The sequence below is a fragment of the Siphateles boraxobius genome, unplaced genomic scaffold, assembly GCF_051911475.1.
Source record: "Siphateles boraxobius isolate OS27281-9 unplaced genomic scaffold, OSU_SipBor_1 24, whole genome shotgun sequence".
NCBI lineage: Eukaryota > Metazoa > Chordata > Actinopteri > Cypriniformes > Leuciscidae > Siphateles > Siphateles boraxobius.
In genome coordinates, this window is record NW_027508855.1 from 18,840,709 (window position 1) to 18,956,510 (window position 115,802).

Below are 115,802 nucleotides of genomic sequence, written 5' to 3' on the forward strand. Positions count from 1 at the left end.
TTTAGCTTTGTGCTTGAAAAATCACATAGAATATTTTATTTAGACACTTTCAAAATGTGCCTGTTTTTTAGACATCGAATAATTTGTGTTACAGTCTCACCACTGTCCATGTTTATAGCTCTGGATCTAAAGAAAAAGGAAAAGGCTGGATTAAGACCGGAGATAAATATGAGTCTATTGGTCAAGGGCATTTCTTGCTGCAGTGCTAAAAAATGGCTTGTCAACTGCAGCAATTCCATGCTGCTCCATAATTCACAGATGATGTCCGGATGAATCCCAGCATGATGGAATGGTAGCTCTAGAAACACGTGGATGGAAAAGAAAAAGATCCCATGCTAGCAGGGTGAGTTGTTTAAGAGGCGGACCGGTCTCAAATCTGGGATTTCCAGAGGCACTACATGCTTGTCTGCTATTGTGTAATGTGATACGGTTACCTGCAGGCCCGCTTTACAAGCATCTGACTCACTTTTGAGACACCTGGAAATAATAATTCCAGCGACCAGAGAAGCGAGAGGGTTGTTACAGCACTCAAGAACGACGTCAAGTCTTCATGAAACCGTGTGCTGACCAGACATTTGTCATGGAAGATAAAAGCTTTTGCCTCATGTGTACCACGGTGCTTTGGGCTGCTTTGCCATCACATGAGTGTATGCCTCATAAATCATCGGTTTGTCTCGCTATGGCACTGTCTAATACTTTTGCTTGTGTTTTCTGTATCTTGTAAGCAGCAACTTCCAAGTGGGTCTGTTTGTATGACATAAGTTGTGGTATTTGTGTTATCAAGAAATTAATACATTTATTCAGCAAGGACACATGCATGCATTATGATAACAGGATATTTTTTTCCTATGTGTTTTTATTGCTCTTAGGCATGAAAAACAAGATTTGGCTTATATAATTTTTTTTACACATATTTTTCAAAGAGATTTTCAGATGTCCACTTGAGTGTCAACTATTTGTTCTATTTTTGAACAAATAGAGGGCCAAAAGTTACATATAGTACATTTAAATATAATTATATTACATATTGTGTGATTAAATCGAATAATATTTATAAGGTATGTGATTTATTTTATATTTGATGTATGATTCTTCTGTGCAAATGCGTTTTGTGACAGGACTAGAACTGTTGTGCTTTCTACTGTAGATATATTGCTTGTTTTTGAATATTCCTCAGCCCTTCTGAGCCATAAATGAGAGTCAGTTTGTGGAAACAACCGGCATTCTTGAAGACATGTGTCTGCTTCTGGCAGAAAACTTCCCCAAGAGTGAACTTACACATTTGGATGCTGTACACTAATAATGTCAGATAGATATATGGAGTAATAGATGGAAAAAGACAAGCACACCTGACAGTATCGTAAGTTGTAAGCACTGCTGTGCTTTCATAGAGGAACATTGCCAAGTTGTGCCAGTTTAAACTGATATTTGAATATTAGACTTTAATAAAAATGTCTTTGTGCAGGGGGTGGGAAACTCTGACCGTTTGTAGTAGGTATCGTCTGGGTGATTTAGAAGCATCTGGATGTTTTTTAAGGTTGTGGAAAAAGGAAATTGTGTAAATGATCCTTATTACCAAGATTTGCAGAGCTGCAACTCACTTGACGAGACCCACAGAAAATACCATCTTAGACTGGATTGTATTTCCAGGCTGGTTAATGGAGGTTAGTGCTGTTTTACAGTGGCTGGTGGACCAACAAAACCTTCCTGTGAAGATGCAGGGTTCCCACGCTCACGAAAAACCTGAAATATTTTACAATTTGGCCTGAAAAGTCAGGTTTTTTTTTTCTTCTAGAAATGGCTTTTTCTGGTAACGCTTCCTTTTACAGTCCTGTTCCCCATGTACATACTATGTACTTTTTATAGTAATTACCATAACTGGGTAATAACTAGGTACTAACCCTGAACCTACCCCTAAACATATCCTTAACCCATGTACTAACTCTATATTACCCAGTACTTTCTTAGGTAAGTACACGTAAGTTAACGCACTGTAAAATTAAGCATTATTACCCATTTTTTCTTAGATAAGTACACTGGGAAGCGTTACCCTTGTTTCTTGAGTTTCACAAATCAGTTAATTCTTCTTGATGGAAAAAGAAAGACAGAAAGAAAGAAAGAAAGAAAGAAAGAAAGAAAGAAAGAAAGAAAGAAAGAAAGAAAGAAAGAAAGAAAGAAAGAAAGAAAGAAAGAAAGAAAGAAAGAAAGAAAGAAAGAAAGAAAGGTCATGGGTTTAATTCCCAGGGAATTAATGAAGTGATAAAAAATATGAATGCCTTCAGCATATAAGCTACTGTAATTCACTTTGGATAAAAGCATAAAACTTAAATGTAGAAAGAAAATATGCCTTTTTATTGTAGACTGTATTTTTGCTAGAATTTGTTTTAAATTCTCTTACACCAACAAATCTAACCGGGTCCCACTGAATTCATATAGGGCTTCACCGGGGACCAGGATCCATAACCTGGTACTACATACTGGTGAGCAGGTTGAGTGTCTACGCTGTGCAGCTTTTTGTCATTAACTTTCTCCTCAATGCTCTCATTTCATTTGTTTCTATTTTAACATTTTGCATTTTGAGGAGTGATATCTGTCAATGACTAAAGACAGACTAAACATGAGTTTCCGCAGCATACATCCAACCAAAAAGACCCCAATCTAACCATAAATCTTGCATGTCATAAATATTTACTTTACCAACATTTGTATTTGACATAATGACATAAATTAAATTTAAGCTAATTGCTGTATTCCCATGTGATTTGACTATGGAAGCAATGTTTTATATATGTATATGTATACACACACACACACACACACACGTATATATATACATATAGGCTATTATATATTTACATATAGGCTATTATATATTTTTTTGTCAAAAGTGAAAATGGTTAATTTAATCCTTTTTTATAAGATTACATATGTTATATATATATATATATATATATATATATATATATATATATATATATATATATATATATATATATATATATATATATAAGCTTTCCCTTAGAGATAGGGCGAGGAGCTCGGTCACTCGGGAGGAGCTCAGAGTAGAGGAAGCGGAAGATGATGATGACATATATATATATATATATATATATATATATATATATATATATATATATATATATATATATATATATATATATATAGTACAACATTTAAACAGATACAAAACTAACGCATAATTCATAGTTTTGCCTAGGTTATGATAAATAACTAAAGGTTTGTTTACATTTTGATAATGTTTTGGATTGATACATAGGACTTAGCACCTAATTAGCTTGGAGTGCGCTCTTGATTGGTGCATTTTGATAGTGTAACATAAATGGTGTTCCATAAGACTTTAACCATGTAAAAACTTGAATTTACATAGCTTTGCTTGGTCATTTCAGAAGTCATCTGCATTGCATTTAAACTGTTTGTTGTTTCTAAGTCGCTGTAGTGATGTAAATAAATATGGCAAGAATAGCGCACCCACTGATGTCTACTTCCGATCTTGTTCCAGACTTTTGACCGTTCCCAGGAAAGCCCTGACTTCATTTCAGCTGCATTTCTTTCCAGTCCTTTAATTGGATGACTTCACCTCACTGCCAATGCGATGTCGTCAGCTCACCGGCGTGCTTTAGTCATCAAATGTACCAGCGTCGAGCTGCGGTCTGCAGACTAAACACAGACCGTTATAAATCTCCCGCTGCACGGACTGTGGCTGAAGTCACATTATAGTTGCTGAAAAATTTGAAATGCTAATCACTCTCCGGAACGCTGGTATTAAGATTTGTCATGAGCAATCTCCATTAGGAGCACTAAAAGCAAACACAACTTATTTTATAGGATTTTAAAACTCATTCTCAGACATGAGTGAATGTAAATGATTATATGCAGTCTGAGAATTACTTTGAAATCAATGCTAAATGCTGAATGTTTTCTGGATTGTTAGTTGAGATGGTTAGCTGAAATGAAACCAAATACTTGACCTTTCTTTGGAGTTGGTAAGATTTTTTTTGTGTGTTTTTGAAAGAAGACTCTTTTGCTAACAAAGACCTTCAGTGATCTTCCAAAGAAAAGCACTGGTTCAAATCACTATTACTATTGTGCACACTTAGGGTTAGGAGTTTGTTTAAATCACTAACACTAAGTATTAAACTTTGACTGATTTTGGACAGACTTCTGTGCAGCGAAATGGTTTAATGATCTACAGCAAAATAAAGAGAGCATTGGTGAAAACTAAGCAAATATTTAATTACTACAATAGTAATTTCTGGCTAAAAATAACATCAAAAGTGGAAAACGTTGGTCAAAAACATACATTTACACATAAAATGATCACAAACATCAACTTTCAGATGCCATCTTTCTTTTTTAGCTCAACTGTCACAGAATGGAAAGCACAGGATTGTGAGGTATCAAAAGCAGCAAAGGATACATCTATGCTGCCTTCAGAAATCGATCAGATGAAAGTATCTCAGGTGACAGGAAGGATTCAGACGTGCCTAGATGCTTTCCTACCTTGGAATGTGTCCTACGCAGGCAGCATTTTTAAGATTTCGGACGCAGCCAATGTTTTGTTTGTTAGGACAGCATCGGTCAATACCATCAATTGACATTTTTGAGCAGAACTATAACCATAGTAATGTTTTTAGTCAACACGATCTTACGGGAAAACTTAACTATTTAACGAGGTGGCGATTTCGAATAAATTTATATGAGTTGAATCATACAAAAACGTATGATTTTTAAAAGAAACTCATTATGAAGGAACACCCCTAGCCCCGACCCTAAACTTATCCGTCACTGAGGTTTAAACAGATCGTACGAAAACATACAATTGAGATTGTATGAATTCGTACGAATTAACCACCAATTAAGCAAAACGTAAAATAGTTACGAATTGCCGTTAGATTTTGTTGTTTTAGCACTTGTACTTCTTAGTTTATTAGGATTGCATGATCCTTAAGCCCAAAGTATACTTCACTTTTAACTTGTACGCGAGAGCCAGCGTACATTGAGCATGGCGCAAATTTTGTCATCAGAAGAGTACACACTTACTGTACGCGTACCGCTGCAATTTGTCCGCGCAGGTTGCACATGCGCATTTAATTTTTGGGCAGTATATTTACATCGTGGGGAGAGATTGCTCAAAGCTGCTCATGCATGGAACGCCTGTGTACGCGTATGAGTCAAAGGCAGTATACTTTGCAAGGGTGTGAGTTCACTTTCAGCTTTATGCCTGCTAGTCTGTCCGATTTCGGCAATCCTATAAGATCATTACAAATCACACTGTTCGACATGGATGTAATAAACTTGAGTACGGACTGAACGACGATGACACCTATTGAATCGTAGGCTACGACGCAAGTTAGTATAGAGGAATAAAATCAGCATGAGCTAGTGGTAATCAAATAGAGCAAGATGAATCGCACTTTGGCAATTGTGTTTTTTATATGCGCTGAAAAAAGAAGAGGAAGCAAAAGAGGAGAATATATGAACATACATTGGTAAAGAGGCCAACTCGGCAAGCCAATTTTGCAAATGGAGCTTGAGGTAAATAGTTTTAAGTTTTAGCGCCATGTCACCTTGATCAATATGCCATTTTGTTACGATGCAGCAAGGAAGAAGCAGAGAGAGAATCCAAATGCAAGCACTTTAATAAAACAAACAGGTAATCCAATGGACTCAGGACAGGAACACGGAACAGCTACCAGCAACATCAAAACAACGACCGACAAAACACAACTGAAGCACAGGGGTTTAAATACACAGGCAAACAAGCTAAACAAGATAACAAGGGGGCGGGGCTAATTAGAAACACCTGGAGAGACTAATAAACAAGAAAAACTACAAAGGACTACAAAACATGGCACAGAACAGGAAATAACAAAAGTCAACACAAGACAAGGAAAACATAAGACAGGAATCGTGACACATTTCATGTCGCATTTTTATATGGGTAGTCAGTAGATCAAGCTAAATTTCTGACACTGTCAGAAAATTATCACAGACTATCTTCGGTTGCAAGACCATGACAACGGCCGTCTTTGAACCTCTCTCACTGTATGACGTATGACCACCATTAAGGAGCCACAACAACTAAAAATCACCACAATTGGTCATCTTTCATCTGGGACAGCCCACAATCATACAATGTGTATCGGGCAAGACATGTTCCTCTGCACTGTAATCAATAAAAGCAAGGACTTACAAACCTTACTGTTATTACCAGAAGATCCCATATGGAAGACATCGAAAAGAAGCTGCCATTTTCATCCCCTAAGGTACTTCAACACATCCGAACCTTTATAGCCTGCATGCTGTGATGTTTAAAGTCATAACTGCGAGTGGTAATAGCCTCCATTTATCTTCCAAGAGCTCTGAGCACATACAGCACAACCTAACAGTACTACATAGCGACTCTTTCACCATTGCCTCTTGACCTACATGTGTGGCCGCAGTAGCTTTAACTCTATGGAACAGTTTTTTGACTGACCTTTGGACTGACTAATGAATTACTGGCCATGGATTCAGAGAGTTTGTTTTGGCAGACCGAGATGATGTTTTGCTTTCCATTCTCCCCCAGTTTTAGAGGGTTTCAAACCAGTGGTTTTCTCGAGGACTGTATCCAGACACTGTTTTCTACATCAGAACAAGTAGCGAAATCCAATATCCATAAGAACCAAATCTCAAATTTACTTGAATATTTCCTACCGGAAAAACTTCCTGAGATATTTGTCCAGTATATTTACTTCAAATATGGAAATGTAATTTTAATCAGTTTGTACTAAAGCAATTGGGAGTAACTAAAAGTATTACTTGGCTTCCTGAAATATTTGATTATTCCAGAATCCTGCATTTAAATAGAATTGTTGAATGAGGGAACTGACTTCCTACATATCAGTACAATAGTTCCATTATATCTCTCATCTCTTTCTTCTGACATAAGCTAATTTGATGTAGGGCATCTTATAATTATGCATAAATAATAATACTTCATGAGAAGACACCAAATGAAGTCTTTGTTTAATCTCATATAACTGACCATGTGTTTATCATTGGCCTACAGTCAAGTATGTACTGTAGACTTAGGAACTGGTTTTGTTGTTGTCTTTGAGTAATTTAATTTGTCATTTACTCCCATTCAATGGTTTGTGGTCTGTAAGATTTTTTTAATGATTTTGAAAGAAGTCTCTTATGCTCGCCATGGAAGACTGCATTTATTTGATCAAAAATACAGTAAAAACAGTAATATTTATTATCAATTAAAATAACTATTTTCTTTGTGAATATATTGTAAAATATGTATATCTGTGATCAAAGCTGAATTTTCAGCATCATTACTCCAGTCTTCAGTGTCACATGATCCTTCAGAAATCATTCTAATATGTGATTTGATGCTCAAGAAACATTTTTGATTATTATCAGTGTTGAAACCAGTTGTGCTGCTTCATAGAATTTGCAGAAACTGTGATGAACACAAAGTTCAAAAGTGGCATGTATTTGAAATAAAATATTTTTAAACATTATAAATGTCTTAACTATCTGTCACTTTTTATCAATTTAATGTGTCCTTGCTGAATAAAAGAATTAAAAATTCTTTAAAAATAATATTAAAATTTTTTACTGATCCCAAACTTTTGAACTGTAATGTTTATTCTTAGGCCTCGGGAAAAAAATCTTATCTGTCAACAATTAATGTGCAGTCATCTGTTTATAGTAGCAAAAGAAACCCCTTCAAGCTGATACGAAATGCAGATGCTTCTGTTGTGATTTATTTTTTATTTGGCAGGATCAACACTGGTTTGACCAACAGCTTTTTCTCATTGTTTTAGCTGTCAGTTACACATGCTCTCCAAATTGCAAATGTAAACTAACTATGTTTATGTACATACATTTAAACAGTAACTCTGACACACTGAATATATTGAACTGGGAATCTATTGAAATCATGTTTCCCTTTGAACCTTGATTAGAAAAAAATATTTTAATGAAAGCCTCAGTCACTCTTGTCAGCAAATGCTGAGCTAGTTGGCACATTTCAAGTCTGAGGTGAATAAGTAGGAAATTTATGTTCAGCTAAAGGAGGATGTGGTTTTTAAGGAAGCACTCCATGGGAAGTTACAAAAAGCAGCACTAAACTGGGAGAGGAAAGTCTGACATCACTCATTAGCCAATTAAGATGCCAGGGAGGAACCTCACAATGTAAATGAACATGAGGAGATGGGAAATATGAGTCAAATTCTAAATGGAGATTTCCAAACATGTTTTTAATTAACTAGTCATCTCATGCAGTGCAATTCCTGGTCAATAGCGGAAGCTCACGCGTGCAAACACGCACAAACACGCACAAACACACCCCGTAGACGCAGCAAACTGCCAGTTTTTTGGATTAGTGGAAGCGCTGTGTTCATTAAAATGATTTTCCCAGATGTCTTTCACCCTTCCTCTCTTATCCGACCAGGTGCGGCCCAGGCTGCAGCCTTTTTGCAGCACATGTTCTTCTATTTGTGCTGAAATGGCCTAGCTGGGTCAGAGTCGACCCCTGCGGTGAATCCAATAAACAATTAAAAATGCAGGACTGGAAATCAGGGCTGGCTTCCTTGATTGGTTTGTATGAGATATTTTGAGACACATATTGATGATGATGAAAAGGGTATGGTTGATGTAGATCTCTCTGTTGGGGTGCTTGTGATTTTTCCCATTTAACCAGTTTAGATGGATATTGTGTAATGGCTTGTAGATGCTACCGAAAGGGAAGATTCCTGTAAATGATTACAATATGTGGAAAGGACCACATGGACGACACCTGGATTCATGTGGGAGAAGGAAATGCCTTTCTGTTGCCTCTCCATTTACAGAGCATACATAATTAACAGCTTTATCACCAATAAAAGAGATTCACAATAAACATTTGAGATTATTTCTCATTATTTACTAATTTATCATTTAGCAGACAGTTGTGACATATACACAGCAATTTACAATTTGTGAATTGTACAAACAAAAATTTGCTTTTATTTAGCAAGGATGCATTAAATTTAACATAAAAATTGTAAATATAAAAAGCATAAAAGTAATATTAAATACATTTAGAATAAAAAATAACTATTTTAAATAATCATCAAAGAATCCTGAAAAAAATATTCCATAAAAATATTAAGCACCACAATTTTTTTCAACATTTATTGTTGAGCAGCAAATCAGCATATTTGAATGTTTTCTGAAGGATCATGTGACACTAAAGACTTGAGATTTATTTTTATTTTGAATAAGTAATAATTTCATGACGCTAAAAAAAGTATGTTCTAAATAGTATAAGTGCGTGTACTATGAAGGTAATCCGGACATACATCTGCAATGCTGTCATGTGACCTACCAGCGTCAGTTACGTCGCTTTACTGCCATTCATAAATCCTCTCCTATGGCCTCATGGGATTGTAAAGTGTCCATCATACGCACACTTCAGAATCTCACCGGAAGTAGTAGGTCATCCGGGTACTTTTTGTCTGCTCTTTTATGTGTACTGTGAATTCGGACATACTACTTTTGTCACATACTGTTTTTCACCTAATATATAGTAGGGAAGTATGCGATTTTGGATGCAGCCATTGAGTGTGAATTAAGACGAAACTGCCAAGGTAGAGATGACCATTTCAAGGATGATGACAGGGAATCCTGGAAAATAAGGGAAAATGTGTGAGGAACACGTCAGGCAGGGTATTCGTCCAGCCAAAGGAAGTCTACATAAGAGACTGAACTTTACCGTAACACTGCAATGTGTCCCAGCAGTGGAACAGCAACTGAAACAACAACAGCACTGATGATGAGGTGGAAAAAATCTGTTTAAAAAGTCTTGTGGAAAAAAAAAAACCTTTTGCTAACGACACAGAAAAAGAAGGAACAACATCAACACAATTCTTTCAGCTGACAAATGCAGATACTCAACATGCAACAGAGGTTCAAACTGTTAGAAATGTTATGCAACTTTATACACTGAACAAAATTATAAACGCAACACTTGTTTTTGCTCCCATTTTGCATGAGCTGCACTCAAAGATCTAAGACTTTTTCTATGTACAGAAAAGGCCTATTTCTCTCAAATATTGTTCACAAATCTGTCTAAATCTGTGTTAGTGAGCACTTCTTTGCCGAGATAATCCATCCACCTAACAGGTGTGGCATATCAAGATGCTGATTAGACAGCATGATTATTGCACAGGTGTGCCTTAGGCTGGCCACAATAAAAGCCACTCTAAAATGTGCAGTTTTACTATATTGGGGGGTCCGAAAACCAGTCAGTATCTGGTGTGACCACCATTTGCCTCACGCAGTGCAATTTCCTTCGCATAGAGTTGATCAGGTTGTTGATTGTGGCCTGTAGAAAGTTGGTCCACTCCTCTTCAATGGCTGTGCGAAGTTGCTGGATATTGGCAGGACCTGGAACACGCTGTTATATACGCCGATCCAGAGCATCCCAAACATGCTCAATGTCCGGTGAGTATGATGGCCATGCAAGAACTGGGATGTTTTCAGCTTCCAGGAATAGTGTACAGATCCTTGCAACATGGGGCCATGCATTATAATGCTGCAACATGAGGTGATGATCATGGATGAATGGCACAACAATGGGCCTCAGGATCTCGTCATGGTATCTCTGTGTATTCAAAATGCCATCAATAAAATGCACCTGTGTTCATTGTCCATAACATACGCCTGCCCATACCATAACCCCACCGCCACTGTGGGCCACTCGATCCACAGCGTTGACATCAGCAAACCGTTCACCCACACAACACCATACACGCTGTCTTCCATCTCCCCTGTACAGTGAAAACCGGGATTCATACGTGAAGAGAACACCTCTCCAAAGTGCCAGACGCCATTGAATATGAGCATTTGCCCACTCAAGACGGTTACGACAATGAACTGCAGTCAGGCCGAGACCCGAGACAAATTCTCTGAAACGCCTTTGGAGACGGCTTATGGTAGATAAATGAACATTCAATTCACGGGAAACAGCTCTGGTGGACATTCCTGCAGTCAGCATGCCAATTGCACGCTCCCTCAAAACTTGCGACATCTGTGGCATTGTGCTGTGTGATAAAGCTGCACATTTTAGAGTGACATTTTAAACATTTTAATCCTGAGCTTGCTGCACGGTGTCATTTTAGTATTATTTATTATTATAGTATTTATTTATATTTTGATTAGGGGCGGCACGGTGGCTCAGTGGGTAGCACTGTCGCCTCACAGCAAGAAGGTCCCGGGTTTGAGGAGGTAGGGAGGGAGGGAGGGAGGGAGAGAGAGAGAGAGAGAGAGAGAGAGAGAGAGAGAGAGAGAGAGAGAGAGAGAGAGAGAGAGAGAGAGAGAGAGAGAGAGAGAGAGAGAGAGAGAGAGAGAGAGAGAGAGAGAGATTTGTTTTGCAAATTTAGATTTGCTCTGAAAGTTAGTCTGGCAAAGAGCTCATTGAAGTCCATTTCCAATCCGTCGAAATCGCGGCACCAATCAGAAACGTTGGGGCGGGCTTTACACGATGACGACAGCACAGCGACGATGAAGCAGATTTTGTACATTTACAAAGATGGATGCCGCCGTGGAACTATGTGTGACGGTTATAGTTGAACACCGTCATTATAACTCTATAACCGCCAAAACCATGTTATTAAAATATTTTTTTCACAAAGATTTATCATAGAGAATGTTTAAATACTAATATCAGCTTACGAGGGAAACTGAGGCGGAGTTAATGGTTAGTGGATCGGAGGTTGCTACTGCTGGAGATGATTCGGGAGAGGTCTGTGCCCCTTTACCGATCAGAGCGCACGCTGACACGGAGTAAAGCCTTGTTTATACTCGACGCGTCCGCACGAGCGTGAAGGTGCGCAAAAATAACGCGTTCGGTGCGCAAGACCGGCAAGACCCCATTTCGCTTGCCTGTGTGCACAGGTTTTTTGTAACAGCAAGCGCGGCGCAGCATCCGAGGATGAACGAATTGAAGCCTAATCTGCCCGAGCATGTACGTCTCACCACACCGGCACCCAGTTTGCGCGTCTAAATTGCAAAGTTCATTGCAAAGTTTTTTTTTGTTAAGTTTTTGTTTACTGTGTGTGATTTATTTAATGGAAAGCACATTCACTTCCAGTTGTCTTGCTGTTAATTTTAAATAAATGTAGAGCAAGTAGTGTCTGCTCGTATTCAAACGTTGTTCTATAACGTCGCCCTGCATACGTCATCTCCTTCATCGCTCTGATTGGTTTTAGGTCTATCCAATTGCGCCCAGAGGCATTTGAGCTATGTCCGTTGGTGACGCCCCTTTGGAAATGATTTGTCTATGAAGCTTTGCCAGACCCTAACTCAGTTACAACTGAGAATGGTCTGGTTTTAACCAGGCTAACAATCGTGCTTTATATAGGCCTAATGTGAGCAGGGGTTAAAGTGGGCCGGTCCGGAACTGCGTTCAGGTGTTGTGCCGAATTTGGACCCCCGCCAAATTATTACACGCCTAGCATTGGTAGGTTTAGGATTAGTTGTGGGGGAGGGGTTAGGATTAGGCAATCAGGTAGCTTCAACGAGGGGGGTAATAATTTGGCAGGGGGTCGAAATTCGCCACAACACCGGTACCTCAGATAAATTAATAAATAAATAGATTCATTAATCTCAACGAATCTCGCAGGTCCCGAGATCAACCTCCCCTCCTCCCCGCTGAACGCGAGTGATTATAAATGCGTGAAATGCACTCACGGTGGTTGTGCACGGTTAAAGTTAGTTTTAGATTCGATATTTCCCCGGACATTTGTTTTCCCTTGCCACTGTTCTATAGGGTCGGCAGTCTTACAAAGATATCATTGAACAGGATTAGTTTTAACGTAACCATTATCGACATTAAATATTCGTTCAAAATCACCTACGTGCATTAATGCTGCATATTTATACCTGAGAATGCTTTGACGCGTTTCCACAACGCATGCCTAAGGGAACGTCTGCCAATTCCACAAATTAACTGCGTTAAACGTAGCCTATAATTTGTATTATTTAAAATTACTTTTCAAATTCCAAAGCTTGTAGAAGGTTCCTATTGGCAATGCTGACCTGGTAGCCTTGAGTAAATCAATTTATCTAATTAAATGATTCATAAAACTCATCAGTTGAGCCTATGTTTAGGCTACTTTCTTCACTGACACAGAAAATGAAAAGACTAACAGTCAAAGTTTAGCTTTAGGAAGGGAAGAAATATGGCAGGATAAGGAGACTGAGAGAAAAGAAAGATTAAGATGAGAGAGCTGGTATTGACAAATATTCTAATGCCGACTGTCATGGTTTTAAAGTTATTTATTATCCATTTTTTTGGCCTTCAAAAGTCTTAAATTGCACATATGTAGGTCAGAGAAATCCAAATGTTCTTGGGGGAGCATGCCCTCGAACCCCCCAAAATACCTCATATTTAAATGCACATGGCTGTAGGGGGGCAATGTGGGCTGATGTGGCTACAGTGCCAGGGATCAATCTTTGTCCCAGTGTTCAGCAATTTTAACATAGTATCGTCATCATATCAGTGTTGATGGACCAAAATAAGACCATCAAAATATCAAGTAAATAAGTATTGTGATACTTGGTGCCACAGTGACACTCTTGTCCCCAAAAGTAATGCTATACCACGATACTCAATATGTTGTCCCACGGTGAGTCATTTTTCCCTGTTGCACCTACACAAAATTTGACAGTTCCCCCACCTACCAAATCCCACTTTAACCACTGAATGTGAGTACATAAACATAATTATGAGTTACAGAGACAACGCATATAGGCTACTGGCATGTATAGTATATAGTGTAGTATTATATGCATGAAGAGTGCCGTTTGTTTACCTATGCAAAACTCAATGCTAGGGTGTTATGGGTAGTTGCCAGGGCGTTGCTATGCAGTTTTAAAGTGTTCAGAGTTGTTGTTACTGTATGGTTGCTGGGTTGTTCTGAATGGAGCCCACACTATGATATTCTGGTGTCTATTTGTGGCCCAGAATCTTTCAGTCTTATTTTGATGGTCCAATTTGTATTTATTAAATAATAATACAAAGTCACATGAATTATTCAGAATGCAGCAACATATTCCAGTTATTCAAACAAAGTACATCATTAAGGTCTGTTTCACAATCGTGCATCTGATTCCAAACCTCTTCATCCAAGAAAAGGATGCCAGAGAGGTTACTGTGACAACCAAATATTCCTTCATAAGGGGAAAAAATGTTGTACTTTTCATGTTGGTGACAATTCATCACTTTGGAAAGTCAGACATTGTTTTGAGTGTTGCAGCTGTCCAATATGAGTAGCAGACAACAATGCAAATGAGATTCTGCTTTTGAGCTTCTCAAATCTTGGATCTTTATGTTTTTTGGCTGTAGGTCACTGGGCTAATTATTAATTTTCTCAAGGATCTGCCTTTGTTTTGCCAATCTGATGATCTTAGCATAAATAATTACAGCATACTAGTGGATAAAGTCTTTTTGTCAAGACAAGTAAGTGTTATTGACTCGCTCTAGAGCTGCACGATTCTGGATAAACTGAGAATCACACATTTTTTTGTGTTTCAAACTGAGATCACTATTCTGAACAGACAACTAAACAAAACATGTAATTTATTTAAGGTTCTGACAAAATGTTAATTAATAGAGTCTATTTAAAATGTTTAATTAATTTGAATTCATTATTTAAAAAAATCGTTTTGAATGATTCAATGACTCACTTATAAATACTTCACTTATTTTATTACTGGATGAATCAGTGTTTCTAAACAAATTTCTTGAATGAATTATTCAATGACAATACTATTTTTTACAGTCAATTGTCACCATCAGTTGCGCAAAAAGTGGGTATGCGCTATACGGCGCACAGGGGCGGCGCATCATGGGGGCGCCATAGCGCTTATTTTTTATATAGCTTATTTTTTTATAAGTTATATACATTTATATAAAAGTTATACAAGTTAAATGTAAAGAACTAACAGGCTAGAGTAGGCGCCGGCGCCCTCATAATATTCCATCATAGAATTTATTTTGACATAGAAGGGTATCGCGAGCGTCGGGGGCGCAATATCTCTGGTTTACCATGGAATCATGCGTAGATTTGCTACCAAGCTTGGAGGCTTGCAAATATTAATGTTAACAGCAAGTGTTTGCTAACTTAATGCAAAATAATATTGCTAATATCTACATTTAGATTTTGGTTAAACCTTATGGTACCAATCCCATGCATGACATATCTCAATTTTATTAAAGTAAAATAACAACTGGAAAATATAAGGTAGCATGGACAATAAATGACTAGCTGGAAAACATGACTTATGCAATAAGGCTGGGTTATCATGGAAACAAATAGATTTTGTTTTACCATTCATGTATGTTCATGTTAGCTGTGCTATCAGACATACAAGCTATAGTTACATCTGCTGGGTGACATGGAAGCTGTATTTAGGGTCACATCTCTCTCTCTCTTTAAAGATCTGTGCTATATATGTATGATCAAGTGGCAAACAGCAACGAGGCTTTTGTTGACCACTTGGACAAAATCTGTTTCTGTTTTTTTTTTGTTGTTGTTGTTGTTCATTGACATAATTTATGTCATCATTGTTGTCATTGTCACAAGTACAGGGATTTGCAAAGAAAAAAAGAAAATTTTCTGGGATAAGGAAGATTTGATGGATTATCATTTTGATACAAATGACAGCTACACACAATATGATTATTATATATATATATATATATATATATATATATATATATATATGTGTGTGTGTGTGTGTGTGTGTGTGTGTGTGTATGTATGTGTATATGTGTATGTTTGTAACTTTTTATAATTTGTTAACATTGTTAATATATATATATATATATATATATATATATATATATATATATATATATATATATATATATATGTGTGTGTGTGTGTGTATTGGGGGGCGCCAAAATTGTTGCTGCATACCCCTCTAACACTGGGTAGTTGCGCCCCTGATCACCATGTACTTGTGTAACAATGTATTTTGATCACTGCCATAGACTTCAGCATTTATGTCCAAACTATATATTTTTATTCCAGTACTTTTGTGATCATATGAATATTTGTACCATGGAAATGATGATACTGTGTGGTTGAGAAGAATGTCTGTGAAGCTATTTCATACCTAAATAGCCTAATTGCTTGGAAATAGTTTTAAAGCCATTTTATATGGTCTACTGTCATGGTGAATTTTGAAAGCCTGTGGTCAATGTATGTTTCACTTTAATGGAAAAGAACATTTGAACGTTTTGTTAAACTTCTTTTTTTGTTTCACATAAGCAAGAGAGTCGCATTGGTTTGGGTTGACATTGGTTTAATTTTTGAGTGAACTTTTTCTTTAGTATACATAGAGTCTTGGAGAATTATTTCTAGAAGTGAAGGAAATAAGCACAGACAAATGAGACCCAAGAGCCGCGTTAAACATGCAGACCAAGTCAGCACTACCCACAATGCCGTTTGCCACACCACAAACGCCTCATGACTCTGCACAGATGTCCAGACTTCTTTCATCCAAAGCCATGCTGCAGTTAAACAGTTTGCCTCAGTCAGAAATGGTTTGGCGGAAGCGCATCTTTACTCAAATCCCGGACTTTTCATTTTAGTTTGGCTGTAAATCAGCAAGTTAATTATTTGTTACCTTGAGGCTCTGTATTTCCCTACTTTTCCACAATTTATGACCTTCTCAGACTCTCAGTCCATCTCTATGAATCAATGTGATCAGTCTTTTTAAGGCGCATTTAAAGTCGGACAACATTTCTTAATCAGATTATTAACAATTATCTGAAAAGTTATTACAGGTGGACATGAATGCTGATGTGTTTGCAAGAATATTTTTAGACAAGCTGTCTGAGTGCATAATAATTGTATTTTTTCTTCTGTCTGGCACATGAAGAAAAAAAAAGAGATTTGTACGGATAAATCATTTACAATAAATACTGCAATGTTCCAATAAAAAAATTCTTAAAAATAAGAATTGTCCATTTTGATTTCTTGCTGACTTTAAATAAATGGATAATTTCCTTCTGGCAGAAAATTACATTTGATAAATCCTTACATTTATGGATGGGCCCAAGCCATATCTAGAGTCCAGAATATCACAACTAGTTTCAACTTTCTTAGTCTTTTCTGTATTCCAGAGGAAGGATATTACAATTCCAACATCTGTTAAGACATGAATGTCATTAGTACTTTGTAGATAGTAAGTGCTTTATGTATCATGATCAGTATTGTAAATCCTGTCATTCAGCTCTCTGACCTCTTTCGATTGGCTGATTACACTGTATTAGTATTGATTGCAGGCCCTTCTGAAATCAGGCTGACATTGAACCATCCACACTGGCTGGCACTAGTGCGTGCTAAACTCGGTCTCTCGGAGAATGGATGGTCTTCCGTTACATCTGTTTGTGAGCTGATCAACCGTAGAGAGGATCCACAAATCAGTAAGTGTTGTTTGTAAACTTTTCCATGACTGACGCTCAAATTGTATATATAGAAATGTGAAGTAGCTTTGCATGACAACAGTGTTGCAGAACATGCAGATATATCTCATCATGTAACACTTTAAGAATTCACTTTAAGCATTTCTGTTTTCTCTCCTGAAGCTTAAATCTCACGGTAACCTTGCTGAATGTGATCAGTATAGAGTATAGAGATCCAGGGAAGAGAATCAAATGTATACTCGGAAATTTAGTCATATTGTGTATTTTCTTAGTTGATTTACCATGTGTAGATTTTTTTTGAGTGCCAAAATAGTCCTAGTTTAGGTTTTTACTACCATTTCTCCCTGCTGTCTGGCCCTTAAAATTAAACAGCCTGTTTGTGCTACTATACCTTTAAGTAATCAATATGTAAACAACCTTTTTGCATGCAAAATGAGTAACAGTAATAAAAGATGGGCTTAATTAGGATGGATCCTCATTATTACCTGACATTGACTGAAAGGGAAAGGTTTTTCAACACTGAATTTGTGGTATAGACGATTGTATGTGGGGCGGTTCATCTGTGTGATGTCAAAAGTTGTAGAAGTTCAGAATTATTTGTTTTTATAAAAGGTTCTTCAGTGGTTCGTTGCGGCGGTTCAACAACGAAAATTGCGTCCCTCTTCTTATGCAAAGCATTTTTTATCACTTAGGGTTCTTGAGTTGCTTTGGTTATAAAAATAACCATTAGTGAACATGTTGTAAAGGTTCTCTTTAGGTGGTCTTTACTTACAGAAAAACCTCTGTGCAACGTTCTGTGAATGCTAGTCAATGGTTATAAAAACAAAACTTAAAAATAACCATTAGAAAATGCTCGTTATATGTTCTTTTTTAAGTTATCACAAAATCCTCCCTGCAATCTTTTGGCAAGGTTAGTTTTTGGTTACAAAAATAGCCTGCAGAGAATATTCCTGGAATGTAATTTAAAAAAATAACCAAACAGGAACCAGATGCTAATGTTAGGGGAACGTTCTGTGTATGCAGGGATAGTACTTTGGAGATAATATTATATTTTAGATTCTCCTTTGGCATTGGTCCTATATGTTAAACCTGTAAGGCTTTTTTTTCATCTTCAGAACACAAATTAAGATTTTTTTGATGAAATCTGAGCTTTCTGTCCCTCCATTGACAGCCACGCAACTACCACTTTGACGATTCAAAAAGTTCATAAAGAGATCTTAAAACTAATCCATATAAATTGAGTGGTTTAGTCCACATTTTCTGAAGAGACTCGATCACCTTATATGATGAACAGTTCGAATTTTGGCTTTTATTCACATTTTAACATTGATCAGCGAACTAATATGTTTAATAAACAGAAGCTCAAATGTGCTGCGTAACACAAGAATGAACCTCAGTTGTTCTCGCAGAAGCTCAAACGTGCTGCGTAACACGAGAATAAACCTTATTGGTTCTTGCTGAAACTCAAACTAACCAGTTGTGTAACATGAGAATGAACCTCATTGGTTCTTGCAGAAGCTCAAACGTGTTGCGTAACACGAGAATGAACCTCATTGGTTCTCACACGTAAAGTGAACATTCTTGAGCTTCCGTAAACAACAAATGATGTGTGAGTTGATGAATGTTTATGTGAATAAAATCCTAAATTAAATCTGTTCATCATATAAAGCGATCAAGTCTCTTCAGAAAATGTTTACTAAACCGTTCAATACGATTAGTTTTACGATCTCTTCATTAACTTTTTGAAGCCACTACCACTCCCACTAGCACTCAAGTGGTAGTTGAGTAGCTGTCAATGGAGGGACAGAAATCTCTCAGATTTCATCAAAAAGACCTTCAATATGATTTTAGAACGACATGAGGGTGTGTATTTAATGACAGAATTTTTATGTTTTGGGTGAACTATCCCAAGAGGTTATCTGATATTCTGAGTTATGGCACACAATTTGAAGTATATTATGTCTGTAGCAAAAGTGAACCTTACAGTTTGCACGCATTTGGAGAGGATATCATGGTTTTGAGAATGGTCTGTTGCCTTGGCTTGACAGGATGCTGGAGACAGTGAGGAGACACCAGCTGCTTCTTCTGTTCTATCTGGTCATCCAAATGGCTTCTGTCTTCTGTTAATCTGTTGTTGTTGTTTCTATTTGTGATAATTTATTATGTGATTAATCGCTGTTGTTTCTTCCATCATTTTATCAAACCACCAAACCTGAATATGAACTAAAGCTCTTCTCAGAGGTTTATATCAGTGGGCGGTTTAGCAGACAATGGACTGATCTGGGTTGCATTTCCCAAAAGCATCGCAAACCTAAGTTGATCGTAGAGACCATTGGTGGCAATTGTTGCGATGCTTTTGGGAAACGCATCCCTGATCTTGTAGTGTCTCTTACAGGATAGTGATGATGCCCTCCACTTTCATCACAGTCATATTGTGCCATAGAGATGCAATTCTAATATTTTTGGCATAGTCTGCGCACAAGCAAGGGAAAATGACAAATGTATTTGACTTTGTGCCATACACCACAGATGTATACATCAAAAAGTGATGATACAGTTGTCTTGGCGATATAGACATGTTTTAGTGTAGCACTAGTTTAGAGACGTTCCACACCAAAGTTATTGGCACAAGTTAGCCAGCTACAGTCATCATAATTTCATCTCTCTCTATGTTCATAAATGTGTATGTTAAAAATAACTATTAAAGATCATCATTAAAGCTACAGGACTGTGACAGAATGATCTGAACTTTAGCACAAGGTAACATTACTTTGTATAACTTTCTATATCACATATACTTTCATAAACTTTTTTTCAGTTTTTTCGCATGTATTTTTCCCCCCCAAAATTGTACATGGAATATTAGTCAAGCGTTTCTGTTACGGACTGCTCTGTGACTTGGGTAAAGATCCAAACGCAGCTTTATTGAGGGTGATCCATAATCGTAATCCATAAAACAGGCATAAGGTCAAAACCAATCCAGATAATAACAAAGTCCAAGACACAGGGAAATCCAGGGAAACGATCAGAAGATCTAAAACATGACACTCAGAAATGCAGTGTAACACCTACAAGACTTTGCAAAGAGTGAGAGAAAACACAGGACCTACTGTATATACACAGACATCAACAAGCTTATGACACACAAGTGGAGGTAACCACACTTGATAATGAGTCCAGGCAAATGTTTATGGGAAATGTAGTTCATGATGGAATGGCAAAGGACTAGGGAGGAGTGCCCTCTGGTGGCTATCATATCACATCACAGACTGGCAGGGGTGACCGTTTCTTGCAACAAAAACAATTGCAATTTATTTTCTCCTCCTCTTCTTCCACTTCTGAATGTATTACTTATGTGTTTGATTTCCAGGCAATGCATACCTTTGATGCAATGTAAGTCGATAGAAGCGTCTGCGAAATGCATAAATGAAAACCGATTTGCTACAAATGGTTGCGTTGAATTGATGTGAAATGTTTGAGATGTTAATTTGATTTATTTGACTGAGCCTCAGGAACATGACATTGAGTTTAATACTAAATATGATTATAAAACCTGTTTTACTTGGGCAGTTTAATATCCTGCCTAAACGTTTAATTTCTCTGTCTCATTTAGAAAGTTAATGAGGCATATTTACTAAATGATCTAAGCTAAGGCAATATTTCTTTCTGCTATTAGAGACTAATTAAGCGGAACAACTTATTTTTTAAATGCAAGAAAGTTGGTTTTGGTTTAATAATAGAATGTAAATGCATGCTGCCTGCAAATGCACAAAACTCAGCATCAGTAGAAAGTGAATGTATTGACTTACGGTAGCAGAACAGAAGGGACTCAGAAATTTTGTTTAGACTGTAAAGCAGCTGTAGTGTTAACAGCCTTTTTAGCTTTACAAGCAAATTGAGTCTCTTTTGCTAACAAAGACCTTTAGTGATCTTCTAAAGAAAAGTATGGTACTTATCACTATTACTATTACTCACACTTATGGGTCAGGGGTTTGTTTAAATCACTAACACTAAGTATTAAACTGTGTTTAACTTTCCCACACAGTTAGTGCTCCAGACTTGAATCATCACATGTTGTACTGTAGATCAGAAAGGCAGTTTTCGCCTGGTAAATTGAGGAAATAAATCATTTAATGAGGGACTTCAGCCATATCTAGAGAGCAGAATGTCACATAGACTTAAGTGTGGACTTGGGTCAGTAAGCAACCACTAAAACCATCATTCAAAACATCGATCCGGAACAAGATGGGAATTTTGATTTGACATTGACCATATAAGTATAGCTCTTCATCGCTTGCCTATTAACTACGCATGAAAACAATTCAAAACATAAAGTGCTTTGAACATGACTGTAGTGATAGTGCTGTTTGCTTTCGGTGCATTTCATACATCAGAGCATTGATCACTGTTCTGCTTTAATAAATATTTATGCTGACAACAGTGCCGCGCTTTCTGTCAAGACTTTCCTCACTGAAGAGGTATGCAAATGACAGTCTAATCTAAATACAAACCGATGTCTTTTGTCTGATAAACATTTTTTAGAGCTGTTTGTCTTACAGGGAGATGCTTCCAAAGAGAATGCGGTGCTTACTGATCCAATAATCAAACCAACAGAGATTAAATGGATTTTACCCATACAGAGTTTCTCTTTTTCATGATATCTCTGGTATTGTTACACAAAGTGTGTTTCTAGCTCATACACATTTGAATACACACTGGTATGTGTAAAATCAACATAACGACAGCAATCATAAAGCTTTTATATATGTTTGATTTAATTAATCAATTCTAAATAAAGTTAAATTAGTCAGTGTTCTACGTTATGTATGTATGTATATACACTGAATGATTTTGATACTTGATGTTTAGCTCCTTTTTTTCCTACTACTTTTCTCTTTATTTTATTTGATTGATTGATTTATTTTATTGTACCGTAAACCACTTTGGATCAGCTATGGTTGTGCTAAACTTGTGCTCTATAAATAAAACGACTTGACTTGACTTAATCCAATTTGAATTAGACTTTAGGCTGCCATTTGATGGATGTAGAAACTACTAGACATAGTTCACAAAAAAGTTTTTTTTTTTTCATAATCATTTGGTACAATTTGCGGTGCTATAAAACCCTTATTCTTAAATGACAAAATTATATTTATGGACAGTTAAAATGGACTAAAATGAACCTGCAATTAAAAAACAAAATTCATGACCAAATAAAAACTATCGTTTTCAAAAATACAACTAGAAATGTATCCCCAACGGCTGTATTTTTCCATTGTGATGTGCTGCTGTAGTTTACATTGACAGAATCCCTTCGAAGCAGTTTGACCCTAAGCTTCGGAGGCAGTTTGGATCCTCACGAAGGTGCAATGTTGGAAACTTTTAGGATGCATGCAAAATGATTCAAATGTGCAGGTGAATGTCTTCTCTGAGTTGAGTTTGGCAGATTCGTGGGAATGAATATCTATTAATCTCACTCTGTTCCTGGAAACTTACTGCTGGCAAGAGAGAGTTTTGTTTTGCTTTGCTTCTGGATGTCTGCTACAATCAATTCCGGCCTATTCCAATGAAAAGATTTTTGGGTAAATAAGCTTGAGTGTAATTTTTTTCACTCAAAAACTAAGGTGCATAAGCTCAGATCAATGAGGCCAATGATCAATCTGTTCCAAAAAGAAATTCAAAACCTGGGCTAATTGATATAAAACTTGACAGAAAGACTGAACCCAATATTTGGTGATAATATAGCATTTACAAGCAATATAAAAAACATGTGGGAACACCAACTTAGGTAGCTCAAGCACACATCACAAGTGTTATTCTACCTTTAAGTAATTTTCATATCTATTTGTTTTTACCGTAAATCAATGGATTGTTGGCTGCTTGTATTTGGCAGCTTCAGCTTCAGTCCAGGGGCCACTGCTAGTTCCATTTAGGGTGTTATGACAGACAAATCTCTAAGCTCGCTGTCATATGGGAATGACACAGAATGAATAGCCCTCTTACTGTAGCACGTAAACCAGATGCTTCAGATGACTGAGTACTCTATCCTTGTATGACGAAAAAGGAGCATTCGAACCACAGCGGTATTTATGACAATAATAATAGTGTACGCAGCTTGTCAGGGGCCTTATGGGAACCGTGGATATTTTAGTGGAAAAAAATACTCATCACAGCCCTTGCGTGTCTTTCTCTGTCATGCAATCGGACCATCTTGCCTTCAAGAAGCTTCATTGCTGTTGTGGCATCGAGCAGGACGAGGTCGAGGGACGTGAGAGATATGAGACCGGTGCGTCTCACAGTTCATCATTAATCACACCACCGGCCTCGCGCCGTTTTCTCACGTCCCTCGACCTCGTCCTGCTCGCCACAGCTGTCTTTAGTAGAGATGTCCGAGAACTAGCCGTTCAATTCCACTGAATGCCAAGCATCCAAATTAAGACTCAGATCTGCAGCCAAACAAAATGTAAAACGCTTGAAAATTCCATAACTGGAAACTTCTCACATCTGTTTTTCCTGCTAGTATCATTAAATGACTCCAAAAAGAAGTCAGTGCCATTTCTAAAGGCTAGCAGAAGGTTTAGTATGGACATTGCTAAAATCTATAATAATAAATCCATCAACTTTCATCAGTGAATTGAGTGGAACTTTTTAGTTGCATTGTCTTTCCCTTTAAACAGAGGTTATTATAGATTTTATATTGTAGAACTGCTTTTGAAATATACTTTATTTTATAAATCACTGATGTTTTAGTGATTTATTTTCATTTAGCTAGTCTGATGCATATTGCACACAAAACTGACAAGATCTGGCTGAAATCCCTAGTTGCAATTTAATTGAATTCCTAAGGATGGAAATGTAATTGTGTTTTTAATGCAATTAAAGCAATGAGTGCGTTTGAGAAAAAAACGATCACTGGATTTGCCATTGGTTAGCAGATCAGTGGCATCAGTTAAGTTTGAACCACAGTCGCAAGTTAAAGTTAAAAGTTAAAATGCTTTTTTTCTGTCCCAGAGTAAACCATTGATTTCCGTTGAGTTCCATTAAAACCGTTGGTTTCCATTGAAAATGTAACAGTAGCTACATTCGCATAAAACATTTGCGAATAAAGCAAGGTTTCCATACCATGTGTTCAAGAGAACAAATTCGTCATTTCCTAGGAAAATTTGTGCGAAACCTCAAAAAAAAAAAAAAATTGGAGGAATCACTGTGGCTCTTTTTCTGTAAATTATAAATTACTTGTGCTTCAGAATGCAAAGATGAAATACAATGTCATGTTATCTTGTGTTCAGAGATGGATGCCTTGTGTTTGGGAATGTAATCGTGCAAAATGGTACTCAATCATTTTGATGACAGATTTTGGCAAAGACATTTTAGAATGACCAAACCAACATTTGAGCTGCTGTGGGTCCGCTGGTTAGTCCAGTTTTCCAATCACAACCTCTGTTGAGGCAAAGTCATGTGAGTTTTTTTTTTTTTTTTTGCTTCAAGGGATTTATTTGGTAAATGTTTTTCCATCGTAGTTTATGTGCATGTCTTCTTGCCGGATAAAAAATATCATACATTGCAAATGATGGCATTCGTTTTTCATGCACATTTTTAGAATTCGGATGTTGGAGTTTCCATTTATCATTTTGTATGCAAAATCCCAAAATTTGCCCAGAAATGTATGTTTTCTTGCACTAAACAATGTGTGTTGTTAAAAGCACTATACAAATAAATTTAACTTGTAGCATAATGTATGTTGAGACGCATACAGTATATTCTTTGGCAAGAATTATCCACCGCCACTTCACCAAAACATTTCTAAAGCATTTGTAATCATGAAAGAGTTCCTGTTTATCTTGTTTGTGTGGTTATTCAGTATGTTGAACCTGAAGTCATTCTCAGGAACGTCTTGGGTGGTGGTGGTCATGCTGATGTGATGGTGGTCCAGTCCAGCACATGATGGCTGATTTAGGACTGCTGGACCACAGGGCTGAGTGGGATGACGATATATACCTTACAACGATAGGAATGTGTCAACTGGTAGAGATATTAAACGTTTATTTTTTATTTATTTTAAGTACTTTAGATATTTAAAAATGTAATATATCAAATATATGCATCTATGTTTTACAGTCCTTCTCGCCTTGGAAAACTAACCAGGAATATTGATGACAAATATATGGCAGCATTTTTAAATTGAATTTCCTGCAAAAATAACTATATAGTGATATATATATGCAGTAGTGTAAAATTACCCCTAGTGCAATATAAGATCTTGGTCATGCCACCCATCCCTACATTATCCGGTGTTATAGAGTTCAGGAACCACATGAGTTTGTTTGGTGTCTACTTTTTGTCTACATCTTATTTTAATTTACTCACATATTCATCATTTTCTGAGTAAAACATTTTCTAAGGAAGGATTGGTCAAGGGCACTGTGCTGTCAAAGTGCATCCATGATTTATCCATCCAAAAGCACATCCCTGTGAAATACATATGGCTTCCATGAATCCTTGTGACCTTCCCTTAGAGGTCAAGTGTATCTTTGCAGTCACGCTCATGTTTTTATAATGTGTAAAGAGCTCAGTGAACTCTCAATTGTCCTGTTTAAATTTTTCAGCATTCAAGGTTGTAACCTTGCTGTGACCTTCGTATAATTTATCACAATCTCGTCCCCTCTCCCCCTGTGCCCCTTTCATGCCCATCTCTCCATGAGAAAACTCAAAACACCATAAATAAGTCATAATGTATATATTTCTTGAGTTGTATGATGTTTTAACAAAGCAAGACGTGTAGTTCATATGGAGCATGCCACATTTCTTAGTCTACAGTGTAGTTTGGAGGTTTTTGGGGTTAAAAATTATCCAAAATAGATTTTTGAGCAAGTACATAACCAGCCAGTGTTTAAAACTATCTGCTTGCCTTAGCTTGATTCAAAACGGTAAGCTTAATAATGTTTTTAATTCCAGTGGTACTGGTGGATTTCTGCAGGAAATTCGAGCATGTCTTTGCATCATTACGTCACATCTGTGCACATAAAGAAGGAGTCTCGACTAGTAGGCTATATTGCGTGAGGATGTTGGAGGTGGAGATTTATAGCCTTTTCTCACAGCACTTGATATAATTAAACTTATCAATTTGATGGCGGATCCAGAAAGGTTCAAACGACAATCACCAGTGACAACTGCAGATTTACCCGTTGTAAAATGCAAAAGACTTTGTTCGGACTTCGGAGTAGCAACAGAAAAAAAGAGACTGCAACCGAACCCATGCGTAAACAAGGACAATATCAGAAGGGCATTAAATGTAGTCACGCAATGCTGATGTAATTAACATTAACAAATTGAGAACAAAGTATAATTTTCACGGTTTGATGAGAAATGATAAGCGATCGTTAGATTTAATCAGCACGATTTACTGCAATGCTTTTTTTCCCCTTAGTTGGTCAGAACAAAAGTGAATGTTGTTCAGATTACTTTTTCCGGTGAAAATTCTTATGTTGGTCATACCTCCAAAAAGTATAATGTGTGATTCTGAATGCCAGTATCTACACCGGCGCGGCGACTGACAGCCGCATATTCTCCTCAAAACATTGGATTCATCCGCGCTGTGCCGTGCCGAGGCACAACCTACGTAAAGTTGATTATTCCGCGAGTAACTGCAATTGCAGTTTTCGAACAGTGATGGCGACAAAGAGGAAAAACATCTCGGTTACGTATGTAACCCTCGTTCCCTGAAGGAGGGAACAGAGATGTAGTCGACGTGTCAACTGATTGGGATCACACTTAGGGAGCCTGTCATCTTCGAGTACTGTTAAAACGAGCCAATGCATATTGGCATGCGAGATCTGCATCACACACTCCGCCCCCGCGTGTTTTTCACTGAGGAGCCGAGCGGAGCCCGGAGTCAGCAGTGGTCCAGCAATAGTGGCGACGGGAATACGTCTCCATTCCCTCCTTCAGGGAACGAGGGTTACATACGTAACCGAGACGTTCCCTTTCAGTCGCTCATGTTCGACGTTGTCGACTGATTGGGATCCCAATTAAAACAGCACACCTTCCAGCGCCTAGACAAAAGCCATCTGATCGCCGCGCATTATTTGAGGCGGAGAAGGGACAGGGCTTAGGCCAGGGAAGTCACTGCTGTTCCACAAGACCACTGGGAAAGCGTTCTCTTTCATTGGAAAGGAATACACTGCGGAAGCCACATCCTGCCCGAAGGGAGGTAACATGTGGAGAAAACACATATGGACTGGGGGAAAGACTGGGCTGTACAACATATGGAATGTCAACCGGGGTGGCTCCAGCCTATGACAGGGGGATACTCAACCGGACAGTGACATGGGCTCGCCGCACGGAGCCGTACCGTGGAAGAATATACATATGAGATCGCGGTAGGGATCACAACATATGGACCCAGCCTAACACAGGTTCACCTGTGCATACGAGGGTTAGGTCTGGCTTCGGACGTTCCGCCACATCCGTTGCCGAAGGGTATGGAGGAACTTGACAGGGTCCGGCTAATAAGGGGAACTCTACTGGAGCAAGAATTGTGCGCGTATCAAGTACATAGGAGGGGAATGGCGCAGCAAGTCGACACTTCGAACCGGGCTTACAGTGAAACTGGCTCCATGTGAAGGGAGCCCACGGGAAGCAGTTCGACACATAGGCTAGTTCTCTAGCGAACAAAAGGATTATAGAGGGATCAAATGAATAAGGAACAGCTTAGATCATTTGCTCTTATTTCACGTTGAGATTTTGATTGCTGGTATCACCTGAGCACAGTTTGAGACATTATTGGGGTTTTGTTGAGTCTCTGTATGTGAGAGATTAATGGGGTTTTTTTCTGACAAGGAAAATCTGATAATTGAGATACATTTGCAAAATATGCAGTTTGGATCTCATTCATGAGAAATAAGCATAACTATTTCCATGTAAATTACAAAGGCATAAGTTCTCAGATTGAAGTGAATGGAACTATTTACACTTGAATAGTTTTATGAACCATTTGCACAATTTCATTCTGCTTGTCTTTCATGAATGAGGCTCATTGCCATCTAGGAGGAAAAAATCTAATGTTAAAGAAATCTTGTGGCTTATTTTTCCTTTCCAGTGGGGTTAAAACCATCTGCTCATGACAATCAGACACACTTGCTGATTTTAAATGTTAGTGGTATGACAATATATCATGTCACCAGGGCATGACATTAATACCCGCCAAATGCAGTTAGATTTCAGCAGTGGCGTGTAACGCAGTCGCTCCTACTAGCCACTTTAGCGGGTTGACTTTTATATATAATATATACATTTTTTCAATTGTAGTCTTTTTAAAAGGCTTCTGAAATAATAAACTATGTGCAATAATGTGTAGTGTTGTCAAAAACACAGTGAGTAACACACAAACCCGCCTGTCCTCACTCACTTGTTTCATTTGCTCCGGATGAATATTGTTGCTGCTACAGGGCTTGAATTTCAGCGTGGGATTGCGCATAATTTTACTCATTCCCACAGATTTTGTCCTCGCACCCAAAGTGCGGCACATAAAGCCTCTCAGTACTAAATTGAGTTCTTGTTCACAGTTTATTGCGATTAAACAGTCAAATACACATAAATTAATGTCAAAATGTCGGTCTTGAGGAGTATTCACATAAACACAGTCTGTTATGTTTAAGTGGATGTAAACAGTTGAGAAAGAAAACGGATGTGTAACAGTATACTGGATCTGTGTGTCAGGTCTTAAAGTGAGTCTAACATAATTTTACAATTTTTTTTTTAAATATAGACATTTTTATTAATTACAACGAAATTTGGGAACCCCTTAAAAGGTTCTATCTAAGCGCCTGACAGGAACCTTTATAGTTCTATATAGAACCTTTTCGTATAAGTGCATAATTTTAGCTAAGCAGAATCATACATTTTTCTAAACCAAGCCTATTCAAGTCAAGCCCTGATGTAATACCAAATTTAGCATTTTAATAAACAATATTTTTCTATCCCGTTTACCATATGTGTTAGGAGTAATAATTAATAAAAACACGTTATTTTAACTTTATTTTGGCTTTGTCAGTGTATCGAACTGAATCGTTGTTACACACTTATTAAAGGTTTGTCAGTCATGCAGACAGCAGTGGATCTGGGTGTTTTAAGCCTGGTTCACTGACTCAGACCTGAGCATCAGAGGGTGTGTTTGGATCTGTCACTGATCTCTGGCATGCCCAGGGTTTCAGAATCGGAAGGAACTGTGGCTGAAATCCCATATTTGTTCATGTTTATATAGAGGGTGACAGATCTGCTGTATGTCTGAGGAGTAACGTGTGTAAAACCCTTCATAGTCTTCAGGTCTAAGATATCCCACTTAGGACCTCATAATCAACAGACTCATTTTATGTGCTTTTAATGGCAAAATAACCATCAAAATACAGTATATTCTTCAAAAATTTTTTGTACCTGCTGATTCATTAAACAAGCGTTTGGTGACACTGACATCATTCCCCATCATAAACTTTCTGATTACGCTCACATCTCTGCCACTTAATCAAAAGGCCGTATTTAAGTTCATTTAACTATCTTGTATGTTGTGTAATCAGATTGTGGATCTTTATGGGTGGACTTCACTAGGTTATGTTACTGTAAATAAAAGATACGTAGTCAACATGAAGCCACAATTTTAACAATTGGATTTCTTAACTAACACTTCAAGTCTTATTGTGAATGTTTCATGCATCAATGCATTCAGTGCATTTTTCACAGAATTTTTTTTTCATAACATTTCATACAAATGTAATTGTTTAATTTGTCAAATGACTTCTCTTTTAGACAGATAGATAGATAGATAGATAGATAGATAGATAGATGGATGGATGGATGGATAAATAGATAGATAGATAGATAGATAGATAGATAGATAGATAGATAGATAGATAGATAGATAGATAGATAGATAGATAGATAGATAGATAGATAGCATATTAGAATGATTTCTAAATTGTAATAATATTTCACAATTATGTGAATTATGTGCCTTAGTGAGCATAAGAGACTTCTTTTAAAAACATAAATCTTACAGACCCAAAACTTTTCAACAGTAGTGTAGATTGTCCCATTATTGGTTACATTAAAACTCCTTATCTAGCGTGCCACATGTGTTCTGTGATATGATCTGAACATCAGGCCAGACTTCATAATTGAAGCACATTTCATTGGGCTTAGTTTACCATCTCTCATCTCACCCATCAATGAACCGTCCCGTTCCCCCGGAGGTCCTCATGTCCGGAGGATCAATAAAAACTGTGTCCATTGTGTCCAGATGGGCTCAACAGGTGCTTACTGAATGCGTATTATTGTGCTGATGCACTCATGAGGAATCACGCCGATAAATATTTTGACTGCCCCTAACTAGGCACATCTCTTTGCATTCCAGGATAAAGTTTTTGCATTTTTATGTGTGTAATGTGATGTATTTCCAAATGAAATAGCAAGTTATTATATTTTATTGAAAGAAAACAATTTTATTCTTTAGAATAGCATGCACTGAAATGTTTATGAATGCAGATTGAGTCACCTTTTTTTCTTCATGTTGACTTCAGCAGATATTTGTGGTTATGTGTACATAGCACATGTTGTGTTTCTGTGGTGGTCTCGTTGGAGTAATTCCATGTTTATTTTAGCTTCTTTAGAAACGATGATGTCACTTCCAGACGTTCAAGTGCTCCAGCTCTGAAAGGTTAGTATTATTTTAAATAATATAAATGTGACCCTGAATCACAAAACCAGTCACAAGTCACATGGGTATACAACAATACATTATATGGGTCAAAATGATTGATTTTTCTTTTATGCCAAAAATCATTAAGATATTAAGTGAAGATCATGTTCCATGAAGATATTTTGTAAATGTCCTACTATTATTTAAATAATATTTAAAACATTTATTTTTGTGAGTGGATGCAGCATAATCGCGAACATAAATTGACAACTTTTAAGGCGATTTTCTCAATGTATCGATTTTTCGATTTCAGATTCCAGATTTTCAAATAGTTGTATCTCGGCCAAATCTTATCCTATCCTAACAAACCATACATCACCGAAAAGCTTATTTATTCAGCTTTCAGGTGATGTATAAATCTCAATTGCAAACAATTTACCCATGTGACTGATTTTGTGGTCCAGGTTCACAAATATACTTAATCTCTTTTTAACCTGTATTTAACCTCACTTTATTACCCAATGTCTTTGCTGCTGACATTCCTTGATTCAATTTAACCACACCGATTAGAAAACAATTACTTTAATGAACATAACATTTGCGTTTAATTATTTTTGTTTTTATTGCTAAAGCATGACGGGTGTGCTTTCTTGTCCTATTCTTCTGCAATCCAGAAAGGCAGCATTCATTTCACTTTTGGTGTGCCTTTACATTTGACAAAAATATAATTTTTTTGTAATTAAAAAAACAAACAAGCAAGCCCAGGTGAGAAAACGTACTGCAATAGTAACGTAACACATTACTTTCCATAAAAAGTAACTAAGTAATGCAATACTATTATAAAGCATTACTTTTAAAAATAACTTTCCCCAACACTGCTTAATTCTGATATTAATATTAATCACTAATTAATTAAGTTAATTATTAATTAATTACTAAGTTTGAGAAAGGGTCATTAAAAAAAAAATCTTAGTTTTGTTTATTTAGCTTTAATTTATTTTTTATTTCATTTTTTTATTTTAGTAAACTTATTTCAGATGATTTATTTAACTTATTTAAGTTTTTCATAATATTTATATATTTTGTTTCTATTGTAATTATATTTTTAAAAAATCAGCTTACTTTCAATTTCTGAAAATACTGAAAATAACTTTTAATAGTTTTAGCTTTACTTTACAATTACACAGTTCCAGATCCTTTATGGAAAAATAGGGTAATGCTGTTGTCATGCAGTTGTGGACAATTTGGTTTTATTTGGTGAACATGACATAATCGGCAAACAATGGTAACAACACAATCCAGCCTTTATGAATTAACTTTTGTATATAACAGGCCTGAATCATGGAAGAAAAAATATTTTATTATAACTCATGCTGGCCAGTGAACAATCTCACAAATATTTTAAAATGTTCCATTTGTTTAAAGCATACAGTAAAAGCACAAAACTTATGATGGAGAGAACTATTAAATATGCTAGATTAACTTATGAAAAATAACATAAATGTTGCATGAAATGTAGCTAATTTGAACACATTTCTCTTGTCACTTCAAATGAGATCATTTAGATAATTTGACATGCATCTGTTCATTGTACCAAAGGGGTTGAAAAGTAAGAGGCATGACTCTCAACAAAAATGCATTATTATAATTTAACTTAAGGCATTTAAATGCATGCATTTAGATGCTATTATCCAAAGCGTCTTACAAAAGAGAATATTTGGAATATACAATTCCAGGTTTATTACACAACTAGATTAGGAAACAAGCCAGAGAAGCAGAGAAATGCGTAGAAGAGATTTTTTTCTTAACTTTCAAGTTGGGCTTCCAGTCCTAATTTTGGAAAGTAAAGTGTCATTAGACTGTAAAGATTTTTTAGCAAAACACTTCATGCACTGTCATTTACATTTTTGACTGGGATCAGCACATCAAAATATCAGCTTGCATTTAGATTGAGTCATGAATGCAGTTGCCGCAAGCAAAATAACCATATAGATAAGAAAATATCTGGCACACACACACACTGGCCATCTGTGTATCTCCAAATGAGAAAACATTTCCGTTAAAGCAACATTTGTGATTTAGGCACACTTTCTGTAGAAATTGCACAGTAGTTTATAACCTCTTGGCAGGGATTCCACCCAGATTGTCATTTAAGCGACATGGAAATACTCTGTAATAGTGAAATGGAGAGAAGTTGATGTGATAATTGCAAACAGGTGGCAGATTTACCAGAAAGTAGTGGTTGTCGATGTCAGTTATAATGTCATTTTTGTGGCATCTTTGGGCTGCTGTTCAGACAAATATACAAAAGGACACATCTGAAGATTTAATCTGTTAAACATAATTTCCAACCTTTCTTTCTGCCAGAACTGGAAGTGAAAGTGTTTCAAGCCTGCAGTTGATAATGCTACATCAGTCAATAAATCCGGCTTTCTGACATTTTCACCTGAGGTGAAACATGCTATTTGTGTTTACTCATCTGTTAACGCATTCTCATCCTTTGGCGTCATATAGGTGACGCCATATGACATTTCGTCGAAATCTTACGCACATGGCATCCTTTAGCGTCAATATAACACGCACTGTTATGGGTAGGTTTAGGTCTGGGGTAGGGTTACGGTTATGACGCCTTGGGATATGCGTCTCATATTCACGCTAAACGATGCCATGTGCGTTGGATTTAGACGAGCGTCACCTGTATGACGCCTTGGGTTCTGCGTCTCATATTGATGCTAAAGGATGCCATGTGCGTAAGATTTCAACGAAATGTACAAAGCGTCACATGTATGACGCCAAAGGATGAGAACGGGCTGGTTATTCCTACAGTAGTCGTAACTGAGTTGTCCCTGCATGGCTTCTGTTCCCAAGATCTGGTTTGCATCTTCATGCCTCATCTTCATGCATCTTCTATACTCACTGAAACACCTCCCCATCTTAAACTAGACTAAGCAGTTTGGCTGATCTGAGATGGTCTTCCAGCCTGGCCATAGCTGGTTTAGTAGGTTGGTTTTAGAGGGGTTTTGGCCACGTCTTTAGCTACATTCACCCTAAACCAGTTAAGACCAGCCAGACCAGTTTGTTTATCATGCATGGGCATCAACTGAAACATGTTTGGGTAGGTGGATTTTGAAGATATAACAAATATTTTTTTTTTTTTAAATTCTGTAATTTGACCTTTTGCATAGAAATGTTAAAGTTTCCATGTTATTTGCAAACATTTTTACTTCTGTAATCTGTGTTTTTGAGTAAAACGGAATGTTTCATTAGAAGAAATTAGGACAATATTCATTAGTTCATTCATTCAATCATGTGCTAAAAATAAAGTAAAAACAGTAATATTGTGAAATATTATAGTTTTATATTGTAATTTATTTTAATATGTATCATTACTCCAGTCTTCAGTGTCACATGATCCTTCAAAAATCATTCTAATATGATGATTTGCTGCTCGAGAAACATTTATTATTATTATTATCATCAATGATGTAAACAGTTGTGCCACTTAAAATGTGATGCATTTTATTCAGGACTCTTGATGAATAGAAAGTTCAAAAGAGCAGCATTTATTGAAAATATAAACAATTTGTTTTATTAAAAATTTCTTAACTGTCACTTTTGATCAATTTAATGCATCCTTACGGAATATCAATTTCGTTCCAAAAACTTTTAAAGGGTAGTATGCATACTTGAGTTGATGTTTTGTTAGCTAATGCAATGCCATTCAGATGTTTTTAAATGTGACTCACATAGTTTCTGTTTTTTAGTCCATCCTCTTTATGTTTCTGTTCATTCAGCATCTCCGTAGCGCACTTGGATTAAAATTGTAGAATTATTAAATATTCTCTTTGCTTTCATGTCTCTGTAGAATCTTATACCACGCTTGAACTTGTACGTATAGGCGTATGTTCTCGCTCCAGGGAGAGGAGAGAATGGGTAATATATGCTGAGTGTGTAGGCATCTCAACACCTCAAAGCAGTAGGAGGGAAGAACAGGAGGGGAAAGAGAGAGAGAGAGAGAGAGAGAGAGAGAGAGAGAGAGAGAGAGAACGAGTATGAGTTCGTGAAAAGGCTATTTAAGGGGAGTCCTTGCAATTCACAGCGCTCTGACTGAAGTCTCTCATATTAAAGAGGTGTAGTGCTTTCATCCTCTCTCTCTCCTTCTCACACACTTCAGCCCAGAGGCTCGACGGGCAGAGGGGTGTGTGTGGAATACATCACGGACGCTCTCAGATCTTCCAGCACGTGGAGACACGGAGACAGACAGAAGCTGGAGGTCTCGCATCTCGTCGCCAGGTTCAACTCACGTCTTCTGCTCCTCATTTACTCCGTGGATGCTTGATTCACCACCACAGGTATCTTTATCCTCTTATCTTATGGATGCAGTGCTTTAGTTTTTTTTTTTTTTTTTTTTTGGGATGTTGAACTTTCCATTCACTCTGCTACTGACTCAGAGGAGATTTTCTCTTTCAGGAGATTGTTGAGCTCTTAATTATGCCTCTTTTGAGAACTTTGTCTCAGATGTTTCTCTTGAATATTCTTGTAAAATAGATTAAAATGAGTCAGCTGTTAGATTTCCATTTATATTGCAATAAGCCTACTGCATTTTGATTGTAGACATTGTCTCTTGAAAAGAGGGTCAAAATGTCTTCAAGAGACATTAGGATCTCTGAAACTAAATGGTTGAGCAAACGGAGTCTCCTGCTTCTCTTATAATCTCATTAGTGTCTTGGAGAAACAATTGAGACAATAAAGAGATCTCATTTTTATTTTATTTCCATATGTGTTGGAACCTAAAGCAAAATGTTATTTCTCAGAGTTCTGTTGAAGTATCAACTTTGTCTCAGATGTTCCTCTTAAAAATTCTCGTAAAAATAGATAGTCAGTTGTTATCATGAAGAGTTAATATTGAGATAAACATACTGAGTTTTGATTACAGATGTTGATTTCTTGACATGACTGAGCGCAGTAAGAGATAATAAGGTTTTGAAAATTAAAGGAGACTCATTTTTCTCTCCATATAATCGCATTACTGTCTTGAAGAAACAATTGAGCCATTTAAGAGATGTTGGAGTCTAAAGGAAAACTTTATTTCTCAGAGGAGATTCAGTTGCTCTCGTTTTTTTTCTTAAATATCAGCTCTGTCTCCAGTGTTTCTTTTAAAAATCCCAGTAAACGTAGATAGAAATGAGCCAGCGGTTGCAGGGTTCATATTGAGAAACATACTGACTTTTGGTCTCAGATATTGATTTCTTGACAAGACTGAGCACTGTATGAGACATTACGATTTTTGAAACTATGGGAGAAGCAGGAGACCCCTTTTCCTCTCCATCTGATCTCATTACTGTCTTGGAGAAACAATTGTGACATTAAAGAGATCTGATTTATATTTCCTTTCATATTAGAACCTAAAGGTTCATCTTCCAAATTTTAGGTTGATATCTCAAAAATGTAGCTTTCAGTAAGATTTTATATGGCCGCAGTACTTTTTCACTAGATGGACAGCCAAGCTTCCTTACTGACCATATAAGGGCGCCTCCATTTTCATATGTTTTGAGTGATCTGATTTCCATAATTTTCATACAATTTATGAAGTAGACATCCTATTCACAAATAGTATGGGTGGTTTGGCAGTATTTGATTTGAATTCAACCTGTAATGAAGGCATAAATCAGCACATATGTGCTTTATAGCTCGCAGCCCCATCACAAATCGAGAATCCATAATATTTTTCTTTATATTTAAAACATTTTCAGACCTTTTTTTCTCATAAAATTGAATTGGTGTTATCTTTTGAACTCTTGGCATGAAAACAAACTGAGGTTTCTACCAATTTTTCATGATTTTTCATGTTTATTGCTATTTCAAAATAAAGACCTAAACACGCTGAATTTGAAATATTCTTGTTGCAAAATTAATTAATTACTAGAAATAACTAGAGATTGTAAGCTTTCAAATGATATGCTGTATAGTTTGTCAATAGTACTTTAGGATTTTACTAAGATATTGTTTTAAATATATAATGGCAACCGTCCCACAGTTACGAGACTTTTTTAGAGGTTGTGGAGATTCACAGCTGTGGAGATTCAGTTAAGCTCTGGTTATTTGAAGTATAAACATTGTCTCAGATGTTTCTCCTCAAATTCTTTTTGAAAAATGAAAATGAGACCCAACTGAGACAAAAATGTTATAGACAGAAGAGCAGTGCTTTAAAGGGGCATTCGGCAACTCTAGCTATTTCTTCGCGGATTTTCACTTTTGTTGTCGTATGTTTTCTGAACGAGCTCCCCCTACAGCTGTGAGGCGAATATTTCACAACAATGTCGTAAAAAAAACTGCCTGGGAACGCTGGCGGGAGTGGGGAAAGTCACCATTCTCACCAATACAGGTTATTGGACCTTCCAAATGATTTCTAAACGGTTTTATTAAGTTGAAATATGCCGAATGCCCCTTTAAAATGAATGTGGATTGCATTCATCATTTGGTAACTATGGATTTCATATTGAGATTTATGACATTTTATTTAGGCAAATCTGAATATACGTTCCTGGTCCTATTGAGAATGTCTCATTGGTGCACATTATTAAAAAAAAATATGTATGCATATATGAATTTAATTTTTTGTATGTATTTTTTAATAATGTGTACTGCACTTTAATAATGTGTAGTCTCTCTCTCTCTCTCTCTCTCTCTCTCTCTCTCTCTCTCTCTCTCTCTCTCTCTCTCTCTCTCTCTTGAATTTGAACAATGAAAGATATATGAGGTATTTAAGTTGCCATGAAACTTAAGTTGCAGTAGTATTTCTTTCTTTCTCTCTCTCTCTCTCTCTCTCTCTCTCTCTCTCTCTCTCTCTCTCTCTCTCTCTCTCTCTCTCTCTCTCTCTCTCTCTCTCTCTCTCTCTCTCTCTCTCTCTCTCTCTCTCTCTCTCTTTTGAATTTGAACAATGTTTCATGATGAAAGATATATGAGGTATTTAAGTTGCCATGAAACTGAAGTTCCAGTAGTATTTTTTCCTATTGTGACATATATCCGAGTAAAACAGCTTCTCGAACGAGAAAAAAATTAGTGTAGGACTTGATCAGGAATTGATCGGATGGTTGTGGTTTGCTATTGGTGGATCTCATGTGAGTGACAGGTTGCTCCGCCCTCGTGCCAGTTAACACGTCATCAGAGAAGAGAGAAGAGATGACACTGCAAGATATTTTGATTACGAGAGCATATGAATTTGAAAAAAATGATGTGCATGGATAAATCATTTATAATAAACACTGCAATATTCTAAGAATAGTCTATTTTGATTTCATATTGTCTTAAAGGCATCGTCCTCATGCAGTGAGCATGTACATATGTGTGCTTTTATGTAAGGGATTCTGACAGACTGATGAAAGGCTGAAACCAGTGCTCTTCTCTTACTTTGATAAAACCTGGCAAAATGCACATACTATATTTGTCACGGTGTGGGCGTTGTGTTTTGTTCCTTGTTCTTGTCTTTCATGTGTTTCCCTGTCTTTACATGTTCAGCTGTTCCCCGTTCTGTTGATTAGTCTCCCCATGTGTTTCTGATTAGCCATGCCCCCTTGTTATCTTGTTTAGCTTGTTTGCCTGTGTATTTATACCCTTGTTCTTCAGTTGGTGTTTGTCGGCCGTTGTTTGATGGTGTGTTATTCCCAGTTCCTTGTTCCTGTCCCTGTCCCTGTACCTGTCCTGAGTTCCATTGGATTACCTGTTAGTTTGATTAAAGTGCTTGCATTTGGATTCACTCTCTGCTTCATTCCTGCCTACATCGTAACAGAACGACCGACCAAAATTAATCCAGCAGCATGGACCTTGTCTGATCTCCCCAGCATGAGCCGGGAATTCGTGGGTCAGATCGCAGCCTTGGCCCTGGATAGCCCTGATTTATTTCAGTTCACGTGGGGATTTATTCCTCTTGCTTCTTCCTGCTCCCTCGGAGACGAGGCAATTAAATTGTGTTACCGGCTGGGGGCTAAGGAGGTCAGCCCGAGGGAGCTTCCCAATATCTCTGGTCTGGACTGGAGAGAGGCACTCTCCCGATGTCTGGAGAGCTTCCTCCCACGGTACGCCAGGTCATCATCTGACCCCCACGCCCAGCTGGATTGTCACGTCCAGCCAGAGCTTCACGTCAGCCACGTCCAGCCAGAGCTTCACGTCAGCCACGTCCAGCCAGAGCTTCACGTCAGCCACGTCCAGCCAGAGCTTCACGTCAGCCACGTCCAGCCAGAGCTTCACGTCAGCCACTTCCAGCCAGAGGTCCCGTCCAGCCCAGCGCCCTCTCGCTCTCGGAGACGGAGGAGGAAGAGGACTTCCCGCGTCCCGCAATGCCTGGAAGTCCTTCCTGTACTTCCTGTCAGCCCAGAGTCCTCGCCGCTGGTCCTTGCCGATCCAGAGACTGTTTAAGTCACGTCTGCCGATCCAGAGACTGTTCAAGTCACGTCTGCCGATCCAGAGACTGTTCAAGAGACGTCTGCCGATCCAGAGACTGTTCAAGTCACGTCTGCCGATCCAGAGCCTGTTCAAGTTACGTCTGCCGATCCAGAGACTGTTCAAGTCACGTCTGCCGATCCAGAGACTGTTCAAGTCACGTCTGCCGATCCAGAGACTGTTCAAGTCACGTCTGCCGATCCAGAGACTGTTCAAGTCACGTCTGCCAATCCAGAGACTGTTCAAGTCAGGTCTGCCGATCCTGAGACTGTTCAAGTCTGTTCAAGTCAGGTCTGCCGATCCAGAGACTGTTCAAGTCACGTCTGCCGATCCAGAGACTGTTCAAGTCACGTCTGCCGATCCAGAGACTGTTCAAGTCACTTCTGCCGATCCAGAGACTGTTCAAGTCACGTCTGCCGATCCAGAGTCTGTTCAAGTCACGTCTGCCGATCCAGAGACTGTTCAAGCCACGTCTGCCGATCCAGAGACTGTTCAAGCCACGTCTGACGATCCAGAGACTGTTCACGTCACGTCTGCCGATCCAGAGACTGTTCACGTCACTGCCTCCGAGCCAGTGTGTGTGTTGTCTGCTGTTCCAGTGTGTGTGATGTCTGTTCCCGAGCCAGTGTGTGTGATGTCTGTTCCCGAGCCAGTGTGTGTGATGTCGGTTCCCGAGCCAGTGTGTGTGTTGTCTGTTCCCGAGCCAGTGTGTGTGTTGTCTGTTCCCGAGCCAGTGTGTGTGATGTCTGTTCCCGAGCCAGTGTGTGTGTTGTCTGCTGTTCCTGAGCCGGTGTCTGCTGTTCCTGAGCCGGTGTCTGCACCGCCCTGGCCGCCCGAGGGGTCGTCTCCGCCCTGGCCGCCCGAGGGGTCTTCACCGCCCTGGCCGCCCGAGGGGTCTTCACCGCCCTGGCCGCCCGAGGGGTCTTCACCGCCCCTGGCCGCCCGAGGGGTCTTCACCGCCCCTGGCCGCCCGAGGGGTCTTCACCGCCCTGGCCGCCCGAGGGGTCTTCACCGTCCTGGCCGCCGAGGGGTCTTCACCGCCCTGGCCGCCCGAGGGGTGGGTGGCGCTATGTCACGGTGTGGGCGTTGTGTTTTGTTCCTTGTTCTTGTCTGTCATGTGTTTCCCTGTCTTTACATGTTCAGCTGTTCCCCGTTCTGTTGATTAGTCTCCCCATGTGTTTCTGATTAGCCACGCCCCCTTGTTATCTTGTTTAGCTTGTTTGCCTGTGTATTTATACCCTTGTTCTTCAGTTGGTGTTTGTCGGTCGTTGTTTGATGGTGTGTTATTCCCAGCTCCTTGTTCCTGTCCCTGTCCTGAGTTCCATTGGATTACCTGTTAGTTTGATTAAAGTGCTTGCATTTGGATTCACTCTCTGCTTCATTCCTGCCTACATCGTAACAATATTCATCTGTCAGTCTGTGCATTTCTATATGACTTGAATGCTCATGAAAATGACATGCTCCTATGGAAACAGGAGGATGATCTGTAGTGCAGTTGGGAAGAAGCTATGGCTGTGCGTGTGCACGCGTGTTTGTGTTTAAGGGAAAGACTCCAGACATTGTGGTTTATGAGGTTCAGAAATGGACAATTACTATTTAATGTGTAGCTCTTGCTTTACAAATCATCATTATAATAGCTCAAGCTTAAAGATTTAGTAAAACTAGTGTGTAACTCATCCATCACCATTTGTGAGTGATTCTTCAAATTAGTAAATGGGCAAAAAAAAAAAAAAAAAAAGAGTATACTGTTCCAAAACCTTGTGAGCTGTCTACATAGAGAGCATTTTAAATTATTATGCACTACCATCCTGAAGACCATTTCAAAAGTTAGGCAGCAACATTATGCTACCCTGTAATTTACTTCCTTTTATGCAATTTATAATGTATCATTGCATTATCTTTTGCAGAGAAGAACATCCCAGATTGCCCTGTAATAAATAAACCTTTTTCATCCCTAAAAAGTATCAACAAATAGTCAGTCAAAAGTGTTATGCTTATTCGAGTTCTGCATTGTAGCAACACACTACTGTCAAACTCTATTAAAACAAATTGCGAGTCAAGTGTCTCGTGCCAAACTCTACATGAATGACACACAGACTGCCAACAGCATGTAGAGTGATACTTTTAGGCTTTTAGAAAGTATTTGCCTCTGTAAGCACTGGAAAGTGGACCCGTTGTGAAAAAGCTAATTGCAATGAATGTAAATTTTAAACTATAATACATTTTTATTTAATTGCAAATAACATGCATGTGTCCGAAAGCATTACATTCATTTCGCACTTAAGTATTATTTATTTCCATAGTAATTACTCTAAAAAGTATGCTGAAGTGTACTTTTTCACAAGGCACAGCAAGGCAGCTCGCTAGGTTTTGGAACAGAGCCTTTATCATTTGTATGACACAGCACAAGCTTTTATATGAGGAAAATGCACCATTTTTGGAAAGCAGAATGTAGAGATATTTTTGATGACACTCAGTGGCCCCGTAAATTATGTTTTGACTTCTACTGCATTATTAACAGAATGTGTGGTGTTTTTGTGGTATAGAAGTGATCACTCAGCCTGATAATGCAGAGTGAATTGTTGCAGTTCATTTGGATGTTCTGAAGCTCATGCTAAAAACCAGATGTTTTTTTTTTTCAACCTGGCAGTTTTATCTGCAGGTTTATGGAAGTGCATCAGGTGAGCACAGTTGGACGTTTGAGGTGAGCCTTTGAGGTTTAAGACCTGAGGAAAGAGTCAAACCACTGAAATGAAAGGGCATAAATTGTCAGAGGTCAGCGGCAGACGGGGTTTATGATTCCTCTGCTATGTGCTCTTCCTCCTGTGATGGTGTGGAAGGAATGAAGGGAACACAGAGAAAGAGAGAGTGAAGGGGTCTGTCAGGACAGCTGGAGTGAGATCGACCCACGGCCTCAGGGCTTCACTTAAGTAAGAGAAAAAGAACATTGTTTGAGTGTGAAATTTGAGGTTTTATTTTGGTGGGCCAATCTGCCATTCATGTGATAGTGGCCAATTCCAATTAATTTAGTCCAGATTGCTTATGAATAGATTGTCAGAGTGTGAAGAATATAGAAAAATGAGAATGAATGTGTCATGCAGTGTTATTTGAGTATTATTTATGTACATATATATTAGTGTATTAATATTTTGCATTAGCTTTATATATATATATATATATATAGATTCAGTTTTTATTTTATATATACACTGAACAAAATTATAAACACCTTTTATTGTGTCCAGCCTAATGCACACCTGTGCAATAATTATGCTGTCTAATCAGCATCTTGATATGCCACACCTGTGAGGAGGATGGATTATCTCGGCAAAGGAGAAGTGCTCACTAACACAGATTTAGACAGATTTGTGAACAATATTTGAAAGAAATAGGCCTTTTGTACATAGAAAAAGTCTTAGATCTTTAAAGGGATAGTTCACCCAAAAATGAAAATTCTGTCAGTATTTACTCACCCTCATGTTGTTCCAACCCCGTAAGACCTTCGTTCATCTTCGGAACACGAATTAAGATATTTTTGATGAAATCTGAGAGCTGGATCACTCCTCCATAGGCTTTTTCAGGGATTGAAACTTGCCAGCCACCAAAAATTATTAAAAACATTGTTAAAATAGTCCAAGTGACTACAGTGGCTCAATCTTAAGTTTATCAAACAACGAGAATACTTTTTGTGGGCAAAAACTAACAAAAATAACGACTTTATTTCAACTATTCATTTCCTTCTCTATAGGCCTCTAGTCAGTTAACTTAGTGTAATAGCGTAGAGCTACGTCACACGCAGGCTCACTATTGGCCGACGCTGGTCATGTGTGTAATGCGTGTGACGTACAACAACAGAACCTTACGCTATTACACTAGTGAACTGACTCGAGGCCCACAGAGAAGGAAATGAATAGTTGAAATAAAATCTTTATTTTTGTTTGTTTTTGTCCACAAAAAGTATTCTTGACGCTTGATAAACTTAAGATTGAGACACTGTAGTCAAGAGTAACAAATATCTCGTTGGAGTGTTAGACAGTATTCTAGGTTATTACGTGAGGAAGTTTTTTGTCCAATGAGTAGAATCTCTGTTTTTTCAAAGTTAAGTAGTAGGAAATTTCTAGTCATCCAGTTTTTTATATCAGCTATGCATTCCATTAATTTTGTAAATTGGTAAGTTTTGTCAGGGTGTGAAGAAATATAGAGCTGAGTATCATCAGCATAACAGTGAAAACTAATGCCATGCTTCTTAATGATATCTCCTAAGGGTAGCATACACAGACTGAACAACAATGGTCCTAGTATTGAGCCTTGTGGTACTCCATACTGAACTTGTGATCGATAAGACATCTCTTCATTTACTGCTACAAACTGATAACGGTCAGATAAGTACAATTTAAACCATGCTAATGCAATTCCACTAATGCCAACATAATTTTCGAGTCTATTTAAAAGAATATTGTGGTCAATAGTATCAAATGCAGCACTAAGATCGAGTAACACTAATAGAGAGATACAACCACGATCGGATGATAAGATACCAGAAGCATAGCATTTACTGCATATTGCAGTTCGATCAAATAAGTGAAGACAGAAATGTTAATCTGGTTCATTTGTTATACATTGCATTGTTTAATACAGTGTTCTGTGCAGTGTGCTCTGGTTGTATAAAGCACATTTCACAAAAGCAGTCGGTCATGTGGTTATTCCATACATGCTGAAACATTACATACTTTCCACCAGATTTCTGCTGCATTCAGAGTAAGTTAGTGTGTTGTTCTGAACATTAAAGATGTCAACAAGTCTTTCCTTTTGATGTTAGCATGCAAACTAAAGAAATATAACTTTCATTTTAGTCAAGTACATCCAGGTGTTGTTGAATAAAATGAACGTCAACGGTGATCTGGACTGGACAGCTGCGGTGCAAACCATTTATATGGTGTGTTCGAGGGTCTGTGTTCCCATGGGTAATCTTTGATATAAGCGCCTACTTCTCATAAATCTCAGTGAGTCTAGACAGACCAGTCTGGGTTACATGTGGACCTGTAGTGCAGATGGCCTGGTGCTGATGGATCACTTCCAGGTTCTTAGGTTTTTTATGAGAATCACTTATTTGATTTGGTGAGCGGCCTGAAGACGAGGGAATTCATGTCTGGCGTATCCGTTCCACCATGAAACTTCTCACTTACTTAAGGGAAAATGTCACGTAAGGGCAGTTCTCTGATGGTATCCTCATCACAGTCAGTGTTCTGGAGATATTCAGTAGTTCAGTGAAATTGGAGATTTCTGGAGCCTTAATGAGGAAAGCATTGATTTGCAGGACAATAAAGTATCTTTCCATCGAAAATTATTCAGATATAACAGAGCTTGTCACATGCTACAGTATCACAGTTATCAGTTACGTATCAAACAATATCTTATATAATAATATATATGTGCTTCAGTTGGGATTTTACTAGTTTTGCCTTTCATAGTATGAAATGCATTATGGCTTTGGACAGCTTTTGAGTACAAAATGCATTAAAGTGTAACTGTATTTTGTCATGCATTTGGTGTCACATAATTCATTCAGTCCACAAAATTTGTTACGCTTGGCGACCCATACAAAATAGCTCAGCAGCAACCTCTCACTCCCATGAAGCCCTGCAAATTAGTTGAGTCTCCCTTTACTCTCTAACTGTTTAAGTACATGTCTAAACTTAAAATATATTGTTTTATACTCTTAATCAGGCACTATAAGTCAGTCTTATATTGTACATATTTTAATTTATTTGATAACATAATTTATAATGCTTTATGAGATGAGTTGTTCATTCACTCTTAAAGTATGAAATTTTGAGTTTAGTTTGCCCCTCCTGTGCATTTGGTTTGTGCATTTTATTTATTTATTTATTGTAGTTTATTCAAACTTAAAAGAATTTGGCTTCAAATTAACATGAGTTCTAGTCATTAATGTTGGTGTGGTTCATGGCTTAAAACTAATTTGTTTTGTGAAGAAGAAAAAAACTTCCAAAATTGTAATAAAAAGTAAATAAATTGACAGTCATTCTTGCGTTCTATTTAGAAGCTGATGATTATCACATGAATATTTGGTTGCACAATCCCCTACCCTAATGATTTAACCCTGTGACACTGTTCGTGTTGGCACTTGGAAAATTATTGCTGAAGTAAAAAAAGTAAAATAAATTAATAAATCAACTTGAAAAAGTTTTTAAATTGTACATTTATGTAATGCACAAAAATACAATTTAAAATTTTTATATGAAATGTATATTTTCCAAAACAGCTTTTACTCCAAAACTGTGAGAAAATCAAAGCCATAAATCTAAACAACATTTGTGATACAAATTTGAGGTTGATATCTCAAAAAATTAGCTTTCAGTAAGAATTTGTTTGGGTGAGTACCTAATGCTTTCACTAGATGAAATTCGTCTCCCATTAATTTCCAATGTGCTCATTTTTGAACACGAACAATACAAGTGTAACTATTTTTTTCAGGACCATTTAACCTTTTTGAATTATGTCTATTGTGCGTTTGTGAGTTCCAGTTGTACCATTCCAATGAAGTTAAAAATTCAACAACAAAAAAACGTAAAATCCAGAGGAACAACATCTGGATTATACGATATTTATATTTTAGATGTAATAAAAGAATGACATTAATCACAACAGTACATTGATGCTTTACTTTCTAGAAAGTAATTAGTACACAGATTTAGTTCACTAAATCTGTTTCCTTCAGCAAGCAAAACAGCATGTGGCATTGTGCTGGGTGTAGACATCAATCAAAGTCTTGTAATCGCCCACTGGCAGTGGACTAAACATGTTAGAGTGTTCACATATACAGCATGAGTCTGCTCTACCCTTCTTCTGAGGTGTAGATTGATACATCCTGCTATAGGGTTACAGTGGATAGTTTATCTTTAAGCCCTAGACTTCCACCAAACTGTATATTTGTTAGCAGTGGAATCTACTGAATGCTGAAAACATTTGACGGCCGGAGCTCTTCTAGTCTAAACTCGTATGATACACACATGCACAGAGTCTTCGCGGTGGACCGTGCAAAACAGATGGCTGAATACACAGGCCAACATTCCTAGTCCCTGTTTTCCAGGTGGGAAAGTTCCCTCTCTTTTGCCAGTACAGGGAAAACTAATAAAGATAGAGTAATTCTGGATTATAACTTAAAGTGCCGATTTGTGTTCCAGAAGGAGGATTTCCCTTTATAGTATTCTTAAATACATAGCCTATTTGTTTCTAAGCGTCTTTGCAGTTTTCTTCGTTTTTTTTTTTTTTTTGCTACTTTCTGAAAAGTAGCGGTGGGGCAGTTTTTTATTTACGCATTATACAATAATAATGAGCAATTTTATATCAAGTATATGGTAGTATAACTGTAGCAAGCTATATATTTGTATATATGTGCGTGTGTGCATATACAGTATATATATATATATATATATATATATACACACACACACACATATATATATACTGTATAACCTACCATACCTTGATATAAAATTGCTCATATTATTGTATAATACTTATAACAAACTATATATATATATACACACATTTCTGCCACACACGCAAAGAAAATCATGCTTTTGTAAATCATAATTGTGAGAGAAGTCAACAAGATACTAAGCCATAATTATGAAATAAAAAAAATCATAATTATGACAGATGCAAATTGACAGTCATAATTATGAGATAAAATGTCGGAATTGTTTCATACCTGTAAATTTAAATTATAATATACTAACTCATAATATATAGTAGTCAACATTTGAAGTGGATCAAAAAAGTTAATCAAAGTTGTCCTAAGACAATATTTATAAGGTTTTGATCCACTTCAAATGTTGACTACTGTATATCATCATATATACAGTATATGACAAAATACATTAGGTTTAGCTTGAAATGCAAATTTGCATTCTGTTACTTGACTCATTTATGCCTATTTTGTATGAGTCAGTAAATTAAATGCTTTTAAAATGGAAAATAAATCTTTTGAACTATTTGGAAAGACCCACTAGAACGGATTACATAATAGGCTGTAGTTTTCCGCTTGGTGTCAAGTTTTTTAAAATTGCGCTTTGCATACACTGCGGTATAAATGGTCTTGCAGAATCTCTGGAGCTTAACAGATTTCCGTTGCGTGGTACATACATCATACCGCCCAAACGTAGTCGCAAGTAACAAAGCATAAGTGGTGAGTTGTAGCCAGATTAGCATTAGCCACACAAGGTATTTTCCAGAAACTCACCAGATGTAGGAGAAAAGCCTGTCAAATTCAAGCTCAGGTTTATATGTTCATATCCTGGGGTTTTACAGAACGTGGAAGGAAATGTAATAGATCTACATTGAATTCAAACCTTTGTTCCTGAACCTACCGTAGCCACCCAATCGCTGGCCTTTATTTTAACTATATTGTGTGCATGCTGTGTATACGATCTCATAAACTTGTGTGCTGGGTTGTAGATCCTTTGCATTAGTTTTAAGTGTTTTGATCTGACCTTTAAGGGCTACAGGGTCACAAGGTCAGCCCTTGTTAGGGTTTGAAGGAATGTACAAAACCTGGGAGTGTAGAGTGGACACTTTAAGGTGCAAGGATGAGGTGACGGTGGGGTTAAGGGTCCTAACCCGAAGGTCAGAGGTTGGAAGAATCATAAACTGGAAGGTTTCCAGGTTTTAACAGCTAGCAGGCTGCTCACAGCGGACTAACCATGCAGTTTGTTGATTGTAATTTAGCATATTTAAATCCATCCTAAATAGCAAGCAACTTAGGATACATACTCACTCACTGATGATTAATCTAATGTGTTTTTGTGTTTTCTTTTAATAAATACATTTCACAGAGGAATCCCTGCTGTTAATCTAACTGGTTGGTCTCATGTAGGCTACTGTAATGTGCAAAAGACTGCATTTTTTGTAATGTGCAAATGGAATCCAATTTCAGTATAATAATCGTATTTATATTTATAATAGTAGAACACATAAAATACTAGAACACTTCAACAAAAAGTCCTATTTATACACTTTGTTTCTCATTTTCTTAATCTCACATGTTTGTTACATCAGACTCTACAGTCTGGCTGTACTTTCTGTCTGGTCATGAATACACTTTGAATGTGTTTTAAATGCTGTTAGCGATCTGAGAATGTGATGACTGTGGTTCTGAAATATTAGATTACATGAATTTTTATGAATGAATTTTTACGCTCAAAAATCACATGAAAAGCAGTCATAAAAATATGGGATGACTCTTCTCATGCTATTGACTGAATCTTCTGTTTTTAATTTACTGTATATATGATGTAAAAAGCATCCAAATGTCTATGCATGTATATGTATACATGTTTTCAATTATAAGAAAAGCAGAAGTTCACCTTATTAGAATGATTTCTGAAGGATCATGTGACACTGAAGACTGGAGTAATGATGCTGAAAATGCAGCTTTGATCATAGGAATAAATTACATTTTAAAATGTATTAGACTACTTGCTAACTAACTCTAAATGTACTAACTCTAGTCAAAATGATTGACAGGCAGAGTGCCTTTCTGATTGGCTTGTTTTCTAACAGTTCCCCTGACTCTGTTTACAGACTGTAATTGTGTCAAAGGCACAGGCGTGAGATCACATGACTATTTCACTGATATCTTTCAGATGTTATGTGTGTTATGTTATTCCAAAACAAGTCACTTATAGCACCTATATAGCAGAAATGCCATAGGTGTGGCTACAACCTGTTCTATTAGATTCTATTCTATTATTGTGAATATTCAATATATCAGCCCCACTAGCGACAAGAAAGTGTGTCGATCATTGAAACGAGCAAGTCTTGCCAAGTAACTTTTATTAACATAATTACAGGCCTGGACTCAAAGAATGTCATTAAAGTGTTCTCAAATTATGCACATCTAAAAAATGCATTTATTGTATGCATTTAACTTGAGGTATAAAGCTTATCATTGAACTGCTCAGTGAAAAAATGGCTTTTGCAATCAGTTTGTTAGTGGTGCTCACACAGTAGAGACAGGAAGTCCCTCTCGCTGCGGTTGTGTAGGTGTCTGATATCTCTTTTGAATCACGCTGGGGTCCCGCAGTCATGTTTTCCTCTCCGACTCACACACGCTCAGACATCTGAGACATGTGGAGGCTGTATGGACATCCAGAAGGAGATTCAGATGAGCGTTCCCACGCTGCGGAGGAGACTTAGACTCTGGCCCCCATCCACCATCCACAAATTACACAGCTCCTATGTCCAGATATGAAGTCATCCCAGCTCAAGTGTGCAGACGGGAAACACAGATTTTATTAATATGCTCAAAGACTTTATTTTTAGGAATCTGGCAGAGTGTCTTAAAAAAAGAAAAAAATGAATTTATGATTCAGCAATAAGGGTATTGTGATGAGCGATTGACCTCACAGTATTTTAAGATACAGTGGCAATCAATTTTGTTCAATAACTGGTGCAGACTTTAAATAGACTTTTATTCAATACATGCATTGAATATATTGCCTATCAATATTTTATTACAGATAAGTTATGTTGTAGTCAATGTATGTTTTTATGCAAATATGTTTTTTGAAATTGAACTCTCTGGCCCACCAGAGGAGCAGGACCAAGGGCTGGAGGGGGACGTCAGAGAGCATGGATGTTCGGCCAAATATGACAATTTTGAGGAGATCAATTCTCCAGGGCGTCTAAGCTTGATTCGTTCCTAGGTATGGTGCATCTTGCCTAGGATGCAGTTTCAGAAAACCGACCTGTCAATACCTGGAGGTTGAAGGTTTCATTCTTCCAGAGCTCCAAAGCGGTTGAACTCTCTCTCTCCCACCAGAGTAAGCCTTTGTGGGCCTTACAATGGACTAATGTGGCCCTGGAGCTTAGTTCTCAAAGCCGCTAAAGAAAAGTCAAGACTTCCAGGCAGGGGGCCGTTATTTAAGTCATGCCCGGCACAGTGCATCTTGCCTGGGATGCAGTTTCAGAAAACCAGCCGCTCAATTTCTGGAAGTTTTATTCTTCAAGAGCTCCACAGCGGTGGAAATAGAACTCTCTCACCTACCAGAGCGAGCCTAAAGCAGACCTCATGATGGTCTAATGTGGCTCTGCCTCAAGAATCACTTCGCCAACACCCGACAGCCCGTTTTCTGCCAGTCTTTTACATGCGACTGCTCTTCAGAGGGCGTTCGAATCAAGGCAGCCTCCCTGGGCTGGAGGGGGATGTCAGAGAGTGTGGGTGTTTAGCCAAATATGGCAATTTGGATTTCATTGTTTTTCTGAGGAGAGCATTCCTCCTGTCTTATTTAAGTCATGGCCGGGACAATGCATCTTGCCTGGGATGCAGTTTCAGAAAACTGGTCAATTTCCAGCACTCCACAGTGGTGAAAATTTAACTCTCTTGCCCACTAGAGACTGTTGTGTTGTAGTCAATGTATTTTATTTTTGCGTTGTAAAATAAAACTTATAGCTGTAGTTTGCCTTTGCCAAATAATTGTGTCTGATAAATGCCTTAACTAAGTTTAGTGTTTTGTTCTTCCCTTATATTTTATTTCATATTTACATTATAATTATATATATATATATATAATTACCATTTTGCAATCCATAGAAAAACATGGATCTTTGCAATAACAGAATTGTCAAAGCTTAATGACTACAATTAAACATCCTTTATTGGGGACTGTTTGTGATTCTGTTGTTTGTTTGTTGTCATTTTTTCTTAGTTTTTTATGTATATATTTTAAAATATGTCTATTTATTATTTTTTCTTTTGGTTTTAGTTATTTTAGTAGTTAAATGAAATTCATAGAATGTTTCCTTGGAACCAAAATTAAATAAAATTAAAATGAAAACTATAAACAAAATTAAAAATATGAATTAAAAATATAATAGTTTCTCAATTATACTAAAATGACACTGGTTCACACTTCAGATTTTCAGGTTTTCTGCCTTTTCTATTCATTCTTGGAATTGTAATGTAATTTTCAAAAAAAAATTAATATCTTTTGTGTCTTGTCTTTTTCAGAGACAGCACCGCTTTGTCCAGACTCACCAGGCAGGCTTTCTTGCCAAGACAAGCATTCGTTAGTGCAGAAACATGTGGTCAGGTCGCCTGACTTTCAGCTGTTTGGTTTTGGCCACCCTGATGACTCTAAATCACGCCGGCCTTGTAAAGAAGATGATAAGGCACCGACGGGAAGCTCTGACTATTCCCGGCATACACAACGTAACCCTTCCAAACTCTTCCCAGCCGGTCGTTTTCAACCACGTTTACAACATCAAAGTCCCAGGTAGCTCTCTGTGTGTGGATCTAGACTCTCCTGGTGGATCGGATCTCGAGCAGAAGGATGCACCATCTGGCTCAGAAGTAACAGACCAGACATTGGACGGCAGTAATCAGATTGTCTTCACCCATCGCATCAACATCCCCAAGCAGGCCTGTGGCTGTACAGGTGGACTGCCGGATCTGAAGGAGCTCCTGAGTCGATTGGAGATGTTGGAGGGCGAATTGTCCACACTCAGAGAGCAATGCGGCACACAGTCCACCTGCTGCAGCGAACAGGTCACAGGTACAGGACACATTCAGATTAAATACTGTACTTTATTGAGGCTTGAAAGTTTCGCCCCTTTAACTGACAGTCAGATTTGAAAGGTGTTTTGTTGTAATGTTAAATGCTTTCTTTTATTCATATGATCATTATGCTGGGACAAATATATGCCATTTATACACTGATTCCTTCAAAAAGTATGAACACGATGCGTCACATTTAAAAGATAATTTTTTTTTGAGCATCTTGACCCCGATATAGCAAAATTGGCTCAACCAATGGTGTAAATTTGAGGATGGGCTGTCTGACAGAAGAGGTGGAAAGTGTTTGCAAAACCAGTTTGAAAATAGATCTCATTTGTGGAGTTTTATTTGACCTAAGAGACCGAATATAAATTATAAAGAAAATTACTTATTTATTCAATTTAATTATTTATTTATTTATTAAACCTCAGTGACATAATTCATATAAATGCTATAGAAAACATTTATTTACTATCCTTATTTTAAGAATTAATTTAATTCATAAAATAATTGTTTGTTTGTTTGTATGTTTGTTTGTTTGTTTGTTAGCATAGAGAAAAATATGTATTTATTCATTCATTTATCCATCCTCAGATACATAATTAATTTAAATCATAAATAAAATAATCAGTAATCTATTAAGTCTAATTTTAAATTCTTCATGTGATGTAATCATGTAACTGTTTGCAATATACTTTGGCAAACCTGTACAACTTATAAATAGGAGGTCATGGCGCTTTTAAAGTGCATTAATGTTTACCTCTTCCTTAGCAAATGCTATTTGGCAATGATATTTCAATAATTGAAAATTGCATATACGTATTATGTATGTAACTCAACCAGCACAGCATGGCGCCAGCAACGCCAAGGTCATGGGTTCCATTCTCAGGGAATGCGTGAATCGATCAAATGTATACCTTGATGGATGCAAGCATCTGCCAAATGCATGTAAATACACATATCTCCTGATTCTTTAGGTGCTGTAGGAACGAAGCCCTACTGCAATGGCCATGGAAACTACAGCACTGAAACCTGTGGCTGTGTTTGTGCTCCCGGATGGAAGGGCCCCAACTGTACGGTTCCCGACTGTCCCGGAGACTGCAGCGATCAGGGCCGCTGCGTTAACGGAAAGTGTGAGTGTTTTGAAGGCTTCACGGGTGAGGACTGCAGCTTGGAAACCTGTCTGGTTGACTGCGGTGAGAACGGGCGTTGCGTTGATGGAGCGTGTGTCTGCAATGAAGGCTTCACGGGTGGGGACTGCAGCTCGGAAGCCTGTCTGGTTGACTGCGGTGAGAACGGGCGTTGCGTTGATGGAGCGTGTGTCTGCAATGAAGGCTTCACGGGTGAGGACTGCAGCTTGGAAACCTGTCTGGTTGACTGCGGTGAGAACGGGCGTTGCGTTGATGGAGCGTGTGTCTGCAATGAAGGCTTCTCTGGGAAAGATTGCACAGATTCGGATTGCCTCAACAACTGTTTGGGACGCGGGCGCTGTGTTGATACTGAGTGTGTCTGCGACGAACCCTGGACTGGCTTCGACTGCTCCGAACTCATCTGCCCGAATGACTGCTACGACCGCGGACGATGCGACAACGGGACCTGTTACTGTGATAAAGGCTTCACTGGAGAAGACTGTGGGACACTCGTTTGTCTGAACGACTGCTCAGGACGAGGTTTCTGTATTGATGGCCGCTGTGTATGTGACGCCGGGTACTCAGGCGAGGACTGTTCCAGCTTAACCTGTCCAAATAACTGCAACGAAAGGGGACGCTGCTTTAACGGAGTGTGTATTTGTGACATGGGCTTCCTCGGAGAGGACTGCGGGAAGCTCTCATGCCCGGACAACTGCAACAACCGAGGTCGCTGCATAAATGGTCGGTGTGAATGCGAGGTTGGCTTCCAAGGCCACGCTTGCTCAGAGCTCAGCTGCCCTAATAACTGCAATAATCATGGGCGTTGCGTTAACGGGCAGTGTGTTTGCGAAGAGGGTTTTGGCGGCGAGGACTGCAGCATTAAAAGCTGCCCGTCGGACTGCTACGGTCGAGGCCAGTGCGTGGATGGGAAGTGCGTTTGCTTTGCAAACTTCGCAGGCGAAGACTGCAGTGAATTGAGCTGCCCGAGCAACTGCCTGAACCGTGGACGCTGCGTCGCAGGGCAGTGCGTTTGTGACGAAGGCTTCACCGGAGAGGACTGCGCTCAAAAGAAGTGTCCCAATGACTGCCTCGGCCGTGGACGCTGCGTGGAGGGCCAGTGTGTTTGCCAGGAGGGTTTTGAGGGTCAGGACTGCTCCGTTCCCTCCTGTCCTGGAAACTGCAACAACCGCGGGCGCTGCGTCAACGGGAAATGTGTGTGCGATGAGGGATTCGTTGGAGATGCCTGTGGAGAAAGAAGCTGTCCGAACGAATGCAAGGGAGTGGGCCAATGTGTGGACGGCCTCTGCGTTTGTGATGAAGGCTACATTGGCGAGGATTGCTCAGAAGGTGATTCTTTTAATAGCAGATATTCTGTTGTAGTTTTTATTTTGCATTCATTTTTAAAGTTTTAAAGTTTAATATTTTCCATTAAAGTTTTATTTATGTATATATATTATATGATATAGTCTATATATATATTGTTTTGAACTAAAACAAAAATTAAAACTTTAAAACTTTTGTTTGAAATAAAAAAAATGTTATTTCATCTGTATTTTTTAGGAATGCACCGATACCACTTTTTCCAGAACAATTCTGATACCGATACTTTCATTTTTAGTACTTGACGATACCGAGTACCAATATCTGTATTTTTATTGCATTTATAATATTTAAAATATTGGCCAAAGTAACCAAAAGTATATGAATCAAATTAGTTGGCTTAGTGGATTGGGTTTGAATGAGTAAGGTTATCACTTAGCAAATAGATATTTCCTTCAGGTATTTTCATGCCTAATAATTATGCCTGTTAAAATGTATTGTAGGAGCTACTGTTACTTTCACCTTTCATATTTTTGCTCTATCATATTTTATCTTTAATTTAATCGCACAGTGAATATTTAGAGCTCCATCAGGGCTCAATGAATTTTTTTTTTCTACAGGCCTGTTTGGGCCAGTGCTTAAAATGTTTAGATACCAGTGAAATATCCAAGTTTTCAGATAAAGAAATTGAATAAAGTAATCAACTGTAAAATTACACTGTGTACAGTAGTCTTCACAGCATAAAATAAATCTAAATGGTTCATTATTAAAGTTACAAAAGTCATTCCGTCAAGAGCAGTGAGTGATTTTCTCTTTGTCTTTTGTTGTTAGATTAACATTGAGGATGAAGACAGCAGTAGGTTTATTCGGCTAATTATAAACTCATTTCTTGACTAATAGCATGTGTGCCTGTGAAATCCATTAGATTTACATAGAGGACCATCAATAAGAAACAAAACATAATTTACTCTGTGTAGCTTTATTGAAACCTCTCCATAGTTTGATTGGATGATTTCCAGTCACCACAATGGAAACATGGACAATTTTCCTACCACTTGGCACTAAAGGTTATTCGGTCTCTCAACATCTGTGACATAAATGAGCCTTAATATATTTCCCAGTCTCACCACCGGAAGACCTGACCATCACAGATGTAACCACGAAGAAGGTGAACCTCACATGGAAGAACGAGATGCTGGTGACTGAGTTTTTAGTCACGTACATCCCGACTTCACCAGGCGGCCTGCAGTTAGACTTCCGAGTGCCTGGAGATCGTACGTCTGCTACCGTCTCTGAGCTGGAGCCTGGAATCGAGTACCTGATCAACGTTTATGCCGTCCTCAACAATAAGAAGAGCGTTCCAGTCAGTGCCAGAGTGGCCACACGTACGTCCACACACTCTTGTCAACATTACACACACGTGCAATAAATATACACACCTGCACACTTTGTGGGGAAACAAATGTTTATATATATATATATATATATATATATATTCTTTCTGAAATTTTGTCTAACACTGGAATTATGTGTGTGTGTGTGTGTGTGTGTGTGTGTGTGTGTGTGTGTGTGTGTGTGTGTGTGTGTGTGTGTGTGTGTGTGTGTGTGTGTGTGTGTGTGTGTGTGTGTAAATTCACTCTAAAAAGAAAAAAGTATGTATTTTTTGGGCTGTTAATATTCTTCATCATTATTACTTTTTAGGATTTTTTTATTATCTTTTAATTTTTAGTTTTTTTTTAAATACATTTTACTAATAATACTCATACAGTTATAATAATATAAACATAATATAAAATAATATAATACAATTAATAATTTATTTAATTAATTAATTATTAATTGTTTATAATTATGACAGTTAAGCATTTCCTCTCACCCCAGCTCTCATAGCTATATCATCAAAACTAAAATGTAATTTTTATATTCTCATTTCTGCAATGTTTAATGTAAAAGATTATAAAATATATATGTATCATGATAGTATTTGTAGTACTGCTTTCAGTTTGTAATTTTCCTTGCCACTCGTGTCACTTCCTCTTTCTATTGTCATTTAGCTGATTCTTTTATTCAAAGCAGCTTACAGTTCACAAATTATAGGGAAAGTTTGTCACAATTTGGAGTGAAGTGTTTTGCTCAAAGCATATTGATAGTAGTTCATCAAGAAGTCCTTGTAAACCCAGGAAATTCTTTAACACAGACAGTTTCATTGCACATGCAAAACTGTCCAAACAGCATTAGGAACTAATCCATTGAGCCACTATACGTTTGTGCAGGTTAACCTTTTATATCCAGGCACTGAACACTGCTAATAAACTTGAATGAATACTCGTCATGATACTCGGCTAATAAGTGCTCTTTTCCTACAGATCTACCGCAGCCCGAGGGCCTGAAGTTTAAGTCCATCACTGCTACGTCTGTGGAAGTTTTGTGGGATCAGCTGAACATTCCTTTTGACGGCTGGGAGCTCAACTTTCGTAACACGGTTAGTGTCAATGCGAGATAATATTAACTTGACTCAGAAAGTACACCCAAAAATATATATTTTTGATGCCTTACTAGGCAAAGGTATTTAGGTCAGTGTCATTAACGGGTCAAAAAACATTTTCTCAGGACATGAAAATTTTTTGGAGCCACATTCTTTAAAGCAAAGTGCGAGAAAAGTGTTGAAATGTCTTGAAACACTGATAATTTTAATAACTTGCTGTAAAACTAATAGTAAAAACTTATTTCTGTACCAGCTGGTAGAACATAACATGTCAACCTTTAGGTCAGCAGATTTACTGCGGTAAGTTGTTCACACATCGGCCCTAGGTGCCAGCTGGTTATACGGTCATCATGCGGCTGGTTTCAGAGTCTCTCACTCTCTCTCGTATTTAAAACAGAGTAATGGACAATTTAATCACTGTTCATTAGTATTGATGTGAATGGGCATTTTCTCCATTTGAGTCAGAGTTACAGGCGGCCATGAGCTCATACACTCATTTAAGGAGCCATTAAAAAGAGCCATCCTTGAACCATAAAGTCTCCATTAAGACTCACTTTAATGGTGCTCCAGAAATCCCAGATGTTCGAACTTACTGCTCACTTTCAGTTCTGTTGTTTCATGCCACCAGCATTTAGGAAACTGTCAACTTTTCTATAAATATAGACTCACAGTTGGACGTTTGTGACTTTTAGTGCGTCTATTAGATTTGAGGTCATCAAGTTCAGTGGTTTTCACCCTTTTGGACTCCAAGGCTCCCCATTGTCTACAACAATATTAGAAGAACCCATTATTTTTTTAAAGGATTATTTATACAATATTTTAGATCTTGGCATACCTACAAATACTATATTCATTATAAAAATGCCCATGGAGTTATGAGATTATATTAATTCTATGACTTTTTTTGGTACGTTTTCCAATACAAAAAAAATCAGAATCCTTAAAACAAGAAAAACTCACCTGAGAGGGGAAATTGCATGACAGAAAATTCAGATTTAAGAGAACATTTACAGTATCTCATACTTTGTCAGATTGTCAGAATTTGTTTCATTTGACATCACTCAAAAGCCAAGACAAAAAAAGACCGCAAAATACAAATTATGAAATAATTGAAGTTACACATATGCACATAGCCCAGTGTCCCTGTACACCAGACAGTTACAGCGGATAACTGGCTCAATTTTAAATGATGATGCCCACACTCTGCACAGTGAATTTCAGCTTCTTCCTTCTAGACGAAGGTATATAGTCCCAAAGTGCAGAACAAAGCGTTGTTCCAGCAGCCATTACTCAGAGGAACAAAATGCACAGATGACACAGAAGCTATGTTATTGATTTTTATTTATTTGTATCTATTTTTATTTTTACTATTGTCTAATGTTTATTGTCTGTGTTTGTCTTAAAATGAGTGGATAACTCTGACGCTGCAAAACAAATCTACCTACGGCCAGGGGTTAAAGTGGGCCGGAACGGTCCGGAACTGCGTTCCGGCACCTCAGATAAATTAATAAATAAATAGATTAATTAATCTCAACGAATCTCGCGGGTCCCGAGATCAACCTCCCCTCCTCCCCGCTGAACGCGAGTCATTATAAATGAGTGAAATGCACTCACGGTGGTTGAGCGCGGTAAGGTTAGTTTTAGATTCTATATTTCTATTTCTATTTTTGTTTTCCCTTGCCACTGTTCTATAGGGTCGGCAGTCTTACAAAGATATCAATAGCAGGATTAGTTTTAACGTAACCATTATCGACATTAAATATTCGTTCAAAATCACCTACGTGCATTAATGCTGCATATTTATACCTGAGAATGCTTTGACGCGTTTCCATAACGCATGCCTAAGGGAACGTCTGCCAATTCCACAAATTTACTGCGTTAAACGTAGCCTATAATTTGTATTATTTAAAATTACTTTTCAAATTCCAAAGCTTGTAGAAGGTTCCTATTGGCAATGCTGATCTGGTAGCCTTGAGTAAATCAATTTATCTAAGTAAATGATTCATAAAACTCATCAGTTGAGCCTATGTTTAGGCTACTTTCTTCACTGACACAGAAAATGAAAAGACTAACAGTCAAAGTTTAGCTTTAGGAAGGGAAGAAATATGGCAGGATAAGGAGACTGAGAGAAAAGAAAGATTAAGATGAGAGAGCTGGTATTGACAAATATTCTAATGCCGACTGTCATGGTTTTAAAGTTATTTATTATCCATTTTTTTGGCCTTCAAAAGTCTTAAATTGCACATATGCAGGTCAGAGAAATCAACATTTTCTCGGGGGAGCATGCCCCCGAACCCCCCTAAATACCTCATATTTAAATGCACATGGCTGTAGGGGGGCAATGTGGGCTGATGTGGCTACAGTGCCAGGGCTCAATCTTTGTCCCAGTGTTCAGCAATTTTAACATAGTATCGGCATCATATCAGTGTTGATGGACCAAAATAAAACCATTAAAATATCAAGTAAATAAGTATTGTGATACTTGGTGCCACAGTGACACTCTTGTCCCCAAAAGTAATGCTATACCACGATACTCAATATGTTGTCCCACGGTGAGTCATTTTTCCCTGTAGCACCTACACAAAATTTGACGGTTCCCCCACCTACCAAATCCCACTTTAACCACTGCCTACGGGTACAAATAAAGGAACCTGAACCTGAACCTGATAGTGGACAAAAATGTCTGTGTCAAAAAATTGTCATGAAAATTTGAAGCTTGGGAGCTCAGACCTAAGTTTGGTCTCATTTTAAAGAATTTTAAAAACAATTAATAAGTAAATACAAAAAAAAGTTATAGGTTCAAGTTTATGAAACATATTTCTGAACATTATTTTATATAAAATATATATTTTATGAAACAAGTTGAATTCTAAAAAATCAAAATTTGAGGTTGATATCTCAAAAAATTTGCTTTCGGTAAGATTTTGTTTGGGCTCAGGACAGATTTTCCCCATTGGATGCCAGCAAAACTCCACTGGTGCACACAGTGATTGGATTTTTTATTTGCAGTTCAGTTTTTCTCTCTCACGATTACAAACACACACACATGCACACACACACACACACACACACACATTTTTTTTTTATAACACACATACCAACCACACTCTGACATCCATACCAACACACCCACACAATTATCATTGCATAATTTATCCAATTGGCTCTATAATATGCCGAATCAGAAAACAGGAATAAAGCGAGTATTTGCTTTATAGACCAAACCTGAAAAAATGGCACCATCTGGTAAAATTTTTTAAAAATTAAAATGTTTGAGCCTTGCCAACAGAATGAAAGCCTCTTAACAAAGATTGCATCATTTTATAGTTAAAGGTGCAATGTGTAAAAATTGAGTATCTATTAAAAGAAATGCAATATGACATCCATAACTCTGTGTTCAGTGGTGTATAAAGAACTTACTTAATAAACCGTAATATTTTATTACCTTAGAATGAGGCATTTATATTTACATAGGCGCGGGAATCCCCTTCTATGAAGGTCGACATATTGTGACGTCATGTTTCTACCGTAGCCGACAGCGAACAAACAGTGTTACAGAGCGCGTTTCGTCACTACCTTGAAAGAGAAGTCGCAGAAAGCTAGAAGCTAGCCATAAACACCGTGAGTAGTGACTTTTCCCTTGTCAGTGGTGTAAAATATGTAGTTGAATTGTTTCATGTAACTTAATTCTTCTCCCTCGCTGTGTTATGGCTTTGCTATGTGGGGATAAATGTGCTGGTTACGTTCGTGAGACAGCTGATTAGTACTCTTGTCATTGACCGTAAAACAGTTACAGGAATCACCAACCCGTCGATCTCGGAAGCATTTTAAGTCGATCGAGTTTCCAAAATCAGAGAAAAAAAGCCTATTGTGTGTAGTAAATGGTGTCTAGGGGATGCGGAGGCGCGCGCGCTGTTACAATCACGTTATTTTTCACGCACGCACCTTTGGGCTCATGCGGACGCGTCCAGTATAAACAAGGCTTAACGCTTTAACCAGCTCAGCCACAGTAACAGCTCATAATAGCCAGCTAAACTTTTACCACCCTGTTAGAAAAAATATATAGTTGCATAGTTTCATGTGGTTCTTCTCCCTCGCTGTATTATGGGTTTGCTATGTGGGGAGAAATGTGCTGGTTACGTTCGTGAGACAATCAACTAATTACTATTATTATATTACGTATTAAGACCCTTGATCCTCACCTGACTATGGCTTTGTAAACTTTATCCATGATGTGATTTATAATGGACTGTGGTACAGAAACTTGGTTTACTCTGGCTATTCTCTGCCGTCTCAGACGACGATGTTTGTCCCGTTTTAGCCACCGTAGCTTCTTCGAAAGGGAGGGGTGAGCGGTGGGCTGAGCCCTTAGTGTAAACTCGCAACCGAACCGCTAGATGTCGCTAAAAGTCACACACTGCACCTTTAAATGGCCCTGGGATTAAAAATTGCATTTAATCCACTTTAATCCACTAAATTTAGGTCTGTGCTCCCAAGCTTCAAATTTTCATGAAAATTTTTTGACACAGACATTTTTGTCCACTATCAGCTTCAGGTTCAGGTTCCTTTATTTGTACCCGTAGGCAGTGGTTAAAGTGGATTAAAAATTGAATTTTTAATGGGTTTCAATGGGGACATTTTTGTCCAAAAGGTGCTGAGAGGGAGTATATTGTGTACCTAGTGCAAAAAAGATTTTATTTTAAGGAAATGGGGGTAAAATTGTACAATTCCAATAAAAATACACACCTGTGCCACAATTCCTGCAGTTAGCATTAACACAGGTGAAGTGATTAACACAGGTAAAGTGATAATAAAAGTAAAAAAAAACTGAAAAAGACAAAAATGTCCATAAGGTGCACAAGGACAATACTTTTTTTTTTTTGCCTTATTTTGATGCTTGTTTTGTCTTGTTTTCAATCATTTTAAGTTATCTTTAAGGCCCCTTTAAGCCCCAGAACATTTCTGAGTCTCCCACTGATCTGGATTTTAGCATTTACTAAATATATTACAGGTTTTGCAGAAACAATCATGACTAAAGGAAGCTAAATGCATATTCTTTTGTCTTCTCCATAACAGAAGGAAGAAAACGGGAAGATCGTGAACAACCTGACACCTTCCCAGACCAACTTTGAGCAACCAGGACTCGGGCCGGGACAGGAATACGAAGTCACTTTGTCCGTCATAAAGAACCGCACCAGAGGACCCGAAATAAGCTCGACTGTAGTTACAAGTAATGCGCCTTCTCTAAAGCAAACCTCTTGTTTATTGTCTGTGTCATGATCCCGTTTCAATATTGAAGTAAATGTTGAAGGCGCCGCTTTTGATCTGTGCTGTAATTGACTGGAGAGCTTGGCTTAATCTACATCTGGGAAACGGCTCTAAAGTGTCGGAGGTCAAAGGTGAAACTAGCTCAGCAGTAAAGAATTTGAAGCCCTGCTGTTTGGAAAGGCCAAGAAGAATAGAGGCCATCATTTAACCCAATGAAACATCTAGCGTGGGCTGGCCAGCAGAGCTTTAACAGGCCAATTCTGTGCTCGACTGTGAGAAATTTGGAAGATCCATGTGTCTAGGTTGACATTTACAGCCTTTGCACACATGCAATCCATGATAATTGCCAATAAGGCGTGTTTTGGTTTCAAAAGGCCCCTGATTTCTGACAGTAGTTAGTGTAGTTCCCCATTTTACTGCCTGTAAAATACTCAAAATTCTCTGGAGATATCTGTCATGGTGAGGTCAAACTATTTAGGGTGAAATGTGCTTTTCAGTGCATATTTACTGCATGAAAGAATTTTGTAGGTATTGACAAGTTTATAGTCTAGATTATTCATTTGAATTAACCCTTAACACGACATATTAAACTGCAGTGTGCAAGTTGTCCTGCAGTATTTGATTTGATTCCTCAAATCGTGTGTCTTTCTGTGGGAGAGGTGTATTTTCAAATCATATAAATAAATACATAAATACATAACACTTTGATAATTGACAATTAACTGGCACAGGACTGCAAACACAAGTGCCGCATCTGAAATGATATACTCTCTTGAGCAGGTACTTATTTTGAATAAATAATTACTTCATGGCCGCTAAAAAAAAAAAAGTTCTAGTATGAGTATGAATGTAATCTGGATGTACTACATCTGCAATGTTGTTATTGTCATGTGACCTACCAGCGTCAGTTACGTCGCTTCACTGCCATTCATAAATCCTCTCCCGTGGCCTCATGGGATTGAAAAGTGTCAATCTTATGCACACCTCTGAATCTCGCTGGAAGTAGAAGGTCATCCGAGGACTTTTTGCCTACTCTTTTATGAGTACTATGAATTCGAACACACTACTTTTGTCACATACGTTTTTTCGCCTACTATTTAGTAGGGGAGTATGCGATTTCGGATGCAGATATTGAAAATAAATAGAGCACCAAACATGGCAGGTGACGAGGGAGGACAGGTGGAGCAAATGACCAATAATCAGATAAAAAGAAGGCCATGGTGAAGACAAAAGACAGGAGAGCACATGACACATAGAAACATACATAACAAGCCATGTGCTCACACCAAACAACACAAAAACACGAGCACAATCACAAGCCATGTGCTCAAACAAAACATGAACATGCAGCTAAAGAGAACTCAAAACATGAAACCAAACGACCGATAAAACCAGCCATGATATACAGAACATGACAACACAAAACTTGTGTTGAAAAAGAAAAACAGACGCTCACAAAACACATGAACACACAACCTGAGACAATATTATTTGAACTGAATATAATTGTAAGTATAACCACATATCCCTCCTTTTGCTGAAGGAATCGATTCTCCAGGACAGGTTGATGTTATCGATGTGACTGACAGGTCAGCAGTGATCTCCTGGTCCAGGCCTGTGTCTCAGGTGGACGGGTTCAGGGTTTCGTACGGGCCGAGCACAGACCCGTTAGTCCATCGTGATGTCGACCTCTCGGCCAAAGACACGCAGTACAGCCTGGAAGACCTGAAACCCAACACTGAGTACAGAGTTTCTCTCAGCTCTACAAGGGGAGATTTGACCAGCGAGCCCATCTCTGAACGCTTCACCACAGGTAGGATCATTCTACAAACGAAAAATTTAGCTTATCAGGAGTTTGTCACTTAACTCAGCCAAGCCAATGTTTTACTGATGCTGGGATGGATTTCTGTGTGTCCCAGGCCTGGATGCCCCCAGTAACCTTAAAGCTGTTGATCAGACTGACAACAGCATCACAGTGGAATGGAAAAACAGCCGCTCATCCATCGACGGATACCGTATCAAGTACGGACCGATCGCAGGAGGTGCTCATGGTGAAGACATGTTCCCTAGAAGAGCAGGAGACACGACATGGGCCACAATTACAGGTAAAAATTATACTTCTGTTATTGAGAACTGCATTTTATTTACTAGTTGCATTGCAAAAAATTATTCTTAATCAGTATTTTTGTCATTTTGTTCCAGTGCAAATATCTAAACATTCATAAATCAAGATACATTTACTTAAGAAGCAAAATAACGGAAGGTATTAAATCTTGTTTTCTAAAAAAATAAATACATTTGTGACTGTATTTGACGAATGTCTGTCAATAGAGTAAGAAAAATAAACTTAATTCGAAGGGGAAACAAGATAGTCTCTTTCCCGATTGGCAGATATTTTGTCAGAAACTCACTTAATTTTGATCAATTTGTCAGAAAACGAGACTTAATATCTTAAGTCATTTTCCCCCTAATTTATTTAATTTCTATACATTTGAAATGGAAAACAAGATAAAAAATTCCAAGCAAGCAAATATGTTTTAGCAGTGTGTTGATTGTGATTTTGTAATTTAGTCTGGGGAAAAAAAGGCAAAAACATGGCAACACAAACATTAAAATACACAATAAGAAAGTATTGCCACAAGACACAAACAATTTATGTTTTAACTTGAAACTAGAGTTGTAAAATAAAAAAGGTCATGTCAGTTATATCCAATAACGTCTGCCGTGATTTTTCCACAATATGCACTAATAAAAGAGAAGGATCATCCCAAAAAAGAATGTATTAAAAATGTTTCATCCAAAAACATATTAAAGAAAGAATAAAGAGTGCTTTAACAAAAATAGAAACTGCACATTTCTGTTTGTAAACCCACACTGTATTTATCACAGATGCAACTTGTTTCGAACTCCTGGAAAGAGCACTTTGTTTTCTGATGTGCAGACTACTAAGTGCTTAAACATGGAGCATTGTATAAAATCGAAAGGATAATTTGAAGAAACTCGCATAAAGAAGTGAAAATGCTCACATAGAGTTGTCATAACTCAGAATTTCCCCCCGTTCCCTGCTTGAAAATGCATCAGTTTAGAGTTTCATCTTCTGGATTAATGGATTGTGTGTGCCGTAGGCCTGAAGCCTGGAACGGAGTACGGCATTGGAGTCACAGCCGTTCAGAATGAGAGAGAGAGTGAGCCGGCCACCACCAATGCACTGACCGGTGAGATCTCTTCTCTTTATATGAGCGACAGACACTACTGTTCAAAGCTTTAAGATCAATATTATTGTTGTTTGTTTATTTGAAAGATATTGATACTTTCATCCTGCAAGGGGGCTTTAAATTGATCAAAAGTGACAGTTAAAGGATTAGTTCACCTCAAAATGAAAATTTCCTAATGTACTCACTCCAATGCCATCCAAGATGTCCATGTCTTTCTTTCCTCAGTGGAAGAGAAAATAAGTTTTTTGAGGAAAATATTTCTGGATTTTTCTACGAATAATGGACTTCAATGGCAACCAGCGTTTTGAAGTCCAAATGAATGCAGTTTCAAAGGTCTTTGAAGTGCTTGAAAATGCTGTGCACGATCGCAGCTGAGGAGGGGGGTCTTATCTAGCGAAACGATAGGTCATTTAAAAAAAAAATATATATACTTTTTAACTACAATTGTTCGGATTGAGCTGATCTGCAACACGCCGGGAACTACGTCATCACGTTGAAAGGTCACCGTGCGAAGGAGGATAGTTCAAATTGTATTGTATGTTGAATGACATATTTATGTTTTTGTGTCATATTATTGTTTAAAATGGTCCTTACGTGTGCGTATCCTGGGTGTTTAATCAACTGCATTGATTTGGACTTCAAAACGCTGGTTGCCATTTAAGTCCATTATTCGAAGAAAAATCCAGAAATGTTAACTCAAAAAAAATATTTTCTCTTCCACTGAGGAAAGAAAGACATGGATATCTTGGATGGCATTGGGATGAGTAAATTATAAGGAAATTTTAATTTTGAGGTGAACTAAACAACGTATAATGTTACGAAAGATTTATATTTCAGATAAATGCTGTTATTTTTAACTTTCTATTCATCAGAGGATCCTGAAAAAAATGTTTCACGGTGTCAGCTTTGCAATTATGATGATAATAATAATAAATGTTTCTTGAGCAGCAAATCATCCTATTAAAATGATTTCTGAAGGATCATATGACACTGAAGACTGGAGTAATGGTCCTAAAAAATTCACCTTTGCATCACACAAATAAATTACATTTTAAAATATATTCATATAGAAAACAGTTACTTTGAATATTAATAATATTTCACAATTATTGACAGTATTTTTGATCAAAGAAATGCAGCCTCTCTGAGCATACGAATCTTCTTTCAAAAACAGTAGTTTACATTACACTTTGTTAAAATACATGCTGTTTATAAAGAAGGGATACACCAAGAACATGAATATAATTGTACCCAAAAAATGTTATTATGTTATCATTTACGTATGTCTTCTTTTCAAACCAGTATGACTTTCATCCATAGATCATGTTTTACACTACTGTATAGTGAACGTAGTGACCAAAAGCTACTACTACTTTTATAGTGTGTGATTTTTTTCATTATATGGAACACAAACAAAGATTCTCCCAAAAAAACTAAAACAAAAAGACTCACAGATTGGGAATGGCATGACATGAGTAGATGCTGACAGACTAGTCTTTATCTCTTCAGCCTCTTGATTCCATTCTCTTGAATGACGATGAATCTTCTGTGCTGTGTTTTGAATCTCCACCCACACAGATCTGGATCCTCCACGAGACCTGGAAGTGAGGGACTCCACTGAAACCACTCTGGAACTGGTCTGGAAGAGACCCCGGGCCAAGATCTCCACCTACAGGCTAGCGTTTGTGTCTGCCGACGGGCGACGGGAAGAGCTGGTGGTGCCTGCTACTGCAAGCACACTCACGCTGACCGGCCTGACTCCTGGCATGCGCTACACCGCCACCCTCGTAGCAGAACACGCACAGAGAAGAAGTGCTCCAGCCACTGTAACCGCATCCACAGGTGAGGGCTTCCTTACTGTAGTTAACTTTTGCAACATCATAATGCCATTGTTCTGTTTGCAGGTGTGGACAAGAGATTGTGAAGATGATCATGACTAACTTTATATGCATGTTTTTCCCCCAAAACATTTGTTTATCAGTTTTAGGCATGAAACATTCAGTACTCTATAATTTTTGAAGCATTTCAAAATGTGTCAATGCAATTCATACCGCAATGCAATTATCAACATTGCAAGGATTGCTTTAGCATGCATTAATGGTTTCCTTTTGCTGTCATTTTTCTCTACTTGGTAGGCAAGATATCTAAAGTTAAGAGCATGTTTATCCACCTTATTTTTAATGTAAGAGCAGATGCGGGTGCAAGGCTTTCCATGTCAGCCACTTCCAGTTATTTTAGCTGTACAAAACAATCTGCTTGATATTGCAAACTGATATTATTTAAATGATTCATTTAGCAGATGCTTTTATATAAAGCAACTTACAAACGAGGAGTACACACAATTAATATTATTTAACTATAACCAATAATGAAGCAAAACATTAAATCGCACATTCCAGTCATTTATTGTTTTTTTTTATTTCAGTTATTTCTATAGCTCTTTATACAATACAGATTGTTTCAAATCAGCTTCACAGGGATAAACAGGAAAATAATGATTCAATGATGCAAACAGAATTAAATTCTGCTGTAAAGACAATAGTGTCATTATTCAGCTCACGTCAGTTCAGTGTTGATTCAGTTGAATAAGTGTGTAAAGTTATTCAATTACGAAATGAGTTCAATTCACCTATAAGCAGCTCTACAGAAGACAAAAGAGTTGTCATTCACTTTGAGCCAGTAATTCAGTTCACATTCACTGAAAATAGCTTACCTCTGCATTGAAAAATAAGGTGGATAGAATCATAACACACTTTATCGTCATCACCAGTGCAGAGAAACGGTGTGTGTTAAGTAGATTCAACAGATCTGCATACTGTGTCCAAACCAGCTGCAACACCAGTAAATCTGTAAATCTGAGTTTTTGAATACGCCCAAACAAAAATCTCTCTCCACACAACTGTGTATTAAATATGAACAGATTATTTGCGATTATGATCAGCATTTTTCACTCTCAGGAAACGTATTGTGTTGCACCTGGTAAGGGAACAGTGTGAGGGCTTTTTGCTAGCATTAATTTGACTTATCTGTCTAGATGATAGTCAATCATATTTGGTCTTGAATGAAGGGATTTGCACGTGTGATCATGTTATTGTCATGAGGTTTCATCCGTTGTTGCCCAGTTTCAAATGTTTTTGTCTTTTTCTTGTAGCATCTTTCACTTTTTATCTAGCGAACACATTTCCTGAGCTCGGCTCAGCCAAAGGCACCGACGACAATGTCATTAGCTTTGTGCCTCTCGAGAACTCAGAGAGCCCGTTCTCTGGGAGTGGATACGAGGATCCCACCGGCACCTTGACCGTGTCCAATGTCACATCCGATGGATTTGATCTTTCGTGGGGGTCAAATATACTCATTGGCTATGATAGTTACACTGTAGAGCTTAAAGATTTCTCAGGGAAATGGAACAAGGAGGTTCATCTCAATGGGGAGGTGAATGGCACTAAAATCCGAGGTCTAAGGGCTTCCACTGAGTACCAAGTAAGGCTTTATGGAATATCCAATAACCAAAGATCGTCACTACTAGAAGCAATAGCAGTTACAGGTATAAACTATCTTTGGGTTTCAAGTCATCTGTTTGATTTTTCGTACCATTGCTACTTTAAGAAATTATTGGTTTCATAGGTTTACGAGTGGAATGACACATTTTGCATGAAATATGATATGCAACTGCTCCCATACATCAAATGGTAGAGCAAAAAACATGCATGATGATGATGCATCAGGATATGGATGCTTATTTGGGCTGGGTGATACAGCAAAAAAAGAAAAAAAGTATATATATATATATATATATATATATATTAGGGATGGCCCGATACCATTTTTTTCAAACCGATACGAGTACGAGTATTTACATTTGTGTACTTGCCGATATCGAGTACCGATACCGATATTTCTACCGCAAAAGTAACTATAGGCTCCCAAAAAAGAAGACAGAAGACTATTTTAGAACACAGGTTAGAAGACTGTTTTTATTTTCTTCTCTGCTTGTTTTAACAAGTCTAAAAATAAATAATAATGAGTAAAATAATAAATGTAATAACACACAAACCACTTTTAATTTAACATAAAAGCAAGCAGTTACTGCGTGCATGGTCTGACATTACTGAATGCGCCCAAAGTGCGCTCCCTTAATAGTCTAATTCCTAAAAAGCTGACAGTTCATCGCGATCTCACACATCTGTTATTATCAATGAAGCTGACTGCACAATGAATCTTTCATAATATCCACACTTTGTTTGTTATAATTAGAGGATTTGCCAGCATACAGAATTCAGCACTGAACAAAAAAGTTTTGAGCAGTGAGGGGAGACTATCTTAAATGCTTCTGATTGGCCATTGCGTTCAAGAAATCAACACACATGTCTGTGATTGGCTACATCGCTCAACACTGCAAACATGTTATGAATTGAAACTCTGGCCTGTAAATCGTTTCTATTTTGTTTTAGTTGTTCTTCTTGCTTTTCTGCAACAGATGAATGAAAATCTATTAGTTTTAATATGTTGTATTCATAGATATTTCTAGTTTGCGGGAGTCCCGCGAATCGTTTTATTCTCCCGGAACCCGCACACACAGAGTTAGTGCATTACCGCCCGCGCCCGCGCTCGCGCTCGGCCATCAGATCTAGTGCCGCGCCGCACTCTTTTGCGTATGGAGTGCACGTCCCTATGCCTCAGTTCACCTCGACAAAGCACTCGCGGCGGCCAGTTTTGTTTCGCAAAATGTACGTGGTATCGGGGCGTGGTATCGGCGAATTTTTATGAGTACGAGTACGAGTATATGAGGACAGTATCGACCCGATGCCAGTATCGGTATCGGGCCATCCCTAATATATATATATATATATATATATATACACTTTTTATATTTTTCACTCGTTTTACTCTTTTCAATATTTATCTCAATATTTAATTTTGACCATTTCATTTTTTATAAGAGGAGCTATTATTTTAAGAAGAATTGAAGCCAATTCAGGTTATTTAATGCAATAAATATTTGTTGTATTAAAAAAATTTTTTGCTAAGTGAAGACAAGGGAAAATGTCACACTTATGTATTATTTATTTAATATAATATAATAATTATAATTATTGTAATAATTGTTTATTGAATATTAAAATTTACCAAACATTTGCTGTTTAAAAATTACATAAATGCAGAGAATTCCATGACCTCCATGAGTCATGCTGCCAGCAAATAATTATTCAGGCACAGAACTCTAACTCCTATTTTTGGTTTTTCAGATATATATTGCAAATATTCAGTATATCACCCAGCCTTAGTTTGTAAATTACAAGAATATCCTCAAATCTCAGTGGAGAAAATAGTTAATGCTCATTACAAACTAAACGGTGTGGTGAAAAAAGAGAATGCATGAGAAAACTGATTAGTAGAATATTGTTTAACTTGTTAGAGTTAACAACTTATTGAGTTCATGCATGCCGTTTCCTGAAAACATCCCGAGGTCTGCATGGATTGTCCATCAGTCTGAAGTGTCCCATGTACTTCCACTCTGGTGGACTACTTGGAAACTTCAGCAATTAATGGCTCATCATAGCCATTAATTCCAGATGTTTTCATAAACATGCATGCAGATTTGGTAACTGGTAACATCATTTGCATGTGAATTAAGTTTTACCGCATGCAGTGTGTCTCAAATCTCAGTGCACATTGAGAAAGTGAGGGGGGGGGGGGGTATATGTTTTGAATTTATAATATATATATGAATGAAAATGCTTTTTATGGTCTTTTTTATGGTTCTATGGTTAAATATAATAACCCTGACATATGCACGTGGATGAAATACCACATGTTAAAGTGTTGAAACTATTTAATGAATACAGCCTCATGGCATTCCAGTCAGAATATGATTGACCATCATAATGTTCATTCAAAAAGAATTATAAAATGTACTTTTGAGATTTCAGTAGAAATTATTGTACAACTATTAATGGAGCAAATCAAAGAACCACTTCCCAGGATAAACGGGAGATTAATGGTATGTTTAAAATGAATATAGTCATATTTTAAAGGGGCCATGACAATTATTTTTATATGTTCCTTGAGGTTGACTTATAATGTATAAAAAAACAAAACAAATATATATGTAGAAAAACTAATATTTTCAACCTTCATTCTTGACCCTCTGTCTGAAATTACCAGTTTTAACTTGGATTAATGAATTGATTAAATGACTACTTAGTTTAGAATGAGGAGGACTTTTTAATAAGCTTCGGAAGTTTCAGGATGTTTTAATGGTACAAAGACCTCTTATATGTCAAAAGATCAAAGCAAATTTGATTTCTCTTGTCATGGCCCATTTAATTGTGCACTTAGTCAATGACTTTTTAACCTCTTGTTTTCACAGGAAAAGCACTTCTAATTCTGTCCCGTCTTAAATCTCTGACCTTAAATACACTGAATGTACTTTCCTCTAGCACAGTCTACCTCTCCTGATGTTGTTGCTTTGACCGTCAAAACTGTTTCAACAATGCTACCAAGCCTCCATAAGGAGGTTCAACCAGCAGTCTCTACCTCCACTTTTTTAACAGAAGATTTTAAAGCTGAAGCCTCAAGTGATGAACTCGAGGGCCCAAGTCAAGGGCCTCCAAGTGACCTAAAAGTCACAGATGTGAGCAGAAATAGTTTGAGGCTATCTTGGTCAGCTCCAGAAGGAGCCTTCGATAGCTTCAGCGTTGAGCTGAACTCAATGTCGAATAAGTCTAAAGAGCGCATTATTGACGTATCTGGAGAAGCCAGGCAGGTCCATGCTGATGGGCTGACCGCTGGCGTGCATTATGAGATTACTTTATATGGGATGAAGGAGGGCGAAAAATCTCAACCAGTCAATGTTCACGTCAAGACAGGTACATGGACATCATCTTCAGAAACCACAGCCATCTGTCATCCGCCATCACAGTACTACTGATGTCATTTATCTTAGGAGCATTTCTGCAGGCGTGTGATGGCTTGTGAAAGAAATTAGGTTTTGCACGAGTGTTTAGTTCAAACCCAAATCCTGCAAGCGACGTTCTGTGCATGTTAAGTATTTAGTTGTACAATACCATTCAAAAGTTCAAAAGAAATGATGTTAATGAAATTATAATAAATTTAAGAAATGTATGCTTTTATTCAGCAAGAAAGCATTATACTTTATCAGTGTTATTTTATTATCATTGATATACTGTTATAGTTCGTTTTGGTAACACTTTACAATAAGGTTTCATTAGTTAACTACTTTAGCTAATATGAACTAAGAATAAACAATACTTAGTTCCTTTTATTAGCATTTATCAATCATAGTTCATGTTAATTTCAATGTTTACTTATACAATGTTAAAATCAAAAGGTGCATTTGTTTACATTAGTTAATGCACTGTGAACTAACATGACCTAATGTGAACTAACATTAACAAAGATTAATACATACTGTATCAAATATAATGCTCATTCGTTGTTAGTTCGTTGTTTACAAATGAGAACTTATTGTAGTGTTACTGTTTTTTATATATGCATTTGAATTTTAGTATCACTCTTTCCACAAAAATATTAAGCAGCACAACACTGATAATAATCAGATATGTTTCTTGAGCAGCAAATCATCATATTAGAATGATTTCTGAAGGATCATGTGAGACTGAAGACTGGAGTAATGATGCTGAAAATTCAGCTTTGATCACAGGAATAAATTACTTTTTAAAAATATATTCAAATACAAAACATAATTTAAATTTGTTATAATATTACACAATTTATCACTGTTTTTACTGTATTTTTGATCAAATAAATGCAACCTTGGTGAGCATAATAGACTCAAAAACATTTTACAAAATCTAACCGACCCCAAACTATTAAATGGTAGTGTATTAATTATTTATTAAACATTGAATATTACTTAAAATTCACTTTTTTTTTCAATCAAACTAAACATTTTAGGTAATACCCAAGATGTGATCCTATAACTCTAGTGCCACAAAACGCTTGCAGAATTGTTCCTGTGCTTTCCAAACGTCCCCTATGGATTATGGCATGAAATAATTCTAAACGTTTTTGTTTTATATATCGGATCACATTTTGACCTTTATTTCTTAACATGAATGAACACCATCTTTGTGCCTCATGTCTTCATTCATATCATTTCATTCCATCTATAAACTGTTTTACCTGTCTCTGTCATCGTGTTTATGCCAGTGGCACTGGCAAGTTGAGCTCATTTCATCATGCAAATGTAATTAATTTCAGTGACAATAACTCATTTCTGATTTCTTTGTCTGTCAGAGGAGCAGAAGCCGCAGATTGGCAGTCTGAGTGTGTCTGATGTATCTTGGGATAGTTTCAATGTGTCCTGGATCATTGAGGATGGCCTTGCCTTTGACAGTTTTGTGATTGAAGTGGCAAATTCAGCAGGTGGTCCAGAAAAACAGAACCTTTCGGTATCTGGTGATGCACGTAGTTTATGGATGTCTGGGCTCAGCCCCGACACGTCTTATACAATTACACTATACGGAGTGCATCAGGGCTCGATCCTGGGGTCGATCAACATTGAAGCAGCAACAGGTATCCATGCTGACCTGGATATCCCTTGTGAAAAAGACACTTAATTGCTTGTTATTGTCATGATATAAATTTAAACTATAATACATTTTCATTTTATATTAAATACAATTAGTTGAACCCTAACTAACTCATCACATATTCATTTCACATTCAATTGAGAAACAAACTCACAACTCAGCCCCTGCTTAATTTCCATTAAGTTCAAGTTTCCAGTTCATTTCAAATACATGTAGTCATTTCAAATTAGTTGAACAATAATTATTTCTGTTGTCTTTGAAATATGTAGAATTTTCTGACAAGCATGTATTTATTTATTTAAATAAATACATTTAAATATATATATTTTCTATGTTCAATTAATGTTATATAAATTAATCCTAAATTTTATATCAATGTTTAATTAATCATATTATCTGCAAGTACAGTTTTTATGAATATACTTTTTTTAAGATTTAAAACGCAATGCAAGTGCACATTCAATACAATTAAGCCTACTTCTTTTTCACAAGGGATGGGAAACCTATTATCTATTTTACCTTTTTTTCTTAATCTTTTCTCTCTTTCTGACCTTTTTCATTCTAGTTGGGAGCTGTGGTGTCAAGCAGGTGCTTCTGTACTTTAACATTTCCTTTTAATTCTTCACGAACCCTAAGCGTGTTTGTTGCATGTGGCCCATGAGAATGATGACCGAACACATAACGGCGTCTCTCGAATGTCCACAATAATTTGTTGATTGTGAAACGACTTCATTGCTGTACTGTTCCAGCCACTGTGTCGGTCTTGCCTCCAAGTTGATTGCGTTGGGGCAAAGGATATGTCATATTTCCATTAATTTCCACTGAAATCAAAGCTTTGTGTTCAGCAGTAATCATTGTCAACCATTATCATCCATTTCAACCAGCTACCCCAAATGCATGGCACCACCCATCTCATATATTTACCGCATTGTGGTGAGTTTTGATGTGCTGCAGTGATTGCAACATATTTCACCCTCTCACATATAATTTCATTGCGTGATCTCATCATCTACCTGCATCATTTCACACATCTATTGATTTGATATAGAAGCAACATGCATTTGAATAAGTGATCCATTTTGATGTAGTGTTTATTTTGAGCTCTTTCTATGTCACCGCCGCGGTTCCCAATCTTTTTCATCAGCTGAACCTATTTTGATGTAAATTTTTTATATATTTATACATTTAAGAAATTATAATAATATATTTTTTTATTAAATATACTTCTTGAAATAATTAAAGTAGCCCTACATAAACCAAAATAGATACTTGCCGTCACCATTATAAAATTCAAAATCACTTAGATGCTGCTCATCCATCTTCTGACATGTTGTTTCTTCTAACACGTTTATTCATTTTTTTTTTAACTCTGTTATTTATATGTTTTACCCATTCATTTATAATTCACTGGAAATACTGATGTGATATTCAAAAATACTGCTTTCTGGGAACCATCTGAGCATTAACTTTTGTTTGGATTGGGAATAATCAAAAATGGGCATGGGAATAATTTGGAATAATCTTTATACATCTTTTGTGTTGATTGCTTCATGCACTAATGCGATATCTTGTTAACCTGTTTTGACACTACAGTGAACAAATACAACAAAAATAGCTTCAGTTTTATTCACATCTAAACAAACAATCTTGGAAAACACCTTTTCCTTTTTCTTTTTTTTTTCTGCCCAGCTTTTCTGTTTTCACAGTGAGGCCCGTTTAACATCACGAGTCTGCAGTGTGTACGCGAACAATTCATGAAAACATTAAAAATGAAGAATTTATGTATTTTATTTATTTTAATTATTAATGAATTGGCTTATTATTTAAATTTTAATTATATTTTTTACAAACTTTGCCATGAAATCTAATTTATGAAAACTGTAACCTGTATGCATGCAAAAATAAATATGCGCTGTTTGCATACTGCAGACACGGGATGTGTAAAACAGGCCTAATCCGACAAGCACAAATAACTCTAGTCAGTATTTATACTATAACAATACATATCAGCTCTCATAATAAATAGAAATTCATTTCCTCGGCTTAACAAATTATGCATATTGTACAGCAAGGATGTAATCACCATAGAGATTAAGGGTGACAATGTCCAAACATGGTTACGGCCGTGTACAGCAAGTACATTACCTCTGTTCCAATAACCGTTTCTCCCTTTAGATAGCGCTCCAATGGTTGGCAGTCTGTATGTGTCTAATATTACATCAGAGAGCTTCTCCATTTCATGGAATGACACGAGAGGAGATATTGAGAGGTTTATCCTGGAGATTATAGACTCTAGCTGGCAGCGGGAGCCAGTTGAATATAACCTTACACACGGTACACAGTCATATGAAATCACTGGGCTACAGCCAACTACTGACTATATAGCTTACCTCACTGGAGTTATGAAGGGAAGGAGAACAGACTCCGTCAGTGCTGTCGCCTCCACAGGTAACTGGAATTCTCTCTTTTCCTTGCTGTTTTCCCCCGTTTGTTTGTATTGGAAGTGATAAATCAGGCCTTAAAAGAGTAGTTCAACCAAAAAGTTCACAACTCATGTCATTCCAAAATTGTATGTTTTTTCTTCATCTTCATATGTTGAAGATTTCTCTAAAACTGGTCCATTAAACTCAAGTCTTCTGAAGTCATGTTATAGCTTTGTGTGAGGAACATGCACAATTGAAGATTGAATGAAAGTTTCAGCATCTGCCTGTGCACATGGAAATCTGAATCTGGTGCCACAAGAGGATTTGCATCAGGTTCGACTTGCATTAAATTCTGTATGCAAGCACGTATGTGACTACATTAAGGGTTTACACGACAAAGATGTACTAAAAACAAGTTTTTCCGTAGCTTTTTTTTTCCGTACAAATGACAACGTTCCTCGAAAATTACAAAAAGTGCTGTATTCTGCTGCCAGGCCAGTAGATGGCAATGTTACTTTGTAAAGAAACACTACGTGCCTATAGACTGAATACATAAGCATGAGCATGACGTCACTGTTTTAACAAATTCGTTTTTTTTTGTGTACACAGAGACGATAATGGTGTCGGTTTTCAAAATTACTCTTTGAAACCCATTTTCAAATGTTTGCGTTTTCAGGCCTCCAAAACGCTGTTGTCATGTAAATGAATGGCCAAAACGCAGAAAACCATTTCCTTTTGTTTGGTAAAGATTGGAGTGTAAATGCCCCCTTTTAGTCTGTTACTCACACAAAGCTGTGGTTTGACTTCAAAAGACGTAACCTTTTTTCTTGGTTACACAACTTTTGAGGGAACATTCCATTTTATAATTCTGCATGATGGGAACGTTACTTTTGAATGTTCTCTGAACATTAGGAAAAAGGGAAAAACATTCCGTGAGCAAAATAATGTGCTTGGGCTAACATTTTGACATTACTTAAGGGACCAGATAACTTTGAATGAATGTTCTATTGACGTTACTGGAAGAATGTTTGTGAATAAATTTGAGAGAACCTTGCCAGAACGCAACGTTAGCCAAAGTCTTGCAACTGTTTCCTGTTAGCTGGGTTCACAGAGCTTTTTGTAATTTTCGCCAAGTTAGTACTATGCACATTGACCGACTTTCTTCAAAATATCTCCTTTTGTCTTTCACGGAAGAAAGCAAGTGTAACGGACGTAGGCCAGTAAGAGCTGTGCGTGTAAACCTCACTTTAGTGTCCTTGTTAGCGAGCCCACCTCCCACACCGGAAGACCCTGGTTCGAATCCCACTCGAAGCTGGTCGAGTAGAACGAGTTACATTTGGTGCCGTGACCCGGATGGGAGTGAGCTTTAGAGGAAAGCAAGTGCAATGGACGTCGGCCAGTAAGAGCTGTGCATGTAAACCTCACGTCCCTGGCTTCAAAAGGCACCCTAGTGACTGACGCATCCTTCTTAGTGCGCCCGCCTCCCATGCCAGAGACCCTTGGTTTGAATTTTGACCAGTTACACAAACATAAAGATTTGAAGCGAAATGAGGATGAGTAAATGCTTTTTGGCTGAACTATCTCTTTGAACAAGGCTGTTACCATGGACAGATCTCTAAAACTATTGACAGCAGAGAAAGAGACACTAAACAAAACGCAATGGCTGGCTTTTTCCCCCTGTAGCGGCCGAGCCTGACTTGTCTGGGCTAGTTGTTTCAAACATTACCTCAGACACAGTGTCACTCTCCTGGCGGACGGGAGAGAAGGCGTTTGATAATTTTATAGTCGAGGTGAGAGAGTCTGCTTTACCCACGCAGGCGACGGGGCGCACCTTGCCCACAGGTGCCCGCTCCACGGTGCTGACCGGGCTCAGAGGAGACACGCGATATCAGATCAAGCTGTATGCCACCTCTGGTGGCGCCAACACAGCTGCCCTGACAACTGTAGTAACCACAGGTACAGCAGAGCATGCTTTTGAGTTCTCAGAATACATCCTTTAAACCTTTATATTGGGTTTTGAAGATTTGGTTTGCTATGGAAGCCCATTTGCTGCCGTGGAATAAAACAATAAAAAGGTAATTGCACATTTTTATCTCACAATTCTGACTATTTCTCGCAATTACGAGCTTATATCTTGCAATTTGGACTTTTATTTTTTTTAATTTTTACTTTATAATTTTTAATTCCCACATATAAAACTGTCTTAAAGTACATTTTTTTTGTAGGTTAGACCACTGGTAGTGTACATAGGAATTTACTTCAAATCTACTTTACTCTTTCCCCGCTGCGTTGACTGAATTTTTCGGCTATCCATGTTTTCACTGTTATACGGTAGGGGGCGATATTACACATATTCTGAAAGAGCAGAGACAAGCGATAGAGGCATTGCTTAGGCAAATGTAAAATAAAGTGGTAATCAAACATTTAAATTAAAACTGCCTAATGTTACAGAATGAAATGTTGACCCAGGAAGGGTTAACGACTGTGAAGCTTTGGGGGTGTTGATGGACTCAATCTACTCCATCTGTGTTTTGATCATCGTTCTGAATCCGATCTGGACATAGTCTTTGACAAAAGTGTTGTTTTGTTTAAAATGTTGCTTTTTTATGAAACTTACCCACATTCAAGAGTTGTTGAAAAAGGATGCATGAAGCTAGAATAAATTGTTTAAAAAAGTTAAAGTACAGTTAAAAGTATATTTCAAGTATATATTTTTTTACCTAAATAGGAACATAGTAGTATACTTAAAGTGCAAAAATAATATATAAATAGTATACTTTAAGTATGGTGTTATGTTCACTTAAAGAAAACAAGTTGCAGAATAAAACTACTAAAATAGTAGTTTACTGAGAGTAAGTGTACTTTCATAAACTAAAAATTTGCTACAAGTATTTGACAAGTAAACTATCAGTATACCTATTAGTTCACTTGTAGTATAGTTGCAGTACAAATGAAAAACTTAGTTGTAAACTGTACACAAAGTCTACTACTGTTACACTTAAATTATACTTAAAAGTATACTTTTATTCACTAAAAAGTGGCCCAATTTAGTCCCAAGTAGTATTGAAGCGGTACACTTACAAGTATACTTCTAGTACATTGATATTAGTATACTTACTACATAAAGTATATCTAAAAAATAAAATGAACTTGAAGTACAGGATAAGGATACTTATTTTTATATAATAGTCAGAATTGCGAGGTATAAACTCTTAATTGCTTAGAATTATTGATTCAGAATTGTGAGAAATAATGTCAGAATGGTGGAGATAAAAAAAATCACAATTACATAGTTCATAGTATGGCACAAAGTACATGAGATCATGACTTAAAGTAGTATTCCTGGTTGTTTGCGAGGTAATGTCTACGGCATGTTGTTGATTAGCAGGACTAGTGTAAATAGGACTAGAAAGATTTGCTTCCCAACCTTGTGTTTGCACAAGTTATGTTCGATTTGTCACTCACTCCATAGTCTTTTGAAATTGTGGGATAAAATCAGGTCCATATTGCATCTGATTCTGGCCAAAATACCTAGTTTACTTACTACTAAGCATTTAAAATGAAACACTTGAGTTGCTATCAGTGATTTGATGCCATTTTTCTGGCAAACCTAAATAGTTTGTCCTCAAGTGGAAAAATTAGTTGGTCCCACTGAATGCTTATGCATTTTCTTTACCATGTTTCAAACTGAGGATGAAGTCGTAATTATTATCTGCCGCAATTGACTGCAGACCACAGATGCTTATCATAGACATTATGGCAAATAACCCAGAATATTCCTACTGTATTAAACATCCAGTTTTTCGCTTGTTTCAGCTACTGTTTAGTTTCGTAACAGCACCTAATACTTTCTTTCATTCAGAGCCTAAGCCTAAATTGGGCACCATTGTGGTGTCTGAAACCCTCCCGAATAGCTTGGCGCTGTCCTGGAGCACATTGTCAGGCCACTTTGATGGCTTTGCTGCTCGTATCACTGACCGTGAGCAGCTGTATGATGTTGTAGAGCTCAGGCTATCAGGCACAGAGAGGAACGTTACCGTGATGGGTCTTATGGACTCTACGGTCTATGACATAGTGTTTTATGGTCTGTCTCGTGGCCGTCAAACTCCATCAGTTTCCTTCAATACCAGTACAGGTACTGTGCAAGTTTTTCATGCTTCTATCACAAAAAATAAGGACTTAACAGACAGAACTAACAAATTTCCATCCGGGTTAGACCTGGTTGCAAGCAAATTTCTGAAACTGACATTTTTGTTTGTTTTGGTACAATTGCATGCATGTAATATTTAACATGGTTATTTTTTAGACTTCTCCGAAGGCCTTTTTACACTTAGGGCCAGATTTACTAAACAGAGCAAATTAGAGTGAGAGCGCAATCCCATAAAAGCGCAGATGTGAGAAGGTTCTGCTCGTGACAAATGAAAGAACACAGACCCTGCCAGATCATTTCCATAATGATCAACGCAATCTACCAAATACAAGTAAATTGACAAGCGTAAACCTTAGTAAATCACCTTGAGTGATTCATTTAAATTCTCTCCTCCCATAAATTTTGCATCTGAAAGGGAAACTCCTACAAATGCATATGCAATAAGGTCAACCGCAAAAATAACCCTGTTCACGGCTTTTCAGCGCACATTTTTCACTGCGTGTCTTGAGTAAATCCTGACAGTAGATTTTGAAAGCCAAGAGTCTGCGCTGGTGCAAGCTGTTAAATCTGGCCCCAAGTGTGAATTTTTGGACTATCAAAAATGAAAGAAAAAAACATTGGATTTTGAAGCAGTTTTTGTGCTTGGTAAAAAATAAAAAAACTAATCCTCCCTCTGTTTTTGTTTGCAACATAATCTGGTGTGCTTGAAACATTACATGATTGTGCATTAGGAAAAGTAGATTTGCAGTGTGGAAACTCATTTTTGCATCTGTCTGACCACATGTTGTTTAGTTATATTAACACAGATGTATGATTAGATTGATTCATTCCCGTTTTTGATATTGCATATGCATGCAGTTGTATTGCACCCACTGAATACTCGGTTATTTTACATGGAGAAAGAAAGCTCATACAATAATAGCTTAACATTGACAAATTAATGAGTAACATTTGACGAATAACAAGCTATTTTGACCTTGCAATCACTGCAGAATCAATTATACATCCTCACCCTGTATTGTCCCCTCCTATAACACTGCAACTACGGGACCCAAATGAATCCTGTACCACGTATCCCAGCGTCATTACCTAAAGTGGGAAACCTCACTGTTTCGGATATTACCCCATATGGATTTCGGGTGTCCTGGGAAGCAGATTCTTCTGAGGGCTTCAGCCATTTTCAGGTAAAGGTGTCGGACTCTGGCCTGCTGCTGGAGCCACAAGAGTTCGTAGTGCCGGGAAACCAGACCTTACTGGATGTTTTGGGCCTGATTACTGGCATTGGCTATGAGGTCAGTGTGACCGGGTTGTCAGGGAATGGGTTACAGTCTCGTCCAATCTCCACAGTGGCTGTTACAGGTACCGCTTTCTGCTTTTCAACTGCACGTCACTCCTTCACCTCAGAGATTTCTCTGCCCAAGCTTAGTAGTTTCTACTTTGTTGACTAGCAAATAGTTTTTAATATCTAGTAGATCATATTTTACCTCTATTGCATTTTTTGCAGTGGTTGTATGCACAGGACATGTTCAAGATTGATAGATTCTCTTTGATATGTTAGACACACAATACCATGACAAAAACCTGATAAAATGTACAGTTGCTCTAAACACTTAATATGCTCAAGATGCTTTTCTCGCCCCCAGCTGCTGCTTCTAATTGGTCAGTCATTTTAAAATCAGTACTGACGAGAACTGTTATTGGTTACACTTTATTTCAATGGTCCACTTTAGACATTCTACTAACTATCATTGTTGTGCCTGAACGCGTTCATTGAATGATAGTTCATGAACTTGTTAATATTTTTGGCGAACGTGAACTGAACGTACTGTATTACTGCCTGATGAACGTTAATGTGAACTCGTTCATTCTGGTGTCTGTGAACGGCACGTTCTATCAGTTTAACTTCGTTCAATAGGGTGCCAAATTTCTATAGAGCCTTCCAGGCGAAAACCCGGCTAAAACACATCGTTAACAGGTCTTAATATGTAGTGGAAAAAACACCCAATCTGGCAACACCAGCACCAGTGTCGCACCGCCGCATGCGTCATCAAAACAAAAAGCAGCAAGGAGGCGTCGTATGATCATTTAAACGAGTTTTATGACAAGCTGTGAGTAAGGGAAAAATCTTACATTTCTGTGCAAACTTTTCCCGCCGATAAAATAATTGCTGTCTGTGGTTCTATATGGGCTGTGGCAATAATTTTGAGAAATAATAGCTCGCAGCAACATATGGAAAAAAAGAACTATGAACTAGTTCAAAATTTTAAAGTATGAACTATGAACAACTGAACTAGTTAATTTTAAAATTTGTGAACTGAACTTTGAACTAGTTCACGTAGAAAGTGATGAACTTTCCCAACACTGCTAACTATAAGTAACTTTGCAACTTCATGTCAACTAACTCTCTTTAGAGTATTAGTAGACTGTCTGATTAATATAGTCTGCTAACTCTTTTTTTAATGGTCCGCCAACAGACATTCTGTTGACTATAGACCTTATGTAGCCCCGCCCCTTTTCAGCGCTGCACTCGTTGTCTTTTGTCTTCCGGTCTGTATTTTCACAACGATCTTGCCTATTTATAAATGAACGGCTCATTTTAAAATCTTCCCGGTCTTCTGACATTTGTTAAGACAGCTGCTTTAAACATTACAATCCTCATGATAACTTTCGTTAAGTTTACATCAAGTAAATCCTCTTCAAAAGCTAATTACTCCTGGACAGCAATGCCATAGAAATATACAGAGCGACCGCAAAAACGGAAGTTCAAAGACAATAATCTAAAGATGGCTGCGCCCTTGTTTCTCTGGCGCATAAGGTCTATAAGTAACGCCTAACCCTAACTTAACAATCTAGTATCATCTACTTACAAGAGTTATAAAAGTTAGTTGGCTTGTAATTGCAAAGTTATTTATAGTCTGTAGAATATCTAAAGCGGACCATTGAAATATAGAGAAATTTTGTTTTTGTCCATTTAAAAACTTTGCCCACACATTTGCTGTTGTCAATCAGTCTTTTTTATACTAAAATCAAACTTCACCAAAAAATAAAATAAAAATAACAATACAAGATCATTTGTTTGAGAAGTAATGCATAAGATATTTAATGTTTTATTTTTTTCAGAGAATGCATCTTGGATATATTTGGTCTTACTACAGATTATTATTTTTTTTTTTACTTGTTTATAATTATAAAACATCTGTATGTATTCCTGCAATAAAAAAATAAAAAAAGCATCTGCCAGTGCATCAAGACACCAGTTTTAATATGCTATGCACTGTTGCTTTTCAAGTAAATGTATTTGGTTTCAAGATTATTTAATTATTTTAACCCTCTATGGCATGGCGTTGCCCTCAGGCAACAAACTACCTTTTTGGCCCCCCACCGCCCCTTTAATTGTTTTTAAATATATAATATCACCTGACATGTCTGTTCAATGAAATGAGAGGCACAAGTGGGTGTGACCTTTTGTTTTGAGGTGAGCAGTTCTTTAATGAAGCAAAGCCACATGGTACACAGTGCAACCAATTAGTAAGATAAATATCACCTTTAACTGTAAAATTACTTTAATAGAATTGTTTTTAACCTTTGAGCATTAGATTGTTTCACAAAATTGTGATTGCAGTGTAATTACATTTATGCCCTATTCTGTGTAAACGCACATTTTTCCATGGTAACTTCTATTGCAGTGTACAGACGGATCAAAAGAAAATACTAGAAAACAAAAATTCAAAGACCTATAAAGCTTATGCAGATGACAATTAAAAATAATGAACATGTCCTGTGTTTACACGTCCTATTTGATGTCACAGTCTATCTTTTAGAAGATGACATGCTGTTTGATCTAAGCTTTGGTTGGGAAACTCAACTACCAACTCAATACTATCCCTTGTTTATTGGCCAGGTCTCCTCCATCGATAAGTATTTTTCTTTGTTTCAAGTGAACAATACATGCCTCACTTGTCCTACATGTCTGATGCCATATTTAAACTGTCTACTTAAATGGATGACAAAAACTATATCAATCAATATTCAAGTCCCATATCATCAGGTTTTTCACCAGCATGAGGCCTGAGATCTTGTATGATGCAGCTCAGAAGGACACAGTCTTGCATGAAATCACTGCACAGAAAGATGTCATGTGTAAGTGGCGTGCATGATTTGCAGTGCCATATGGTGTCTAAAGGGACGCGTTTACATTGTTGTTATGTGTCCATGGTTTAACTAACAGGAGAAGTAGTCGTAATACTTGATGCATGTCAAATGGTTGGAGACCGGCAAGGTAGTTGGAAATGAACTCAAACTCTTTTCCTTCTTAAAACAAGAAAAAGACCCATTTCCTCCTTTCAATCAGAGGCAGAACCAGAGATTGAGCACCTTTTCGTGTCGGACGTCAACCCGGAGAGTTTCCGGCTGGCCTGGACGGCAGAAGACGACGTTTTTGATCGATTTGTGCTCAAAGTTAGAGATTCGAGAAAGCTATCCCACCCTCGAGAGTTCGTTGTGCCGGGCGATGAAAGAACCAAAGTGTTAACACAGCTTTTGGGGGGAACTGAGTATGAAATTGAGCTTTACGGTGTCACGTTGGAACATCGCTCCCAACCCGTTACTGCCGTTGCGAGAACAGGTATTGTGTTCAGTGTTATAGGATTCCCTTTCGCATCATTTCTGGATTTGAGAGGGCTTTCTTGGCTGCAATGTGGTGGAAGTGTCTTTAACAACTAAATAACACTCTTCATCCTAAACAGGTACTGACTGATGTGTTAATCTTTGGTGCGCCATGATTTGAAATGTATCTATCATGATATGTTTCAAACCAGGGTTAAAGTCAACAGCAAATACTGAGGTTTTTGTGGTCCTCTGACAGTTTCTTTCTGTCATTTAAAAAAGATTCAGTTTGTGTTGCTGTTGTCAATCAGTGTCTTTTCTTCACAAGAATCATCATTTTTCCATTAAGAAAAACTGATGACACTTTACAATAAGGTTCCGTTTGTTAACATGAACTTAAAAAAAATGTATTAATGTTAACGTATTCAACATTTGAGAGTGTGAAAGATTCTGTCCGCAAACATTGCATTTATGCATTTAGCAGATGCTTTTATCCAAAGCGACTTACGAAAGGTGCACAAAAGCACCAAATTACATTGACTATTCTGCAAGAAAAATACATTGATTGTGGCTTGAAAAGTGGGTGCTTTAGAAGCTGAAAAAAAGACATTTTGACACATGTTCAACTTCAGTTCATGTTGACTTTAACCTTGCATGCTTTCGTTTCTCTCACGAAGGAACGTTCATGTGTATGTTCATGCATCCAGAGGAAAGTCTCCTGATGTTCATGTCACTACTAAACCATCAAGTTACATTTTTCTGCACATCGTTGTTGGGAAAGCAATGTTAATTTGTCCGCATGCCCTGAGAACTAATGATTCTTTGTTGGTTTATGTAAATGGTCCGATCTAAATAACATGCCTTCTTTTTGTCAATGTCTCACTCCAGGTAAATTTGTGGAATGTAGTTTAATGATTTTGGCATGATTGATCATGGTACAAATGCGAGCTTTTGTGGATGTTTCTTGGAATGGAAACTTGCACTATTAAGACTAACGAATCTTTCTTTTAGGCCTTTTTCATTGCACCTGGGAAAGGCCCGCTTCTCCTGCAGCTCAGTGTTTGATGCTGGTCTTTCTTTGTCCATTTTCCAGTGGCTATATTAATTAACTTCATATCTTAATGGCCATAAAGGACCCTGGGTGGAACATTTTCCCAATTTTCAAAGTTTTCTTCTTGACATTGCTTAATATATATCTGTATTGCTGTCTGGCAGGCCTTGGAGTTCTACGAGACCTTGGTTTCTCTGACGTCACGGACACGTCAGCTGTGGTTTCCTGGACTGTACCGCGTGCCCAACCGGACTCCTTAAGAATCACTTATTTTCCAGTCCAAGGAGGCGAGTGCTGGTCCTCTTAAAACCCTAAAGAATGCTTGAACACATTACTATAGATACATGCAATATAGTGAATACTACTATAAACCACGTTATTTAAGTATATTGACGTACTATACTGTAAATTCATTCGTTATTGCTTCTCTTCTGTGTATTAACAGGTACTCCCATGGTCATGACGGTGGACGGGTCACAATCTCAGGTTTCGCTAATAAACCTGATTCCTGGAGAGATGTATCAGGTGTCAGTTATTGCAGTGAAAGGTCTGGAGGAGAGCGAACCAGTGTCCGACACTTTTACAACAGGTCGGTTAAGTCACTTAACTGGTTAGTGGTGTTTTCTAAGATAAACATTGGTATTGCTCAAACTGAGTGTTAGTGATCTGAACAAAACCTTAAACCTAAATTATATTATATTATAATGTATTATATTATATTATATTATATTATATTATATTATATTATATTATATTATATTATATTATATTGATTGTGATTAATTTTTAAAAACGTTTATGTTAGTTGCGATCGTCTAACAAAAGTTTGTAAATATATGTATGTATATACATACATCCATACGTGTGTGTGTGTGTGTGTATGTACAGTGTATATATATATATATATATATATATATATATATATATATATAAACAAATAAGTAATTGATGTACATCAATGCAAAAACATGAAAATGTATACAATTAAAATATAAATTATATAAATATTGTTTTATTATATAAAATATATTACATTTATTTGGTATGTAACAAATTATACCTTAACAAAATAGTTTTTATTTTAATTATTTTATTTATTTTACAAAATAAGTCAAGTAATACAATAAAATATATTGATTTTATATTGGTTATATTTTATATATTATATATAATATTTATTTAATACATAAATAATATCATTGCAAAATAAAGTTTTGTCTTCATTCTTTACTTTTATTTTTTAATCAATCATTTTTTTGTGACCTCCAGCCCTGGATAGGCCACGCAGCCTGACTGCTGTCAATGTCACTGACACGAATGCGCTGTTGCTCTGGCAGCCTGCAGTTGCGACTGTGGATGGATATGTCATCACATACAGCGCAGACACCGGTGGGAACCTCCTGTGCTCTCTCGCTCTATTTTAAGTTTTCTTTATTCATGTTTGACTTGCATGCATACTCACCCTGAGTAGAGCAAAAATATCTCAGTGTTGCACTGCATGACACTGCTGTCACTGATACCCCAAAATATACCCACACCTCTATAAACACCTGTTTACTGCATTATCAATTTTTCTTATATGTTTTAGGCTCAATTGCTTTACGTGTTATAGATAACTTCTGCTTCTTGTATTTTTCTCTGAAGTACCCCAGATATCAGAGCAGGTTTCTGGCAACACGGTGGAGTTTGAGATGACTTCACTGGCTCCAGCAACTGAATACACAGTCAATGTTCATGCCATAAGAAACCAAGAGAAAAGTGCTTCAGCGACCACAGACTTCACAACAGGTGAGATGCGGTCACAGTCAACCATTACTAGTGCTGCAGCGCCTCCTGTAGGCCACACGAGATACAGCTTTACAGCATTACTGAAGAGTTCAAACGGGTAATTCCCATAAAACAATGAGGATTTACATATAAAATCATAGTGAAATTCTGTTATGCTTGTGCAGTGTTTTGCATATATATATATATATATATATATTTATGCAAAACACTTCTTTAATATATTAACATCATTATTAATATTAAATATTTAAGATTAAAATATAAAAAGTTTTAAGTGTCCTGATCGAAAAAGTAAACCAGTTAATGTATCACAAAAATGATTTACAAAATAATACGGGGTGGTGATGGCGCAGTGGATAAGACACATGCCTCTGGAGTGAGAGACCCGGGTTCGAATCCACTGTGAGACACCAATGTGTCCCTGAGCAAGACACTTAACCCCTAGTTGCTCCAGAGGCGTGCGACCTCTGAAATATAGCAATTGTAAGTCGCTTTGGATAAAAGCATCAGATAAATGTAAAATGTAAATATTAATTATTTTAATATTAGTAGTGCTAGTATAAAGCAGCTTTAACACAACTTTTGTTGTTGTTTTTTTTAAGAAATGTCCTATAAATTTCTCATATGTGTTCTGATTGAGAATAAAAAACATTTAATGTATCACAAAAAAAAATTTATTTACAAAATAATAATAATAATAAAGCAGCTATAAAATATCTTTTAAGAAATTAAAACCATTTCATGTATGACAAAGATTTTTTTACCTAATAAAATAATTCTAATAATAATGATTAAAAAAATTAGTTTTTTTGTTTTGTTTTTTACATATTTCATGTTTTGCCTAGCATTTGGTAATCAATACAAAAAGTATCCGATGTACCTACCTGTATAATATGAAAAATTACTCACTTCAACAAAATAACTCATTTTTCAACAATTTTTATTCTGCTTTGTCAAAACAACAATTCTGTAAATAAAAATGTATTCTCCCATAATGCATCAGTGACAAAAGTTTTGGAATTTTTCTGTACTAAAAATTCTGTCATTTTATTTCTCTGTCATCTTATTGTCTGAATAAGCATGAATGTGATGTGGTTGTGTGTTACGTAGATGTGGATGCTCCGCGTGATCTGGTTGCCAGTAATATTCAGACAGAAAGCGCTGTGCTCTCCTGGAAGCCTCCGCGGGCAGCCGTCAGCGGCTACATACTGACCTTTCAAACATCTGACGGAGATGTCAGGGTCAGGCAATTCTCACATACTACTAACATTCAAAGGCCATATCACCTTATTTTGCAACACGGTGTAAGCTTCATTCTGTGAATGTGTGAGACTTCTGATTCATTAGCCGCTATAACTAGAAGAATAACAAATGGAGTACACGGTAAAACTATTTGATTTGTTCATGATTATAATATTACATTAAGATAATATAATATAAAGCAGCATACTGTCATACGGACAGTTTTAATACAGGAAAAATAACCAGAGGCGAATTATACCAGAAGCCTTGTACAAGTTGTATTTAAAATACTATATAGAATTTATGCAGCTTTTTTGTCTAAATTATTTGTCAATCAAATATAAATAATATGTTGTATGCCTTAGTAATTTATCTGGTGGCAGGCAAAAATTTTGAAACATCTGGAGATTGTTGTTTATTGTGCAGATTATAGAATTATATTTCTGGACATGATTAGACATCAATAATAATTAATACATTTTATAACGCACCTTTCTTATACTCAAAGCGCTATAGCACATTACAAAAACATGTGAAGTAATATATCATATATGATACATAATAGCAATAGGTATTCAATATGAAAAGGTTTTGCTAAAAATATGTTTTTTTACTTATATTCAGAGCATAACTGATGTATGTTAACACAGGAATTGAATCTAGACCCATCTGTCACCTCACACGGTCTGTCGGATCTGAGAAGCACCACAGAATACACCGTCAGACTGCAGGCCGTCTCTGAGGACAAGAGGAGCAACAGTATCAGCACTGTCTTCACCACTGGTCAGTCACTTTACAACACAGACAATGCTGGGTTATATGTAGCACAAATTATATTAGCTATATTACTAATGCTCAAACTAAGGGTGTTTTCACACCTGCCTCATTAGGAGTGTTTCGGAACCTGCATGTTTTATTACTTAGTTCAGTTACATCAGTTCACAGCCCAAATCAGAATTGAAAACTAACTCTGGACCCAACAAATCAAGCTTGTATCATAACTCATTATGGGAAATGTGTTTCGAAAAAATGGGTGTCTGATTCTGTTTTTATTGCACATTATTTATCGCAGTTGAAAACCAAAAAAGCTAACTTGCCAATCGATCTTGATTGCATAAACAAATTTTGGAACGCTTTGAAATGTTGCCGTGTGAAATCAAACCAAGCCAAGAAGAAAATGCAACATTGTAACAATTTAAGTCCCTGTTTTGGAACGAATCAAATTATCTACAGTTTTAAAAATGTGAATAGAATTATGGGTTTGTTCATATAAAGACACCATGCAATCAAAATGAAAAATTCTTATTTTAATGGAAATATTGTTGGACCAAATATATAAATTTGGTCTAACAGCAAAAGAAAAAATCCACAAAAGCATTTCTATGACTTTCCAGAAGAAGAAAAATATTGAGAGATTCATTACAGTGATCAGTAGAGAGAAAATGTCAAATTCGCCGTCACTCACTCGACCGTTGTCTTAAGGTACGTTTACACGACAATGATGTACTAAAAACTGAAAAGTCCTTCCTTTCCGTTTTTCTCGTAAAAAGACCACAACGTTGTTAAAATGATTCCCGTTCACACGGATCCGCAAAAACAACTAAAAAGACTGTATTCTGCTGCCAGGCCAGTAGTTGGCGATGTCACTTTGTAAGGAAAGATTAGGTGCCTATAGACTGAACATGTAATACCCATGCGTATGACATCACAGTTTTCAAAAATTCAAGTTTTTGTAGTTTGTACAGAGACGATAAGGGTATTGTTTTCAAAAATGGCCAAAACACATAAAAAGTTTTCTGTTTTTAGTTGAAAACGGTGTCATGTAAACAGCCTCTCAGAAACACTCACACAGCAGCGTTAACTAGTAATAAATCTACTTTACATTTTTATAAATAAAAATGTGAAAAACGTTGCTTTATAGATTTATGATGTTGATGACTGGGGGAAATGTCATTACAGTCCGTGAAAACAATTGCAATTGCTGTTTCATGCCAACATTAACCCTTATGCTTAAAGTTCTTTAAAAATAAATCCATGGTTTCCTTGTGGCTTACATCAAACAGTCTTGGCTGAGGGGAAATTCAAACCTTCATCTACAAACCTTTATAAAAGATGTCAGTGATTTTGCATTGTTCTGTTTTTAAGGTGTTGATGCACAGCATTCTGAAGTTTTTGAGATCTATGTTCATTATTAGTGTCTGTTTCTTGAATCTAACCTTGTTTTGTGTGCGCAGTTGGCTTGCTCTACGAAAAAGCCAAGGACTGCTCAGAAGCTCTGCTGAACGGAGAGACGTCCTCCGGTCCGTACACGATTTACATAACCGGAGATGAGAAACAACCGGTCCAGGTGTACTGCGACATGACCACAGATGGCGGCGGCTGGATGGTGAGTCGAGCTGAGTCGACATAAAAACTTAGCTTAGTTTTGAGTATGCAACTTACAAACTATGAATTTAACTATACATAACGCTACGGATAAACTAAGATTTACGGAAGCCTCGGACCTGGAGTAACATTGGAATAAAACAGCAGATTGATTAATTTCCTCAATAAGCCCCTTTTTACCTGACAGACTTCAGTCCTATAGACGTACAGTATATGGAAATGTTGTTGACACTTATAAAAGAGAGAGCATTTATGGGAAAACTTACTTTGTTAGCGGCTCTTCAACGTAAACCAGACCTAAACAGCATGTCTCTGTGTGCGCCGGTCTGTGTTGAACATTTATTAATACATAAATGTAATTTCTTATGTTTTTTGTATCAGTATTTATTGATTGATTCTTATTACCCGTACATGTACAAATACCTTATCCATGATAAAGTAGTATCTTATTGAAATGGAATCATACTTTTACCATTAGTTACGTAAGGCAAAAGAAGTTAGAATTAATGATAAACTGAAATTCACTAATTTCAACACAACTTCTGTTCATGTATTTGAAGGCTGCTATTGGATTATTGAGGGTAAACGTCATTTTATGTGACTAAGCTTTACTTTGTATATTAGTTATATTCTGCCTTAAATGGATAGTTCACCCAAAAATGATCCCATAATTTACTCACTCTCAAGCCATCCTAGGTGTTTATGACTTTCTTCTTTCAGCCAAACACAATCAGAGTTATATTAAAAATATCCTGGCTCTTCCAAGCTTTATAATGGGAGTGAATGGTACTTTAGATTTTGAAGCCTAAAAAAGTGCATTCATCCACCATAAAAGTAATCCATACGGCTCAAGGGGGTTAATAAAGTCCTTTTGAAATTATGCGTTTTTGTTTGAAAAATATCCATATTTATAATTTCATAAACTATAATAAACTGTAACATCTCCATTATCCACAGGTGTTCCTACGGCGTCAGAGCGGCAAGGTCGATTTCTACAGGAACTGGAGGAATTACTCTGCAGGATTCGGGGACACGAACGATGAGTTTTGGCTCGGTGGGACTCCATTTGACAGGCCAATGTCATTATAACATTAAAATCCACTCAGTCCATTTCTGAATCTGCATTCTCTGACAAAGATTGTGCATCGTTGTCTTTCAGGACTGTCGAATCTTCACAAAATCACAACGGCTGGTCAGTATGAGATACGTGTGGACCTGCGTGATGGACCAGAGACTGTGTTTGCTGTTTACGATAAATTTTACATCTCAGACCCTCGTTCTCGCTACAAGATCCAGATTGGTGCATACAGTGGTACCGCAGGTGAATTAGATTGAACACTTATACTTACATGTATATTTATGAATTTGGAAGATGCTTTTATCCAAAGCGACATATTTTTGCATTACACTGTGCTGTTTGCCATTGATCTTCAGTGTAAACACATGCTAGATGGACGTCTTTGACTTACTTCTCACATCTTCTGCATGACATTCTGCAGTAAAAATGTGACACTATTAAAGTTCGAATAAGTGCAACTTTAAAAAAAAAAGGCTCTAGACCTGCAATGTGTCAAACCTATCTTGTGTGAAGCGCCCCTTAAAGTGTATTCAAGGTATTACATATTATCATGATATGAAGATCACAATAAAGATAATTTCACCCTTGAATACATGCATACTTGATGTTACTTCTTTCTTAGGTGATTTTTAATATTTCACACTCAATGATTGCAAAGGTATTGTAATATTAAGCTTTTAATTTTTGGTCTTTGTGTCTCTCTTAAGGCGATTCCTTGTCATATCACCAGAACAGACCCTTCTCCACGTATGACAATGACAATGACATTGCCGTCACCAACTGTGCCCTCTCTTACAAGGGAGCATTCTGGTATAAAAACTGCCATCGAGTGAATCTAATGGGGAAATATGGAGACAGCAGTCACAGCAAAGTAAGGAACACATCGAGTAATATCCTCCACTCATAGACAAAAGTAAAGAATGTTGGGTTACACTTTATTTTAAGGTGTCATTGTTACAGTGTAATTATATATTTAACTACTGAGTAATAATAATTAACTACATGTACTTACTATAGGGTTAGGGTAGGATTAGGATTTGGTTGAGGGTTAGTTACATGTAATTATGCATAAATTACTGTTATTGCAAGTACATGTAACATATGTAACAAGGACATTGTAAGATAAAGTGTTACCGAATGTTGTTTTTTGGGGCAATTACATTTAATATCAAAATTAATTTTACTGGCGAATTTTAAATACAAGTAAAGTAACAGAAACATGATCCGACTTACCTCAGTAAAATGGGCGAAAAAAATATATCAGTAACACTTTACAGTAAGGTCCTGTTAGTTAATGAATTAAATATCTAGTTCAGTAATGAAACTGATCTAGATGACGCTGGCTGATTGGTTCATTACATGCAATCTGCTAACAATCACATAATTATCGCATGACACAAGCTGATTGGCCTCTGCTGATCCTGCAGCCATTGAGATTACTTGCTCAACATTTAAATAGTCTGTTTCTGTGTTTGCTGCAAGCTAGTCCTGCAGCGCACAGAGCTCTGAACCCCTCCACCTCCCCCAGCTCCACCTGCCTAAATCTGCTACAGTATAAATACTTATATATGTCTATTCATGCAGCAGCTGCATATCTTACATGCTCACAGCAGCGTGTGTGTGTATTAGTAGTGGCAAGTCCATACTTGCTCTGCAGCAGCAGAGTAGCAGAAATAGTCTGCCAAATACATTAATATTGACATATTCAATTACATGCTAAAACTATTCCAAGAGTTGTCATGATTGACTTACAACAATGGGCAATAGATTTGTTACAGTATTCAATTAGCTTTGCTTTCATTAGTTAATAAAAATACAACTGTTCATTGTTAGTTCATGTTTGCTCATGTCCATTATTTCAATAATTTATTAGTACATTCTGACATCAACTAAGAATAATAAATGCTTTAGAAATATTTTTCATTGTTTTTTCATGTTAACTAATGTAGTTAACTATAATAAATGGAACCTTATTGTGAGATGTTACCTATTAATTGGGGGCCCGTCCGGGATTGTCCGGGCAAACCTTACGTGGTCGACCAGTTCCTATACTTTCCTCTACTGATCTCGATGAGTCTAAATCTGACTTCAATATAGGCAAGTACGTCAAGTTGGTACCGCCTTTTTGTGAAGCATAAGGAGACTCTTATTTTATTGTTTTAGAGCGTCGCCTTTAAATTGAATTGGCCGAGGACATGTGGACTCTGCTGTTTCAGTGTAACATGGTTGGGAAAGCACAGGAGGTGTGTGTGTGGCTTTGTTGAGGAGTTGAGGAGTCATTGGACTATGACACAGTCAGAACAGCAGTTTAAGACCATACGAATTGATGCCAGAGGCATATCATCAAAAATTCTGAGCGTGTTCAATGCAAGCCAAACAAACTTATGTCGAGTTCGCCAGAGAAAAGTAAACGCTTTTTGAAAAGTGGTGTTTTGCCACTAAGACTACTACTTATGAGTAGTTGCAAGAGTCAGTCTTGCTGGAATATTTTAAAATTTGCGTGCTGTTAAGTGTTGTAGTTCATTTAAATGAACAAAAAGTGTTAAAGCTTTCTGATGCCGCGTACTTGCAGACGAATTTGCGCTTTTCCCACGGTCTCTCCCTGTAGTCGTCAAACAAAACCCCCCTTAGCTACAGACTCTATGGTTCGGGGAGGATAGATATGCATCCCAATGACCAGTGGTCTAAATAACTTTATAATTTGTAAAAATGGGTTATTTTTTTAACATAAGTATTCCATTAGTATTCCATTCAACCCCACCCACACTTAGCGCTTAACACCGCTACATATTACACTTTAAAATATTTTCTAATGACATGTATTTCACCTATTTTAATTCACAGGGCATCAATTGGTTCCACTGGAAAGGTCACGAGCATTCGATTCCATTTGCGGAGATGAAGATACGGCCAGTAAATTTCAGAAACTTGGAAGGCAGACGGAAAAGATCATAAGACTTCAAACGTCCAAAACCCCACATGGTCAAAAGCACGATACAACTCCTGAGTGAAAATCTTCTAGTGATACTATGTCTTTCACCTCAACATTATTGGATGCCACAGAATACTGTTTCGTCAATCCTTTTTATATGTTATAAAAGGCTGCATGATTATTGGGGAGTTTTACATAAACTTGACACATGAAATGTGATATTTGTGACACCTTCACTGTTCAAAATCTTCCAATAAAAAATCTAAAACCGATCTTTATTATGAGAATACCACTATGTGAATAAGTCGCCACTATTACACTGATAAATGGAGTTAATAACTTTTCATAGACCAGAGATGTGATTTCCTCGACTGAATCATTACCACACTCAGGTCTGACATAGCCAGGATGGTGCAAATAAGTGTGTTAATTATTTCTGTTTTCAAAACTAAAAAAAGTAAGCAAATGTCAATGTGATTATTTTCTGAAAAGCCAGTTTGCTTATTGATTTTTTTATTGATAATTTGTTTTGTTTTAAATGTATTTTTATAATGTTTTATTCCCCCATGGAGTCCTAAATATCTATAATCCCTCAATGCAGAAGTGTTGATTAAACTGTATCTCTTCTCCTTGAATGTCTAAAATTTATCTTCAACAAAATAGGAAATAAAATTATAATTTGTAATGTTGGAATTTATGTTTTCAATGTCCCTATTTAACTAACCCAAAGATTCATTACCCAAAAAAGTAGACCCTTCAAGACAAGTCCTGTAGGTTGCAAGGTGGAGCCGCTGTGGATCGAAATTGTGGATCTCACAAATGCTCAATCAGATTGAGATCTGGGAAATTTGGAGGCCAGGGCAACATCTTAAAGTCTTCATCGTGTTCCTCAAACCTGGCGGGGTGCATTATCCTGCTGAAAGAGGTCACTTCAACCAGGGAACATCGTCGCCATGAAGGGGTGTACCTGGTCTGCAATGTTGAGGTCAGTGGCACGTGTCAAATTTACATGCACATGAATGGCCAGACCCAGGGTTTCCCAGCAGAACATTGTCCAGAGCATCACTTCCCCAGGTAAACGGCGCACACGTCCACCCATGTGATGTAAAAGAAAACAGGACTCATCGGACCAGGTGACCACCTTCCACTGCTCCAAGTTCCAGTTACGACACTCGCTTGCCCATTGTAGGCGCTTTCAATGTTGGACAGGGGTCATCATAGACACTGCATCCCCACACGCAACAGAGTGAGATGCACTGTGTGTTATGGCACATTCCTCCCATATCCAACATTAAAATTTAGTTTGAAGTGTGGAAGTGTGTTGCTGGGTAGAGGGATGCCGCTGAAGTGCCACTATAGACCTTCATTTGGTTCGGGCCAGATGGGATAGCCTTAGTTGCCCTCGTGCATCGATGTCACCGGTTTGTGGTGTGTTCCTCCTCAGAGCACTGTTGGCACATTTTCACCACTGCTGACCAAGAGCAACTCCACAAGCCTTGTCGTTTCAGAGATTCTCTGACCCAGTCGCCTTGCCATAACAATTTGGTCCTTGTTCAAGTCACTGAGATCTTTATTCCTGCCCATTTCCCCTGCATCCAACATGTAGATTATGAGAACTGAGTGTCCCTTTACCATCTAAAGCCGCGTTTCTACCGAAATTACCTGGAACAATTTATCCCAGGAACTTTTTTCCTCCAGACCTGCTTTCTGCGTTTCCACCGTAGTCTAAGTACTGTGAAGATTAAGCAAATTAGTCCGTTGACATAGGACTGCATGCACTGACTGCAACATATTTTTAAAAACGCTGGTTGAAATGAGTCAAACCATCAAAATACGGCATGAACTGAACCAATCAGCATGTTCAGCGCCCCAGTCCCACATCTTGAACTTTGAAAAAGGGTTCCTGCGGTCCAAACACACCGAGTACCACCCCAAAGTCGCTAGTTCCTGGGGAAAGTTACTGTAAACACTGGAAAAGTGCTGGAAACAGATTAATCTACCCAGACCTTAATATGTGGCCTTGTTAGGAGATGATCAACAATATTCACTTCACATATGACTGCCTGGTCATAATGTTTAGGCACATATATATTGTTAATCATTTTGAATGCATTTCTAAGACAGCAAGCAATGCTGCTAGTTATGCTTAATGACCACATGTATACATTTGTGAAAGCGTAACTGTCTTCTTGATGAGCGTAATACTAAGCAGACAATGACGTTTTGGACTTTAAAATATCAACAATAGCCACAGTCAAGGTTTGTGAAATGTGAATGTTTTATGACAATTTTTGCATCATACATAGAAACATACTAGGATAAAATTAAAAAGAAATGTGTACAGGAAAAGTGTCTTTCTTAACATGTAAATTATTGTGAGCTGTCAGGATCAACTTTAAATGAAAGTGTGGCATTAATTGTTGTGGCTAAATTTTTGGTATGTGCAACATTTTCTAAACTTTTTACCTTTAATCTAGAATTTACACATTTGGGGGTATATCATTTGCAGTGTAATATAGTAAAAAAAAAAAATGAGCTAGAAATTTCACTTGTCACAAATTTCAATTTAAGAGGAAAAGAAAATTAATACAGTGTACATTAAGTTTTTTGTTTTTATAAAATTGCACATTTTGAGTTTGACATACATTCAATCAGTTTTCATTAAAGGACATATCATTATCTATTAACTCTAACAGCACTTCACTATGGATATTTGGCACAAATAATGTCACAGAAACACAGTATAACATATCTTTTTTATGTCTGGTACCATCTATTTTGTCCCTTTTAATAAATGCCCTAAAGTTGAGCTTTCTCAGTATTGCAGTTTATATCCTCAGCTTGCAGATATTTCTGTTTGAAGATTGTATCAAGTGATCGGATTCAAGTTATCACAAGGCATCGCATGTACAAATTAATTTGTATTTCTGACAATTTACTAAGAAGAAGTTAAAATTAGTTTTAAACCACCATGACTGCACATGTACAGCTATATAAATAATATGCATTAAATATAATAAAATAGATGTAAACTGTATATACATTTCCTGTATAAAGATCCCTCGCTTTGAGAGTTTATGGTTATATATAAAGATACATATCGATTGCTTATATAGTATGAATATATAGATATCTGCTTGTATTTTTAAGAATAGAAGCAGTGTATCGTATAAAATAATCATTATGTTAAATGTTTATTTCATTTATCTCTAAAGTATGTCTGCAGTGGTGTCGTCACTCACTGGATGAGAAAAGTGTTTGTGATAAATATCATGTGCATTTGCAGATTGAGGCCTCCCATGCACAGAGAAGTTTCAATAGTTGTCATAACTGGTTTAAAATCAGTGGATTCTGGTTAACTCGTAGTCATACCCCCAGTGCCAAATATAAAAGACAATTGTATAGCAAAAGCTTGGTCCTGTGTAAACATCTCAAGAGCTTAAATTTAGCCTAGAAAATACACACACTGCCTCGTAGGTCATTTGGCAGTGAGAACAATTTAAAAGGAATAAAATACAAACTTGCACTCCATGAAGCCAGCAAACACTATAAACTCAAGCTCCGATGTACCAAGTAAACTGTATAAATATTCCTATTTACAAAAGTAATAACAAGACTTGTAGTTTATTAAAAATATACAAAATGCAACGCAATAACTTCAATCTTCGTGTGCACAGGACTCCTGCTCAGGACCGTTTCACAGACACCTACGCTAAGATTTTTACCTTTAAACTTCAAACTATCTTCCACAGATGTAGCCAAACACCGATTAAATGAAATCCACGATCATGACCCTCACTATACTTATTGTATGACAATTAAAAACCCTTTCACCCTCAAAAACAGTTTAGCACTATAGAGCAGTGCAATTTACCCACTTGCCAATGAACAAAAAAAATGTGCTGAACACATTTCATAGTCTTCATCATGCAAACTGCAATTTGTAAAATGCTAATCAGCTAATCAGTTTGTTTATTAAATATATTCTCTAATGTGATGATGCATTCAACTACCAATAATAGTTTAATGCATTTTACCATGATGAAAAAAGTCTGCGCTGTGCTGAAGAACTTAAGTTTTGAATTGTGATCTACATTATGTAACTGGACCGGACTTCACGTTCAATTCCAGTGTTTCACAACCCTTTTTCCTGTTATAGAGCTCCACTGACCCTTTCTGGAACTATGCAGCAGTGCAACGTTTGTGACGGCTTAACACATGCAGGGAAACGTGTCCAAACAGACGTCATGGAATAAAGCTCCTGCTGTGGTGAAGCAGCTCCTAACCGTGATGGAGTAGAACACCTAAAGGCCAGTGAGGTCCACGATGGCTTTGATGAAGATGGTGTCGTCCCGTATGTACGAGTTCTTGCCCTCCAGCTTGGACAGCGGACAGAAAAGCGGGCAGCCGCTGGCGATGTTCATCTCGCTTACGGGCCTCTGGAATGAGGAGGAAGTGATGTCGGGACGGAACGCATCAATGATGTGCTCTCTGTTACTCTGGTCCAGCAGCATCAGTGTGACCTGGAAGAATGTAGCCAGATTCTGCTCACAAATACATAGCGATACTTTTACAGGTACTGTAGTTCAGGCTGTGAAAATATTCATTCATTTTTTATTTTGTTAATTTTATTTTCCACACCTGCACATCCATAATTACATCACAGAAAATAATGATATTATGTGTGTCTTCTGTATTATATATTATTTGATATCCATTTAAATATTACAAATAGAATTAATAACATTCTTTTATATATATATATATATATATATATATATATATATATATATACATATATATATATATATATATATAGTCTTCTGCATTATATATATATATATATATATATATATATTATATACACACACATATATAGTGTGCATTATTAATATTCATATTATTTATATAATACTAATATTTAAATTCTAATTTATGTTAATGTTTCACAAAAAACATTTCTACATTCACCTCAATTTGTAAAAAAGGCTAATATTTTAGTCATATTTTTATGTATTCTTTTATTTTTTCTTATATAAACACACACACACACACACACACACACACACACACACACACACACACACACACACACACACACACACACACACACACACACACACACACAGACACACATATTACAGTTTATTTGTATGAATTTTTGTTCATTTAACATTTAACATATTTCAAGCTTAATTTCCCTTGTTTAGCTGGCAATATGTAATTCTATTTTAAAAAGTATTTTAGGTTATGTTTAATTATATTTTTTATTATCTTCTATATTGTATATAAATTGCAAAAACTTTTATGCAATATTCACATACATTTAAAACCAAATATATATTTTGATAAAAATATTTGGTATTGTTAACATTAGTAATGTATTAACTAACATGAACTAACATTGAGCAATACATTTGTTACGATATTTATTAATTGTTTGTTCATGTTAGTTCACAGATCATGAACTAATGTTAACAAATACAACTTTTGATTTTAACAATGTGTTGGTAAATGTTGAAATTAACAATAACTAAGATTAATAAATGCTGTAGAAGTATTGTTAATTCTTAGTTCATCCTAACTAAAGTAGTTAACTAATAAAACCTTATTGTAAAGTGTTACCAAATATTTCTATGATCACTTTAAGTTTCCATATTTAAATGACCTTTCATGAAAAGTAACAGTATCAGTAGTGCAATAGCATTAGTCTAAAGACATGCAGTGAACAAACTGGTGATGTACCTTCTGGTTGAAGGGCCATTTGAGCAGCGCGTCGCTCATTCCTCTCATGACCACAAAAAACAGCGAGAGGTGAGTTCCACGACCCGTCCCATCCCCGTTCAGGTAAATGCGTAGGCACATCTTATAGCCGTACTTGCTTGTGTAAAATGCTGAACAGAACCGAGGAGCATGTAAGTCAAAATATATAAGTATATAAAAAAACACTGACTCATTTCTGATGAAATTACTTTATCAATTCTGATTCATATGGGGTTTTTTACCAGGTGAAAACATGGCAGGCGCCCGTCCAGCAATGGCATCTTGTCTCTTTTTAGTAATATCTGATATCCGCCAGATGAAGACGCCATCAAACGTGGTTGCGGACATCTCCCGTAGTCTGCCCTCCATTTCAGCTACAGTCAGGTCTTTAACACCCACCTGCCGTTCCAGCTGACGAACCTTTGAGATGAAGACAGACATAACGGAGAAAGACAGAGTTGAGCCATTTGATTAGATTTGGAGCAAACATTCTGAACATAAATGATTCTCACATAGGCAAAGAAAGTTTTCTCGCTGTTTTTTGTGGTCATGAGTGGAATGAGCGACGCGCTGCTCAAATGGCCCTTCAACCAGAAGGTACATCACCAGTTTGTTCACTGCATGTCTTTAGACTAATGCTATTGCACTACTGATACTGTTACTTTACTGGCCTTCACAAGATTTATACTGGCAATATTAAGCCTAATGTGTCATATTTGAAATGAATTAATCGACATGTTAAATAATTTGAGTAGCACACAATATACTTCATGGCTTCTGTTGTCTGATTGATAGTTTTAGCAAGTATATTTAACAATTTTATAATTGTAAAAATGTCCAGCTTCAGCTAACTAAGTAACTTTAACTTTTATATTGTTAGTAATATTTAAAGATGAACAATTACTCAAGCAACATTGGTTTACTTGATTATTCATACATCATTTATTAGAATTTTTTTAATGTGAATGTCAAAATATGTATAGAATTCCGAAGCTACCAAAATAATAAATATATAAATAAATATATGAATAAATGTAAAATAACAAAAATAAATATTATAGTTTTATTTCCTTATTCATGTTTAATAGTGTTTTTTCACGTTTATTTATACATTTATTTATTTCCAGATTTATTAATGTATATTTTTATTTATGTCTACATTTATCTATGTCTGAGGTTAAACATGCCCTCCTCATCACCATATGGATAAATAAATGTAGAAATAAATAAATATAGAAATAAATGTAGAAAAATAAAAGTGGAAATAAATGAATGTGGAAAAATACAATTATACACAAATAAGGAAATAAAAGTATAAATACTCATTTATTCATTTTCTTTTTTACATTTCTTCGTATATTTATATATGTATGAATTTATTTATGTATTATTTTGGAACCTTTGGAATAGCATAAATATGATCCATCAGCCTTTTTAGGAACGTTTAGTTGTCCATCTCTCAATCATCATTGTATTGTATTGCATTCTTTTTTTTCGCCCCCGAACAATTTCAAACTAGAGAGTTTTGATCATAAAACTAAGCATTTAAATATCACCTTATATTATTGGCATATATAGAGTGACTACTAAGAGCCAACTTTTCCATTTCAAAAACAAATATTATTATTTCATTAGTTAGGCTTTCCAGGGTTGAAGCTTAAATTGATGTATTTTTAAGTAGCTCACCTTGTTGCTAAGAGCCTCGATTTTGTCCTGATCGAGTCTATGCTGTCGGTTGCTGGCCTCCATGGTGGTTGCGAAGCGCTCTACTTCTCGATTCAGCACACACACCACATCTTCAAACGTCCCCGCCTTCACCTCCAGGTCCTGGCAGCGCCGGCCCAGATCTGCCACCTTGGTCTTCTCGCTGTGGAGCTGTAGTTCCAGTGCGGCGCCGACCGAGCTGGGCAGCGGCGTGAAGGACGTGGGAAGAGGAGGTGGAGGAGCGACGGCACACGAGGAGGAGGACGAGGAGGAGGGGACCCCCTGCACGGGGATGGCGCTCAGCTGACTCACTCTGGCTTCCAGGTCTCGGAGCGCCTGGTGAAGCTCGTGAGCTTTGTGACCCGCCAGCTCCAGACTTTGTGGCTGCAGGCCCTCCAGACTGACCTTCATGCCCATGATGTAGTGCAGAAGCAGGTTTAGATGTTCGTGAGCACAGGCACGCTCGTGATCGTGGATCTTCTCCTTCTCCACCTCAAAGGGAAATCAACAGGGTTAAACTTCAGTGTCTAACTCGTCCCATCCTGTTTATGCTACAGACATGAATTATTCCTCAAATCATGCGGTTTGCGACTGCATTGTGCGGAGAGTTCTGCACAGCTCACATATTCTTTAGAAAATATAAAAGTTTTAGTCATTTTAGTACTTCAACTTTTTTAGTAGCCTACTTCAATTTTTTAGTTGCCAACTTAAATTTTTTGAGTTGAAGCTTTTCATGTAATATTTTATTTTATTTGAGCTTTATTTTAATTAATGAACATTCTTAATAGTTTTAATGGTTTTATTTAATTCATATTAATATTAACTTCTTGTTTATTTATCTGTTCTATAATATCAATATCACATTTTAAATATGCTTTTCTGGGACAAAAAACACTCTTGCTTGTGTCTTGTTGCTTACCTATATCGCTATAAATATAGAAATCAGGAACTCATTATTGAGGCATTTTTTCCTCTTAACTTTATTTTGGTAGGCATTCTTATTCATTTTGATGGCAAAAGCTCCAGTTATTTTCAGTCCCTGGTGTGCGCCAATCAAGATCCAAGAAGAATGAAATAATAGACTAATCCCGTTTTGAGAAAGTAAACTATGCAAGATTAAAACAGTTTAATAAGAGAAATATGTGCTGCCCACTTACAATTTACAGTTATATTCCTTATTGAAGGTTTTCTGACTTAAAATCTATTGATTTCCTTATAAAAATTGCATTGTTTATAGCTGTGAAAACAAACCCGTACTTTCCACGCCCCTGATATGAACTCTCCTTCAGCATTATTTTTAGTATTTATTAATAATTTAAATTACTTTTTATTTTTCCTTTTTTAGATTTCATTTTAATTTTAGTTTGATTTTCAGTATTTTATGTGCTTGTGTCATTTTAATATTATTTTTTTAAATATTTCTATTTAGTTCTCTTACGAGAGGTTCTCTCGTATTGCGTAAGTTAGCTTACGCTACGGGGTAAAGTCATCTTTTCTCGAGATATTGAAGCCAAAAATTATCCTTAATTTTGCATTTATTGTCAACGCAATGCAGCAGCCAGCAGACTTAGAGCAGGCCATCTTGCGTGCTCATTGACTGCCCTGCGGCAACTGCTGCAGCCTACCACTGAGCCTCGCGCTTGACGTCGCGCCCTCTACGCGTTATAGCCCACCAAAATGGGGGTGGCTTAGCGTATAAAAGTCAGGCTCGGAGGCTGCGTCACTGATTTCATAATCTTCAGTGAAGCTCTCCGCATCGCTGGACTTTGAGAGAAGCCTTTTCCGCCATCGAATCTAGCGACCAGCAAGCAGAGGAAAGCGCCTGAAGAAGCTGGCCGTCTTCGCCACCTTCAGCCTTCCTTGCCTGCTACGCCATCCGGCGTTGAGTATCCTTTTGTGCTTGCCTTCTGTGAGTGTTCGCCGCTGCGACACTCACTCTCTCTCTCTAAAAGAGCGCAAGTGTTTTTCTCAAAATGCCTCGCCTTTCCTGTGGCTCGTGCAGAGCCCCGCACAGCGCAGGAGACCGCCATGTGATTTGCGCTCTCTGCCTGGGCCTAGACCACGCAGCCCTCGCCCTGGATTCGGGCAGCTACGAGCATTGCGAAGCACTTCTGTTGTCGACCCTGCGGCTGGTCTCGAAGCCTTCACCCCGGACGCTGTCACTCCACCCTCTGGACCGCGCTAGAAGGACTCTCTCTGGACTCACTGCCGCCGCCTCAGGGGTCGAAGCTGAAGGAGCGTACCCAGGTGACAGCTGTTCCATCCTGGCATCAGACAGCGTGGAGTGGTGGAGTTCAAATCACTCCGCCTCCTCCTCAATCCAGGAATCCAGCAGGACTCGGCCTGGCGTGGACGCCGAACTCATGTGTCCCCTTTCAAGGGCCGTCGACCAACTCGGCCTGGATTGGTCACCGCCTAAGGAGCCCGCGCCCAATATGCTCGATAGCTGCTTCCTTCACAGCCGCAGCCTCCCGGATCTCTCCCTTCGTGCGACGAAATCCTCGGCTCATGCAATGGGCAGATGCATGGCCTCGCTCACCGTCACAGAGAGGCACCTCTGGTTGACGCTTGCGGATATGAGGGAATCAGAGCGCTCCGCGTTTCTCGACGCGCCGCTCTCCCCTACTGGTCTCTTCGGCCCAGCGGTGAACGGGATCGCCGTGTGTGCAGAAGACCTCGCAGGCCATGAACCTTTTCCTGCCTCGACACTCTAGCTCCTCTGCAAGCTGCCCACGTGAGCTGCCTGCACGACACGCTAGTCAGCGTCAGCGTCACGCTTGTCTGGACGCAGGCCGCCCCCCGGCCCAAGATTGCGCCGAAGTCCGGACAGGCAAAGTCCTCCTAGCAACACCAGAGAGGAAAAGACGGCTGGGTCTCGCCACGGCCAGACCACCGTCAAAATATCTCGTCCTGTCAGTCCCCTCAGGGAAGGCTACTGCAGACGCACATTTAGCAGTCAACGAGTCGGCAACACAGCCCGCTCGCCTGCACACAAACGCCGTTTTTATGGCGACCCAGAGAAATCTCAGAAAGAGTATAAAGTCTGGTTATCCGCCTCACGGCGATGGTGTTTTAAGTGTAGAAAAAGTGCCCACAAGTCAGTGCTCACCCCTACACATAAACAGAAGGCCCCACGTGTCTCACACACTCACAGAGCCCACTCTCATAAAGCTGGCAAGTGTCGCTCGAGTGCTAGATGTAGAGAATGTGCCCACAAATCTGTGCTCACACCTACTCGCTGCCCACTCTGTAGGGCTGAAACGATTCATCGAGTTACTCGATTAACTCGATTACAAAAATTCCTCAAGGCAAAAACTCTGCCTCGAATCCTCGTTAAATTCCTATGATGCGCACTATACGCGCAGGGATCACACCATAGTGCGTGATACATTTTGAATTTAGTTGGCGCGATGGCGGAGAGTAATGTCAAACTTACAAACTTAAAAAGGACAACAAAGTGCAATGTGTCTACTGCAAAGTAGACCTGGCATACCACAACAGTTCGACTTCAATGATTCAGCATCTGAAACGAAAACATCCACTCCATGCTGTTTCACCAAGCGTCGCTGAAACAAGGTAACGTAGCCTAAGCCTATACATTGATGTTTGCTGATTTTAATCCCATAGGCCTACTGTATTTGTAGCGATGTCGTGATGCGGTTTGACTAGATATGGTGTTTAGCTTTGATGTTTTTAAGTATTAAACGTATTCACGTTCAATTGCAAGAGAGTAGGCTATAGCCTAAAAAAAGAACCCCCTTACACACACACACACACACACACACAAACACACACACGCGCGCATGCACCCTTGTCTCTCTCACGCGCCAGTCAGACCAATTGCGGCAATGCATCACATATGCTTAAACTTTTATGTAGCCACGCAACAATCATTTCAGCATGCATTCACTGTATACACCGGGACGTGATGGTGGAACAAATATTGTATTGCAGTCTTTTCGAAACCTTGTTTGTATGTAACGTCTGCCAAATAGTTACAGACAACAACAAAAAATGAAACTCCCCAGGCTGCTTCTCCAAATCCACTCGTACTTTTAGGGGGTTTGTATTCATAATTTTACATGTTATACATGTTTTACAGTAAGTTGACTTAACTGTATTTTTACATAATTGTTGGCACTGGCACTTATTAACACTAAATGGGTAAAAATAGCAATAAATAGGCTTAGTTTTGGAGCCAAATGTTGGAGTTGGAATAAATACCAGTTTTTTTGGGAGAAATAAAAGCCAAATGCTTGATCATTTTAAAGCCACATCATTTTTGTTATGCATTATTTGTTTTGGTTGTTTGAAAACACACAAAAAAATTGTATCCGATTAATCGATTAATCAATCGATTAAGTGCTAGATTAATCGATTACAAAAAGAATTGATAGCTGCAGCCCTACCGCTGTGTTACACGGCAACAGCCTCACAGCAGCCAAGTTATGAATGTACTCACACTTATTGACAAACACTTCGCCCCAGGCTCCGCTCGCACTAAATATCGTCACAAAATGTTCCCCATTCCCAGTAATCGGGTCATCTCAAGTGATACAGACAGCGCGCGCCCCGCACACACCTCCGGTTCAGCTTCACGAGCCCGCGAAGCGAGGCGATCGGAACCCGGAGTCCATTCTGCCCCTAGCTATACATGTAGAAGCATGGAAGGCTATTCCAGGTGTGTCAGAATGGGTGCTGAGCACAATAAGACAGGGCTATTCGCTTCAATTCGCTCGCAGACCCCCTCGCTTTCGAGCACGGACCGAGACAAAAGTGAAAGCTGATGTAGCGCATCTACTCCGCGCAGAAATAGCCAAACTGCTGTGCAAAGGGGCTATAGAGACAGTACCTCCTTCTCTGAGCGAGTCAGGTTTTTACAGTCGTTATTTTCTCGTACCCAAGAAGGACGGAGCTCTAAGACCTATCTTAGATCTGAGATATTTGAACAAAGCTCTCATGAGACGGCCGTTCAAAATGCTCACGACCAGACAAATCCTCGCGCAAATTTGGTTTATCTCTCTCGATCTGAAAGATGCATACTTTCAGATCCAGATAGTTCCCCGTCACAGGCCATTCTTGAGATTCACCTTCGACGGTCGGGCATATCAATACACCGTCCTCCCGTTCAGCCTGTCTTTGGCACCCCGTACATTTACGAAGTGCATGGATGCGGCTTTCGCCCCTTTGAGAGTAAAAGGGCTGCGAATTCTGAACTATTTGGACGAATGGTCCCTGCACCCCCAGACAATCCAGTTACTGTGAAGCCTTTTCGGCAAAGCGAAAGTCGAAGTGCATGGATGTACAGCGCTCGCCGTGCATCCATGCAACATCCGTACAACATTTTGTACTGTTTGCGTCAAAAGACAACGTTCATTGCCCACTGTTCTTTTAAAAGAACGAGGATGCGCTGGCCCAGATCTGGCCCAGCCTCCCACTTTATGCTTTCCCTCCGGTCTCTCTGTTACCACAGGTAATCAAGAGGATCAGGGAAACGCGCCGCTCGTTGCTCCTTACAGCCCCGCGCTGGGAGAATCAAACCTGGTTCCCGGAGGTGATGCGGCTGTCTAACACAGCCCCTTGGCCGATTCCGGTGAGGAAAGATCTCCTCTCTCAAGCCCGCGCCTCAATCTGGCATCCCCATCCAGAGCGCTGGTCTCTGCATGCATGGTTAATCAACGGATACCCGTTGTCCTGCCAGAAGGAGTGATGAACACGTTTACGCAATCCAGAGCTCCCTCTACGATGCGGCTTTACGCGCCTAAATGGTCGGTGTTCTCCAAATGGTGTGCTAACAGAGATCTAGACCCACGAACGTGTGTTGTCCCGTGGTTGCTCGGCTTCCTTCAAGAGCTGTTGGATAAGGGCAGATCCCCATCAACGCTTAAAGTTTATGTGGCGGCCGTTGCAGCGTTCGCTGAGTCGACGCGCGGTCAGTCAGTAGGAAGAAATGAGCTTGTCATCGCTTCCTTAGGGGAGCCAGACGCATGAATCCCCCGCGACCCCTTCGGTTCCCATATGGGATCTTTCATTGGTCCTGGAGGCCCTGAAAGCTTTCCCCTTGAACCGATAGACTCCGTGGACCTAAAGTACCTCTCGTTCAAAACCGTTTTCCTGACAGCTCGGTCGTCAGTCAAACGTGTGGGGGATTTACACGCGCTATCTGTTAGCGCTGCGTGTCTTGAGTTCGGGCCAAATGACTCTAAAGTCATCCTTAAGCCAAGACATGGTTATGTCCCTAAAGTGTTGGGCACCCATGTTGGGCACCCCCTTCAGAGCGCAGGTCATTTCTCTTTCGGCTCTGCCAGCATCCAATAGTGAGGGTGATGTTAATCTCCTCTGGCCTGTCAGGGCGCTGAGGGCTTACATTACGCGCTCCGCCTCTTCCAGGCGTTCGCAACAGCTCTTTATCTCGTTTGGTGGGCACACCAAGGGTCTCGCCGCCTCGAAACAGAGCCTGTCCAGATGGATACTGGAAGCTATCGCAATCCGCTTATAGTCTAAAGGTCTGCAATGCCCCTTGGGCATCAGGTCGCATTCCACCGGAGGCGTGGCCTCGTCGTGGGCTTGGTCCAGCGGAATTTCCATTCAAGACATTTGTTAAGCGGCAGGCTGGGCCTCTCCGTCCACATTTGTTAGGTTGTATAACCTGGAAGTTCCCGCCTTGCAGGCTAGACTTCTGTCAGTGTGAGCAGTGTGTATATCCTTCCCAGATTATCATGTGCAGTTAGCTCTCCTGGTTGAGCTGCACTATATGGTGAATAGTTATATGGACCGGCGATGCCGCTCTGTATACCCTGTATGTGCTTATAACATGTGCTGGCCCGCATTGCTGGCCACCTGTTTCCCACTTATCTATGTTCCCCAGGAATCCCTGGGACTCATGAAGTGGAGGCTGAGCGCGCACGGCGTTGACAAAGGGTTCCCGTAGCGTAAGCTAACTTTCGCAATACGAGAGAACCTCTCGTAAGAGAATGTACTCGGTTACATACGTAACCACGGTTCTCTCTAGAAGAGGGAATGAGTATTGTGTAACCCGACCGTGCAGGTGCCACGAGCGATTTTCGCTTCAGCTGATGAAACCAGTGACGCAGCCTCTGAGCCTAAGCCACCCCCATTTTGGCCCTCAGTGGTAGGCTGCAGCAGTTGCCTCAGGGCAGCCAGAGACCACGCAAGATGGCCTGCACTAGGTCTGCTGGCTGCTGCACTGCGTTGACAACAAATGCAAAATTAAGGATAATTTTTGGCTTCAATGTCTCGAGAAAAGATGACTTTACCCCGTACCCGTAAGCTAACTTACGCAATACTTGTTCCCTCTTCTAGAGAGAACCGAGATTACGTATGTAACCGAGTACGTTTTAGTTCATTTTTATTTCAGTTTTAGTTCTAGTCATTTTACTACTTCAACTTCAACTTATTTTATTTCAGTTAGCTGCCAAGTCATTTAAGTTTGAAGTTGACATTTTTAATCTAATACTTTAACAAAAATGTGTAATAGTTTTATGTATAAATATTGTCTATTCTCAGACATAGCAGATGTATTTATTACTACTCCGTTGCTATTTTCTAAACATTGTATATTTTCTGTATATTTTTCAATAAATTCTGTATTTTTTACTCTATACGCACATATTAAATTTTGCGTACGTTGTATGTACACGTTATGTTGTGCATTGAGTTTTGGGACAGAGAAAAAGAAAAGGACAGTTCATGACCGTCTTTTTGACTGTGATTGATGATGTTTATTGTTTGGAAAATTGTTTTTAGAAGTGCTCTTGAACAAATGCTGAGCAAATGAAGTTACAGTACACATCTGCAACATTCCCAAGAAAAACAGACAGAAACAAAGGCATTGACTGCCATTTCATGAACTCAGTTCTTGGTCTGTTTGAATGCTACGATATAAAAAACTTTACTTACTGACATGTCACAGCCAACCACATGATATCTGCACGGAGTCCTGAATTTGCTGCAGAACTTGATATGGTCAACATACTAAAAAGACCAAAAGAAATTTGCAAAGAAATGTTCTACCATCCGTACAAACTGCTTGATCTGTTTTCTTAAAGAAGTCAATAATGAGTGTTAGTGAAGAACAATGTTCATGGTCACTGTGACTTGGATAACTTGTTTTTGATCACAACACCTTTTCCCTGGGGATTTTCTTCTTCGCACATCCTTCACAAATCATAGGATATTTGGGACAAATCTCATCATGGGCCTGTGAAAACATTATTTAGTAACATTGAAATCTTTTTTCACCCCTCAAACACATCACATCTTTTCTTAGACCACTCGCTTACCTTGATGTTTTTGAAGTGAAATGGTTCTTTACAGTATTTGCAGTTGAGCGTTCTCTCAGGACACACACGCTCATTATGACGTTCCTGTTCGTTAAATACAATGAGCTCCTTGCACAAGGGACAGGACAGAATCATGAACTCACACTTCCCCTCGTGGCTCAACTACAAAAAAATGAGTTATGACAACAAGTTACCAAATGAGAAACTGTGTGCATTTATTTTGTTGTAAAGTGTTGAAAGACTTAATTTAAATAAAGCTAATGTCATGAACACGCAACCTCATAATCTTTAATACTGCCTTTCCAGGCGCAGCCCTCGTTGATGCACACAGCTGGAAGATTTTCAACTTCTCTTCTGGCAGCATTGTCGGGAAACGCCTGCAGGAAAACACAGGGAATGTGCAATAAATGTCTGGCAGTAAGTCATTTTAAAAATGTTCAGAACTCTTGATATTTCACATTAAACAAAGCATTGTGCTTACGCAGCCTTGTTTGAGAATTGACGTGGGCTCTTCGAAGATGTCCTCCTTGATACAGGCATTACATTTCTGTGGTCCAGATCTAAAACGACAAAGCGAGACACATTTTGCTATTTTGACATCAGTATTTTTGGCATCGGTACACCCTAGTCAATTTCTATTTTTAAATATTGCTTGTAAATTCTGAGTAAAAATTGTGTCAAAATGTATTTATACGATTAAACGTATAAGTGGACTAAATTACTTATCTCAGTTATTATAATTAATTTCTATAGCTTATGTCATATAAATATTGAACAATACATTCTGTAGATACTGCTATTGGAAAAGCATATCAGTTAACCGGTAGTTAATGTAACTAACAACCAAGAGATAAAATAGATATTCATTTAAATTTAAAGACCAAACTAGACAGCAGAAGAAAAAAAATATTTAATACAAAAAATATTTACTTTTATACCTCAAAATTACACTATTGTCCAAAAGTTTGTGGTAGGTAAAACGTTTTTTAAAGGAATTTTTTTTTTCAGAAAGGACTCGTTAAATTGATCAAAAGTGACAGTAAACATATTTATAATGTTACAAAAGATTTTTTTTTTACTTTGTATTCATCAAAAAATTCAGAAAACTAAAATGTACCACGGTTTCCGCAAAAATATTAACCTGCAGTTTTCAACATTGATGTTAATCAGAAATGTTTCTTGAGCAGCAAATCAGAATATATGCCATAAATACATAAGACTTTTTTTTCCAAAATAAGTTAAAAAAGTCTTATCAAACTTTTGAATGGCAGTGTATTTTGTAGTTTTCACAAAGTGTCAGTATTCTTGTGATGAAGGAAATTTAATGTCAATCGCCCCTATGATGTTAGATAGATTTATTTGTTTAAATTCATTGGATCAGAACTGAATTTATCAGTATCTGTCTTAGATCAGCAGGCTGGATTACCCAACAGTCCGGTTGAAGCAGTAAGAACAAAAGCGATGACCGCACTGAGCTTGGAACGGCCTTCTCAAAATGTTCTGACAGCAGTTGCATAAATGTTTGTCTTCAAGCTTGTTGGCCAGGATCTTCTTTGGAAACCCTGGCTTGTTGTTCTCCATGGAGGACGGGGGGGAGGGTTCTTGAGCAGCCATGTCCCGCTCTAAATGTTCCTGGTCTAAACAAGAGAGAATCCATAAGGGCTGGAAACTACCTTCAAATATATACAGTGGATAGGATAAGTGAACACACCCATGCTAAAGTTGACTAAAAAGAGGAATAAAAAATCATCTTTTGGAAATGTATCTTAATGCCTTAATTTAAAAAATCCAAAATTTAAGGACACCAATTTTGTTTGTGAATGAATAATGTATTGTAAATAAATAAATGTTCTTCCTTTTAAAATACAGGTTGCGTAAGTCAGGAAACACCTATGTTAAATTCCCAGCCAGGCAGATTTTTATTTTTAAAGGCCAGTTATTTAATGGATCCAGGATACTATTTATTCTGATAAAGTTCCCTTGGCCTTTGGAATTAAAATATCCCCACATCATCACATTCCCTTCACCATACCTAGAGATCGGCATGGGGTACTTTCCATAAGATCATCTCTCAATGCAAATCATACCAGCTATTAGGCTAACTGAAATAACACCATGCCAATGTCTAGGTATGGTGAAGTGTTTTTTTAATTAAGGCATTAAGATCAATTTTCAAAAGATGATTTTTTATTCCTCTTTTTAGTAAACTTTAGCATGGGTGTGTTCTCTTATGCTAAGCACTGTATATGACAACAGTGACTTTCTATTCCGTTTCCAAAAAAAGATTAGGTATTGTAACACTTTATTTTATGTGTCATTGTTACATATGTCACATGTACACTATAGTAATAATAAATGATGCATAAATACACTCAACTAGCCCTAAACCAAACCAAACCCTAACCTTATAGGCTAGTAAGTAGCCTACAGTTACTTAAATTTGCAATGTATTATTACAGTGTAACAAATACATTAAAATAAAGAGGGTTACACTTTATTTTAAGGTGTCCTTGTTACAGTGTAATTATACATTTAATGTTAATGAACTAAATGTACTTACTATAGGGTTAGGGTTAGGAAAAGGGGTTGGTTGCATGTAATTATGCATCCCTTAAAATTATTACTAAAGTAACTATATGTAACGTGTAACAAAGACAGTGTAGAATAAAGTATTCCCATAAAGAGTAACCAACATTTATTACTCAGCTCTCTGGAATGCGTGTATCATTCTACACTCTTCTAACATAATCCAAAATTTTAAATCAATATTTTATGTCTGTGTACTTATTTATTTGGTGAGTAGCCATGTAATCAGTGAGATATTAATGTCATGAAATAAACAATATCAGGTTGATGCAAAACCCCTCAGCTTCATCAAGGTCCTGGTGATCTGATTGGGGTTTTATGTTGCAATGTTGTACTTTATCATATTCCTAGCCATTTATCAAGTAATCTTACTTTAAAAAATAATAAGCACTGACATGCAAAATGTAGCATTCCTACAACATATTGTGCCGTCTAATGCGCTTTTAGTGACATATTTAGAGCCTTCTTGCTGTTTGCAAACATATTACGTACAAATTAATAAATTATTATCTGTGCATTAGTGGGCTACAATTGAATGCGTCTGATAAGATTGTTATGCTTTACAGGGTAAAATGGAAAGACTCTATCTAAAGTAATTAGATAAGCATTAATAAACCAAAGCATGCACAGCAGGTCTCTTAATATGAATCCCAATGTCTTTGTTTCTGTTTCAGTTTTGCTTGAATACGTGCGTGTTTCCATACAGACATCCAGTCCACAAATGGTGTAGGCTACAATAGTGTAGAGTGGTGTAAACATTCACAGGAAACACACACTAGAACCTTTCATGCATATCTGAAAGCACTTTTATCAGATATCGACCATGCAGCTCGTCGATGTACATCATACAGTCAGCTGACAATTGCAAATCTCATCTTTTCCTCTGTTGCTAAGCAAATGCAACATATTTCGAATGGTTGTTGCGTCCGTTCTGTACCGCCACGCCTCTTTTACATGTAGGGATATGTTGAGCATGACAATAAACATGCATGCAATAAAATAAGAATCAAACAATTGATTATGAGACCGACGCACTTACCGCACCGCGATGAGATTTCGCTTTCATTTGCTCGGTTGTGCTCGCGCTGTGACGGATCGAGGCGCGCGGCGCGGCTGCTCTGTTTTGGTGGTCGACATTGTTGAGAAGAGCGCGTGCTCTTTCACAGGATTACGTCATAATGTGAGCGTGCACTGGGCTTTTGGATATCTAAAGCAGTTTTCTTATTTTCCCACTATCATGGTAAAACAAAGAAAAAAAAAATGATGATTTGGTCCGTAATGTAAATACATAATATCCATTTAAATGTATACTATTCATATATTTTAGCCTATTTGTATCATTGTTTCTTGATGGGTGCATAATGTAGTGTAACTGTGATGTATTTATAGAGATTGTTATTATAATAACACACACACACACACACACACACACATACACACACACACACACACACACATATGTGTGTGTGTGTGTGTGTGTGTGTGTATGTGTGTGTGTGTGTATATATATATATATATATATATATATATATATATATATATATATTATAACAATCACTATGAACACATTACAATTACACTACATTATGCACCAT

At 37.7% G+C, this 115,802-nt stretch overlaps 2 protein-coding genes across 4 annotated transcripts; one reads left to right on the forward strand and one right to left on the reverse strand.

Annotated features, from left to right (window-relative positions):
* The first annotated feature begins 35,210 nt into the window (after nt 1-35,210).
* Nucleotides 35,211-96,544, forward strand: tnca (tenascin Ca). Of its 3 annotated transcripts, XM_077241785.1 has the most exons (29): nt 35,410-35,536; nt 51,658-52,201; nt 53,181-54,680; nt 55,775-56,038; nt 57,020-57,135; nt 62,215-62,368; nt 63,950-64,219; nt 64,326-64,511; nt 65,532-65,621; nt 67,200-67,463; nt 68,773-69,165; nt 72,062-72,490; nt 73,902-74,180; nt 76,373-76,645; nt 78,304-78,576; nt 80,483-80,755; nt 81,851-82,129; nt 85,122-85,394; nt 86,591-86,713; nt 86,872-87,015; nt 87,696-87,815; nt 88,071-88,214; nt 89,325-89,455; nt 90,107-90,239; nt 91,691-91,842; nt 92,799-92,895; nt 93,001-93,162; nt 93,627-93,790; nt 95,764-96,544. In XM_077241785.1, the coding sequence occupies exons 2-29, from the start codon at nt 51,730-51,732 to the stop codon at nt 95,872-95,874; spliced, it is 7,269 nt and encodes a 2,422-aa protein (XP_077097900.1). In that variant the 5' UTR covers nt 35,410-35,536; nt 51,658-51,729; the 3' UTR covers nt 95,875-96,544. The 3 variants fall into 3 exon arrangements, with proteins under 3 accessions (XP_077097901.1, XP_077097902.1, XP_077097900.1); XM_077241786.1 differs by lacking the exons at nt 68,773-69,165; nt 72,062-72,490; nt 76,373-76,645; ... (1 more) ...; nt 80,483-80,755; nt 81,851-82,129 and having other exon boundaries at nt 35,211-35,536; XM_077241787.1 differs by lacking the exons at nt 68,773-69,165; nt 72,062-72,490; nt 73,902-74,180; ... (3 more) ...; nt 81,851-82,129; nt 85,122-85,394 and having other exon boundaries at nt 35,223-35,536.
* Nucleotides 96,545-98,111: 1,567 nt separating this feature from the next.
* Nucleotides 98,112-115,361, reverse strand: LOC143749256 (TNF receptor-associated factor 2). The gene is made up of 11 exons (XM_077241788.1): nt 115,247-115,361; nt 113,048-113,258; nt 112,103-112,181; nt 111,900-111,998; nt 111,622-111,783; nt 111,465-111,539; nt 111,239-111,313; nt 103,301-103,810; nt 101,857-102,034; nt 101,597-101,745; nt 98,112-100,374 (listed from the first exon to the last, which is right to left on the reverse strand). Exons 2-11 carry the CDS (start codon nt 113,233-113,235, stop codon nt 100,156-100,158), a joined length of 1,734 nt encoding a protein of 577 aa, XP_077097903.1. The 5' UTR covers nt 113,236-113,258; nt 115,247-115,361; the 3' UTR covers nt 98,112-100,155.
* Nucleotides 115,362-115,802: the final 441 nt, after the last annotated feature.

Coding starts and splice junctions, on each gene's coding strand:
- tnca (XM_077241785.1), top strand. CDS start 51,730: ATGTGGTCAGGTCGCCTGACTTTCAGCTGTTTGGTTTTGGCCACCCTG. Junction 67,464..68,772: donor CACTGTAACCGCATCCACAG/GTGAGGGCTTCC, acceptor TTTTTCTTGTAG/CATCTTTCACTTTTTATCTA. Junction 82,130..85,121: donor CTCCACAGTGGCTGTTACAG/GTACCGCTTTCT, acceptor CCTTTCAATCAG/AGGCAGAACCAGAGATTGAG.
- LOC143749256 (XM_077241788.1), bottom strand. CDS start 113,235: ATGGCTGCTCAAGAACCCTCCCCCCCGTCCTCCATGGAGAACAACAAG. Junction 111,784..111,899: donor GCAGTATTAAAGATTATGAG/GTTGCGTGTTCA, acceptor ATTTTTTTGTAG/TTGAGCCACGAGGGGAAGTG. Junction 101,746..101,856: donor GCCTGCCATGTTTTCACCTG/GTAAAAAACCCC, acceptor GGTTCTGTTCAG/CATTTTACACAAGCAAGTAC.